The sequence below is a fragment of the Sminthopsis crassicaudata genome, chromosome 2 (assembly GCF_048593235.1).
Source record: "Sminthopsis crassicaudata isolate SCR6 chromosome 2, ASM4859323v1, whole genome shotgun sequence".
Lineage (NCBI taxonomy): Eukaryota > Metazoa > Chordata > Mammalia > Dasyuromorphia > Dasyuridae > Sminthopsis > Sminthopsis crassicaudata.
The window spans coordinates 79,417,423-79,536,543 of NC_133618.1; the positions used below are offsets into that span (position 1 = coordinate 79,417,423).

Genomic DNA, 119,121 nt, shown 5'->3' on the forward strand with positions numbered 1-119,121 from the left:
GTCAGGCAGGTGTGCACTTTAATCATGAGAGAATAGTCTGTGTGAAGACACACAGAAGGAAGATGGAGTATTAGAATAACATTTATATGGCACTTTAAAGTTTACAAAGTTCTTTGTATGTATTATTTCCTTGTATCTTAACAACCACTGTAGAAAGTAGTTAGTATTCTCTTGTTACAGATAAAGGTTGTACTGTAAGTGTCCAAGCTGGATTTGAATTCAGGTCTTTCAAACATTTATCTCCTGTATCCCTGAGCTGTCTCTAACAATAGATAGTCCATGAGGACAAGAAAGGTCAGTGTGATCAGATTGTAGAATGGGTGGAGTAGTGTTGGAGATTGGGGCCATATACATATTTAATAAAAATTTCTTACCATCAGCAAACATCTGTAATGGAGATAAGCTAAGAGTCTTCCCAGTAAGATTGGGGTGAAACAAGGATACCTATCATTTCTACTATTATTCAATATTGTATAACTACAATTACAAAATCAATTAGAAAAATTTTAATCACTAGTGGATAGGTTGAGCCAACATAACATTAGTCTATGTAATCAGTGCTATACCAATCAAATTATTTTATGGAACTAGGAAAAATCATCTGGAAGAACCAAAGGTCAAGAATATCAAGGGAATAAGTGAAAAAAAAGTGTGAAGGAAGGAAGGTAGCCTATTTGTACCAGATCTCAAACTATTATAAAGCGGTAATCATTGAAACAGTCTAGTACTGGCTTAAAAATAAGAGTAGGAGATCATTGGAATAGAAGAAGTATACAATGCATCGTGGTAAATGACTCCAAAGATCCAAGCTTTTAGAACAAAAAGTGTTGGGAAAACTGGAAACCTAAAACAGAAACTAGATAAAAGCCATTATCTCATACTATGTCAAGATGAGGTCAAAATGGGTAAGTGATTGAGACAAAGAGTGATACATAAGCAAATCAGAAGAGGATGAAACAATTTACCTGTCAGCTCTATAGATAAAAGAACAGGAGCAAGTGAGAGCATTACAAAATATAAAATGAATAATTTTGATTATATAAATTTTTTTCATGAACAAAACCAATGCAATCATTTGGGAAGCAGAAAATGTGGGGGAAAAAACTTTTGCTGAGAAGAGTCTCTAATAAAGGCCTAATTTCCCATCTATAACAGTCATAAGGATATAAGCCATTTTTATTTGATAAATGATTAAAAGATATGAACAGGCAGGACAAAGAAATTAAAACTACATGTAGCTTCATATATGAAAAAAATGCTCCAAATCACTTTGTTGTTTGCTTTGACAAAAGGAACTTTATTTACAAATAATTATTTTTGACAGATATGGGTGCATGGAAAAGCTCTTTAGTTGGCTTTGTATGGGAATGAAAACAGATCTCTAAACATTAACAACACATTGGCTAGTAACTAAGTGCACTTAACCCCAAATAAATCTTAAAGCTATACTAATGATTCTTTTTCACACTATTTGCCTTCTGTTTCTTTACAGGTGAGAGGTGTAAATCACTATTGATTAGGGAAATGGAAATTGAAACAACTCTTGAGTTATTATTACCTCACAACTATCATTGGCTATTATGACAGAAAAGGAAAATAATAAGTGTTGGAAGAGATTTGGGAAAATTGGGACACATATACTGTTAGTTGAGTTGTGAACTAATCTAATTTGGAGATCAATTTGGAATTATGCCAAAGGGCTATAAAACTGTGTACCCTTTGATTCAGCAATACCAGTAAGAATTTTTTTAAAACGGAAAAGAACCTATTTGCACAAAAAATATAGCAGCTCTTTTTGTGGTGACTGAGAAGTGGAAATTGAGGACATACCCATCAATTGAGGAATGGCTGAACAAGTTGTATATGATTTTAATGGAATAATTGTGCTATAATTAATGATGAGCAGTCAGATTTCTGAAAAACTGAGAAGCCATATGAACTGACAAACTAAAGTGAACAAACCAGGAGAGCATTGTACACAGTAACAGTGATATTGTCTGATGAACAACTGTGAATGGTTTAGCTACTTTTTGCAATTATAATGATCCAAGGCAATCCTAAAAGACTCATGATGAAAAACACATCTGTCTCTAGAGAAAGAATTGATGGATTTTAAATACAGATTGAAGTGTACACATTTTCACTCTCTTGTTTAATTTCGATGTTTCCCCCCCAAAATGATGAATATGGAAATGTTTTATACAATTGTACATATATAACCCCTATCCGAATGCTTACCCTCTAAGACAAGAGGAGAGAGGGACAGAATTTGGAACTCAACACTTTAAAAAATGGATATTAAACATTGCTTTTACCTGGATGGGGGGAAAATAAAATATTTTGGGGAAAAATATATAAATGACTAAATTGAAGCCAGGACGGAGAATTGCTGCCTGAAGACTTCTGAGTTTTGGAAGAGGCCAGAGCACCAAGACTTTCTGGGGAAAGGATCATTTTTGTTACAATTACTATGAACAAGCTTTCAGAAAAACTTCTGCTAGTTTACACCAAAGCAAAAATCTTCCAGGGCTGCATTCACAGTTAATGCTCCTTCATTAGTAATGTTGTGTTGCTGTGTTGGTAGGGATCAAGAAGCTTATTAGGGCATCAGGCAAAGTGGGAAGAATGGGAAAGGGGTGGCCACTCCCTCATGTCTGGAAGTTGTTAATTTAACAGAGTCCAAACAAAGAAACAAGCAAACACTTGTCAGCCCTGCCCAGAAAGCAATTTTAAGATACGAGGGTTGCCTAAGATACGTAATGGGTGAAAACTCCTTATTTTCCTTGCATCATCAATCTTTTGCTCCCCTGGAAGATTTTTGGTCAGCATCACCTGGAATGCTGAGTTATGTGTTTAAACAAATCTGGTCTCTAAGCAACAGGTCTGGATTTCAGCCAATCTTTTTGAAGTTCAAAGGTTCTAATTGCCCTGTTGTACTACTTCCCACTTTTGTGGTGGCAGAAGAACCTAACCTTTTTGGTACTAAATTATCTTCAAATATTTTTTTTTGGGGGGGGGATAGAGGAGATAGAATGGTGATTTCTCTAGTCTGTTGTAGTTCTAAATCTAATCTTTGTAGCCATTGCTTTGGTGGAAGCTAGCAGAAGTTTTTCTGAAAGCTTGTTCATAGTAGTTGTAACAAGAATGATCCTTTCCCCAGAAAGTCTTGGGAAAGGAGCTTGCTTCTTAAATAGAACAATTTGGTAAAGTAAATATTCAGCATTTTCAACACCTATGACCAGGCTAAAAGAAGCTTGGAGTGGGATATATAAATTGTATAGCTGGTCAGGTTTTTCCCCATTCCTCTGCCCCATGTTTTAGAAGTAAAATATTTGTTTAAAAGTCCTTATAAATGCTATATTTATATTAATTCTCATTTTCTTCCCTCACTTCCCCAGACTAGCAATTTGCTACAAGTCTGGGTAAACAACCCTCCTAATTGACTAACCAGATTACATTTCCCCAATTAATCCACTCCTGTTTAACCATTAAAAGACTGCATCAATAAAGACTTGTGGGTTAGAAATAATGAGAACAGCTGGTGTGTAAGTGGACAAGTCCAGGTGAGATTTGAGGGGCATAGGATGCTAGCATTAACAGAAATCTCTATTCAATCAGTGTATGTTTATCCTAGCCTGCAATTAGTTGACTGGCTCTGCCATTGTGTGAGATATTCCCTTTGTGTTTTAAGTCCAGTTGGCCCTGGGTTTGTAGAAGCATCTGCCATCTGTTGTGCAGGGAACGTTAAGCAGTCCTTTCCAACTCTGTTGTTAGGGTGGTTGTTCCAATGTAATTAATGAACACCTGCAGCAAACTGATTTTCATAGCACCAAAGAGTTGTGGTTGTTTTTAATCACAATTATTTTATTCCAAATTGCTGAGAAAAATGGTAGTAGAGACTAAAAGACACTTCTTATAGCACATTCACTTTTCAGTAGGTATACCTTTTTTGCTTCATCTCTTTTTGAATACTGTTTTTGTTTTGTGAGAGGCAATTGCGGTTAAGTGACTTGGCCAAGGTCACATACCTAGGAAGTCTTAAGTGTCTGAGGCTAGATTTGAACTCAGGTCCTCCTGACTTCAGGGCTGATGCTCTATCCACTGCACCATCTAGCCACCCTTGGACACAGTTTTGTCAGGACATTGGCTTCCAATCTGAAGGTTACACCTTCTTGGGGTTGTTTGTGCCTGGTCAAAGCAGCAGTCCTTCAAAGCAACAAGGTTTTTCTTTCTCCTGCTGCCTTTTTGTGAATTTCAGTGTATGAGAACTTCAACTTCACAGAAGTTCAGTTATTTTGCACCTAAATCATCTTCACCAAAACATGGTTTAGGGGATGATTTTAAACATTATCTTTACATTTCCAAAAGAAATAATTTTTGAAATATTTTCTTCTGGACTGTGTTTTTGAGTTATATATTTTAAAAAAACAACAGTTAGTATTTTTACATAGAGCTTTAAGGTTTACAAATATCTCCTCTAATAACCTTGGGAGAGAGGTATTGCTATAATCCCAACGTAATAGATGAAGAAGCTGAGACAAAGTTCTAAATTGTCCATGGTATCATCAGTGACTGAGGCAGAATGGGAGATCACATCTTCATGGCTATATGACCACCATTCTAGCTATTAAATTACCTCACTGCCTTTTACATATAACTATCACTAGAGTTAATGGGATCTCAAGAAAAAAATACAGCCTTTTTATTTTTTAATTTTTTTAATGAATTGAACATTTTTCTATATAATTTTTTTTATTAAAGCTTTTTATTTTCAAAATATATGCATGGATAATTTTCAATATTCACCTTTGCAAAATCTTGTGTTCCAAATTTTTTCCCTTTCTTCCCCTCCTCCCACGGCAAGTAATCCAATATATGTTGAACATGTGCAATTCTTCTATACATATTTCCATAAATATGCTGCACAAGAATCAGATCAAAAAGGAAAAAAATGAAAAGAAACAAAATGTAAGCAAACAACAGCAAAAAGAGTGAAAATACTGTTGTGATGCACACTCAGTTCCCATAGGCCTCTCTCTGGGTGTAGACTGGAACTGACCTGAATCCCTTCACTGTTGAGAAGAGCCACATCCATCAAAATTGATCATCACATAATCTTGTTCTTGCTGTATATAATGATCTCCTGGTTCTGCTCTCCTCACTTAGCATCAGTTCATGTAAGTCTCTTCAGGCCTTTCTGAAATCATGCTGCTGGTTATTTCTTATAGAACAATAATATTCTATAACATTCATATACCATTATTTATTCAGCCATTCTCCAACTGATGGGCATCCATTCAGTTTTCAGCTTCTTGACACTACAAAATGGGCTGCCACAAACATTTTTGCACGTAACGGGTCCCTTTCCCTCCTTTAAGATCTCTTTGGGATATAAGCTCAGTAGTAACACTGCTGGGTCAACAGGTATGCATAGTTTGACAAATTTTTGAGCACAGTTCCAAATTGCTCTCAAGAATGGCTGGACCTGTTCACAGTTCCACTAACAATGTATTAGTATCCCAGTTTTCCCACATCTCCTCCATTCCTGTCATTTTAGCCAATCTGAGAAGTGTGAAGTGGTACCTCAGAGCTGTCTTAATTTACATTTCTCTGATTAGTATGATTTAGAGCATTTTAAAAAATATGACTAGAAATGGTTTTAATTTCTTCATCTGAAAATTGTCAAAATACAACCTTTTTAAAAGTTTAGAGGTTACAATGTTAATATAGATCAAGGCAAAAGTTATTCAAGGGAGGAAATGGATTATTTGGGCACAAAAGTCCTGGAATTCTTTTTTATTGTGAAAGAGCTCCCAAGAGCAACCAGACTAACACCTTTTACCTAAAGTCGACTTCTTCTGAAGCCCTTATTGCAGCTGCCTCGGAGATATTCCACTCATGTGGGTGCTGGAAGATGGGGGCTAAGGAAGAGGGTCAGAAGTGCTCAAGGGAAGCTGCATCTGTCAGGCTTCTCTGCTTCAGGAGGCCCAGCTTCTCATTCAGGGCAGTCTTTTGTAGAGATGATTGTGATTGTTTCCTGTTCTGCCAGTTCGTTGATACAAATGACTGGAATCAGGGAAATGCCTCCCTGAAGAAACCGTCAGAAGGGCTCAACAGTAGGTTGCCCTGACACTCCTACTCTTAGGCTGCTCCCTTTAGTTTACTTTTCTCTGCCTAAATTAGACAGACTTGCTCTATGGCCAGCCCTTCCAAACGTGAATCATAATCTGTATATTGGACATTCTCTTTCCACTTGTTTTTTCCTGAGCAGTTAACTAAACTTTCTTAAATGGTTATGATATTATGTAGCCTCTGCAGTGTTCTGGGAATTGCTGCAATCTACACAAATCTTAAAAAAAAAAAAAAAAAAAAGCACCTGGATGATTTGCCAACTTGCAGAGAAAACCCTTTTCACTATTTCTCAGAGAATGATGATTAGCATGTTTTCCTGTTGTATAGAGGCACATAGTTGTATAGAGGCATCAGACAGAAGTGTACTCAGAAAAGAAAAATAGACGGGAAGGGATAACCAATGGGCAGTTTATATACTCCATTGGTAGTATGTGTAGAAAAATAAAATTTTTTAAAAGTGCAACAAGACTATGCATATTGGGTGGATTTCCAGATAAAAGTGGATAATAGTTATACTTTATAAGGCATCTCATGTGATCTTGACATGTGCTTAGGAGGTAGCTAGTTGGATGTCATACATAAATCTAATTTTGATGTTGGACTTTTTAACTTAAAAAAAAAAGTTTGTAAACCAAACACAGTCTTTCTTTCAGGCTCCACATAATTAAATTTTTTCTGTATTTTGATTTAAAATAAGAATAAAGTAAAAAATGCTTGCTCATATAATATGTAATGGAAAATGTTAGAAAAATTTGACATTCTCAATGAGAAATGAAAATTCATTTTTAATTTTTATCACGAATTTATTTTGTAATTGTCATTTTAAAATAGGTCCAAGCTTTTCATATTTCAATTTTGTTTTTCATCCATTATCAGTTCGTTAGCTAGAGACATGAAAGGACTTATCAAAAAAAGATCACAAATCTAATTTATTGAAAAAATTTAATATTGAAAGACACTTCTAAAAATTTCAGATGATCACTGATATCTTCCTTTACAACTTACTTGATCGAAAGACAGTTCACTTTCTAATAAATAAGAAATTAGGTGATGCTAAAAAGCACTCAATATTGTTCTGAATTCTGTGGTTCAAAATGTTGATTTTTTAATGATATTTTTTACTTTGTCTTAAATGTTTATGTTTGTAGTTGTACCTGTACTGATGTATTGAGCTCATTAATTTTAAAAAGATGTCTTCTAAATATACTTAAACTGCAATTATCTCATTTTACTTGTAGACTCATGCAGATGAAAAGGACATGCTGTGAAGACAACTACTAGCTCATCTCTCCATTTTAATAAATGAGCAACAACTTTACCACAGAAATCCACCACACATCCTAATATCTGTGTAGATTAGAAGTATAACGTGTTCTATGCATAAAGTAGCAAATAATTGAGATTTAATGAGGCTTGATTTTGTAAGATTAATAATTTTAACAAGTTAAAAGTTGTAATAGAATGTTTTTAAATTGTTACAGAATGCTTTTTGATGTCAGAGCTTCTTTGTGTAGATTTCAGTGTTTCTATATCAGCATTGATTTTTTTTTTTTTACAGTGCCTCCCAATTTATAATGTATTTTTGTTGTGTCTTGCTTTCTAGAGCCCCCAAACTGGGGTGACAAAATGTGCTGTGCTTTTTAGAGTCCCACACTGGGGTGTTGTGTGCTTTTTAAAGCCCCCAAGTTGGGGGTGACAAAACGTACTGTGCTTTCTAGAATCCCCATGCTAGGGTGGTTAAAATATACCATCTTAGTGGAGGAGTGATGAGGCGAAACTCCTCAGGATGGTAGAAATATGGAATCCATTTATTCCAAGTTCTTTCCCCTTTATATACCCTATTACTCTTATATAACCAAAGCAATACTGAGCATACACTAAGTATATACTGCACAGCTGGATTCACTTTATGCTCATGCAATTATCTTACAAATACAGTTAAAATAGCTATTTTACAAAAATCACTTGTGTCATCCAATTAATTGCAAAGTGTACTTATTACTTTTTTGAACTTTATCTACAATAAGTGATTTAACATCATCAGACTTATGACTGTAAAAGGTATCATATCTAACTTAATGGAATTGTATCCAAATGTACACATGATAATTGCTTTTTGGCATGTGGCAAAATTAATTTTTTCCCATATTATGAACTATGCTTTTTTCCAATTTGATAACTTAATATCTACAAAGCTTCAATTGTTTTTCTGCTGTCTTGCTTATATAAATGAATATTGCATATTTTCAATAGACAACATGTGTCTATTGTTTGATTATAAAAGTTGAAACAAAGATTTTAAGTTGCTTTCTTAAAAATGGGAATTAAAAATTCAACCGATTACATATATTCAAGGAATGAAAAGCCAAACTTACTGTATTTGTTAATGTATTTCCTATTTTTCCATACCTCTTGTAATATGAGTAGCTTAAATATCTTTGTATGTTTGAGAATTTCCTGATTTTTGTGTGCTAAATTTTGATAATCCTTTGTTATTGTGGTTGTTGTGCCAGCCCCAACTTTAAAAATATTTTTAGAGGCAGCTAGATGGCATGGTAGAGCATTGCCTCTGAAGTCAGGAGGATCCAATTCAAATCTGGCCTCATTTAACAAACACTAGCTGTATGATTCTGAACAAATCTTAACCTCAATTGTCTTGGCAAAAACAAAAACTGTATACAAAAGAAGATGAAGCAAAGAAGGTATACCTACTGAAAATAAGTGCCATTAAAAATATCTTTTATTCTCTACCATCTTTCTCAGCAATTTGGAATAAAATGATTTTATGGTTAAAAATTTTCTACAAAATTTCACTTTCGTATTCGATATTAAATAGATAGCAATGATGATGTTATTCTTGAACATCCTCCAAGACGACCAATGACATGAGACTAGTATCTTGAACTTGGGCATGAGTTGGGTTCAAGTGGGGCAGAGCTATACAGAGTCATCAGTCTCATTCTCTCCTCCAGTCACTGGAGTGCAGTGGCAAGAAGTGTTTTCTAATGACTTTCTTCTCTTATCCTACTGGCACATCATCTTCCCCCTCACAGAAACTCTAGTGAATGACCAGTGTTGGCTAACCATTTATTTGAAAATCTATTAAATAGAATAGCATATTCTCTACGAATACTGTTTTTCATTAAGGATGTGCGGATTCTTAAAAAATTTTAAAAATGGCAAAATTAGCATATGGATTTAATGGTTGCTGATGTTATCCTCAGTTGCCTTTTTGGGGACACCAATAGAATCAGGAAGTTCTTGCCGCCAAAGATTCTGGTTCAGTCAAATGGCACAATCTGAGAAACTGACGTAATTTTTATCAGTGGAAATAACATTAAGGAAACATTGTCATCTGCTCTGCAGATGCACCCAAGAACCATGAGACATTACATTGGACTTGTAACCTTCTATGTGTGTTGTCTCCCTTATTTAAGATTTGATCTCCCTGAGAGCAGGGACTTTCTTTTCTATTTTTATCTCCCTAGTACAGTAAATTCTTCAGTTATTCAAGATTTCCCTTTCCTCCCAACCCCCCATTATCTTTGGTAGCTTTCCTGACTTAATATACTTTGTGTTTTGTTCCCTTAGCACCTTCACAACAGTCTTCAGCAAAGATGTCAATGTACATTTGGTCTGATTCTATTTTCCTCATTTTTTGTTCTCTTTAGTTTTATTTCTATCTCCTCTATGAGCACATCCAGGACTGTGACTAGAGTTCAAATATGGAAATTCCTCATTCTTTAATGGCAAAAAGGTTATAAAATAAAATTTCTCTATATTCTTGTTCTCTGTTTAGTTTTACACTTAAATAATCTTGGAATAGTACTGCTTAGTTTGTCTCTTGTCAAGTTTTCTTTAAATTGGGTTTATCCACTGGTACTTATTAGGTGATGCTGTTCATAATCTTCCCCTATCTTTCTCTGTAAAATTAATTTTTTTTAAATTCTGAATTTAACAACTAATATAAGCATTTTCATTTACATAGAAAACATTGAACTTGAAACTGTGAATCTTTGATCCTTGTCATTTTTTTTCATTTTAAATATGTAATTTCAAAATGTAACTTTCAAATGTAACTCTTTTGCTTGTCTGTGATTCCTATTGAGCCTTCTGTTTTCTACATTAAAAAAGTTTCCTTTAAAAAAAATTAACATTTATTTTTAAAATTCGTTCTCATTTCCCCACCCTCTAAAAAAGATGAAAAAAAAAACCTTATTAAACATGACTGTCAATGAATCTCATTTTGCCTTTTTTCATTTTTCTGTCAGGAGAAGATGGGTACATTATTCATTATCAGATTTCTGGAATTATGATTATGTTGATTAGAATTCTTTTTTTTTTTTTTTTTTAATCAATACTGATGTTTATAGTACGGTCCATTTCTGTACACCACTATGCATCAATATGCATCTTCCTAGGTTTCTCTGAAAACTTCATATCTTACAGCATAATAGTATTCCATTATATTCATATACCATAATTTGTTCAGCTATTCACCAATTGATGATACCCCCTATTTTCAAGATCTTTGCCACCACAAAAAATAGCTTCTATATTTTTGTATCTCTGGGGATCTTTTTCTCTTGTTAGATCCTCTTAGATACATAATTGACACTTTTATAGTATGGAATCCTAATAACAAAATTTATAAACATTAAGAACCATTTCCCAATTGATGAATGATAAAAGGATATAAACAAGCAGTTTTCAGGGGAAGGAATCAAAGCTTTCAATAGCCCTATGAAAAAATGCTTTAAATCATTATTGAATAGAGAAATGCAAATTAAAACATCTCTGAGGTATTACTCGCATCTACAAGATTGGCTAAAATGACAAAAAAGGGAAAATGACAAATATTAGAAGGGCTACAGGAAAATAAATAATGTGATTCACTGTTGGTGGAGCTGTGAACAACTTCAACCATTCTGGAAAGCTATTGGGAACTATGCCCAAAAAGCTATTAGCATGCACTTTGACTCAGAAATACTCCTACTTGATCTATACTCCAAGAAAATTAAAGAGGAAATAGACCCATATGAACAAAAATATTTATAACAGCTTTTTGTGGTGGCAAAGAATTGGAAACTGAGGTATGCTTATCAACAGGGGAATGGCTTAACAAGTTACAGCATACAAATTGGATGGAAAACTACAGTGCTATAATAATGAAGGGGGAAGGTTTCAAAAAAATATGGGAAGACTTATATGGACTGAGGTAAAATGGAGCAGAACCAGAAAAATTTATATAACAACATTTTTAAAGATAATCAATTTTGAAAGATAGTAATTGTGATTAACCCATGACCAAGAACAATTCCAAAGGACTCACATGATGAAGTATGTTGTTGACTGCTACACAGTCACCTGAAAGAGTGAAGACTGAAGTTTATTTTTTTACTTTGTTCCTTTCTCTCTTCTTACCCTTCTTTCTCCTTTTCTTCTTCTTTTTTTTTTTGGGACAGGGATAAGACAGGGAATTTATTTTGCAAGACAATACTTAATAGTAATGGCTTTTTCTTTTCTTGCCTTCTTGATGGGTGAGGAATGGGGAGGAGAGAATTAGTAACTGAAAATAAAATAAAATAAAATGAATAAAAAAAGATGTCTGTAGGACAGGTCATTGGATGAAAAAGACTCCTTATTTTACAGATGAGGAAACCAGGGAAAGAGATTAAGTGACTTGCCCAGGGTCACATAGCTAGCAGGTGGCATTTGAACTCAAGTCTTTCCTCACACCAACTCTAGTGTTCTCTCTTCCACACCAGTGGCATCTAACTCAAATAGAAATGAAGCCACTAAGTCATACACAAGGATTCCTGTGGGCTTTATATTGACTTATAATTCCCAATTACATTTTAATGTGATTGAGAGTGTTGGAAACATCTCTGCACTCCATTGTGGAGCCTTTCATACTACAGTACCAGATATTATTTTACAAACCTCAGAGAGGTTCAGTGAATTGTGTCAGAATGGAAATTATTTCTAACAGCACTTCTTATGGTAGCAAAGAACTGGAAACAAAATAATGTCCATGAATTAGGAATGGTTAAAGAATAAGAAGCTTCACAGGTATGGGATACTGTATTTGTTCTCAGATTTTTTTTCAGTAAGTTAATTGGTTTTGCTGAATTTTTTTTTCCTTTTTTTTTCCCCCTTTGTTCTAATGGATAGCTTCCTGGAAGGAAGGAAGAGATACTGGGAGAAAATCTAGGCATTGTAAAACAAAATATAATAAAAAACTATATTCTTAAAAATGTCAGAGGTGGGATTCAAACCTTAGTTTGGTTTACACTAAATCACTCTGCTTATATCTACAGCTCCGACTTAGTTTACTAATCCAGAAAAACTCTCAAAAAAGTTAGTCTGTTGAAGCCATTTTAGTTTTTATTATTTCCATTTGCCCTTCTAAGTGTACTCATAAATTATACCTTTAAGTAAGATTTAGAATTTGTCAGGAAATGACATCAAACTCATTGGGTTAAATTCTAAAGAATACCTTTCTTTTTTGGAAACTAATGATATTTGCTCTTCTCTACTCTTGTGATATCTCTCACAATTTTCATTTCGTGATGATAAAGACCAACAGATGAAATCACTAAGTTTGGCATTCCAGGATATAATTTATCAAGGTCTGCTGAACTTATTGAGAGTGCTCACAAAACGCCCATTAGGAAACACTGGTTTTATTCCACATGAGAATTACAAGTTACAAAATATACAACTGCACCAATTTGTAGGTTACCTTCAATAACATATAATGTTTCAACTTTTTCCAATGATAAAAGTTCCAATTGTCTATCCCAAGTAGTCATACTCCTCCCCAAAAGCCTGTGTGAAGAACTTTGAATACTCGCTCAAAGATCTCTTATCTCAGAAATCTCTTCCCACATTTTCAATGTATCTAGGGTTTCAATTTGCTCTTGATGCTTTTTTTTTTTTTTTTTAAATAAACTTCAGTCTAAAGATCCTCTTCTTTGATGGAGAAAACAAAAGCAAAAGAGCAATGGTCCCATCCTTTCTTTGTCTTTTTCTTTTCCAATCAAATATGGAATAGGAGCAGAGAGATAAAGGTACTACATTATTGACACCCCCATGCCCCACAACTACATCCACAAGTTTTCAACCATGTTGAAACTTTCCTACAAGCTAACAGTATAATATGCATGGCACAAACATCAGTGCATACTAATGAATGACAAATACTTTATTATTTTTAGATAACAATAATAGTAAAATAAATATTTGATTTTAGTAAACCATTTAGCAACTGCTCCTTAAAATCATACTAAATACCAACTCTCTGTCTTGTTGGTGTTTAAAAAAAAAAAAAAAAATCAAAAATTTATCTTGAAGTAGCACATGATAGTATTCATTTGTAAAAGTGTTCCTATATAATTTCTTATATCATGATTTTAATGTTTAATCTTAAAAAGATTCATGCTTATAAAAGGCATTACTCACCTTAATAAAATTCCTTAAGTCACATAGTAATACTTGTCAGCTACCTACTAAATATATGTGATATGTATAGTAACAATAGTGCCAAGGACAGAAGGCCCACATATATACATTGTTAAAAATGGCAGTGCTAGCTTCCTTGTGCCAATGGTCTAAAAAGTAATTCAGTATCCCTAGTTACTTCTCCTAAATGTGTGAATCTAATATTTTCCATATTTTGATACTTAGTTCAAGAGGAAGCACAAACTATAATTTAAGTGCTATGTTACTAGACATAGAAATATCTTTGTTTTTATTTAAATGAATTGCATGGAATTACTTGTTCTTTTTATATGGTGACTTAAACAAGCTATTTAAGTTTCCTCCTAAAATTTAAATGTGATCACAAACATGTTGGTAACGATCATTGTGGATAGTCTGAGAAATTTCCTATAAAGGTTAGTAAAAATGGTAACATGAAAATGATCTACCACCACTAATGTGGCTAGTTGATAAGTTTTCAGAGAACACTGATAAAATTTGAAAGGATGACAATGTTTTACTAACTGGTTGCACAGAAAAATTTAAGTATTCTTCCATTCAGTCTTTTAATTGTTATGGCCACTCTTCTGATAAATGGGATGAAAAGTGTCAATCTCTACTTTCCCAAATGTTAACGCATTATTAAAATAAGCAGTGGTTTAATTGAAGATGCATTTACAGACATAAAATGCAGGACTACTTAAGAATAAAAACAATGTTTTCTACTTAAAATATAGCAGTCCTGCTTTACTGATTATTGCTAACTATACTTCACATGTGAAAATGGATTTTTATCAGATAAAGTTCAATTTAAAATAAAATCTCTAAATAGAAAGATGAAGATAGCATTTTGGGGACTAGCCACACAGGAAGGCAGCCATATTTTGTCTAGCTTTTAATAACAGTGAGTGCTAAATGACTAAACCAGCTCATGCTTGTTTCAGCATATAATTCATTCTTATTAGCATTGACCTAAACTGACCTTTTAATATTTCATAAATCAAGTAGCCACAATTTTGAGAGTTTCCAAATAGGTCTTATCTATTCCCTGTTAACATGATTTGTACTGTACTTTATTCTAGTTGATCTGTCAACAGGATCTTTGCCTTGCAAACAAGTAATAGGTACTTTTACTAGGACTCATGATAATCAGAATGGCTGCATTGGAAAAAAAAAATAACAGCTTAAAAGTAAGAATATATTAAAATTGTGTTTGTGTTACCAGCTGAATCTCATTAAAAATGAGATTGTATTATAATATAAAAATGTAGCTGTTAATAGAAAAAGAAAACAGGCAAAACTGGTTATAATGTGTCTCATCATTATCACCCCCAACAAGTTGTCCATACTTTTGGTTGCAGTACCTCAATATATCCTGGAAACTCTTCAGAAAAGTACAATTTTGCTGATTTGTGTATTTGTAAACAATGAGTGCCATTACCAAGGCTAAAACCATCATGGAACAATTCCAAAGGTAGAGGTACTGTTATTTCCTAGGAGAATTATAAATAGGTGAGAGGAAAGCATTCCACTAACATGGCCATCTATTACTGGGTAGTAACAAGCTTCACAATCATGCCGATAATCCGTGATCCTCTAGGGCAGGTGCTAAGATCCATGCTGGGGTTCTTGATCTTATCTTGGAGAAGCTGGTCAAGTTCACAACGAAGTTCCTTAACCAACTCTGCCACCTAAAAAAAGAAAACAAAGTTGTAATAACTGGTGAGGACAACAGTAAGAATACACCACTAAAGGAAAATTCACTAACCTATCAATGACAAAAAGGTCTAATTGTTTTGTTTTTTCAATCAGAAAAAGAAAAGCAAGACCCTTCATTTTGTAAACTGTAAACAATTCACATGTGGCTCACCTCAAGCCCTTTACTGCATTAACAAGACCTATTTTAAAGCTAATAAGCTGCATTTTCCAAACTTAATTATAGATGCCTTTATTATATGCCCTAATAGAGGAGAGAAGCATTAAAATAAAATCAAAGCAGATAACAGTAATTTTTATTTGGTTCTGAGCTACATTATAACTTTTTCAGCAGTAGATTTGCATTCTGACTATATTTCAATTAGGCAAATGTTAAATTGAGTTTTCCTTCATTAAATGAAGTATAAGCAAAAACATATTGGGTTAGCAGGGACAGTAAGTCAATTTTAGGTTAAACTATTATTTAAGAAAGGTAACAGTTCTACAAATGACAAATGCTGGAGAAAAAATGCTGGAAAATAGGTCAACCAGTCTAAAAAACAATTTGAAACTATGCCCAAAGGGCTGTTGGTACAAAATTGTACCCACCCTTTGACCCGGAAATACTACCATTAGGTCTGTATTCCAAAGAAAAAATCCAAAAAAAGGGAAAAAGACCTATATATACAAAAATATTTACAGCAGCTTTTTTTTTTTTTAAATAAACAAATAGGCTATATTCAGAATAAAAAGGAAATAAGGAAGGCAGTAAAACCAAATAAGTTAAGAAGGATTCCCATCAGAAAAACTGTATTTTTAACTAGTTTTTTCTTTGTTGTTGTTTTAAAATTTTTTTATAATAATAGTTCTTTATGTTTTAAAATGCATGAAAATACATATACTTTAAAACACGTGCAATACCCATTCCTACAAAAAAACATGTGCTTCAAACCTTTCTCCCTTCTCCTCCCCCTTCCCCAGATGGCAAGCAATCCAATACAGGACAATTCCTCCAAATGTATTTCCAAAATGTATTTATCATGCTGCACAAGAAAAATCCAATCAAAAGAGGGAAAAAATGAGAAAGACAAAACCAAATAAGCAAACAAGAAAAAATGAAAATCCTATGTTGTGATCCACATTCAATCCCCTCACAGTTCTCTCTTTGGGTGCAGATGGCTCTCTCCATCATGTCTATTGGAATTGGCCTAAATCACCTTACTGTTGAAGAGAGTCATGTCCATCAGAGTTAATCACATAATTTTGTTATTACTGCGTACAATATTCTCTTGGTTCTATTTACCTCATTTAGCATTTACAGGCCTCTCTGAAAGCATTCTGCTGATCATTTTTTAGAGAAAAATATTCCATAACATTCATATACCCTAACTTTTCAGCCATTCTCCAATTGATGGGCATCCACTCATAGTTTCCAGTTCCTTGCCACTACAAAAAAGTCTGCTACAAACATTTTTACACATGTGAGTTTTTTTCCCCTTTTACATGATCTCTCTGGGATATAAGCCCAGCAAAGACACTACTGGATCAAAGAGAATGCACAGTTTGACAGCTCTTCGGGGGTAGTTCCAAATTACTCTCCAGAATGGTTGGATAATTTCACAGCTCCACCAGCAATGTCTTAATGTCCCAGTTTTCCCATATGCCTTCCAACATTTAGCATTATTTTTTTCCTATTATATTAGCCAATCTGGGAAGTGTGAAGTGGTACCCCAGAATTTTCTCAATTTATATTTCTCTAATGAATAGTAATTTTTAAAAATAGTTTTTATTTATCAGATATTTGCATGGGTAATTTCATAACGGACAATTGCCAAACAGTTGGTTTGCTGAACAAAAAGAATCAGACTTTGAAATAGTGTACATTTAGCCTGTGAAGGAAATCCAAAACGCAGGCGGACAAAATAAGAGAGATTGGGAATTCTATGTAGTGGTTCATAGTCATCTCTCAGAGTTCTTTCGCTGGGTATAGCTGGTTCAGTTCATAATGATCTCCTGGTCCTGCTCATTTCACTCAGCATCAGTTCATGTAAGTCTCTCCAAGCCTTTCTGAAATCATCTTGTTGGTCATTTTTTACAGAAAAATAATATGAATAGTGATTTAAAGCATAATTTTATATGTCTGTAAATGACTTTAATTTCTTAGTCTGGATAATATCTGTTCAAATCCTTTGACCATTTGTCAGTTGGGAAATGGCTTGTATTCTTATAAATTTGAATCAAATCTCTATGTTTTAGAAATGAGGCCTTTATCAGAAACCTTGGATGTAGAATATATTTGCTATAGCAGCTCTTTTTGTGGTGACAAAGAATTGGAAATTGAGGGAATGCCATCAATTTGGGAATGGCCAAACAAATTGTGGTATATAATTGCGATGGAATACTATTATGCTGTAAGAAATGACAAAAGGGATGGTTTAAAAAAAATCTAGACGACTTTTATGAACTAACACAAAGTGAAGTGAACACAATTAGGAGATCACTGTACACAGTAATAGCAATATTGTAATGATGACTATGAAAGACTTAGCTAATTGTGATCAATACAATGATCTAAGTATTCTAAAGGACTCATGATGAAGAATGCTATCTAATTTCAGAAAAAGAACTAATGAACTCTGAGTCAAATTGAAGTATAATTTTCTAATTTTATTTTTCTGGCTTTGTATTATGTGGTTATCATGGAAACATTTTGCATAATTTCACATACATAGTTGATATACTGTCTAACTTCTTAGTGGGTGAAGAAGACACTAAAGGGAAAAGGGAGGGAGAGAATTTGGAACTCAAATTAAAAAAAAAAAAAAGAAATGATTTTTTTTTTTTAAGAAAGCATAGAACTCAGAACTATGACCTTTGAATTCTCATTTCATTATTTAGCTATTACTTTTTGCACTTTTATTATTTGCATTTTATTATACTTCACATTATCAGAGTCTATGCTGACAATGTGTTCACATCTCACTATTTTACCTAATTACCTGATGGGAAGCAGCTGCAAAACGAATCCAACCATCATCCAGGGATACAATAAACTCTCCCCTTTGAAGCCGCACGTTCACCTGGCCTCCACCAAACAAGAGCAGTGGGTACACAGATACCATGCTGCAGTCCCGGATGAACACTCGACTGGTCTTGATCTTCTCATGGTACACCAGGTAGGGGCTATCAAAGTGTCTCACCTGTAACAAGAGATTATTGGCAGCATCTAATTTCTCCTTCAGTAAATTCAACTAAAATGAAGCTAGATTCCTATTGTCTCATTGTTATTCAGGCCTACCCAAAAAGCCACTCCCTTTTAGTTTCCATTCACCATCCACTCCCCCTGACTATCACTTCAATCCATATCCACCCCTCATTGTTCTATCCTGACATGGCTGACTCCCTAACCACTTACACACTTAACCTCTTCTTATTCTACTTAAACCCTTCTATTCAACTCACCATCTCCATTAAAGTCAAATAAAATGAGATTTATTAATAGTCAATAATCATTACAGAGTGCTTCTTGTGTGCAGAACAGATACCAATGCAGGAAAAGAAAAAGTAGAAGACTACTCTAGGTAGCTATTTTATAATTTCTAAGCAAAAACTTTTAGAATTCCTGTTTACTGTGAATTTTTGGCAAGACAATGCTTGGGCTGTGAACCAGCTTTGAACAACCACAGTAGAAAGGCAATTTTGCATATGCAAGTTGCCTTGTGCTTTATTAGAGTTTTCTTGAAGTAGAAAAGGTCTCAGAAATGTAATTTGTTTTACATTAGGGCCATTCTCACCAAGTGTTAACATACACAGTGATACTGACCTGATAGTTCACTGAAGAAGGGTGTATATGGACATAATCTTCATTCTTGGTGACAAACTTCAATTCATCTACTTTGGGTTGCATTCTAACAGCTCCTCTACTGGTCTTTTGATATTTTCCTTCTGGAGTTTTCACCTAAATGACAAATAAAACTAAATCTATAATTTGCTTTTTTGTTTTAGAAGGTGTATTTATGGGCAATAAATATAATTTGTTTGAGAGTTCCTGCTCTTCTTTTTTTCTTCTTCCTTTCCTAGTTAACTTATATCACACTCTTGTGACTGTACTGATAGTTACACCTACATTTCATTTCTTTCTTTTTTTTTTTTTAAACCAAGTCATAAAAGAAAAAGGCGAGATGTGTGTCACCAAGCCACAGAGTTGCTATATTAAAGAGAGGATATTTGAAGTTATACACTGTCCAGTGTATAGTCTCTAAAAAACCATGAGACTGCCATTATAAATATTAGATTTTATTTAAGATCCTAGCAAAATATTTCCAAACACCTTTCTAATGTAGGTTTCAAATGATCTTTAAAGTATTTCCATGGTGATTTGAGAAGTAACTAATAATAACTGAATATACTATGTGCAAAGCACTGAGAAATGGTTGAGGATTTGAGGTGACAAGCTGAAAATTAGCTAGAAATCTGAAATGAGAGACTATTGCAGCTGGAGTTCCAACATTTAGTTCGAAAGTTTAAGAGTCTGGCTCAGGTTTGGATTTCTAAAATGTCAAGTGTCAATTGAGTACTACTTCCCAAAGAATTATTCCAACAGAAGGCAGTCATACCACCACTAATCCAGGTTTAAAATAGAGATAATTAATTAAACAGAGATAAATAATATTCCTATGGATAGGTTCAAATGTACATGTTGCAGTTCTTTATTAGGTTATGAAATTTGCACTGATACTTCAAAGGAGAAAGGCTGGCTGATACAATAATATTTATATCTAATTCCACTAAACTAGAAGGATTAAACGATTATTTCACTTCATTCAAAGGATGTTTCAGAAAAGTCTAAAAAAATTTGCTAATTAAAGGAATAATTTTAAATTGTAAAGTGAACATCTTGGAAATTTTTGTCATAAAGCAAAGTAGATTAGAAATTGGTAGACAATCGTAATAAACCAGGGAAATATTCTGTTACCTGTACTACATTTGGATACAAGGCTGCACATAAAATTGCTGATATTAACTTGATATTCTCAGCATTTGAGTTTGCCTGTGGAAGAAATACATGATTAAATCATTATTAGCTTCAGAGATCAGCTGATATGTTTTTCTTTAATGATGAGAAAATTAGGAAAAACAGAATACATCTGTCAAGTCTTGGCTCCTCAGGCCTATGATAGGACACTTCATTTATTTATTTTTTGATAGGACACTTCATTCTCTGACCACTCCCTCAATCTGTCCTCTTATCAGTTCCCTCCCTTTTCTCTCTTATTTCCATAAAGGATAAGATAGATTTCTATACCTAAGTGAGTATTTGTTGTTATTCTCTCTTTGAGGAATAAAATTCAAGGAATGCTCAACCCACTCTTTTCTTTCCCTCCATAGTGCTTTTTCATGTGATATAATTTACCCCATTCTATTTTTCCCTTTGCTCTTCTTCCAATGCAATCCTCTTTCTCAACCCTTAATTTTTTTTGTCACCTCATCAAGTCAGCTCATACCTGCAACCTTTGTCTATGCATACTCCTTTTAATTCCCCAAAAATATAAGATATACTTGATCTTCACCAAGAAGGCCAAGAAGCAACAAGAGATAAACTTCTTTAAAAGTTGTAAGAATCATCCTCCCATGTAGAGATGTAAACAGTTTAACCTTGTTGAATAACTTGTTTTTTCTTTTCTGTTTACCTTTTTGTTTCTCTTCAGTGGTTCACTTTTGAATATATTTAATTTGTACCCAGGTTTAAAAAAAAAGCAAGATTTTTTTTTTGCCTTGGTAAAATGAAAATGCATTCTTCAATACAAATGAGATATAAAGTTGATTTTACTACATTCACACAATGCCTACTCCAAAGGGCTGAAGGCACTTTGTAGACATCCATGAAGTAGTTGAGAATAAATACTATATTTTATAAACTCAGTGGATGTGTAGCAGAGTAGGGAGCATGTTCACATTTTCTATATAAAATGCCTAATGACATTTGAACAAAGTGGTACAAGGATAGCCCAAGGAAGAGCACATCTTACAATTTTCACAAAGAAAGTTATCCTTGGATAGAAAAAATGTCAGATTGTTTTATTTGGATGTGTATTTTTATGAACGATCTTTCCTAGCCCTTGTGGATCTGGGTAGGATCACTAGAAAATGAAATAGCTATGTTTGTTCCATGATGTTTGTTTTGATATCTATTATAAAAATTCAAGGTAGGAAAGTAGCACTAAGCCAGTCCTGGGGTTATATAATGAAGAATGCTTAGTAAGCTATTTCTTAAAGTCAGAGTTTACTTATTTTCTTTCTAGTTAAGGAGAAATGAAGATTTTTTTTTTCCCTTACCTCCTCTCCTGTGGCATCCATTACACCATCTCCACCCTGGGCCCATCTCTTCTCAATATCTCTTGCTCTTAATCCTTCCTTCACAAATCCTATATCTGATAATAATTCTGTGAACTGCCGTTTAAGGCTGGAGATTTCCTAAAAAAAAAAAAACAAAACAAAAAAACAAACAGACAAGATCTTTCAGTGAAGGTACCACTTGATTTATAGAAGAACACAAACAGGAATAGAACAGTGTGGGGCTACAACTTGCACCAATGAATGTTTGCAGTTATCAAGATATGCATGATTTTACTGTATTACTTGGCATAAAAAAGACACTAAGATAAATCAAGCCTTGCTTGACTAAGTTAATAAAGAGGAACAAAAGGAGAGAAGATATATACAAGATATATAGTCTTCCACAGATATTTGCATAGGCCCCAGTTTTGGTGAATTTACAGTGATGAGCTTTAGTATAGTATTTGAAAATCCAAGTCAAGAAGAATGTGAAAACTTGGGAAGTTTTCTATTCTCTCCTTAATTACTCTTTGATAACTACATGCTTAGAATACACAGCTTTCTCTCTCAAATGGACAAAAAACAGCAACCTATCCCATTTTACTTGCCAGGGCATATATGTGACTTGGAATAAGAGAAGAAGATAATGAAATGTTAATGTTCAGGGCCTTTTCCTTATAGCGGAGTATAAATGTGTGGACTGAGAAGAGGAAGATATTTGTTTTAGCTCTAATTCAACTATGGCTATACAATAACAAAGCAGATGAAAATAACAGAACTGAAAAAAATGAGCACTTCTTAAACTTTCTTCCAACTGTTTTATTACATCCAGAAAAATTTGCTCAGTAAGTCACAAATCCAAATTGAAAAAAGAATCCTGAAAGTTTTTTTACACAAAACTGCTTCAAACTGAGGCAAAGAGGGTTAAGTGACTTGCCCAGGGTCACATAATTAGTTATATATCAAAAGCTGGTTTTGAACTCATGTCAATTTTCTTGATTCCAAACTCAGTACTCTACCCACTGCACCATCTAGCTACCCTGTTAATAAGGGTACAAGTACTCTAATCTGAGGTTAGAAGAAGCCTAGCATGATCAAATACACAGGGCTGAAACTATTTATTGGAACACAAATGTCATATTTAAATCTCTCTATATGTTCTGAAAAAAAAATCTATAAATTATTCACTAAATGAGTCCTATTCTAATGCCACATCATGATGTGGAGGTGACCCTGGGTTTTTTGAGATGATATCGACTGAAAAAGTTTCAAATCTATTAGAAACAGACTGTTGCTGGCTATGTGTGGTGAGGCTCCTCAATAGGAGGATGGCAGGCTCACAGGATGAATAATTTTTTGCCACAACATCCAATCTAGTTTTATCATATTACCAGAAAGTTAGCCATGAAGTGATAGATACTTTTTCTAGGCACAAAATGGTTCACTGATGCCTGGAGAGATTTCAACTGACATCAGTCAAGGAAATACTCACATATGTGAAACTTAGATCTTCGAAAAGACTAAAGCATGTGTGAATATTATGCTCTTCAGTCTTAAGAGAACAAAGGAAACCTATATAATTGAATGATGGAAACTTTACAATAACACACCCTTTAGATAGGCAAGAACCTTTGGCTAAAAATGTTATTACTCTCACACACTATTAAAGAAGAATGTACGCTTGTTACTGTCATATAATCTTCAATCCTGGGTCGACAATGTCACCCACATAGAAAAACTGACATCTAGTAAATTTACATTGTATAGAAATCCAGGCAATTAATTCTTCACTCTTCAATGCTATCATAGTTTAGTCTAATCATTCATGAAAGACCAAATACCTATATGTGGAAAGAGAAGAATAAATAGGACATCAAGGAGGAGTATAACAGTGTTTGTAAGAAAGTTTAATGAAGGTCTAAAATTCAAGACTTTGCATAATAATTTTAGACCATGGGATGTATTTGCAGCTAAAGCCAAGAATACTAAAAAATAGTACTTTCATCCGCTAAGGAAGGAGGCTGCAATTTAGCTGGAACAAGTCTCCCCACCTCCTCCAAGAGTGAAGTAAGGAGGAATTAAGGAGAATGCTCAAAAGAATCAAGAGAAGGAGCTGCCATTCTTCAACAAGACTGACTCACCTGCAGAACTCTTCCTGACAGAAAGTTCTCTCTACAATAATTATAACTTGCACGAGCGCCTTCTTTGATGCAAAGCCTCCAACCCTAAATGTTGAAGAAAAATCAAACTCAACTTACAATGTGCATTATCTTAGGGTCAATATGAATACTGACAGCTTTAAATCTGGAATCTTATAAAATATCAGACATGTATGTTTTCTGCTTACCTTATATGCCTGAAGGAGGGCCAGATAATCACTGTTTGCTAATGCAAATTCCAGTTTTTTCTGATTTGCTTCTTCCCTTTTATCCCAGGGAGACACCTAAATAAAAATTAAGATTTGAAGACCACATTTCACCTGAGCTTTTAACCAGCAGTTTCCTATTGAGGGTACCAGGTACTCTAAACAAAGCATACTCATTTTATGGCTGATTAATTGTAATTAGGGTGTACTTGGGAACTCTATTTTGATCTGCCCTTGTGTTTATCCACCCTGAATATTGTGGAACTTTTACTTCTAACTAGCAAGATATCACCAAAACTACATACTTAAAGAAAAATGGTATGAGTCCTAAACACTGTATGTTATTAATCCTTTGACACCTTCAGTTTAACAGATTCTCTTTAAGAGAATCATATGATTCATATCTACAAGGACTTGAATCCTCCTCTCATGGTCAAAAGTAATTAATATTTTTAAAATTTCACAATGTCACCTGATCTTTATCCTTCTCTTTTTTTCTCAAAATCTATTGTCATAATCATCTTGTATTCTATCTAGATTGTTTCCTTTAGTTTTGCAGAAGCAGCCTATATGTAAAACATTTTTAAAAAAAATGTCTAAATGGATTATTTCATTTTTCTATTTTTATCCATTTTAAATATTAGACATTTATTCTGCTTTTCATTCTCCAATGAAAGAAAAGAAATTCTAATTGAAGAAAGCTAAGAGGAAAAGGTTAACATTTTGGAAAATAACATTACTCATATAGTACTAGCAAAATGCCAGTCTTCCTATGGGTGGTTAATGTTTTCTGCTGACAATATAAATGTTTCTAAATGCAACATAACAGTATTAGAACAAAAAAATAATGCTTTACACATGATTAGTACAGTTGGATTTTGAGCTGATGGATTAATGCCATCAGAAGTATCTAACGTTCATCTGAGAAAACAAAGTTAAATCGGCCTAAGTATGTGTCTGTGCAAAAAAGATCTTTGTACCATATAACAGTATTCCCTGAAGTAACTAAGCTTTGGTTTTTATGGTACTCAAGACCACACACACAATTTGGATCCTGTCATTTTAGAGAAATATTGTTCATGCTACAATACTTACAAAAGGGGACTTAAAAGCCAAACTAGCCGCAATTGTTAAGGCTGGATCCAGACAACGGAAGATGGCACCAAATAGCATGAGCTTGCCAATTCTCACATCCACAGGTAAAGAAGCCAAATGATAACCCAGGGGGGTCAATTTTTCATCTGGAGTTAAAGCTCCCAAATCTTGAAGTCGAACTTTAGAGGTTCGGAGAGACTCAATTCGAGGTGGCTCAATAAGCTGAGAGAACACAGACTGAAGGCTGTGATCAGTAAACATCTCCAAAATTTTAATTCTTAAAATGGAAAGAAAATTATTTGTCAATCTTTATACTGACCACTGTCATTCACAAAATGATGATACAGGAGACTGAATACTTAATCTTCTTAAAGTAAAAAATAACATTTAAATTCCTAGATCACAAATCCTTTCATATGTTTTCAAAGACCAAGTTCCCAACTTCAAAGCTTACTTTGAATCGCTGATGAGGTTTTTCTGGAAGGTATCTGTCTAAACATCAGAAAACCTCAGGCTAGAGGGAAGATAATCTTGCCTTTCAAAGTTCCAAATGTCTCGGATTTCTCAGTGAGCAAAAACAGGAAATGGATTCCATTTAATTCTTACCTTTTTCTTAAAGCAATTATTGTCTATCTAAGTAATATGACACCTCAATCATGTTCTATCTTGTTCTATCAGTATGGCTTATTGGTTAAGCAGATTTAAATTGAGGAATGATCTAGAATTCAAATTTTCTTTCTGCTCTGTGCAACTCTTTAGGACTGTAAGTTGCAGAGAAGGTAGATCTGCACTGGTAGGAAATTCCCTAAACTAATGAAATCAGTGGCTTAGCCCCTAAACCTATTCCTTTATGCCTTGTAATGTACTATTTTGAACTGCTAATTAAATGACTTGTTGATTTTTACCTTTTGACATGTTTATGTCTTTTAGTAGGCTATAAGAAGTACTATCACATGTCAAAAACCTTTTTAAAACTAGGTGCTCAAATACATTTTTGATGCTTTGATTTATTCTAAGGCGGCTAAGCAAAATTGATCAAATATTTAAAATTTCTGACACTCCAGATGTAAGTCCTTAACTAACTCATTTTTTTCTTAAATCTGTTTTAGTCCTTTATTCATCAAGATTCTTTCAAAATGGATTCTATTTAATAAAATCATTTGGAATAAATACTATCATAAATGGACTACTTAGACAAAACAAGTGACCTTATTTCACATCAAGTATTATTACTTGAGACATATGGTAGAAACATCCCACAGGAGCTTTTATATACCTTAGCATGTGCACTTGATACATGAATTAGTTCTTTTATGCTAATATGGAGCAAAACTTCTTCCATTTGGAAAAAAGAATGGATGTAACCAAGTCAATAAAGAGAAACTGAGAACATCTGGAAACAAATTAAAGACATTCAGGTGTACCTGAGGCACAGCTGTTCCAGTGGCACTCTCTGGATTTCTGGCAGCTGCTGTTTCAAAAGCTGATGATTGTAGTGATAACTACTGAATAAATGGAAGCAGACTCCAGAGGCAATACGCCCTGCTCGGCCTTTTCTTTGCAGAGCATTAGCTCGAGACACAAATGTATCCTCTAGACTTTCCATCCCTTTGCTTGGATCATACCTATAACAATGAAAGAGTGACTTTGGAAAAGGATGACCAAAATTTCATTTGTGGATAGAAAGGAAGGACCTGGATATTTTGGCAGAGAGATATCTATCATTTTCTCTCTGCTGTTATATTATAGGTCTTCAGGAAGAACCTTTTGTTAGAGTCCAGTTCTGCATATATGAATATATGAAGTGATGATAAAAATTTCCATAAACCTCAGTTAGAGATGTCTCATTACTTTAAAGTCACACCACATAAATCCATTCTTTTACTTTTTACATCTGGTCTAATTCTGTATAACATTTATACATTCTATACAGCATTTTAAATAGTCTATTGATTGGTTGCATGTTAATAAAATTAACAACATTTTAACTAAGATTTCTGGGTGAGAAAATCTGATTTTTACAAATTTTTGTTTCTTAAAGTTCCTATGACTCTTTAAGTGGTACTTAAAACATGAGTTTACCCTATAGTTTCAAGCATAATTAAAGTAACAGCTGGCAGGGGCCAGAAAGGTTGCTGAGTTTTTTTTGGTAAGTCATGTAATATAATACACAAAAGCAGGGACAGACCTAAAGCAAAAGGAAGGAGTTAACAGAATTGCTGTGAGGTCCTGTACCCAATTCACTCACCAACAAATCTTTGGGCCCTTCATGTAACCTTGCCTTATGCCATTTCACCCCACCAGAAACCACTGAAGGAGAATACCTTTTTTCCTTCATTTTCCCAGAATCAATTACATAAACAACATCATCAATGGTAATAGATGTCTCTGCAATGTTGGTGGAAATGATGATCTTGGTTACTCCTTTGGGAGGTTTAACAAACACAAGTTGCTGTTCTTCACTAGACAAAGATGAGTGAAGTGGAAGAATGATACACCTGAAAAGAGATGAGAACAGCTATCACTGGATTAAAAGAACCAATCATTGTTCAGACACAATTCTCATGAAAAACTAATAACATGATCTAACCACTAGTATCTATCTCTAAACCTGTACCCAAAGTACAAATCTTTGAATGTGAAGCTCTTTTTGATACTTCAGTATGTATCTACTCAATTACTTTAGAAGTTTATTATATTAAGGAGCAAAGTATCTCTTCCCTTTTTTTTTTTTAATCCACCATAAAACTTCAGAAGCAAGCAATACGCAGTATTTTTTCTCACTCATATCATTAAGTTCTGAAGTTCAGAGATGGAGTGTCTTATTTGTGGAACAACCAGGAGGATAGTCATTGGACCAAAGAGTACATGTTGGGGAGTAAAGTATAAAAAAGGCAGGTAGGTGGCAAAGTAGATAGAGTGCTGGGCCTGAAGTCAGGAAGACTCATTTTCTTAAGCTCAGTTTGGCTTTAGACACTAGTTGTGTGACCCTGGATAAGTCCTTTAAGCTCTATTTACTCAGTTTCATTATTTGTAAAATGATTTGAAGAAGGAAATGGCAAACCACTCCAATCTCTTTGCCAAGAAAACCCCAAATAGGGTCATGAAGAGTTAGACATGACTGAAACAAGTGAATAAAAAGTTGTAAGAAGACTAGAGAGGTAGGAGGGAGCTAAGTTATGAAGAGCTTGGAATGCCAAATAGAACATTTTGTATTTGTTTTGGCAACAATAGGAAACCACTAAAGTTTACTGAGTAGGGAAATGATCAAACTTATGAATGGAGTGGGAGAGACTTGCGGCAGGTAGACTCATTGATAGGCTAGCTCAATAGTATAGGTATAAGAAGAAGAGGGGCTTGTACTAGAATGGTGGCAGTGTTAGAAGAGAGAAGGGTGCACATGTGAAAGATGTTTCAAAAGGTGAAATAAACAGTCCTTGGCAATAACTTAGATATTAGGAGAGGTATATGTGTGTGAGAGGTAGTGAGGAATGCAAGATGACTCCTAGGTTGTGAATCTGAAGGATTGAGAGGATGGTGTTGCCGTCTACTACAATAGGAAAGGCTAGAGAGAAGGAGGGTTTAGGTGAATAATAAATTCTCTTTTGAACATATTAAGTTAAAGATGTTGTATTAAACATCTAGTTTGAGATGTCATAAAGGCAATTAGACTAGAGGTCAATAAGACATTGGGGCAGGAAAAGTAGATTTGAGAATTCTCAGCACAGAGGGGGTAATTAAATCTATAGGAGCTGATGAGATCACCATCAAAGTAGATAGGAAAATATGTCCATCAAAGCATCTCTCTAAAAACTGAATCCTATCTCCTATATCTGGTTTGCTTTTCTCTAAGCAAGAAAGTGTTAATGGAAAGTGCCTACTGAAAGTAGGTTCAGCCAAAATGAGGGGTATAAAATGGGAATAAATTGATTCTCTGGAGTGAAAATATTTTTTCATTAATAGATAGCTTTTATAAACACACATAGCTATGTGGAGAGAGTAGGTGTCCAGTAAGATGCTCATCCTAGTTTTAGAGATAGAAGAAGCCTAAAAGGCCATCTAGGTTAACCCTTTCATTTGAGAAATGAAAAAACAGAGGTCCAGAGTTACTATAAAGTGTTTATTAAGCACTTACTATGTGCCAGGCATTGTGACAATTCTAGAAATATTTAAAAATGCAAGTAAGCTAGCTTCTGCCCTAAAGGAGTTTACATTCCAATGTGGGAAGACAATGCATAAAGAGAAATTGGAAGGGGAAAGGATGTGGAGTGGGCCTCTCAATGATATAGGTCCTGGGGCTTCAGCAAGATAATGCAAAAGCTAACCCTATCAGGTCCAAAGAACCCAGGGGCAGAATTCAGGTTATTGGTGGGGAGATGCTGACCTGAGTTGACACAGCATGGTTAGAATGACTGGGGAAGTGGTATAGAGGCACACACTAATTCTCTGGGATACCCACTTAGCTCCCTACAATGTAATAGCCACACTTATATTTCAGTGTGGATAAGTGACTGGTCACTCACACAGCTCCAAATTTACCATAAGGAGACTTTGGAGTATTTCTGGTAATTCAATATGTACTGGGTCATTTTCAAATTGGAACATTTGCAGAACATGACCAATAATAGGAAATTCTTTAATAATTCTAAAATGGGTTTAGTAGACATAGGAAAAATGTAGTTATTTACATGATATATATTTTCATATTTTGTTGAAAACTATAATTAACACAGACTTGAGAAAAGGGAGTGTTTTTTTAGTCTCTCCAAATGCCCAGAACACTTTGTTTGTTTTTTTGATGAATAACAAAATAGTAGAAATTAATGAACTACATATATATATATATATGTGTGTGTGTGTATATATATATATATATATATATATATATATATATATATATATATATATATATACATATATATATATGTGTGTGTATATATATATATATATATATGTATACCTTTTATTGGAGGCTGAATTATTAATGAAAAAAGAACATTGGGCTTAGAAATGGAAGGTCGTGGAGTCTTGTCTAGGCATTTACTGACTGTTCAACACTGTATCTTTCTATATTTCAGTTTCACCATCTATAAAATAGAGACAAAACTTGTCCTACTGATCTCACAGTTTTGCTATCCCCATTTTGTAAATTTTAAAGTGTCATTCATTCAGAAAACATTCAAAGTTACACAGGAATTAGCATCAGAGCTGAGATTTGAACCCAGGTTCTTTACTCCAAAACTAGTGCTCTTTCTCATTATTTTATGTAGTTATAAAAAGGCTCAGTATGCTGGAAAACAAAATACTTACCGCTTATTCCGTCTGTTGTTGAAGAGATGATTAGACTGTAGCTGTTCATAAAGCATTTTAATTTCTGCTAGTCCTGGTAAAAATACTAATACAGCACCTAAATATATGAGAATTATTTTGATGAAATAAATGAACCAAAACCAATTTGTATCAATAAAATGTTATGAATTTATCAGTTTTAAGCAAGAAGTAGTCATACCTGGCATTTAAAAATCTTAAACTGTATACATTTTAGATTTTTTTTTTTTTTTAAATTCCCAAAGCCCTTGTGAGAGAAAAACAATTTACATATGATTTCACTTAAAAACCATGAATGTTCCTTGGGACAAAATATCTGACAAAGAAGACCTGACAAGGACTGCATCCATTCAACCTCCTCATTTTATAGATGAGGAAGCTGAGATTCATAAACATTAATAATCTGCCCAGGGTAACACAGCTAGTAAGTGTCTGAGAAACGTTATCAATGAAAGTCTTACTTTACTGATTCCAAGTTTATTACTTAATTTATCACCAAGCTGACTCTTTCTATGTAACTGGAAAAATAGGCATGAAAAATGTAATGTCCAAGGATATTTATGCCATTAACATGATTAGGAGACACTACCAATCAATCCTTTCTTTTAGTCAAATATTTAGTGAAAACCTATAGCATTCCTGGTTCCCTACTAGGAGATAAATAATATCATCTTCCCTCAAGAAAATAGCCATCTGTTTGCCATTTCTCCACAGTAGCAAACATCAAAGTGGATATGAAAACATAAAATAATAAAAAGTCAAGGAGATCTCAAAATTAATTCTTAGCTACAACTATCTTCTTTTATGTGTGTGACTATTCCTTGGTCAATTTCTATTCAACTACTATTCAATCTTTCTTAATGTTTTTGATAAGAGATTAGGCTTAATTGTACCTCTCACTTTTGCTAACTATCTACTGTGCTATCTAGCTGTCTGACCCTATAATGCCAACACCACCTTTTTTGGCAGTCATGACACACTGCTGACATACTGATGTTGTAATTAAGAAAAAGTTAGTCTTTTTTCATATTCATATTAACTCATATATTTCTCATATTCTAAATATACAGTTAATTTTTAATACAAACACAGGATTTTAGATTATTAAAAAAGCCTCCTATTGACAAATATAAGTTTTTAAATATTAAAATGAACAACAAAGCAAGAAAAAAAACATTTTAAGACAGTAAATTGTATTCTTGTCCATAAAGCTTCTGTTTCTTACTGTTAAGTAGAACAAATAATGTGTAAATTGTTTTTAAAACAGAAGATATCAAATCAATCAGTTATTTCTGTTAACCTTTTTGCATATCTTTTTTTTGGGTGTACTTAACAGATTTGTTGCCATTATTATCATTAATGACATAATTGTCAGTTATTATTTATTGAATTTAACTTTTTGTTACAATTTGTTTATGGAATTGGACTTGCTGTTCAACATAATGATTCTTAGCTCTGCACATTGGAAAAGCAGATTAAGTATTTAGGTACTAGAGAATGTAGACATGGGCACAAGGCGGATAAACTCCAAGTTAGCTGATTTAGTCGAGATTAGTAACTTTCACATTACCATTTTATTAGAAAAAGATCAAAACTTAATGGAGTCACTGTTAATTTCACTAATTCATTCTACAATAGTCTCCCATTTTACTACAATTATATACTTTCTTTTGCCATTCTTTTCATGTGTATGTGTGTGTATGTATACATATGTATGCATATAAAAACACAAATAGTAGTGGGTTGATATTACCTGGTGGGTATGAGTGCGTTCCATCTACAATCCATTCTAGTAAGGCCTCTATTAATTCAAGGTTAACCTTTTCTAGATCCATCATCGACATTGTTTTGATTACAGATTTATTAAATCCTGAAAAATGAATAAAGGTCAACAGAATAACACAAATCAGCATTTCAATGTATTACAATCTTATTTCTCAAAGGGGCAAAGTGATCCAAGTCTTTCAGAAACAGCAGCTCAAAGCACCAGTGCTGATTAGCAGTGTGGTCAGATCCATGAATAGTTATTCACATATAAAAGTAAATGTTATATATATATATATATATATATATATATATATATATATATATATATATATACACACACACACATATATATATATATATATATATATATATATATATATATATATATATATATATATATATATATATATATATATATATATATATATATATATATATATATATATATATATGTATATAAAACTTACTTATGTAGTTATATATAAATTTGTAATCTATTGTATGCATATATTTATAATACTTTTTTATATTTGCATATTATTTATCTGTCTGAAAGAGGGACTTACTATTGACATATAGATGTCTTCAGTTAGAAATAAGGAACAGAATAGTTTGAGCAGGAATGGACATGTAAGCTCATCCAATTGAATTTATTTTATTTTTTTAAAAATTCTGAACTTAATACCAAATAAACGAGCATTTTTGTATATTTTATAAAACAGGAGATGATTGTATACATGAAACTGCAAATTTTTATTACATAAAGTTTACAAAGCACATGATAAATTCAACAAAAATTTAATATTTTTTCTTTCTGCTTATATTTGTAGCTCTGGTACATTAGCATAATGCATGGCACAGTAAGACTACTTACACGGAATCTTCAAATCTGTTCTAGTTGTGTGTGATTCCTTTTTGCCTTCTCATTTTTAGGGAGGGAGCAGATTCCCCTCATCTTTCTCTATTCCTTATCTCCCAAACCGAGTAATAAAATCATTATAACAAACGTGGAAAGACAAGCAAAACAATGCCCATATTTGGCATATAACAAATGTGTCTTCTATATTTTCAGTCCATTCTCCCCAGTCTCTGTCCATAGATGGAAAGCATGTTCCCTCATTGGTATTTTGAAATTATGGTTAATCATTACACTCATCAGAGTTAAGTTGTTCAGTGTTTTTTGTTTTTTTTCATGGTCCTATTGTATAGATTCATTTTACATCAATTCATATAAATCTTCCCAGATTTTTCCAAAACTGTCCCTTTCTTCATTTCTTAAGGCATAATATATCATTACATTTATATACTATAATTTATTCAGCTATTTCCTGATAGGTTCTTTCTTAATTTACAATTCTTTGCCATAACAAAGAACGGCTGTAAATATTTTTGAAATCTAGATTCTTTTTCTCTTCTTTGATCTCTCTTGGGTAATGTTCTGGTATTGGGCATAGATCCAAATTGGTTTTCAGGATGGCAAGACTAGTTCACAACTCCACAAATGATGTATTAATGTCCCTTTTCCTATGGCTTCTCCAATATTTGTCATTTTCATTTTTGGTTATTTTTGCCAATCTAACAGGCATGAGATAGACCTTCAAAGCAGCTTTAATTTGAATTTCTCTATTAGTGATTCTGAGCATTTTTTCATTTGATTGTTAGTAGTGTAGATTTCTTCCTCAGAGAATTGCCTGCTCATATCTTTTGAGCAATGACTTTTGTCCTTATAAGTTTGATTCAATTATTTAACATATGATGTAAATAAGAATCTTTATCAAAACAAAATTTGATATAAAGTTGTTTGTTGTTTTTTTTTTTTTGCCATGTAACTGCATTTTTTTTTTTAAGGTATATTGGTTTTGTTTGTGCAAAACTTTTAAAATTGTATATTATCAAAATGATTCATTTTGTCTTTGGTGATCTTTTCTATCCCTTTTTGGTCAAGAATTGTTTCCCTATTCATAACTGTGAAAAGTAATTTCTTCCTTGCTCCTCTTAATTTGTTTTTGATATGACTTTATCACTTTCAGGTATCTGTTTGGAGTTTACTTTCATACATGAAATTTTGATTCACACTCAATTTCTACTAAACTATTTTCCAGTTTTTTTTTTCCAGCAGTTTTTGTTGACCTTAACCCAAAAACCATGACCTTTGGGTTTAGCCAACATCAGGCTCCTATTAAATACGCTGGCCTGTATCTATTTATATGTAATGTACCTAATTTTTCCATTTGTTGACCTTTATTTTTCAACTAGTACTTAATAGTTTTAATGATAATTGCTTTGTAATATAGCGTGAAATCTGATACTAGGGTACAAAGCCTTTTACTTTTCCACTTGTATTGTCATTTTTATTGTATTAGTTCTATCTACCTACAAATAATTAATATTTCTCCAATTATTTAGATATGCTTTTGTAAAGAATATTCTAGAAGTATATTCATATAGTTTGTGTATGTGTCTTGGTAGACAGACATATATTTTATTCAATAGTTATTTTGAGTAAAATTTCTCTACCTCTTTCTGAAGGACTTATAGTTTTTTGTGAAAAAATTTCTAAAATTGTTTCAATTAATTTTTAGTTGTCTCCCTAGGGTTAATAAATTATAACATAAATTTAAAAGCAATAATTTCATTCTTTCTTTGCCTATGCTTATTTCCGTGATTTCTTTCTTATGCTTCTATAATAATTAGAATTTCTAGCACTATATTAAAGAGTAGTTGTGATAATGTGATAATGAAAATGCTTGTTTTATCCCTAACTTATTAGAAAGATCTCTTGGTTTACTCCCATTACAGAGTGCTGACTCTTGCTTTTAAATAGATGGTATTTACCATATTATGAGAAATCCATTTATTCCTATATTTTAAGTGTTTTTAACAGAAATAGTTATTGTATTTTGTGTAAAGAGGTTTTTTTTTTCCAATTTATTGATATAACTTGGCTCATTAAAAAAAATTAATTTAAGTCTACAATTTTAATGATTTTTTTCTAATATTGAACCAATTCTGAAGGCACGTTTAAATACAATGTGGTCAGAGTATATAATCTATTTTGACTTATTACTGTAACCTCTTTGCAAATGTTTTATTTAAAAATTCTGTATCATGATTCATTAGAGATACTGGCCTACAGTTTTCTTTCTATTTGGTTTAAGGATTAAGACTTTATTTGTGTCAGAAAAAATGTGGGATGTGTTCTTTTTCCATTTTTGCAAACATTTTATGTAATCAATTGTTCTTTGAACATTTGCTAGAATTCACTTGAATTCTGAAAATATTTAACAGTCTCATTTAAAATGTCATATTTATTAGCGTATACCTAGAAAAATAGTTTCCAATAATTTTTTTTATTTTTACTTCATTTGTTATAAATCCCCCCCCCCTTTTTTTTTTTGGATACCAAATAAATTGGAGGAAAAAAATAGGAGAAAGCAACTTTAAATATATTACCTGGATAACGAGCTGCAAGCTGCTTAAAGTTTAGCTGTTGATCTGGCACTGAATCCTTGACAGAGCTCTCATCCAAGAAGTGCAGGGAACGTCTCAGGTCCTCCTCTACTTCTTCAAATGCAGTTCTATTGCGTCTTGCTTTTCTTTCCTCTGAATTTTGCTTCATGGAACGCTTATATGGACTGCTATCTTCAATCACATAACTAAGGAACAAAGGCAAATGGAAGACAGATTTATCAATCACAGTTGCTGCTGGTCTGCACAAACCTCCAAACAAAAGCTATGATCTGTGCCATATCTCTCCCAAAGTCCTTCTGATTGCCCTCAATTCTACTGAGAAGTAAATTGAGCAGATTCATTCAGCTAATTTTAAAAATTTACATATCCTATAGTAAACTTCAAGAGTTTTATACATGTTAAGAGCCATGCCTGAAGTCTGGCTTTCTGTATGGGGAACAAACCAATCTGGTGAAGGCCAGAACTCATACACTTTACAATTACAACCATTTTATTTACATCTAAGATAACTGTGTAAAAGCCTTTATGTTAACAACTTCATTTTTGTTTAGATGAAGATACTTCTAAACCTTGCAAGATCTTAATTCTTTAATTTAATATTATCAAATCTCAATTAATAAAGTCATTAAATGCTACTCTTGTCAACTGCATTGATGAGATATATGTTTTAACTTAATTAAGGTGTCGAAAATAATGCTGGTATTAACAAGCATTTCCTTTGGTGTAGATTTGGAAAGCCAATCTTCTCCAAATTGGGAAAAGAACTAGATTTTGATACATCTTGTAATTGTAAAAACATGTGTATCCATAAAACTGATATTAAGTAGTTGTACTAAAACTAAGGGTCTAAACCTGCTTGTGCTACTAAATTGTATTACCTTGGGGATGCCATTTCAAAAGTGTTTTCATAGCTTCCTTTTTTTGGGGGGGGAGGGTCAAGATCCCCAATTTTATTGGTATAAAGAAGTTCCTAATGAGGAAACTTCTTCCATCAATTCAGATCAATAACTCAACTTACTCATTCATACTCTTAAAAGCTGTATGGGACACTAAAGAGTATTTATCAAAAGTGGGACTTTAGGTCTTATGGACTTTGCAGCTAGCCACTAAAATGATGTTGCTTTAGTTTCCTTATAAATAAAAAGACAAAAATTTCCTATATCTTCTTTGTATATAACAAATTAAGTATTAGTATATCACATGTCCCACGATAAATTAAAACCCAAAAAGTTACATTTAAATGAAATAAGTTTAAAATACTCTAGGGAAGCTAACTATTTACAAAAATCTTACTGTGACTTTAAAAAGAATTCTTTATTTTATAAAACTCACTCCTAATTTATCTTTTTGAGTGAATCTGGATTTTTATATACTATTTGCCTAAAGAACTAGGGGACAGTAAGGAAGAAGCACAGAACAGAATTATATTCATAACGTCAAAATTAAATTGAAACTGGCTTGAAAGTGTGATAGATTCTAATATGAGACCACTTAAAATCAATCAGCATATATAATTGTAAATGTTAAATTTTAGAAAAGAAAGTCAGTAATCAATAAGCATAAATGAATGAAGGATTGGGATATTACTAGGGAATGGCCTGTAAAAGGAAAAAAACCCCAAAACTTGATATTTTTTCCCACTGCCTTTCAGTGAACCTTAATATATTTCTTACTTAGTCATAGCAATTGCATCTTCCAGAAAAAACTGATCAACAGGAAATGTCCGGCCTATAAAGAGAAAATAAATATGAAAAGAATGCGACTTGATTGAAGTAAGCTCTTACAAGGGTACAGAGTTTTTCTGTATAAAAGCTAAATCAGTAACAGATTTAAAATGTTTTAAATGGTTTTTGAATGGGTAAGTTAATGTGAACATGATTTTCAAAAGAAAAACATGTTATTTATAAGCCCTTAAAAATTTTCAATCTCATTAATAATCACAGGTATAAAAACTAAAATCTCTCTGAGGTACCACTTTATATCCATCAAATTGGCAAAAATAAAAGCAATGAAAACTTGATTATGGTAGGATTGCAGAACACAAACAGGTACCCTCATTCATTGCTAGTGGAGTCCAAAGTAAAAAAAAATAAAAGTTGCAGAAATAATCCCTAACTGATAACAATGTTGAAAATTTACTCTGAAAGTATAATTTTTAAAAAGATAGCTATCTGTTCAATAATACCAACATTATTTGTAATTGCAAAACAAAACAAAACAAAAAAACTAGAAGCAGCTTAAATGCCTAATAATAGAAGAATAATAAAATAAATTGGGGGTACATTAATATTCTGCACTTTTCTACTGCAACTAAGACAAACAAGTATGAAGAGTATCAAGAAATCTGGCAAGAACTTTAATGATACAACACAAAACAAAAAAAGTAAAAAAAAAAAAACTTCAAGAATAGCAAACAACACTAATTGTGTTAGTGGTCATATAAGAAGAAAAAGGACCAGACAAATAATTTTGATGATGTCCTACAGGAAGTGACTGAAAAGTTGTTATTTTGTAAAAATTCATTTATTTACATGTAAACAATTACAAAGAATTTTCTTACAATTTTCCTTATAAGGACAGAATGACTAATATTTAATATTGTCATTATTTTTAAGATAAATTAAAAAACCTGCTTATGAAATTCGTGGAAAGATTATTGCTTTTTATCAGATCAATAGCTGAAGGTTACACAGCATTGCACAAGAGGACTAATGAAAATACTGGAAAGATGAAAAATTTGGGGTATATATTTGCCTGCTGTGATTAATACTTACAAAAGCATATGGCCAGCTTTAAATTGCTTTGGAAATATACAATTATTATTATTATACATGATTCTATTTCTTTTCTACTTCTGTGGACACTAACAATTCATCTGGAAGAAAAAATATATTGAGAGAACATTTACCAGACTCCACTTTACATAATGACTATAGATCTTCAGAGAACACTTTATTATACAAACAACTTTACTGTAAAAACAAAAACTTGAAAGATGTAAAAATTCTATTCAATCCAATGATTCCAAAAGATGGATGATGAAGAATCATGCTTATCCATTTTTTTGAAAGAGAGCTAAGTGGTGTACATTCAGGGTACAGAATGTGACATATTTCTTGAACATGGCTAATTTGTAATTAATTTTATTATATGCTATTTGTATTTGTTACAAGGGTTCTCTTTTTTTCAATGGTAGGGGGTGGGAGTGGGAGGAAGAGAAAATGGATTATAGTTATTTAAAAATCATTTTAAAAAGAACTATAGGCTTTTATAGTTCTTTGATATTTAGTTGGGTATCACCTAAGCCTCTATTTTAGGTCCTTTTCTTTTACTTATATGCTATCTTACTTGGTGATTTCATCAGCTCCTATGTGCTCAATTACTATATCTATGCTGATGGAGCTCTAGTTTCTTTTCTGAGCTAGCCCTACAAGCACCTCAAACTCAACATGTCCAAAACGAACTCACCCAAGCAACCATTCTAAACCAGGTCTTTGTCATCTCTTGTTTAGGCTATCAAATAGTCTTCTGATTGGTCTCTCTGCCTTAAATTTTCTCTCACTCCAATTCATCCTCCTCTCAGAAGGAATCCTATGCCAAAATTATTTTCCTGCAGTGGAAGACTGAGCAGGTCATTGTTCCTCCCCAACTTCCCCTATCCCTACTCAATATACTCCAGCAGCTCCTTATGACCTCCAGAATCAAATATAAAATCCTGTTTGGCATTTAAAGTCCTCAATGATCTAGTCCATTTCCACATTTTTTTTTTTAATAGTTTTCTCTCTTGCATGCCCTCTGAAATCCAGCCGCAGTCACCTCCTTGCTGCTATTTGTACTGACTGTCCCTCATGACCAAAAATACTCTCTTGCCTCACTTCCCACTCAGCTTCCTTGTTTCTACAGTTGGAATCTCTTCATCTAGAGGCCTATTCCAATCATCTACCTTTCTCTTCCTTATCCTAGTTGGTCCCTTTTGTTTGGGAATGGGCTTCTACGTATACTCTACACATACACATAGAGCAGTTATTTGCATGATATCTTTCTCCCTTTCTTTCTCCTCCCTCCTATCTCCACATTTAGAATGGGAGTTCCTTAAGGGTTAGGGGTCACATTTTTGCTTTTTGTTATATTTTTAGGGTTTAGTACAGTCTCTGGAATATAGTAGGCACTTAATGAGTGCTTGTTGATTATTTCTCTACTCTCAAATTTTCCATAACTAAATAGTTATTTAATTTCAGAGAGTCAAAAGACTCACAATGTTGGATGAGTTAATATCTCTGAGTCTCAATTTCCCCATAATTTTTTAAAAATAAAAATCAACAGCGAGACTTGAAGACCATTATACACCTTTCATTTCCATTAATTGTGCATGGATTTTTTTTTTCCAGTTAAGCAATATTTGAATATGCAAGTCTGTGTCTCCGGACATACAACTAGCGTGATTTCTTACTCCCTGGGGGAATTTTGTCAGGAATCAGTAATCAGTTCTGTGTACTCTTTCCTATTTTTTTTTTTTTTTTTTGACCTATCATCACTAAGAATCATGGGCTTTTGACTTGTTTCCCCACAATGGGGATGAATTTGTATTGGTCCATCGACAATTTTTCACAAAAGACATACATATTCCAAAACAAAACCAAATCAAAAAACCAAAAAAAAACCCCAAGTCCCCCCAAATTTGGCCTGCATTAAGGGTACAGTGTATGACAGCTTAACAGAATGAAGCTAATTGGCTTATTAGTTCTCAACACTAAACCAACTGGCCAGTGAGAGGAAATTTTCAACTACAGGGCTGGATGCAGCTAGGTTAATAGCAATTTAAGATTATTTCCTGAGCTAGCAAGAATGTGTTCATAAATGAGCAGGACCAGGAGATCATTATATACTTCAACAACAATACTATATGATGATCAACTCTGATGGATGTGGCCCTCTTCAACAATGAGATGAACCAAATCAGTTCCAATAGAGCAGTAATGAATTGAACCAGAGTTCTTTCCCTGGAAATGAGTATATACCACTACATAGAATTCCCAATTCCTCTATTTTTGTCAGCCTGCATTTTTGATTTCCTTCACAGGTTAATTGTACACTATTTTAAAGTCCGATTCTCTTTGTACAGCAAAATAACTGTATGGACATGTATACATGTATTGTATTTAACATATACTTTAACATATATAACATGTATTGGTCAACCTGCCACCTGGGCGAGCAGGTGGGGGGAAGGAAGGGAAATATTGTAACAAAAGGTTTTGCAATTGTCAATGCTGAAAAATTACCCATGCATATATCTTGTAAATAAAAAGCTATAATAATAAAAAAAAGAATGTGTTCATAAATTAGTAGCTACTAAAGGATCAAAGTTTTCTAGGTAATTGTTAGTGAAATATTCATTGCTATTAATAGTAAACTTGCAGAAATCTTTTTGAGAACAGTCTGGTAATATTAAGTAAAGAAAAAATATCTATTTTTGGTCACTATCATCTAAAGGTGACATCAAATAACAAATTTAAAAAGCTATCTATTCAAAGATTTGCAAATGGTTAAATTGTGTTACAATAATAGATAGTAAAACTTGACCAATATAAAATTGTTGGTTTTACTGTTCGTCTTATTTTGTTTTTGAAGTGGACAAATGACATCAGGAAGGTGATGCTGTGACATGCAAGTGAGTTGGATTTAAGTGAAGCAAAGTTGTGCAAAGTTATCAGCTTCACTTCTGTCCTCCGTCATCTGAGTACTGCAAGACACAGGTCAGGATCTGGTGATGGCCCCAGATGCAATGAGAGATCTTGGTCTTTTTGAGCTGAAGTCTTTCCCAGTCTCAGTTTGAATGAAGAATTGTCCATTCAGTGATTAAGGCTAAGGTAAGAATTAAGGCAAAAGATGGCCTAGTTTGCCTTCACAAAAGAATCAATCCAAGAGGGGAAAACCCTCAGTTTCTAACTAGAACAGAAGCAATGGCTTTTTACACTCACTCTGAGCCATCAAACCCAAACAATAAGCAAGTGAAACTTGGGTTGAGATCTGTTATTAGTATAATCAAATAACAGCATCTGAATTCCAACAGGCCTGGTGTTCGGGAGCTATATTTCAAAAAATCATAAAAGAAATTTACATGAGACAATTTACATGAAGAATGCAAAGAAATCTGGAAAGAGGTTTTTGAAATGACACACAGCAGAAAAGAAAAAAATAGAATAGAGATTAAACTATGGGCACACAAAAGGAAAAGTGAATGTAAATAGCCCTGGAGAAAGGTTTAAGACACCTCTTCATTATAAATTAATTAAATGGTGAATCATCAGCAGCAAGTTTAATCAAGTTTAATGATGTTCACCACTAAGTTTTTAGCAAAAGCTAAAACTAAGAAGTACAGGATTTTTAAATTTTGAAATAGAGTTCCACTAAATAATTTTATTATATCACTATTTTTCAAAAATGTTTTTCAATAATGATGACAGAAGGGAATTAGCTGGAAAGGAGCCTTAGTAAGTAGGAAAATTACAATTTGGCCATCTTGCTAATTTTTTAAAGCTTAGAGACTTAAGGAATTTCTTTTAGCTAAAGATCTATAATTAGAATCAGGTTTATAGTATTATCTTTTTCCTAATTTTTTTTTTCCTAATACCTACTTTGACCAATTAAATACTATTAATAATTTACCAATCAGTTCTTTCAGACCATTCCTTTATAAAAAATTTACAGAGAAGTTAAAACCCAGAGATGTTAAGCAATCAGAAGCAAATTAGCACCAACATACCTAAAAAGTATTCTAACTATACAATTTAATTTACTAAATTATGTAATCTTTATAATTAAAGCACATATTATAACAGATAGCTTCTTTCTAAAAGCCTGCTATGATAAAACTTTTTCAGGTTTCAGATTAAACATTAATATTTTAAATAACAGAGTTTAAATCATAGAGGCAACAAAAAATTTCTAAATGAAGGATGTTACTGACATAAGTTTCATAAAATACCTATAGTTTGATTTATAAAATACCTATAGGGTGATAAATATTTGTTTCTGGATAAGAAGTGATTATGCTATCAATACATTCCTTAATTGAGACACAATATTAAAATATTTTATATGTATTTAGCATGGATAATAATATAAAAATTTTAAAATACATTTTTTTCTCACCTGGTATATTAATAACTGGGCAAGAATTAAAGTATTCTGAGAAAAGCTCAGCATTCAAAGTGGCACTCATCAGAACAATACGAAGATCTCGATTCCGCAACATAACGTCCTTCAAAACTAGCAGCAAGAAATCACTAAAGGAAAGGAAAAACACCAACCAAATTAAAAGTTAAATATTTGTTCCATTCAGACCTTTCCTCTTTTTTTATTCATTACTACTATTTTGAAATGTAAGAAGACTTCTCAAAAGGTACTTCTCTTACTCACTTTTCCCTTTTCATCATTTTTATTTCCTATAACCTTTACAAATTCAAACTATATAATGCAAATTCACAAAAGAATCTAATTAAGTTACATGTGGCAAAGGTGGCTTGATGATTTTTTTAATGGCAATCTTGAAATGTTTCCCACATTTTATCTTTTTTTTTTTTTGCTTGACTTAGTGTTTTATTGAGAGTATAGATTTACGAAGGTGATGGAAGAAAATATTAATAGTGAAATTTTGTGTATAAAATTTTTCAGAAATCCAGTTAAGACATTTACCAATACAGCCCTGCCATTCACATTCTCCTTTCTCTGTTCAAATTCTTTTTGTCTTTCAAGGTCCTGTTCAAATGCTACCTTTTCAGAGAAGCCTTCCCTGACTAGACCAGCCTTCATTGATGTCCTTTTCTTCTGAACTATAGTATTTAAAGTCTCTACTGAACTCTTGAATTATTTCATCTTCCTTTTATATGTGAGAGTCTTCTCACTTTAATTACATCATAAGTTTCTGTAGTTTCTGTTAGTAGTATTTTTTAAAACAATTTTTTCCTTTAATCCTTAGATGGCATATTTCTTTTATATATATATATATATATCTTTTTATTGACAGAACATATGCATTGATAATTTTTTACATTATCCCTTGCACTTACTTCTGTTCCCTTCCCTCTCTCCATCCCCTCCCCTAGATGGCAGTCTTATGCCATTTGTAACGTGCTCTCCTGGCAGTTATAATTACTATTCTGTCCTAGACCCACCAGAGTACCTTTGACCACTGTCCTTTGCAGTGTGTACTCTACCCGGCTCGCCTCCTCTGAGGCCTTCTAAGGTCTCTGGCCACAATCTCTTGAATCTATAGCTTAATAACCGGTAGCGCACTCAAGAACAACCACGTGTAATAACATAAGTCTATAACACATTCTATAAGTTAAATATGTTATAGTATATCCTAGCTACAATATATGTGTGCAGAAGCACACAATTCTCTTGTTTCACAAGAAGAGTTGGATTCAGAAGGTAAAAATAACCTGGGAAGAAAAACAAAAATGCAAACAGTCCATATTCATTTCCCAGTGTTCTTTCTCTGGGCGTAGCTTATTCTGTCCATCATTGATCAATTGGAACTGAATTAAATTTTCTTTTCGTTGAAGATATCCACTTCCATCTTCATACAGTATTGTTGTTGATCTCCTGGTCCTGCTCATTTCACTCAGCATCAGTTCATGTAAGTTTTTCCAAGCCTCTCTGTATTCATCCTACTGGTCATTTCTTACAGAACAATAATATTCCATAACATTCACATACCACAATTTACCCAACCATTCTCCAATTGATGGGCATCTATTCATTTTCCAGTGTCTGACCACTACAAAAAGGGCTGCCACAAACATTTTGGCACATACAGGTCCCTTTCTCTTCTTTAGTATCTCTTTGGGATATAAGCCCAGTAGTAACACTGCTGGATCAAAGGGTATGCACAGTTTGATAACTTTTGGGGCATAATTCCAGATTGTTCTCCAGAATGGTTGGATTTGTTCACAACTTCACCAACAATGCATCAGTGTCCCAGTTTTTCCACATCCCCTCCAACATTTATTATTATTTGTTCCTGTCATTTTAGCCAATCTGACAGGTATGTAGTGGTATCTCAGAGTAGTCTTAATTTGCATTTCTCTGATCAGTAGTGATTTTGAACACCCTTTCATATGAGTAGAAATAGTTTCAATTTTATCATCTGAAAATTGTCTGTTCATATCCTTTGACCATTTATCAATTGGAGAATGGCTTGATTTCTTATAGAGTCAATTCTCTATTTACTTTGGAAATGAGGCCTTTATTAGAACTTTTAACTGTAAAAATGTTTTCAGTTTGTTGCTTCCCTTCTAATCTTGTTTGCATTAGTTTTGTAAGTACAAAAGCTTCTTAATTTGATATAATCAAAATTTTCTATTTTGTGATCAATAATGATCTCTAGTTCTTCTTTGGTCACGAATTCCTTCCTCCTCCACAAATCTGAGAGATAAATTATCCTATGTTCCTCTAATTTATTTATGTCGTTGTTCTTTATGCCTAAATCATGGACCCATTTTGATCTTATCTTGGTATGTGGTGTTAAGTGTGGGTCCATGCCTAATTTCTGCCATACTAATTTCCAGTTTTCCCAGTTTTTGTCAAATAGTGAATTTTTATCCCCAAAATTGGGATCTTTGGATTTGTCAAACACTGAATTGCTATAGTTATTGACTATTTTGTCCTGTGAACCTAACCTATTCCACTGATCAACTAATCTGTTAGATCAGGTACAGCTAGGCCACCTTCATTTGATTTTTTTTTCCCATTAATTCCCTTGAAATTCTTGACCTTTTGTTTCTCCATATGAATTCTGTTGTTATTTTTTCTAGGTCATTAAAATAGTTTCTTGGGACTGTTTGGTATAGCACTAAATAAATAGATTAGTTTAGGGAGTATTGTCATCTTTATTATATTCGCTCAGCACTTAATATTTTTCCAATTATTTAAATCTGACTTTATTTGTGTGGAAAATTGTTATGGGCCAGAACTTGAAACAAGGTGCTTAGTTCACACAAGGAGTTCACACCTTTGGAGAGCATATATAGACTGGGGACTTCAGAAGATTCACAACTAGGATTGACTTCCAGGAGATTCACAGGTCAGAAACCCACAAGCCCATTCTCTGGGAGGAGGAGTCAAGATTCATTCCAACTTCCACCTTTGTGCTGGAGGAAGACATTGGGAGGACAAGAGGCTGGAGCTGGCTGGAGAGATTCGGAGAGAGCTCTTGGAACCAAGGAGAGAGATAGGCCTCTATTAAAGCCAACCGGACCCAGGAAGATTCAGGACTTTGAAGGACACAATAAAGGATCTGGACTTTAACTTCTGGCTGCATTTGGGATTGCTGAATTGAACTGAAATGAAGGCTGCCTCCAGAAGCTCCCCAAGGAACCTGCTCACAGAGAACGATTAAAATTTAGAGAAAAGAACATTACAGAAAGTGTTTTGTAATTTTGCTCATGTAATTCCTGACTTTCCTTTGATAGACAGATTCCCAAATATTTTATGCTATCAACAGTTATTTTGAATAGAATTTCTCTTTTATATCTCTTGCTGTTGGATTTTGTTGGTAATGTATAAAAATGCTGAGGATTTATTTTGTATCCTGCAACTTTGTTAAAGTTGTGATTTATTTCTAATAGCTTTTTAGTAGAATCTCTGCCTAAGTATACCATCATGTCATCTGCAAAGAATGATAATTTGGTTTCCTCATTACCTACCCTAATTCCTTCAATCTCTTTCTCAACTCTTACTGCCAAGGCTAGTGTTTCTAATACAATATTGAATAATAATGGTGATAGTGGGCAACCCTGTTTCATTCCTGATCTTATTGGGAATGGTTCTAGTTTATCCCCATTACATATAATACTTACTGATGGTTTTAAATATATGCTCCTATCTTAAAGAAAAGTGCATTTATTCCTGTACTCTCAAGTGTTTTTATTAGGAATGGAGGTTGGATTTTATCAAATGCTTTTTCTGCATCTATTGAGATGATCATATGATTTTTGTTAATTTGGTTATTGATATAATCAATTATGCTAATAGTTTTCCTAATATTGATTCAGCCCTGCATTCCTCGTATAAATCCTACTTGGTCATGGTGTATTATCCTGGGGATGATTTTCTGTAATCTTTTTGCTAATATTTTATATAAGATTTTTGCATCAATATTCATTAGGGAGATTGGTCTATAATTTTCTTTCTGTTTTCAACCTACCTTGTTTAGGTATCAGTACCATGTCTGTGTCATAAAAGGAATTTGGTAGGTCTCCTTCAAACCCTATTTTTTAAAATAGTTTATATAGCATTGGAGTTAATTGTTCTTTAAATGTTTGGTAGAATTCACATATAAATCCATCTGGTCCTGGGGATTTTTGTCAGGGAGTAGCTTGTTCTATTTCTTTTTCTAAGATGGGACTATTTAACCAATTTACTTCTTCCTCTGTTAATCTAAGCAAGCTATATTTTTGAAGGTATTCTTCCATTTTATTTAAGTTATTGGTTTTATTGGCATAAAGTTGGTCAAAGTAACTCCTCATTATTGCTCTAATTTCCTCTTCATTGGTGATGAGTTCTCCCTTTTCATTTTTAAGACTAACAATTTGATTTTCCTCTTTCCTTTTTTAAATCAGATTTACTAAAGGTTTATCTATTTTGTTGGTTTTTTCATAGAACCAACTCTTAGTTTTATTAATTTATTCAATAGTTTTTTTACTTTCAATTTTATTAATCTCTCCTTTTATTTTTAGAATTTCAAGTTTAGTGTTTGTCTGGGTTTTTTTAATTTGTTCCTTTTCTAGCATTTTTAGTTGCAAGCCCAATTCACTGACCTTCTCTTTCTCTATTTTATGCAAGTAGGCCTCTAGAGATATAAAATTTCCCCTTATTACCGCTTTGGCTGAAGCCCACAAATTTTGATATGACATCTCATTATTGTCATTTTCTTGAGTTAAGTTATTAATTATGTCTGTGATATGCTGTTTCCTCCAATCATTCTTTAGTATGAGATTATTTAGTTTCCAATTATTTTTTTGGTCTATTTTTCCCCTGGCTTTTTATTGAATGTAATTTTCATTGTATCATGGTCTCAAAAGGATGCATTTACTATTTTTGTCTTACTGCATTTGAGTTTGAGGTTTTTATGTCCTAATATATGGTCAATTTTTGTATAGGTTCCATGAACTGCTGAGAAGAAAGTGTCCTTCTTTCTGTCTCCATTTAGCTTTCGCCAAAGATCATATCAAACTTTTCTAGTATTCTATTTACCTCTTTGACTTCTATCTTATTTATTTTGTGGTTTGATTTATCTAATTCTGAGAGTGCAAGGTTGAGATCTCCCACTATTATAGTTTTGCTGTCTATTTCTTTTTGCAGCTCTCTTAATTTCTTTTTTAAGAATTTAGATGCTGCACCACTTGGTGTATATATGTTTAATATTGATATTGCTTCATTATCTATACTAATCTTTAGCAAGATATAGTGCCTTTCCTTATCTCTTTTAATTAGATCAATTTTTGGTTTTGCTTGATCTGAGATCAGGATGGCTATCCCTGCTTTTTTGACTTCAGCTGAAGCATAGTAGATTCTGCCCCAACCTTTTACCTTTACTTTGTATGTATCGCTCTACTTCAAGTGTGTTTCCTGTAAACAGCATATTGTAGGATTCTGGCTTTTAATCCAGTCTGCTAACCCCTTCTTTTTTTATGGGGGAGTTTACCCCATTCACATTTATGGTTAAAATTACTAATTTTGTATTATTTGCCATCTTATTAACCCTTGCTTATGCTTTTCTCTTTTCCTTCCCTCTTACCGCCCCCTCCGCAGTATTGAACTTGTGAGCACCACTTGCTTCTCACAGCCTTCCCTTTTTTAGTATCCCTCCCCCCACCTTAAGAGTTCTTCCCCTTTTCTTACCCCCTTTTCCTCACAATTTCTATACTCCCTTCTGCTTAGCTTACTCCTTCTCTTTTCATTTTTATCCTCCAACTTTTCAATGCGGTGGGAGAAGTTTCACCATAAATTGAATAGGTTTAATATTTTTTCTCTTTAAGCCAGTTCTGATGAGAGTAAGATACACACTATGTTCATCCCCCTCCCTTCTTTCTCTCAGATATAATAGGTTTCCTTGGCCTCTTCATCAGATGTAGTACCCCCATTTTACCCCTTTTCTGGTACAATTTCCTTTCCACCTCTAGTTTCTAGAAAAAATTATACATGTGTTCTTTATATATCTTTATAACAGAAATATAATTCCCAACATTTCTTTTTACCTTTTTGGGTTTCTCTTGAGTCCTATATTTGGAGATCAAACTTTTTGTTTAGTTCCGGCTTTTTCATCAGAAACAGATGAAATTCACCTATTTCGTTGAATGTCCATCTTCTTCCCTAGAAAAAAATGCTCATTTTGGCTGGGTAAGTTATTCTTGGTTGCATACCAACTTCCTTAGACTTTTGGAATATCAGATTCCAGGCCCTTCGATCCTTTAATGTGGATGCTGCTAGATCTTGTATAGTCCTTATTGTGGCTCCTCTATATCTGAATTGATTTTTTTCTAGCAGCTTGTAGTATTTTTTCCTTGGTCTGACAGTTCTGGAATTTAGCCATTATATTTCGTGGAGTTTTGATTTTAGAGTCCCTTTCATTAGGTGATCGATGAATTCTTTCAATGTCTATTTTATAGACAATGTCTGTTTCTATAACATCTGGGCAGTTCTCTTTGATAATTTCCTAGAAAATAGTGTCCAGGCTCTTTTTTTTTCATCATATTTTTCAGGAAGTCCAATAATTCTCAGATTATCTCTCCTAGATTTATTTTTCAGGTCTGTTGTTTTCTCAAGAAGGTATTTGACATTTTTTTCCCATGGTTTCATTTTTTTTTTTTGGTTTTACTTGATTGATTCTTGGTGTCGCCTCAAGTCATTCCTTTCCATTTGTTCAATTCTGATTTTTAATGAATTATTTTCTTCATTTATTTTTTTTGTTTCTTTTTGTAATTGTCCAATTGAATTTTTAAATGAGTTGTTTTGCTCTATGGAATTTTTTTTCCATTTTGCCAATTTTATTTTTTAGAGCGCTATTTTCTTTTTCCAATTCACTAATTCTGTTTTCCTTGGAGTTGTTTACTTTTTCCAATTCACTAATTCTGTTTTTCAAGGATTTTATTTCTTTATCCACTCTCTTTAAATGAGTGGGATGACTTATCCAGACTCTCTTGCCAAGCTTCCCTTTCCTTTTCCCATTTTTCTTTTAGCTCTCTTGTGAAAGCCTTTTTAATTTCTTTTATAAGAGTCTTGTGTGTTGAGGACCAGATCATATTACCCTTTGGGGATTCATATGGAGACAGTTTGTTTCTAGTCTCCTCAGGGTTTAAAGTCTGCTCTCTATCCATATAGAAGCTATCAATAGTTACTAGAGCCCATTTTAATTTTTTGCTCATTTTGTCAAAGAAGAGTCAAAGAAAACAAACTAACAAAAAAAAAATGCAGTCTGCTTTTCTTTTTGGGGGGGAGGGGGCTGGATGGTATTATGGAGCTTCCTTCACAGCCTGCAGAGGGCAGCAGTGAGGTACTAGGAGGACAGTAATATCTGTGCTTTAAGTCTCTTAGAGCATCTGAGACACTCCAGGTGGGTGTGGCCAGGCCCCAAGAGATCCTAACTTTTCAGGGTTATAGTCTTTAACTCTATGTTTATAGCTTCTCTGCTGATCTTTGGCTTGCTACCAGGGCAAAGTAGCCACACTATAGGAAAGCTTTCCCCACAGAAATGGCTGAGGTCACACCCCATCCCCCTCAGGTCTGCTCAGTGTAAGCTGCCTTCCATCTGCGCCTAATCTAACCATCCCTGCCCACAAGCAAAAACAGACCTTTTTTAGTGAATTTGGAGGATATCTTCTGTTGGCAATTATTTGTGGGTTTTTTCAGTCAAGCACTAATTCCAAGGCCTTGTTATGAAAATAAATTTTTGAGACCAAGATGGAGCTTAAATAGATGTGTGTGTCCTCTCCTACCATCTTGGTTGGAAGTCCCATTTTACCATTTTTTTACTTTCCTTTCCTTCCTCCCCTCCCCCCACAAAGGTCTGTCTCTTCTTCAAACTCACTTATGTTTTTGACATTGTGGTCATTTAGATTTTTCATGACTGTCTTTTACATATGTACTTTACTAGTTATATTCTTTTAGGAGGGAAGAGAAATTATTTCTTTAGATTTTGAGGGAATGTGATATAGTAGGAAGAGTCTGAAATTAAACTCCAACTTGGCCACACTTAGTATGTGTCGTGTGGAATAGAGAGATAAGGTGCAGAACTTACAGAAATTCTTTTTCTGTATTTTATTTTCATTATTTCTGTGTTTCCCCTATGACCTGTATAATATGTGCAGGCCCATATTTACTTGAGCCTTGGCCAGCTATAAACACATTTACTTAACCTGAGCTGATAACTTTTATCACTATTTGACATTTATCAATATTTAGTCTATTAGCTTGACCACTGTCTGTTTAATCATCTAAAAGCTGGAAGGCCTGATTTTGTTTCCTAGAAATCGGGTGATTTTGGGGAAACAGAACTCTTCCATTCCAATCTCTCTGGATAGCAACAACCAATTAGAGGCCTTCCCCTTCCCTTCTCAATGCTCTCTTACTTGTGATGTAATCTCTTGTATAAAAGCTGTGTATCTTTACTACTTCTTTAGTCCTCCTACCACTGAGCTTTCTCTTTCTCTTATCTTGTGATAGAATGGCTCATCCTCTGGAGGTATAATAAACGACCTTTCTGCTTTCTATTTTGAGTGATCTCTGAGTAGTCATTTTGGGTAAGGGTCTTCTACATCCCACAAATTGTTTATAGGCAAGTTCCTTCACTTACCTGAATTATTATTTCCTCGTTTGTAAACTGATATGTTCACTGCACTACCTGCCTCCCATGGTAGTTATTTAGATCAAATGAGAAGCTGTAGGTACAGACCTCTTTATTTGGTGTTTAAAGTTCTCAACTTAGCCACAATCTACCTTCTCAGTCTAATGATACCTGAGTTATTCTGTTGTACAGTCCTCATACACAACAGCTCATTTTTGCCTTTCCATAGGGAGATGTTATCCCTGATCTTATCTACTCTTATTTTTGAAGAGTTTAGGACTCTGAACAATAATCCTAAGTTAAAAGACATAAGTCTAATCAATTCCCACCCTCATGTGGGACTTGATCTGTCTGTTGATGCAAAGATTCTCTTCCCTTGCTATGTCTTAATGTAGTCCTGACCTACTCTCCTTTCTCCCCAGTTCTGTTATGAACCAAATATCCTCCTAGTCTATGGTTCTTTCATCTCATTAACTTCCCAAATGAGACATATAGCTCTCTCCGAAAGACGTATTCCTAGACACATCTGAGGTTCAGGTTTCTCTCTGACAAAATGAGTCAGGCAATGTTAACCTTCTCCTTGTGCCCCACTATCCCTTCTATCACTTTGCCACTAGAATTCATGCTTCCTTTTCCCAATCTGTTGCCAAGTCCTTCAACATTCCCTTTGCGCCTCATCTCTTATTTCTACCCCCCACTTTTCTGCTAAGACACTCAGCAATCAAGGGCAGGCCTTTGGCACCTCTTATCTGGACTACTGCTATAGCTTGCTGGTTAACTCCCTGTCTCACTCCAGCTCCAGCTGTCTGTCTGTCTATCTAGCTCATTGTCTATCAACTCAACTATGCAAGTAATCTTTCTTCCCTAACTGATCAAAGAATATGAAAAGCAGTTTTCAGAAGAAAAAATCCAAGCTATCACAAGTCATATGAAAAAATGCTCTAGATACCTAATGATTAGAGAAATGCAGATTAAAACAACTTTAAGGTTTCATCTCATACATCAGATTGACAAAGTTGACAAAAAAAGAAAATGACAAATGTGGAAAGGCCTATGGAAAAAACAAATACATTAATGCATCCCTGTGGAACTGGGAACTGATTTGACCATTCTGGAAAGCACTTTGAAAGTAAGTCCCCAAAGTTAAGCTGTGCATAAACCTTTGGCCAATGAGAACTATACTATGTCTGTACCTCAAAGAAATCAAAGAAGGAGAAGGATCCATATGTACAAAAATATTTGTAGCAACTCTTTTTTTGTGTGAGTAGAAGTACAGTACTGGAAACTGAGAGCATGCACATCAAATGGGGAACAGCTAAACAAATTATGCTATGAATATGATGGAATGATAAAAGGCATGGTAGTTACAAAAAAGCCTGGGAAGATTTGTATGAATTGATGGCAAGGTGAAGTAAGAAGAAACAAGAGAACAATTTATATAGTAACAATAATATTGTAGAGATAATCAATTTTGAAAGACTTTAGAATTCTGACCAACATGATAACCGACCACAATTTTAAAGTACTTATGATGAAGCATACCTCTAGATAAAGACATGATAAGACTCAAGAGTACAGACTGAAGCAGGTTTTTTCTTTTCTCTCTTTTTTTGATATGCCTAAAATGGGGATTTCTTTTGCATGATACATGACAGCAATGTGTTTTGGTTTTTCTCAGTGAGTGGGGGAGGGAAAGGAGGGAGAGAGAGAATTCAGAACTGAAAATAAAACAAAATTCAATGAAACAAAAGATGCTTAAAAATGCTAAGGGGGAACAAGGAAGGAGTAACAAGGATGACTCACAGGAAGTCACAAGGATGTACAGTGACAGCTCAGAAATAAATCTGACCACAACAGGGAGGTCATGGAAAGAAATAATATGAATTAGACTTAAGAGAGGTGAGAAGCAGAGTATGGAGGGCTTTAAGTGCTACTTTGAAATGTTTATATTTTATCCTAGAAGCAAATACAGAGATGGCATAAGCATTTCTGTGTTGCAGGACTATCAATTGAGTAGACAGAGGATAGCCTGCAGAGGGGAAATACAGGAAAAAGTAAGTCCAGTCAGATAGACATTGAAATAATCAAGGCAAGAGATGAACTAGAGAAGAAGCAGTATCCTTCATGGTTTCCTATAACTTCTAGAATAAAGATGATTTCTTATTAATTTACTTAATATTTTCCCAGTTATTTAAAATAATTTTTTACATTTTTAAACTTTTTGAGCTCCAGATTCTCTTCCTAATCCTCACCCTCAGCCATTAAGAAACCACATGTGAAGTTACATAAAAATATTTCCATAAAAGTTATAGTGTGAAAGAAAATAGATCTCTCATCCCAATTCAAAAAAAAAAAAAAAAAAAAAAAACCAACCAAAAAACCCTAAAAAAATAAAGTTAAAAAAAAAAAGAGAGAATATGATTCAATCTGTATTCAGATACAATCAGTTTCTAAAATAAAAAGATAAACTCCTCAGCTTGGCAATTGAAGCCCTCTACAATTCAGCTCCCATTTACATCTCCAGGCTTAAAGTAAAAGTGGAGAAAAAGGGTGAGATATGAGTGATATTGTAGAGGCAGAAACAACAGGATTCAGCAACTGATTGAAGGTAAGCTGCTTCTTTGTCTTCAGCCTTCTGCACCCTCTCTTCCTCCTGGTTATATTCTCTGTTTGATTTACATGACTGATTCTCCTGATTCTCATCTAGGCTGCTTGATCACTTCTTTTCAATCTTCTTTGCTGGACCATGTTCCAATTTCTGCCTTATAATCATGAGTGACCTTCAAGATTTTGTGGGCCTTCTCTCTTTAAATTTCTCCCTTGGAGATATCACTAACTCCTTGTGGGTTTAATTAGTATCTCAAAGCAGATGACTTCCAAATCTATAAATCCAATCTTAACCTCTCTAATGAACTTCAGTTCTAAATTGCCAATTACCTGATGGACATATCCTTAACTGGATGCCCTACTGATTATCTTAAAGTCAATAGGTCCAAAACAGAACTGATTACCTTTCCATTCTAAATCTGCCTCTCCTGCAGAGAGGTATCCCAAATAGATCATAAAAAAGGGGAAAGGACCCACATATGCAAAAATGTTTGTAATAGCCTTTTTTATAGTGGCAAAAAACTGGAAACTGAGTTGATGCCCATCAGTTGGAGAATGGCTGAATAAGTGAGGAATATTATTGAATATTATTTTTCTATAAGAAACTATCAGCAGGATGATTTGAGAGAGGCCTAGACAGACTTACAGGAAGTGATGCTAAGTAAAGTGAGTAGAAGTAAGAGAACATTTTACACAGCAACAAAATTATGTGATGATTAACTCTAATGGACCTGGCTCTTTTCAACAATGAGATGATTCAAGCCAATTTCAACAGATTTAGGATGGAGAGACCCATCTGCATCCAGACAGAGGACTAGAGAGCTGTAGTACAGCATAGTATTTTCAATTTTGTTCTTGTTGTTTGCTTGTGTATGGTTTTCTTTTTCATTTAAAAAAATTTTTCCCCTTTTTGATCTGATTTTTCTTGTGCAGAATGATTAATGTGGCAATATGTCTAGAAGAATTGCACAAGTTTAACATATATTGGATTACTTGCTGTCTAAGAGAGAGGGTGGGGGAAGGGAGGGAAAAATTTGGAACACAAAGCTAGGGTGAATGATGAAAACTATTTTTGCATGTATTTTGAAAATAAAAAGCTATTATTTAAAAAATAAATAAAATAAAACATCACCATTCTCCCAATCACTCATTTCCTAACTTGGAGTTATTCTAGATTTTCTCCTTTCTCTCAATCCTCATATCCAATCAGTTGCTAAGTTCTGCCTCTTCTACCTCTATAAAATTTCTCTTGTTCATCTCCTTATTTCTACTTGCATAGTTATTACCTTATGTCATAGTCCCATCATCTCTCATCTAGATTATTCTATTAGCTTTTCTAATTTATCCTCTTTCCTCCAATTTCTTCTCTCTTCATTCCATATAACTGCCAACATAAACTTTTTTTTTTTTTCCTGAGGCAATTGGGGTTAATTAACTTGCCCAGGGTCACATGGCTAGAAAGTGTTTAGTATCTGAGGCCAGATTTGAAATGATTTAATAGTACTTTTTTCCCCCAACTACATATAAAGACAATTTTAAAAATTCATTTTTTGGAAGATTCTGAATTCCAAATTTTTCTCCCTTCCTCCCCCTCCCCAAGAAGGCAAGCAATCTGATACAGGTTATACATATACAATCATGAAAAACATATTTCCACATTAGTCAATTATTAAAGAAGATACAGAACAAAAGTGAAAAAGCCACAAAAAAAAATGAAAATAGCATGCTTTGATCTGCAGACTCGATCACTTCTTTCTCTAGATTTGGATAGCATCTTCAATCATAAGTGTTTTAGAACTGTTTTGGCCATGGGTTCTTGAAAGCTGTGGCAACAGAGAACAAGCTCTGCCCAGGATCTACCATGCCTAAAGGCTTGCAATGCCAGCTTAGTGATGGCTATTATTGAGGACTAGCCTAGTTGATACTGTAGATGATCCTTCCCATATCTCTTATGGGATGAAATAATGGATCCACGAAGCAATGAACTCTGCAGGCACTTAATAAGTACTTATGAAACTGAATATGTTCAAGATTATCCCTGTCATTAAGTCAGAATAGTCTTGTCACTCTACTCTGCTGTGGTACCTCTGTTTTGGTTGCTGATAAGTTACATAGCTTCTATTTTGGTACCTCTCCCCTTTTCCAACTATTTTAAGAGAGCTCTAAAGCATAGTTCACATCCTGAACTACATCACATAACATTTCAATTTCTTTCTGAACTAATAACTCTTATATGATTAAGAGATTAAGAGAGTTAGCTAGTCACTGGTGCAGATTGAAATGTAGCAGGCATGACATTATATCCAAGTAGATTTTTTTTAATTAAAAAAAAAAAAGATATATGTATATATATAGACAAATTATATATTATAATAATGATGCAAACTGAGTAGCCATTTCACCCATTATAACTTACTATGAATATATATAGTCTAATGACTATGAATATAGTCTAACGACTAGATGCTGCCAGTCTAGCATTTTTAGTTCTATAGAAATGACATACAACGTCTTGATACAATCTCTAACCTGGATTTTCTATGCACATTTTATAATCATCAGTGTTATAAAGCTGGCCTACAAGGAAGTGACTTTTAACTATGTCCTAATTCTATGTAATTGTGAATCTTACCTTTCTTCTGTCCTCTCATGAACTTCATCAACAATAATGTGGGTGACTCCCTGTAGGGCTGTGTCTCCTTCTAGCCTTCTCAGCAGCACTCCTGTGGTACAGTATAACAACCTGGTAGCTGAGGACTAAAGGACAAAGGATAAAATAATTAGTCGAATAATTAGTCAACTAAAAAAGCAAACACACATACCAAAAGCCTCATTTATGACTTAAGAATGTGAAGTCATTTGTCCTGGCAAATCAGTGCAAAGATACAGCCTATAGGGAGTGTTAGGCCAAGCCCTTATATAATTCTTGTCTGTTAACTGGGTCTTGTCTCTCCTTATCCAATTGCTCGTGGGGAGGGAGATGCCCTTTCTCGTAAGATTGTAATAAAATTCCTTTCTGCTTTTGCCTTGAGAAATCTCCTTAATTTATTTGATTTATTTGAGCTGGTGGATTTGTCGCACACTGTTATGAAAAAAAAATTCTGTGAGTCTTAAAAATTATCAATTAATTTAGGTAAAATTAAATTAATTCATATTAAGGGTAAATATTATCTATAAATTGAGGTGATTGAACTTGAAGGTCCCTTCTAAATTTAGCATTCTCTATCATTTTATTCTGTAAATTCAAACCCAAATTTAACTCATACTCTTGCTATCAATAGCTGTGATTTTCAAATCTAAAACAATAGGAAGTATTATAAAATACACAAGTGACTGTATCTGAAAAATATAAATCAGAATTAAATTGCTTCTTGTTTGAATAAGGTCAATAAATCACTCAACAAAAGCAAAATATTTAAATTTTAAAACACTCTAATTGGTAATTTCTATCAATGAAGATTAAAAGCTTCCAAAGAAAAAACAGAGATATGCCTGAATAAGACTTGTCTTAAAATTTCTCTAGAAACATTTCACTGAATTTATCCTGAAGGTGCATCATCCAAATTTTCTTCAAATCTTTAGATCAAAAGTACTCTTTAAACATAACAATGGTATATTTATAATACATGATAAATTATAAAATATTATATAAAGTATAATAATATACATAATTATAATAAGTAATATACTTGTAATATAGTAATAAGTGAGCAAGCTACAAACCTTGATGCTTTCTAAGCGGATCTGGTATCCTACAGTAAGACCTATTTTTTCTGCTCTCTCTTTAGCCACACGTTCAGCTACGGAAATAGCAGAGATCCGTCGAGGCTGGGTACAGATGATGTTTGCTACCTTCTCAGGAGGCCCATACAGAGTATCATCCAGAATAAACTGAGGGATCTGGGTAGTTTTCCCACATCTACATCAAAAAGACCCCACACACACATACACATAACCAAAGCAAAGTTTTATGAAAAAGTCTTTAATTTCTATAGTTTTCTCTAGCTTTTTATTTTCAGAAAAATCAATAAATGATGATATTATGGGAAAGGGATAAAAGCAGTTATGCTATTCCTTGTAGTTTCATCTTATTTACAAGAAAAAATAATCTTTCAACTTTTTAATTTATAGCTGCTAAACAAAGGATGAAAAGGCCAATTGCCTAAAATAACTATTTCTTTGTCTGTAAAATGGGGCTTTTGATAGCAATAATAATAGCAATGAAAATAAAAGTAACAACAATGAGTATTTTTATAGCACTTTAAAGACTGTAAAACATTTTTAAAATATTATTTCATTTGTTCCTTATAAAAACCCTGGAAAGTGAAAGCCATTATTTCCCCCATTTTACAGATGAGGAAGCTAAGATAGAGAAAGCTAAGTGACTTGCCCAAGGTCAAATAACTAGTAAATGCTTGAGGCTAGATTTGAACTCCTTCCTGAGTCCAGGTCCAGCAGTTTGTCTACTGTACCAGTAGATGCCTCTCTTTTAGAGGTATAATGCTTTTGAAAATTACACTTTTGGACAAAAGATTAGTTTATGTCTAAATATACTAGAGACTATAAAAATGTAGCATATATTTTGACATAATATTATACTTGGCTATAAAATGCTAGATATTTCTTTCACTATTAATATTTATTTATTTAGAAACTAAAACTACAAAAATAATCCTGGCTCCTAATAAATATGCTTCCATGTTTAAAAAAAAATATGAAATTAAATCACAATTGCTCAATACATAATTAAGTTTATATTAAATTTCCCTCTCTACCAGAAAAAGGAGAAACTGGGAAAATATCTTATATTATGCCCCAAATGATTTCAAATCTTGGGCTTAAAACCACAGGAAATTCTAAAGATGAATTCCTTTTCAAAATAAACACTCTGAAATTATTCTTTAAACTCAAATATGATTCCTCTTGGGGAATCTTATCCTAAAGGATTCTTAAACGATTGTTAAGTGGGTATTTCCTTCACCTATTCATAAGCAGTTGTCAAAAAGAAAATAAAAATAGAAAACCCCCTTCCCCCACCAAAAACAAACAAACCACCAATCAATATAGAGCCAACTATGATTAAAATTACAACCACAAAAAGCAGTTCTACTCTGACAAAAACAAATATTTTATTAGTAGATAATTGGTCTAGGTTAACCAGGGTCTATACCACATTCTAATATTTAGATTAAATCTCCATTAAGAATACATCACACTCTTACCCAGTCATACCACTCACAACAAGCACTTGGTGCTTGCTCAGCAAATCAAGAATGGTTTCTCTTTCTTCCCAAGCAGGGAGTGATCGTCTCTCTTGCAGAATTGACTGGTATTGTCTGGAAGCCTAATATAATCCAAAGGTATCAAGACAATCAAATTGTGCAATCATTATCCCACAAAGCCTTGAGGACATTTAAAAAAGCCTACAAGAGAAACTCACTCCTTGGGTTTAAACACTTTTCCTGCTTTACCCAGTAATAGTTTCTCCATCACATAAAATATCCATTTCAAGCAATAACAATAATAATAATGATAATTGAGTTTCTTCACATGAGAACAGCTCTTACACAAGAACTTCATCTGGAGACCCAGCTCAGCATTGAGCAGTCATGGGGTTACTGACTATCTATTACAATTGGGAATAGAGTTTTCTATCATCTAAAAAATTTATAAAACCATATAATTTCCAGCATATTCCACTTGTATATGCGTGTGAACTCTGAGCAACTGAGTTGTTCTATTCTAATTTTAAAAGGCTTCATTGCTTAAATATTTGTAGTGATCACAATCAACTCTGATTCTGAATGTTGGTATCACCATATACAAATGAGCATTTTCCCTCAGAATGTAAAATCATCAAATTTTAGAGCTCAAAGGGACATAAGAGATTATCTAACCCAATTCTTTTATTTTACAAACAAGGAATCTTGGGCCTAGAGTGAAGTAACCTGCACAATGTGATAGAGCTAATTTTATATCAGGGCAGATATTTAAATCACCTTTATTTATTTGGATGTCTTCAGAAATTAATCTGTTTATTAGCAGGTATCTAATTCAGGGCTATATATTTTGTTCAAAGCATCACTTGGTCTATACTATACTAAAACCACATGGTTCTAAAAATGATTTGAATTTTGTTATTACGCAACCCTATGGGCTGATATTTAAAATCAGAAGTCTGACATACAGAAAACTTAAAACAGATTGACATGCAAGAGCATGTGGGAAGGGGAATACTGAGCTTCCTTTTCTCCTATCTGTTACAAACTGCTAAACACTGTTTTACCATATTCTACCTTTTTTATGTGAAACTGCTTGCAAATTTTAGCATTTTCAGGACATATAGACTTAGCCTGCCAATCACATCTTCTGGAAATCTTTTTCTTGAGGTTGACATAGCTTTCATTCTCTACAAAAACTGGTGTAAGACCTTCATCATCATCTTCCTCCTCATCAGGTTCCACTTCTCTCTTCACTAGACAGTAAACAGAAAATAAAACATGAAACTAATATGAAGTTAAAATGACAAAGAAAAATGATACTTATTGAGTAATAAAACGATTACATTTATAAAAAAATGGAGAGAAAGGAGGTAGGTTGTGATAAATGATAAATTTTGGAAGTATATTCCATCAGATGCTTTTTGCTCTCACTTCACTAAACCTTTTGAAATAGTTTAACTGTCTATAGAACTTTCTTTGAGCATAGATATTAAAATAAGACTTTAAACCTGATGGTAAAAAAAAAAAAAATCAAGGTATTGCTTTTGTTGGAATTTTGATAGCATAAAGTAGTCTTGCTTAAAAAAAAGTATGAGTCGTCACATGAAATCAAATAAATGTTATATGAAAAATTCAATTATAAAGAATACATTCTTGAGGACTCTACAGGATTGGTAGATTAAGTGTGGCAAGGATAACAGTTCCCTTTAGAGATGATTCCTAGAGTTAGCAATAGGAACAGAGGATTGAAGGTTCCATTTCACATAAGGAGAATTTTGCAGTGAGCTGCAGAAAATACTCTGCTGCTTCTTGATTCTTGAAGTCTTCCAGTGAAAGTAAACTCACTGCCTAAAAAGCAATGCATTCTACTTTTAGACAGCACCATTAGGAAATTCAGCCCTCTGTCTCTTTATATCTTTTCCTTATTCTATCCTCTGGGGACAAACAAAATAAATCTAAGGTCACTTCCATGTGACACCTCATTAGATACTTGAAAACAGCTATCATGACCACCTAAAGTACTCTTTTCTACTATTCCTCATGTAGCCCTTTACTTTTCTGGTTACTATTCTTTGAATACTTCTGGATTTATCAATGTTTTTCTTAAAAATAGTACACAGAATTGAACACAATACTCCAGATGTGACCACAGTGTAATAGGATATTCACCCTCCTTATCCTGGACACTGCTTTTTTACACAGCCTAAAACAGAATGCATGAATTTTCTTGGCTGCCATATCACACTCTTTAGATTGGTGTCCCTTTTTGTCTCCTATTTCATCTAAGTTGATGACCTTGTCAGCTCCCCTGGATTTAGTGAGCATCTCCAAACAGATGATTCTCACATCTATTCATCCTGCCCAATCTTTTTCATAACCTTCAGTCTCACATTTTCAACAACCCACTGGATATTTTCAACTGGATATCCCATAGGAACCTAAAATTTGACATATCCAAAACAATTCATTATCCTTTTCCTCCGAATGCAATCCCCTTTTGAATTTCCTTACCTTCATGAATGGCACCCAAATCCTTCCAGTTACTTAGATTTACAACCTTAGCCTCATCCTCAATTCCTTACTTTCTCCTACCACATATATCTAATTGGCAGCCAACTGTGTTGTACCTCTTCAGTACAACTTTATTAAAATAGTATATAGTAAACCATTTTATATTCAAATGACTAAAATATTCAGAGAATATAAGATCTCACTAATTTTGTTGAGTATAAAAAAGCATTCAATTCAAAAAAATAATATCTGTCATTAAAAATTCTATTGCAATATGTTGTCTCCCAGCACATGTCAAGATTCTCCCATGCACATGTTCAGACTCAACTCTACGAGTATATAATGAAATCAACTAGATCTTTGGGGGGTTGGGGGGGGAAAATTTTCATTTAAAAACTAGAAACTTTCAAATAATTTTCTTTCCAAGTCAGCAGGAAATCAGAACCACTTTCACTTTCTGCTTGTGACAGCTCTTATGGGCAGAAAAGGTAAATGCTTTGCTGATTATCACGGGCAGATATGAGAAGCAGCCTACAGAATGTCTAACTTCTAAATTCAATATGGATTTTCTCTGCTTAATACCCTAAAAGTAATATTTTGACAGTTTACAAACCTTCTGGCACGGGATTGGAAGCAAAGGAACTATTTGGAATCATTGGTTTACGATTGGCAGCATAATTTGTTCTGTTTACAGAGGAAATTGGCAATGAGTTCACTGGAGGAATACTATACTTATGATGGGTATTTGTTAATAATTCGACAATTTCGTTTTCATCCTCCAAAAGGGTTATCAAAGAATATACTACAGGTTCAGCAGTCTCAGCAAATGTCAAGGCCTTCCCATAAAGAAACTCAGAAATATGTAAACGACAAGCAAGAGGTAGATTTTCATTGGTAGAATAAAATGCCACCAGAGGTGCTTGGAAGGGATACTTGCTACCTTCAGAAAATCTAATTTCAAGTTCATATAAAAAAGAGCCATCTTCATTAGATCTAAGATGAGAATCATCTATGGATCTTTCTGCTTTCCTTGAAAGTTGTCTTAAGGGATTTTCATGTCTGAATTTGCATTTTGATCCAAATCTACAATTTCCTTGGAGATAGAATTGACAGATTTCACGTGAAGTCTGTATATTTTTGGCACTTTTCCTCTGTTTAGATTTGCAGAGTTTATTTGTTAGATACTCCAACTCTAATCCAATTGTCCAGACTCGGTTCTGAATTCTTTCTACAAATTTTTCTCCACAAATTGATCGAAGAGCAAAGGCTTCTTCTTGCCTTTGTTCCATACACTCTTCTCGACTGACACAGGATGCTGCTGCAGATATCTCCATCCTCTTTGTGTATCTTTCTGAAAAACACTGAGAGAGCAAATGTTCCAGAGAGGCCCCAACATCACCATCACAGGATTTCAATGCTGCCTGGCAATATTCAGTATTAAAACCATACCTACAGAAAAAAGAAAATAGTCTGGAATCAATGAGATTTTCTCATCTGTAGTTAGAAGAAAGGAAGTTGACTGATAACTAAGATAGGCTAGTAACATAAGACATTCTTGTACATAGAGCCCTGGGCCTCAGAGACTTACTAGCTGTGTGATCCTGGCCAAGTCATTTCACTTATTTGTCTCAATTTTCTCATTTGTAGAATGGAGGTGATGACAGCACTTCCCTCCCAGAGTTGTTGTGAGGATCATATGAGATAATTGTAAAGTGCTTAACACAGGGTTTGGTTAGCTGGTGCTTTGTTCCCTCCCCTGTATCCTCTTTCCTTTTAAGTAATTATCTGTTTTCAAATTTTTGAATATGTTCAGAGTGGACATATCATTCCACTGTAATATAGAGAGGAAAATAACATAATTACACTGATACAGGGAGTTCCCCAGAGAGAATCTCTTCTCAGTCCCTCCTTCACACCATGCCTAGAATGTACAGCTTCCTGACTTCTGCTTCACAAAATTTCTCACTCTTTGAATGACAAGTATCAGTCAGTCAGTCAATCAATCAACAAACATGCATTAAATACCTATTACGTCCCAGTCACTGTGCTAAGTGCTGAGAATACAAAAAGAGGCAAAGACAGTATCTGCCCTCAAACTTATAATATACTGGGGGAGATAACAACACATCAATACATAAAAAAGTAAGCTATGTACAGGAAAAATACAAATTAACAAAGGGATTTGGAACGGCTGGAAAGGTTTCCTGTATAAGGTGAGATTTTAATGGGACGTAAGTAGATGAAGATGAGAGACTATTCCAGGCAAGGAGGATAAAGAAAACATCCAGAACTAAGAATTTGTGTGTTTTGTACATGGAATCAATGAGGAGGTAATTACATTGAAAAGTATACTGTATGTGTCAGGCAGTAAGGTGTAAAAGACTGTAAAGAAAGGTAGGAGGGGGGCAGATTATGAAGGGCTCTGAATGCCAAACAAAGAGCTTGATCTTGGAAGAGCTAGGATGTCACTGGAGTTGGGGGAAGAGGAAGAAGTGTGTGTGTAACGTGACTGGACCTGTGTTTTAGGAAAATCACTTTAGTGGCTGAATAGAGAATAGATTGGAATGGGGAGAAATTTGAGTCCTCCCTTCCAAACTACATAGTAATTACTTTGTATTTATGCAGTTCATAGTAAATAGATATCCTTATACATATATTAATGTTGTAGCTATATTTCTTATCTCCCCCATTAGAAGATAAGATACAAGTGAAGGTAAGATTGTTTCATTCTTTATACTTGTATCCCAAGTGTTACCACAGCATCAGGCACAAATAAGGGCTTAATGTTTTCTGGCTGAAAGATTGTCTGAAATTTATAGTTCTGGTTATTCTTTTCTGTACTTTCCTGTAAAGGGCCAGAACTAAGCAAATGCACTTGGATAATTGGAGCACATGAGACTAATTGCCAATTGGACAATTCTCTATTAACATGTTTGAAGGATGACACTCCCCAACTATTCTGTGCTGGCTCGATTGGTGGGACAAAGAAGGGGAAGTGACTTGTGTGGGTGGAGTAGGAGGAGGAAAGTGAGGCATTCTCCTGGTGGTGGAGAGAGAGGAAGGAGGTGTGGAGATTGCTAGATCTAATCCCCTGACAGTGACCCCAAAAGACCAAGAATAAAGATTTTTGATGATCCTGACTCCGACTGATTTCTGGGAAGACAGAGTTCCAGCACTTTCCCAGATATGTCAATGTCCTTCCTTAGAGGAAAAAAAAAAAAAAGCAAAAACAAAAACCATTGCCTAGGATTCAGACATGACAACACTCCAGACATGACCTTCCTCATACTGTTTCTCAACACAGCCCAAGATTGTGTGAGTTTTCTCAGCTGCCACATTATATTCCTTGCTACTTTTTACTTCCCCAGGACTTGAACACCGGGTCTGAACTTAAATTTTCCTGACTCTCCACTAGCATACATGAGGAAAGGACAGAGTGAGGAAGGAAGAGAGGGTGAGGAGAAGGAAGGAAGGGGAGGAAGAGGAGAAGACATAAATATCCAGATGAATAGAGCAAGATGTGATAGCATGCAAGCACAAAAATTTACCTGGAGAGTTTTTGGATTGCAAATGGAGATACCTCCAATTCAGGAATGTGAGGCTTCACAAATGCAGAGCTAGCATGTTCTCCATCAGTATAGTCACAAACAAGGGAAGACTTCGGACTGGTAGATGGGTACAGTTCATCATCACAATAATCAGACTCTTCTTCTTCCCCAGAAGCACCACCTCTGACCAAGAAAAACAAAACAAAACAAACAACAACAACAAAAAAAAAAAAAAAAAAAAAAGAAACAAAAAACAAAACAAAACAAACAACAACAAAAAAAAAACCCAGAAACAAAAAACAAAACAAAACAAAACAAACAAACAACAACAACAACAACAAAAAAACAGAAACAAAAAACAAAACAAAACATTACTGAAGTAATAATATGATTTGAATTTATTTCAAAGAGGAATTAATCAAGTTTCTAACAATTTAGTTCAAGGATTCAGATTATGATTACTTCAAAAAATAAAATGAAAATGAAAAGCTTAATTGACTTGTCATTTTAGCGTGATCCTCAGATAACTTAGCTATCACCCAATTCCTTTTCCTTCTTCTAACAACCACTGAAATCCTTCTCTGCCTCCCCCTCCCCCCCAAAGTTCCCTCTCTTTAATTTGGAATAGATATGATGCTGAATAAGAAGGGAAAAGAGCTGTCCATAATTAACTATACATTAATTCTTGGGATTTGAAATGAGCAACTTTTCTATCTGAAGTTGGGAGTCTTATGCCATTAAAAAAACCTGGAAAATAACCAACATTACAGTAAAAGCCTATGGTGTCAAGAAAATCTTTAATTCATAGGAGACATGATGGTATGATGGAAAGACCATTGCATCTGAAGTCAGAAGATGTGGGCTTGATTCTCAGGATCTGCTTTCTACAACCTGGGTGATTTAAGACATTTTACTTCTGTGGGCCTCAGTTTATTGTGAAACAGGGGGCTGGAGACTAGATGACTGCCATAGTCCCTTGAAATTCTATTTCTGATTCCTGTAATCCTAGATTTAATGCTCAGGGACTAAAATTTTCCTTCTTAAAGATAAAATTTGTTCCCAATACAACTTTCTTTTCTAAGAGGGTCAATTTTTCCCATTTTTGAGCCTCGGATAGGTAGACTGACGTACAAAAAAGCAATGAATGAGAAAAAAGAATTGAAAAAAGTAAAGAGTCAGCAAAGGACTTGTTGTAATCATATAAAAGAACTAACTCAAATCCAGCCTCCGGTTCCTGTCCTTGGAGTTCTCGAAGAAGAGCTTTGACTTTTTCCTGATTTTCAGAAGTCATACGGAGAGTTTGTAAGGGCACTCTGGTGTTAGGCCTCCGTTTTGGTTGTGCTCCCACTTTGTTCGTGCTGCTGCCAGACCTAATAAGGAAATCAGACCAAAATTCTACATTTAGTTAAGATCTGAGGTTACCTATTTCCTGGTCACCCACCACATGTTATATTAGATTATCAAGCAGCTTACAAAAGACAAAGAAAGGAAAGAAATAGTAATACAGGATATATCTTTTAGGTTCCTGAAATATCCATCAGCTTTTCATATTGCCTAGAAAAACTTGAAAAGAACAGCTGTTTCATAATTGTTTTCACTAACCTAGAAGCACACAGAAAAACACAATAGTGACATGAGACTTTGGAAGAAGTATCACCATTGTTGTTAGTCCTTCTTTTTCAAAGAAAACCAATGACATCCTAAGAGTGAATAGTGTATGATTTGAATTTGTGAGGCAGAGCTGCACAAAGTCATCAAATCATCTTTAGTTCATTCTTTAAGGCAGAAGCACAATCTGAACATAATGAATAGTTTCTCCCTATTTGTCAACATTAGGCATAACTTGTCATGTGCAAGATATTGTTAGATATAAAATAAGACTTGGTCTCTGCCCTCAAGAAACTTGAAATCTAAAATAAAGAAAAAAGGACAAGCAAAAGCACAAATATCTGGAAAACAAGAGAACAAAAGTATCACACCAAATAATACAAATTAAAAAAAAAATTGAGAAAAGTCAATGTTGACAAATGAAAGAATCTAGTACAAAATAATTCTTATGTGAAATATAACACAAGGCTAATTCAACTGTTTATGTTCTCTTTACTGATCTGACAGCCTAAGCACTGGCTGAGAAAAATTAGGATCACAGCTAGAGGGATGAATTAGGATTTCAAAGGAAAAGTCTTAACCCTTCATTAATCAATATTATTGATCATAAGAAAGTCTTTTGAATGAGAGGAAGAAATATTGGAACCACAAATGACTAATCGGAGCTCAGGAGAAGTGAGCAAGATGTTTTCTCCAGTTTCTTCACTGGCCTTCAGGTGGTGGTGGACACTAAGAGGGCAGCTCATGGAGGGAGGAGCAGACAGGGACTAATTAGGTGAAGTGACTGATTGAGGGGTTGTGGAAGAAGAAAAATAAGACAAAGGCCTTTTAGTGAAACTTCCAAGTAGAAGCAGTATCTTTCTCCTTAAATGTCTCACAGCACTTTGTGTGGCGCTCTTATTTATCTTTGTAATGACAGTTGTTATGAATGTGTCTTATCTTTTCTATTAAATTGTGTAACTGTTAAGGGTAAGGACTATTCTTTATTTATTGTACTCTGAATACCTAGAATGAGCCTAACAAACATCTGCTGAATTGAAATATTTATTGAAATTCAACAATGCCTAAAAAAAAATATACCACCAAAGCCAACCAAGTTTCAAATCCTCAAGTCCGATAGCTTGTCTCAGAAAATGTACTGTTCCCAGGATATAGCATTTCAATTTACCAACACACAAGCTTTTTTTTTTTTTTTTTACAAGAAAGGATAACTGCAGTTTTAAATTTTGGCCAATAAATTAATAGCATTTATTATATACCTACTGTGTTTCAGTAGTTGGGAGGTTAAATGGAACAGAAGGGACCACATATGATGGGACACAGAAATAAAACAGGGATTAAAAATAAAATTACCCCTGCTCTCAAATGTATCTATCAAATGTATATAAATCTATTAACTGTAAATAAATGTATGTAAATATTATGAAGCTTTTCTATATTTACATAAATTTAAGAAAACATTAACTTAGCAGTATTTGTTGACACTCTCCAATACATTTACACTTTACATAAGTTACTTCAATACTCATGCAACTGAAAATGTTCTAAGATTTAAAATTCCAAAAAGATAATGACCTGGATGAAACTCTTGAATCATCGAAGATACAAAAATCATCGCCATCATCCCAAATTTTATTTGAGCCTTTTCTACTGCCACTGGTTTGAGATTTATCAAAATGACTCTTGCCACCTCGGCCTCCTCCACCTTTTCCACCACCTCTTCCACCTCCTTTGTTTGGTTTTCCTTTTCTTCTCACAGAAGAGCTCATTTTTACCTAAAAGAAGGGAAAATAAAAATATATATATATTATTTCAAAGCTATTTTATTGGAAGCATATGTTTTATCCAAACCTGAAATAGGATTCACCAATTGAGTCCTACTTAGAAAACTACTTTAAAATACTTTTAAAAATTAGATTTACAAACTTTCAATTCCATCTAGCTTCTCAGAAACAGAGAAGCAACATGGCTTGGTGGACACACAGAGAAGACTTTGGTGAATCCAAATCCCATCTCTGACATATAATGCCTGTGTGAGCCTCAGTAAGTAACCTCTTGATGTTCAAGGTAGCTAAGACAAGGTGTCATATGAAATTTCCCTATCCCAAAGAAATTCCAAGTTCATTCCCCATACCTTATCACAAACATATTTACTATATGAAAGATATTCTCCCTGCATCAGAAAAAAATTAGAAGTAAATTTCATTAGAATATTTTTATTATTTCCTACTTTGAAAATTATTTTATTCCAACATCAACTGACAGCAGAACCAAGAAAATATTGTACAAAATAATAAATAGTAAGATTGTGTGATGATCATCTATAACAGATTAAGCTCTTCTCAACAATACAATAATCCAACAATTCCAATAACTTTGGATGGAAAATGCCAACCACATTCAGAAAAAGAACTATGGAGACTGAATCTAGATGGAAGCACATTATTTTCATGTTTTTTTTTTTTTTTTTTCCCCTTAGTCACAGTTTTCCCCTTTTGTTTTGATTTTTCTTTCCCAACATGACTCATGGAAACATCTTAAAAACGAATGTACACTTTTAACCTATATTAGATTACTTGCTGTCTTGGGAAGAGGGGGGTAAGGGAGAGAGGAGAAAAAAACATTTGGAACTCAAAATTTTACAAAATGAATATTAAAAACTACCTTTACATGTAATTGGAAAAATAATATAATATTAGAATAAAAATTTGTTAAAAAGAGTTTGCTGAACTTCAAGACAGCCATTTCACTGTGTTTAAGGTCTGAGCAACAAAAGTAATAAAATCATGATCTATGAACAAAAATACTTTTATCTGCCTTCTTTGCCAGACTTATAAACCTGCTGTATTCCTAATCCCAAAGTTTAAAAATATCATACCTCTTTAGGTATTAGGTATTTTCCTCTGAAAATAAGATCATTCAGATTCAAGATCAATATTCAAGATCATTTTTCTGCCTCAGAGTCGACCCTTCCAATCCTATTACAAGAGACTTCTGGCTCCAGTTTACGGCCTCCAAGGTGGAAAACCGACATGAGGATGCAGTAAAATTCTCTCACCTTTACAAAGAGATATATACAAATTACACAAAGATAAGGTCAGGAAAAGTTTCAAAGTAGCAAGCACTCAACAATGGGATACATTGATTTATAGAAAGACAATTAATCAGTCCTTCCCCCAAATTAATTCTTCTGTTCAAAACTAGGTTTTTAAAAAAGGCTTCTGAAATTGACTTGTAAGTTCTGTACTTTCAGAATCTATCTACAATCCATTTCTATTTAAACATTAAAAAAAAAAATAAGTAAAGCAAGCAGATGCTATACAATTACATGGACAAGGGATAAAATCAAAAGGGATCACAGAACATGATAGAAATATACGTAGAAAATGTATAGAAATGTAGAATGTATAGAAACATATTCCATTTACAACTTAAAACTGAGATCTTATTTGAGCATTATCAATCACGGATAATGTACCATCAGTTTTTGTTCTTATTCAGCCAGTACATCAGTTGAGTTCACTATGACAAATTCTATCCTAACAGAAGGCTAACACTGACTGTAAGTTTTAATTAAAAAATCATCAAATTGAGGAATAACACTAGTGGGAAGTATGTGTCTTCCTTCTGTGAGGCTTGTAGATTTATCAATTATGTAGATTTCCATTTCTGTAGTACATGAACTATTATTAGGCAGGCTGGTTGTGAACTGGAAAGAATACCGGGAATCAGTTCAAATGTGGCCTCAAATTCATACTAGCCGTGTGATTCTGAGCAAGTCATTTAACTTCTGTTTGCCTCAATTTCCTCAAGTGTTAAAATGGGGATAATTATAGTATTCCCCTCCCAGGATTGTTGTGAGGCTCAAATGAGACAATACTTGTAAAAATGTCTAACATTGTTTGGCACATGGCAGGTACTACATCAATAACTATTTCCTTCCCTTCTACCTGTGTGGAATGGAGAGATGAAGAACTTACAGTAATGTGTGAATTCTTTTTCTTTATTTTCATTATTCCTGTGTTTCCTTATGATCTTCGTAAGTACAATATATGCAGGCGTATTTACTTAGCTTTGGTTAATTGCAGACATATTTACTTAATTAACATTAGTCAGTGACATTTATCAGTATTTGACATTTATCGATATTTAGACTATTAGTTTAAATACTGTCTGCTTATCTAACGCCTGAAGGCCTGATTTCTGTTTCTTAGAAATCAGATATTTCAGGGAAACAGAAACCTTCCATTTCAATCTCTTACTTGTGATGTAATCTCTTGTAACAAAATCTATAACAGCTGTGTTTATTTACTAATTCTTCAGCCCTCCTACAGTGAGCACTTTCACTTTCCCTTATTCTCAGGAGAATTTAATAAATAATCTTTCTGCTTTCTACTTTGAGTGATCTCAGAGTATTCATTTTGGGTAGGGGTCTCTCACATCCCACACATACCTAAATCCTCTTATTAAAGTTAACACAGCAAAGGAGGTAAAATCTCAAGAAGATTCTGAACTTATCACAGGATCAAAAGATTACAGACTCAGAGAAATGTAAAGGCCTTTTGAACTCCCTGACTTTGCACATGAGAAAACAGGCTGAGGAAGGTGAAGTGACTACCCAGGGGTCACACAGCTTACACACATCAGAGACAGGATTTGCATTCAGAGCTTGCTGATTCCAATTTACCACAGCTACCCAATGTTTTACCCTGCTATTAGGCATTTACCTGCATTGCATTTTCAAAACCTGGGTGATAAATCTTAAGCCCTTCCAGCCCTTTCCCTATGACTTTTGTTACAAGAGACTTCTAGGTATAGCTCCAGAGCATATTTCTTGAATTTAGTGCCCCTAATGGCAGCAGCACCTGCACTGGGATTCAAGGGCACAGCTATCCAAGACACTGGAATTTTGGCCTTTTGAAATTCACAAAATTATCCTTTGATGAGACTGATCCTCCTGCCCCAAAGTGAGTCCTTTTTAAGGACTTGGCTGAGGCTGTGCCCCTTCTAAGGGTCCCCTCCTGTCAGGATGCCCAACTCCAAATGAGATTTCTGTGATATCAAAAGTTTCGTGGATGTGACTAGTTTTCGACCAAACACAGAACGTGTCCTACGCAGCGCCAGCTGCTTTTACTCAGTGACCCGAGTATTTCCCTTCCCCCAAACTAACGTTTTGTCCGTACTGGTGTATATCACTGAGAGGTTCATCAGTAACCTCCCGGTAACCTCCCCGCACATTACCTTCGCACATCATTCCTAGGTTTGGAAATAAACAGCTACGAATATACCCTACAATTCACATCCAGATATTACGTGATCCAATCTCTCTCAGTCTGAGAAGCAGATTCTCTTTATATTTCTAACAATCTAGACACACGAAGAAAGGATTTCGCGGTTCTTAGGTTTTAGTATTAGAAATCGCCCATGTTCTGCATGATTTCACACGTACAGTGGATATCATGTTGCTTGCTTCCTCAATGAGTGGGAGAGGGAGAGAATTGGAAGCTCAAAATTAAATGAATTAAAAAAAAAGCATTTCCTTTTAGTCCATTACCTAGGCCCAAAGACGGCCATAATCCACGATCGGGAGCAGGGGATTAAAGATGTAAACAAACGCCTTCATTTTAAAGACAAAGGCCTAAGAGCCAGGTGGGAGGCGTGTAAGTCCGCCAGCCGCGGCCGCACTGGCCCCGGAACCTGGGCTGGCCGCCAGCCCGCCCTGGGCATCACCCGCGGGCTCCGAACAGCCCCTCTTCCTATGCACATGGTGGGCCGCCCATCCCTCCCACAAGCCCATTCGCACTCTTTTCGGGATGGAGATGACGCCCCGGGGGCCACGCTTCTCCCCGGATCCGCCCGAGAATCCCAGGCGAACTGCAGGTATTCCCGATTCCCCCCATCCCTCCCCGCATCCCCTCGAGACTGGGACGCCGCGCCCCGCCCCCCACCCGCAGCCACAGCCCCCGACCAGGCGCAGGCTCACACCCGATAGTCTTCATTCCTCTCAAGGCCGAGCGGCTCAGCACACACCCTGAAGGCTGCGGCGACGGCTGGAGTCCAGGCTCCCCATCCGCTTACCTCGACCCGGGAGCGGGCGGAGGTGGACGACTCGATCTCTGAGACAGTCCAGGGCGAGGACCGACCTCCTTTGGGCCGCTCTCCCCGGGCGGCGCCGGTCCAGCCCCCTCACGACATCACCGACTCTTGATTGGCTCCTCCGCGGAGGGGTACTTCCGCATTTTCACTTCCGGGTCAGAAGCAGGGGGTGCGGGTGGTGTTCTGGGATGCGTCTCCCTGACGACCGGGGCGCGCGTCCGGCCGGACGTCTTCCCCGGGAGTGTAGCTAGTTGTTGCCCGTGCTAGCGGCGGCCGGGTGGGTGTGTGGGTGGGGCTAGCGGCCGGGGGAGGGGAAGGGGATTTAGTCGTGGCCGCCGCCGCCATCGCCGAGAATCCAGAGGTCTGTGCTCCTCCTGAAAATGAGCGCGGGGTCAGCAGAAGAGCCTAAAGGTGGCCGGGGTGGGGGCGGCCTTCAATCTTCCACCTTCCCCCTCTTTCCCACGTTTCACAGTAGACAAATCGCTGGACCATTCCGGGCCTCAGTTTCCCCAACTGTAAATTGAGTCAGGGGGAGTTGGGCTAAGTCAGAGCCATTCCTTGCTACAGACCCCACGACCGTGGTCCTGCAGCGGCTGCCACTGCGCCACCATGGGCCTCTTTACTGGTGTGCCCGTGGGATGCCCAGAAAGGGCGTGCCAAGGCTGAGCAGCCCTGGGACCATCCTTGTCCCGAGGTCACAGGTCATAAATTGGAAGCCAGAGGGGCATCCAGTCCGGCTTCCTCTTTTTCAGAGGAGGAAACTGAGACCCAGGAAAGCTGAGCCAGCTTGCTGAGCTCTCACCCAGACAGGGGACCGGACAGAGCCCGAATCTGAGTCCACAGCCTCCGTCTCTGAAGCCCCTTCCTTGTACCATAGCATCTCCAAACGCAGTCCCCTCAATTTTAAAATGAACACATGCTAGGTAGGGGTAGATTGTGAACTCAAGCGGAGAAAAGGATCTATGCAACTGTTTGGACTCTATATGGGTACAGAATGGGGTGGGGCTTAAGGAAAGGAAGCAAAGGCGGGTGGGTAAGACCTGGTGGTGAAATGGAAAGAGATGTGAAGGATGTCAGGAAAGGCTGCCTGGACTTGTCCTTAGTCCCTGGGCTCTGTCCCTGGACAGTTACCTCTGTCTGATCCAAGACAAGTCTGTACCTCTGCTGCTTCTGCCATGGAAATTAGGAGATTGGATTAGAAGATCTCAAATCTCGTGCAGCTCCACATATAAGGAGGATTGTGCTCATAATATTCCCAAAAACTGCCATCCATCTACCTACAGAAGCTCAACATGAGATTTTATCTCTAATTCTCCACCCTACCTCTATGAGCCCTAATCCGTAGGACATTGCAGGTGATTTTGTCATAGATCTCAAATGGACTTTAGAAATTGTGCAGTTATGTAAACAGAAGGAAAGAAACTCAAAATATCTTACTATTGGAACCTAGTTGAATTTGTTGCATTATTTCCCTGCATTAATCAAGTAGATATTGAAGAGACTCCAAGTCATTGTGTTATTACTGTGATAAGATATAATGAGTCAATTTGTGCTAATTGTGTTATATCTTGTGATAAAATCTTCAAACTTAACATTTATTCTTTTTGAAAACAGACCCAGAAGTATATAAAATATGCTTCATATTTCCAAATGGAGACAAATATGGTAAGAATTTCTTTAAATTCTTATGTAAGTAAAAATTAAGTGACAAGTAAAAACTGAGTGAGATTGCCACATTTTTCATAAAGCTTTTGATAAACATTTTAATTCTAGTAAACAGGATTTCAGGAGCCCCCAAATTAGGAATCTGCTTTTTGGAACATAAAACATCGAAGTAGAAGATTAAAGGTTTTTATATTTTGTTGGTTAGGGTATAGTTAGTAATTCTCAAGCTTGGGAGTTGAGTTATTACAAATGGTCCACAAATCCATATGTGTGACATGAATTATTTTATCCCATATTGGCACAGCGAATAGAACAAAAGACTTTAAGAAAGAAAAGACCTGAGTTTGAATACTGCCTCAGACACTGGCTTAACTAGCTAGTTTTGATCTTGGGCAAATCAGTAGCTTGTGTGTTACTTTCATCTGTAAAATGTAGATAATAATAGTCCCTATCTCCTAGAATTGTTGGAAAAATCAAATAAGTTCATATTTGTAAAAGTGTCTTGTAAACCTTAAAGCCCTACATAAGTGCTATTATTATCATTATTACACAACTAATATAAGTATTACACAACTAACATAAGCATGTTTAAAATGCTTTTGCCATCTAGCTGTATCAGACCTAAAACTATATTATAAAGCAGCAGTTAATAAAACCATTTGGTCTTGGATAAGAAATTTAAGAATAGGTTAGGTTCACAAGACACAATAGTCAATGACTATAGTAATATAGTGTTTGATAAACTTAAAGGCTCCAACTTCTGGAATAAGAACTCACTATTTGACAGTAATTGCTGGGAAAAGCACATGGTAAGTGCAGAAGCAGGAACAATGCTGGCTGTGGGCACTTGCAGGAGGGTGAGCTCTTTGTTTGGGGTTCCTGGTTAGAGGAAAGAGCTGAAAGGAAGCTTGGGGCACTATCCCTGCCTACCACCCCATAATTAGAGGTACTTACACTAATACCTTTTATTTAAAAAATGCACTGGCAAAAAAGAAAGAACCCTTCCATTTAAACATATTATGGAAACAAGGAAGATGCGTTCATCTTCAGAGAAGGACACATTAGTAAAAATAAAATTTAAAAAAAGCTTCTATCCCAAAGAATAATGTGAAACGGCTTCCTGTTCAGAGAATATTTTTAGAGTTCAAGAATTTTAAAAATCAAATGAGATACTTTGAGAAAAAATTAAAAAAAAAAAACCAAGAAAAACAAGGATTATGAAAAAAAGTTAACCAACTAGAAAAGGAAATGAAGAGTCTCAAAGATGAAAACAATTCTTTGAAAATTAGAATTGGACAAGAGGAAGCCAATGAAGCTATGAGAGACCTAGAAATAACAAAACATTGTAAAGAATGAGAAAATAGAACAGAATGTGAAACATAAGAAAAATGACAGATTTGGAGAACAGATCAAGAAGAGAAAATATAAGAATAACTGGATTGCCAGAAAGTTGCTCCCCAAAAGACAGCCTTGACATAACAATGCAGGAAATAATCTAAGAAAATTGTCTGGGAGTGATAGAACATGAGAAAGTAGAATAAGAAAAAAAATTCACTATTCCTACCTCAAAGAGAGTAATAGTAGAAAACCCACAGGAATATTGCCAAATTTTGAAATCCCCAGATCAAAGAAAATTTTACAAGAAACAAAATAATTCATGCTAGAGTTACAGACTTAGCAGCTACAATAAAAGATCACAGGTACTGGAATATCTACCAACAATTAAAAGAATTAGGCCTACAGCCTAAAGCATTATATCCAGCAAAATAATAATTTTGAATGAGAAAAAATGGAACAAAAAATAACTTGCAAATTTTCAGGACTTTGTATCAACCAAACCTGAACTTAACAGAAAATTTAACACATAAAAGCCAATGTCAAAGATCAATTTTAAGGAACTCAATGGGGACAAACTGTTTAAAATAGTTTTTACATGAGAAATGTTTACTATATGTTTAAGATTCACAACAATAGGGTAACACAAAAGAAAGTTTGGCAGAGTTAAGGTAAAAACATTTTATATAAATGAGGTGCAAAGGAAGGATAGACACAGAGACATTGGGTGAGGGGAGGAGGGGTTGTAGTTCTGAAAATCTACATTGGGACTGGGTTCAATTAACACTACATATATACCATGATGGGTATAGCCCCCTTTAAAATTTATAGAGAAACGAGGGAATAGGTGGATGAGGGAAGATGACAAGGTAGGGATCCTTGGGTGGGGGAGGTTAAGTAATAGGCAAGTTAGGGCTCAGAATTTAAAGAGTCAGGGATAGAAAAGATGTGTATATATGGTATGTGTATGAGCATGATTATGTATTTTCATATCTATATACGTATACATAAATATGTATACTGGCTTGCTTGGAGTAATGGGGATAAAAGAGGGAAAAAGAATAAGGTGCCCAGCAGAGAGAGAACAATTTACAAGGGAGTAAAGAAAAAATGGGCATTCATGAATATATTTTCTTCTACTAATACATATGCTTTCTTGATCTGGTCTGGTAATTGTTATATATTTTGAATCCTCTTTGTCTTGCTGGGCACATGACAATATTCTCTTGTTTTGCTTTATTTTGTTTTGTATTTTCTGGTTTTTTTTGTCTCTTACTGTTTTTTCAAATAAAAATGAGTGAAAAATTTCTGGGAAAATTGGAAAATAGTATGGCAAAAACTTATCGACATTGACCAGCACTTAACCCCCTATGCCACGATAACATTGATAAAGGTTCATAATTTAGACACAAAAGGTGATATTATAAACAAATTAGAAGACAAGAGATAGTCTAGATCTCAGATCTGTGGAGAAGGAAGTAACTTATGGCCACAAAAGAAATAGAGAACATTATGAAATACAAAATGGATAATTTTGATTATATTAAAAAAGTTTTTATATAATAAGATTAATGCAGCCAAGATTAGAAGGGAAGCAGAAAACTGGGGAAAAAATTTACACTCAAGGTTTCTGATATAGGCTCCATTTCTAAAATATAGAGAGAATTGACTCATTTTAAAGAATACAAGCCATAGGACCAGGAGATTATTATATACTTCAACAACAATACTATATGATGATCAATTCTGATGGACGTGGCCTTCTTCAACAATGAGATGAACCAAATCAGTTCCAATAGAGCAGTAATGAACTGAACCAGCTATACCCAGTGAAAGAACTCTGGGAAATGACTCTGAACCACTACATAGAATTCCCAATCCCCCTATTTTATTCCGCCTGCATTTTTGATTTCCTTCCCAGGCTAATTGTACACTGTTTCAAAGTCCAATTTTAGCAAAATAACTGTTTGGACATGTATACATATATTGTATTTCATTTAATTTAAATTGTATTTAATGTGTGTGAGCATACTTATGTATTTTCATATCTACATATGTATACATAAATATATCAACTAGCTTACTTGGAGTATTGGGAATAAAAGAGGGGAAAAGAATAAAGTAAGGTGCCCAGCAGAGAAAGAACAATTTACGAGGAAGTAAAGAAAAAATAGGCATTCATGAATATATTTTCTTCAAATACATATGCTTTCTTGATCTGGTAATTGTTACATATTTTGAATCCTCTTTGTCTTGCTGGGCACGTGACAATGTTCTCTTTTGTTTTGCTTTATTTTGTTTGGCAGGTCAATCTGCCATGGGGGAGGGAGTGGGGGAAAGGAGGGGAAAAACTGGAACAAAAGGCTTGGCAATCATCAATGTTATAAAATTACCCATGCATATATCTTGTAAATAAAAATCTATAAAAAAAATATAAGCCATTCTCCAATTGACAAATGGTCAAAGGATATGAACAATTTTCAGATAAATTAAAGTCATTTCTAGTCATATGAAAGAATGCTCTAAATTTACATAAACTGCTAAGTGAAGAGCAGAATCAAGAGAACATTATACACATCAACAAGATTATGATGTGATCAATTCTGATGGACTTGGCTTTTTTCAACAGTGAGGTGATTCAAGCCAATTCCAATAGACTTGTGATAGTCATCTGCATCCTAAAAGACAATTGTGGGCACTGAATGTGGATTACAACATAGTATTTTCACCTTTTTGTTATTGTTGCTTGCTTGTTTTATTTTTTTTCCCCTTCTGATCTGATTTTTCTTGTGCAGCATAATAAATGTGGAAATACATTTGAAAGAATTGCACATGTTTAACTTATATTGGATTACTTGCTTTCTAGGAGAGGGGGAATGTGGAGAAGAGGGAGAAAAATTTGGAACACAAGGTTTTTCAAGAGTGAACGTTGAAAACTATCTTTGCATGTATTTTGAAAAAAAATTATTATAAAAATGTTTTTGCTGTTAAAAAGGGCATATCCAAATTGGAAACCATTTAAATGGAAAGAACACTGGGCTTCCTGATTTTGAGTCTTAGGCTCTTACACTGACTTCATGATCTTAGGTCAGTATTCATCTCAGACTCATGGGACAGGCTATAAAAAGGGGCTTATCAAGGTATGAAATGCACATTCTGTTAAAAAGAGATTTCACTTTTGCATCTAATCATGAATATTTTTTTCTTGTTTCAGAGGGTGATTGTACTAGACTATCTTCTGGAATCTTTGAGAGAAATGGAACAGGGATTCACACAACTCCCAATGGAATAACCTATGTAGGGGCCTGGAAAGATGACAAGGTAATACAATTTTTTTTTCATTTTTAATCAGTAGGCTATTATAAGTATAGTAGTTGTGGATGCTATATGTGATATCTAAAACCTAAAGACAATTTAAATATATAGCATATACCCACAGATACACATTTTGTTCTGTTTGTATGAGAGGTAAATTGGGCCTAGAATAATCTAATAGCTCTTTGGGCATAGTTCTAAATTTCTCTTCAGAATATTTGGATCAGTTCACAATTCCACCAACAATTAAATTAAAAGCAAACTAGATTAAACTAGCACTGTTGGGTAGATGAGAGACTCCCTACAGACTGAAACCAGGCAGGAAATTTCTGCAAATGTTTTGAGGACTGAACCTCATTGACCATTCTCCCTCATATTTATGTCAGATCTGAGGATGGCTGTGAAAATGAGCCATTCATTTTCCTTTTTATCCAAATAGATGAATGGAATTGGAAGACTTGAACACTTTTCAGGAGCAGTATATGAAGGAGAGTTCAAGGACAACATGTATCATGGAATGGGGACATATACATTCCCAAATGGAGCAAAATATACTGGAAGTTTTGTAGAAAACAGGTGAAATTAAAAAAAAAAAAATCAGATACTCTAATTAACTATTAGTACTTTTTCCTTTCAGAGTTGTTCATTTGCATCTGATTCTTTATGATTATATGGACTATAGCAGGTCATTACTGTTCAGGGGGTTTTCTTGGCAAAGATACTAGGGGGGTTTGCCATTTCTTTCTTCAGTAGATGAAAGCAACAGAGTTTAATGGTCAAGGTCACCTGACTAGTAGGGATCTGAGGTCAAATTTGAACTCAGGTCTTTCTGACTTGAGTGCTGGTACTCAAATCACTGTGCCACCTAGCTTGCCTTCCAGAGTAATTTGTTTAAATATCACACCTACATAAAATAGAATATTTCAAAATATAGTTTCTATAGATTGTTAATCTTTTTAAAAATGCTTTGCAAATTTTATTTTTTATATTTTTTATTTTATTTTTTTAACTAACAGCTTTTTTATTTTTCAAAATACATGTAAAGATAGTTTTCAACATTCACCCTTGCAAATCCTTGTGTTCCAAATTTTTCTCCCTTTTCCCCACTCCTCCCCAGATAGCAAGTAATACAACATAGTTAAGCATGTGCAATTCTTCTATACATACTTCCACATTTATCTTGATACATAATAAAAATCAAATCAAAAGGGGAAAAATGAGAGGAAAAAAACCAAGTAAGCAAGCAACAACAAAAAAGGTGAAAATACTACGTTGTGATCTGCATTCAGTCCCCATGGTTCCACTTTCTGGATACAGATGGCTCTCTCCATCACAAGTCTCATTGTTGAAATTAGCCAAATCCATCACAGTTGATCATCACATAATCTTCTTGTTGTATACAATTTTTTTTGGTTCTATTTACCTCTCGTAGGATCAGTTCATGTAAGATTCTCCACGCTTTTCTGAAATCATCCTGCTGATTGTTTTTTATACAATAATAGTCCATTACATTTTATACTATATTCAGCCATTTCCCCAACTGATGCGCATACACTAAGTTTCCAGTTCTTTGTCATTACAAAAAGGATTGCTACAAACATTTTTGCACAGGTGGGTCCTTTTCCTTCCTCTATGATTTCCTTGGAATAGAGATCTAATACAGGTACTGATGGATCAAAGGGTGTGCAGAGTTTGATAGCACCTTTGGGCATAGTTCTAAATTGCTCTCCAAAATGATTAGATCAGTTCACAACTCTTCCAACAATGAATTAGTATCCCAGTTTTCCCACATCCCCTCCAACATTTATCATTATCTTTTCCTGTCATTTTAGCTAATCTGAGAGGTATGAAGGGTACCTTAATGTTGTCATAATTGTATTTCTCTAGTCAATAGTAATTTAAAGCATTTTTCATATGAATAGAAATGGCTTTAATTTCTTCACGTAAAATTATTCATATCCTTTGACCATTTATCAATTGGAGAATGGTTTGTATTCTCTATATTTTAGAAATTAGGCCTTTATCACCATTTATTAGGCCTTAAATGTAAAATTTCCCCTCAGTTTTCTTAAGCATTGTTAATCTTCTTTGAGAGAAAATCAGAGAGGGAAAATTCAAAAAAGGAATTATGTGTTGAGTTTCCAAAAAGAAATGCACTTTAAGTTCAATTTCTTTACTTAATTTATTTGTTCATGCTTTCCATGTTCAGTGTGGATCTTTTTTCATTCTGACCAGCCTTTTTTTCAGATTTTCCCTTTTTAATTTTGCATTGATGCTTGAATCTGGAGGAAAATATCAGCCTCACTTCTAACTCCTTATGTGACATCAAGAAAATTCCTTAAACTGTTTGTCCCTTTATTTCTTCATATGAAAAATGGCAATAATAATAATACTTAACCTACTGGGAAGTATTATGGAGATTAAATGAGATACTATGAAGAAAATGCTGAAAAAATTAAAACTATGTTGATCACACAATGTGTTGAATGCTAAATGTGATACTTAAAACTGAAAGGCAATTTAACTGTTTAATAGATGTCTGCATAGACATAGAATGTGGAAATTGAAATCAAGAATAATTGGGTTCACATTCTACCTCTGATACTTAGTTATTGTGTGACTGTGAACAGGTCACCTAATATCTCTGGGCTTCCATTTCCTCATCTGTAAAACGAGAGATTTGGGTTCAAATACTTCCAATGTCCCTTCCATCTCTAAATATGTGGTTATATGATCCATAGGAAGGCCATTTGGAAAGGGATTATCCTATCCATATGAAAATAGAGTGAGATAAAGTAATGTGTAACATGCTACTAAAAGGAATTGAAATTAAGAGTAAACTAGGTTAAACTAGCATACTTTGGCAGATGATAGACTTTCAGTGTAAAACAGTTTGAAAAGAATATGTAAAACCAACAACACTTGTGAGATAGATTTGTTTTGATGTTCATATATGTCTCATATACATTCTCCAGAGTGGAATAGCATAATAGATATGTTAGAATATAATGATTTTTTTTGGTCATATTTAGCTTTTAAGGAACCCTGAAACTCTGCTAAGCTCTTCTGTTAGTTATGTGTACACCTAATATGAAGTAGAACATTCATGTAATTTTCTTCTGATAAAAAGCTATTTTTACTTAAAATATCCTGATAATTGAGGTCAAAGTAATTTTTCAAGCTTTTTACAAAATTTTCAGATAATTTCCACTATTTTATTTTACCAGGTTTCTGTGTAGCTGTGGCAGGTGATAACAAGTTTTTACTCTGCTGAAAGATATGAGCAAAATAAATTAGATTACAAGTTAGAAAAATGGGGCTTTTCCAAGTATATATTTGCATATGAAAAAGTAATAGTAAATTTTAAAAGAGCAGAGATCTTCAAGGCAAACTCTTATCTCCAACCTGATGGTGACTTATTAGACAATGGTTCAAGCCAGCTTTGGTGAAACCAAATGGAAACAATTTAAAATTTTTTTTAAATTTAAGAAAAATCCCATTAAATATTTTAATAATGAAAAAAATATTTAGGTGAACCTATGGCCCAGGGACTGTTTTTTCATGAACCGGGTTAAATCTTGGGAACATCTCTCATATGAATCTCTATTTGGCTCACAAATGTCAGAATTTCCTATGGGAGAATCACTATCTGGCTCAATGACTAGGTCACCATGACAAAATGAAAAAGTCACTTAAATCCTTTGTAGCATTCCTGATAAGAATACATTAAAGATAGAGCAAGCTTTATTTAACTTGACAAAGTCCACAAAAAAAGGGACTTGCACCCAAACCTACAAACAATTAAAACCATTTCTCTTAACTCTGTAGTGATCTTCATGATTTTACCTTTAATCGCACTTAAGGGTTAGTGTGCTCTGCCAGGACTGAGAGCCCTGCCCAGGGGAAGCACCTAGGTCTCTAGTAAAGTCAAGCAGTCCACCCTGAAGCTGAGCTCTACTCCCAAGGACTGATAGTACTCCAGACTTAATACAAATGGTTAAGATTCCTCAACATAAGGTAGCAACATGGCATTGCATGAGAATCTGCCTCCTTTTCCTGGATCCTCCCCTGATGGAGTCCCCTCAGCTCCATTTGGGCTGCTTTGTTCCAGCACTCCCTCCCTTGTTCTAGGGCTCTTCCTGTTCTCAATAGGAGACTCGGAGCCAGGAATTCCTCCTTTGGAACCAGAAGACTTGCTCTTTGAATTACTCTGCCTGCTTAGGTGTTCCTCTCCTCTTCTACCAGCTCTCATTTCTATGGCTCCTATTATTCTTATTCTGTTATTCTGGCTGCAGCAGCTGGGCTGCATGGGTCTCTCCTCTCCTGGCATTATGTGGTTCCTTAGAGAAGGGCCAGAGTTACGTGACCATGCAGGCTCCCTCCACCTACCTCACCCCCTTCCTCCCCTCTGAAAATTTATCTGCATCTCATTGCCTCCCTTTCTGATTGTCTCAGCTTGGATTCTTCTGCTTCTGTCCAACATAGCTTTCTACACTTCATTCAAAGACTAGTCTAAGGATATACAACCAGTCACAATTCAAACTCATCTTCAAATGTGATGTTAAAGTGAAGAGGGGACCCTGCTACTCTGAAGATCCTTGGAGAAAATCTTCAACCCTGCCTCAAATGAGGGACACTGTCCCAAATCTTTTGTTTTCTTAAATGAATTTAAGTTTTAACTGTTTGAGGGGGGAATGATATGGTTAAGATTCCTTTCTAATTCCCAACCCCCATGAATTCCAATGGGAGATATCTGGACTCTCCCAGCCTCCATTAGATCTGAGCTAACTTGGGCTGTCCCAGTCCCCATTCTAATGATCTGCTCAGGTTTCCCAACCCCCCAAAACAGCTTCCTCCTCATGTTAAAAACCCATTGAATTCTATTAAAATTCTAATCCTAGCTGAAACCCACCCAGAAGCCAATCTGGGACTCCATCCACTAGCCCCTTTAGATTAAAAGGGGAATCCTGGAGTCCACTCTTTGCAGGAGTCCCAAACATGGCATCCTTATGCCAGGTTTTCGGGTCTGTAAATTCCTTTACAGAGAATTCTTGCACCACTACTAGACCTCATTTAATTCTGTATCCTTGCGCCGAATCCAAAAGGGTTGCAGGGGAGCTCTGTTTGACTCCCTGTACCCTGAACCTGCCACTTGACTTCAATTAAACCTAATTTCATTTAGATACTCCTTATCTAATTCTCATCAAAAGACCTAGAATACCCAAGACAAATTGAGTTTATATTTTACTATGAGTTAGTTGAATTCATCTTCTCAAGAGGATTTTACCACTTGTTAAGAAGACACAAGAAGAATTCAGGATTTTCTCTCCTCCACTGCCCCCCATTCTCCCATCAAGTAGCTAGGTTACCAATTACAGACTCAATAAGGAACTAATCTTGAGTTTCCAGATTCTGCTATTATCCACTACCTGTCTTTTATTTTTTGTTGCTACAGATGCTGCTCTTGGAAACTGTGTTCTTACTCTCTTTTTGTCTGTCTATAGTGTATCTTAAACTTTCTCTGACTTTCCCTCCAGCTGCCTCTAATAAGCTGTTCCCTGGATGCATAGCTTTGATGCTACATGCCTTGGGGGATTGCAGAAGAATGAAGGGCAGAGAAAATCCTATCTTACCCTAAAGAGGTGAAGAACTGAGTCCAATTACTGTCTCCTGCCTCCATTCACCCAAACTGCTGATTTTCCCAGAGCTTGCCTATTTGAAATCCTACAAGGATTTGTCCCATTTTTGATCTTTTAATGAAATCCTTTCCTTCTGACTAAATCAGAGCTTTGTTCATATTTTAAGAGATAAAAAACTCATTATCTTTCTATATCCCATATATCAAGTATGGGGTTGGCTGGAATAAAATCCTTCCTGGAACCCTCCACTGATCTTATACTTAGATATCAGGCCAGAATTTTAAACAGGAAAGAAACAATTATCTAGGGTCCAGAATCAGTCAGTTACTCCCCTTCCCCTCCTGCCTCCCACTTCCAGGTAGTGCTTTATTTGTTAGGTAAACAAACACTTCTGAGCAGAATGCATTATATTAACCACTTTACATTTTCACTGTTTCAGGGTGGAAGGTAAAGGAGAATATACTGACATTCGTGGATTGGAATGGAGTGGTACCTTTCATTACACAGCTGCACCGGGGCTGAAACTAAAACTACAGATGTAGGTCTCCAAACTGATGTAATAACTTTCCAGTTGATGTTAATCAAAAGCAATTATGGTCAAGTTTCCATTAAACATTTAACATACCACTTACTGTTCTGTAAGTTATTCAATAAAATCATCCATACATTTCTTCTTTTGCAACTTTATTTTCATAATAATATAGTTTAAAATAAGTTGTGAAAGGATTCCAATTAGATGGGGAATGGCTGAACAAACTGTGGCATAAGAATATAAAGAAATACTGCACTAATTCAGAGAACCCTGGGGAAACTTTTATGAAGAGTGGAGAGAATATAGATGAGAACAACATATGCAATGACTACATTAATATAAATGAAAACAGTCCAAGTATTGTTCAGCTTCAATGAAGGGGCATAATTGAGAAGTGATTCTGATACATATATACACATATACCTATACATATCTAAATATATCTATCTATCTATATACATATATATGTATGTATATATATATATACACACATATATATATATATATATATATATACATATATTAAAAGACAGGAATGAACTACTGTATTAGTTGGGAAAAGCATTTTTAAAAGTTTCAAGAGCCTAACATGAAGCAGCTCATTCTAATAAACCAAATAAATCATATAAGGGAGAGTTAATTTTTTTTAATCAAGGTTTAGAAAGACCATTTATTGAAGGTAAGCATTTATAAGCAGATGTTTTAAACAAACGCAATGGTCTTGCCATACTTTGTTTCTCATAATAAATCTTTACAAATAAAAATAATTGTTAACTTTTAAATTCTGACAATTACAGATTCTGTTGTTGGAATGAAACAAGGGGAGAGCTATTTTTTAAAATCTCTGTGTGATCTTGGTATTGGCTTGGTGCTTTTGTTTTCACTTATGAAAAGGAGTGCTTATGCACCTTCAACATAATACAAAACCACGGAGAAATTCTGAAGATTAAGAACAATAAGAACTGAAAAGTTCTTTTATATCCCAAAATTGTGTTTATATATATGATTTTAAAATAAGAGCAACTTAGATTCACACAAGGACAGAATTTTTCCTCTCAGAATTCTAAGGAAAGACCTGAAGAGTTTTAAGCACAGATTATCACAATGCCTAACACATAGTAGATGCTTAAAAAATGTTCATGGATTAACAATTAGGGAGGGATGGTGGTTTAGTTCAAACAATCTCTATCCTTATGTTTAACTACAAGACAAAAACACAACATTATTAAGTGATACATATTCTTTGATGATAGAGGGATTTGTGGTCTCATTTTTATCTCTCAGTACAAATAATAACCTGTGTGAACATTCTTATGATCTTTTCTTTGTCTTTCTGTTAATCCTCCACATATACTAGAAGGAATATGACAAACAGGACAGTTTTTGAATTCATGTTTTGAATTTATGTATCTATTTATGTATGTATTTATTTAGTATTTTATTTTCCCCCAGTTACCTATAAAAACACTTTTTAACATTGGAACTTTGAGGAGTTCCAAATGCTTTTCCTTCCTCCTACTCTACCGCTCTCATTGAGAAGGCAAGCAATTCGATAGAAGTTATACAAGTATAATCATGCAAAACATTTCCATATTAGTCATGTTCTGAAAGAAAATGTAGACCAAAAAGAAACCTTCAAGAAAAATTTAAAGTAAAAGTATGTTTCACTCTATTATAAAAGTAAATGTATTGTAAAAGTCTATATTCAGATACCATCAGTTCTTTCCCTGGGGATGGACAGCGTTTTTCATCATAAGTCCTTCAGAGTTGTCTTGGATTACTGTATTGCTGAATTATTCACAGCTGATCATCTTAAAATATTACTGTTATTTTGTACACCATACATTTCACTTTGCATCAGCTCATGTAAATCTTTGCAGGTTTTTCTGAGAGCATTGTGCACATCATTTCTTTTAGCATAGTAGTATTCCATCATTGTAATGTCCAGGCTAGCTCTTTGGAGGACATTGGGATCAGCCCAAGTCCTTCGTCTTAGTGGAGGAATGAAGAAGGCAGGGGGGCCACATGCCTGGTCAAAGATGGAGTCTGGAATCTGGCATCTTCTCTTGTGTCTGTGGCTGAAAGCTGTGGCTCAGAGAGTGTTCCCAATTGTTCCAGCTCTTAAATACTTAAGTATTTAAGTAAGCCACACTGAGAAAGCTCCAGCTTTAGAACCTTGCATCATTACATCACATTAAGTACTATTCTAAGTATGTGCTTAGCTAGAGAATCATTATCTCATCAATCATACTGAGTCTTAAGTATACCTTTTCAGAGTTACCCTCTACACATCATAACACATACCATATACAATTTATTCAGCCATTCCCCAGTTTATGGGCATCCTCACAATTTTCAATTCCTTGGGACCAGAAGAGAGCTGGTATAAATATTTGTGCATATAAGCCCTTTTAAAAAAATTTTTTGGGAGGATACAGATATTGATAGGTATTGATAGGTCAAAGGATTTTATAGACGTTTGGGTAAGGTTTCAAATTGCTCTATAGAATGATTGAATAAGTTCACAACTCCATGAATTTATGAATTTAAAAAGAAAACTAAATCATAGAAATTTGTAGTTTTATGTATAATCTCCTTTTTTATGTATATTCAGATATTTATTTTATTTGATGTTTTTAAAATTCATAATAAAAATTCTAAAAAAACCCAAATAATCTTCCACATCTCTTACTTTGTTATGTATATTCTTTTATTTTAATATTTCATGGATATAACTGTTGCTCTTCAGCTGGCCTGTTATCCTTTACTCCTATTAGGTGACCTATTCACATCCTTTCCTTACCCCCATCCCCAGTTGTACATGACATTGATAATATCTGTTGACATCTTTTTCGGCAAAATCCTTTAGCCTACTTAAACCAACTTTTCATATTTCTGTCATACTCTGAGTCACCTGTAATTTTGAGACTTTGGAGATCATGGTATTTCATGATTCACAATCAAAGAGCAATTTTGGGAGAATATTTGTGTTTAAAACAGTATGGCCAAGAACAGCTTGAGATCATTGAGAATGCTGTGAAGTTGGCCAAGGGTGATCCAGCCCAATTTCTTCCACTGTTTGATTCTGTGGCCAGTGGAAAAATCCCTCTGCAGCAACTGTCCAAATTAAATGCATTGATAACTCAGTACGCAAATGCATGTCAAAAACTGAGTAATGTTTTTGTTTTTTTTTTTTGGTTTTGTTTTTTTTGTTTTTTAACACTTATTCTGGGTTCCCAATGTTAGTGTTTAATCTGTGACCACAGATCTCACTGAGCAAATTCTGCAATATTATGGACCACAATGCAACCAACATGGTAATATCTGTTAATAAAGCCTCTTAAAAATCTCATTATTGATGAGGTATGCCCTTCCTATTTAGAAAGAATATTTAAGTTATGTTTTGAAAAAAAGCTAGGGATTCTAAAATGTAAAGGTAAGGAAATGTAAGGTAGATATTTGCAGACCCCAAGTATAATGGCATTGAGGTAAGAGATGGAATTTTGTGGTGGCTCTCCCTTCCCATTGAGAAGGCACGCAATAATATAGGAGATAGAGGAACACTTAAAATTCTAGTTTGGCAGGATTGGACAGAATTGGTAGTGGTGGCAGACATGTAGCAGTTAATATGAAATAAATTGGAGAATTAGGTAGGGGCTATATGGGCCATATATTTTATCTTTGAGGCAAAAGGGAATCACTGAAGATTTTTGAATGGGAAAATGGCATGGTCCAATTGGTTTTTATTAATATCAGTTGATCATTATGTGAAGAATGGGTTGGAGAGAAAGATCAGAAGCAGGGAGTCAGCTTGCAAGGTTATGGAAAAGAGTGAAACTTGATGAAATAGCAATAATAAATGTAGACTTTTGTATATTTATATGGCACTTTGGCTGTGAAATAGAGGAGTAGTATAGAAAAATAGCTTGAGGCTGAATCATGTAAGGGTGTTTTTGTGAGGAGTGAGGAGTGATTGGTTTTTTGTTGGTTTTTGGATAGAGGAATAAAGGTGGTAGGGAAAGAGGATGATTTGATGATTTTTAAGAGGGAACAAACTCCAGAAGAGATGAGAAGGGATGATATCAAGAACACAGTTGTATATGTTGCCCTTGGCAAGAAGAAAAATCACTTATTTCTCAGAGCATGGAACAAAGAAGAGACTCGTATGGCATGATCAACAACACTTTTAACTAACTATTATGATGCTTTCCATTTATATTTTTATAATTTTATTGTGTATAAGTATATGGTTTGTTTCTCAAAATTTTCTAACCGCAAGTGCCATACTTTATTTATTTTTTTTTTCCTGAGGCTGGGGTTAAGTGACTTGCCCAGGGTCACACAGCTAGGAAGTGTTAAGTGTCTGAGACCAGATTTGAACTCAGGTCCTCCTGAATTCAGGGCTGGTGCTCTATCCACTGCGCCACCTAGCTGCCCTTCCATACTTTATTTTATGATCCCCAAATATAAATGAATCATTATCCCTTGGTATAGACTATATACATGCATATACACAATTATACATCTCTACTAATAAATTAGTAGTTCCTTTGTTAGAATCTTTGTGTACTGGAAGTTTATTCTGTTTCCTCTCTAGAATCTGAGTAAAGGGTACTTCACATATAGAATTATAAAAGGAAAAAATGAAACGTTTGATTCTTGAAAGAATAACCCAAGAACCATTAAATTATGGGTGAGAGGGATAACATTTTTCTTTATAATGTATTATTTGTCCCTTTTTGCTATCACCCTTAAAACTAGCTGAGGTGTCTCCCTCTTTTCCCACTAATTTAGCAAAATGTTAGATGGACCCATAACATCAACCATAAGAGTCTTGGTATTCTCCTTGTTAGTGAATCTCCTTGTTAGGAAAATCAGAGCGCATTTCAGTCTCATATTGTCTTCCCATTCTACCAACGTTATTTCAATGCTGTCCCAAAGCAGAGATTTGGCAATATAGTTAGCTCCCCATCAATAACCATCCTAGAAACTCCATAAAGAAGGGAGCATCTCCAACATATGTCAGAAATGAGACTTTTCCTTCATAAAAAGACATTTTAGAGCTACTCCAACTTAGGGAGCTGCCATATAATTTTCAATGCAGAAAGGCTGAAGCAAACCAAACCACTCCCAAATTCAAATCTCTTTTGACCTCTTAAGCCTTGTGTGTCAATCAGAGAAGAGGAGGATTGCTAGACATTTTTGAGAGTGCGGTTAAGACTAGACAACATAAACCTGAAATGAATTCAGTTGGCATAGGTGTGTCAATTCAGCAGTATTCAATAGCAAATAAGTATGAGTGGAGAAGGCAGATTAGGGGTAGGAGAGTGAGCAAAACCGGAGTTTTTGGTGATAATGCAATGGGACAGGAGGCAGGAGTTTCAAGAATAGCTTGGTATGTACCTGAATTTGCTGGTAATATGGTCAAGATGATGAAAGGAAGCTAGGTGTGTGATGCATAAAGGGATGAACTTGAACTTGGGAGGCTCTGAATTAAAACCTGACTCACAGACATTTACTAGCTATGTAATTCTAGACAAGTCATTTCCTCTCTAAGCCACAGATAACTTCTTGATCTGTAAAAAGGGGACAATAATATTTACCTTACATTGTGGGTGTGAGGAAAATAACATATGTAAAGGTTTTTATAAACCTGAAAGTAATATATAAATGTTAGCTATTATTAATATTTTATTATTAGCTATTAAATGAAAGCAATACAAGCAATGGACTATATTGCCAGGGATGAGTAAGATTATAGTTAGAAATAGTGGTGCCCAGGTCAAAATAGAAAATTAAGTGGCCGTGACTAAAAAGAAGAATTTCAGAGGAAGTGGAATAACTATGGATGCTGATTAGATCTATGGTTATTCCTTTGTGTGCCTAATTTTGAAAAGGGAAGACAAATCATTTGAGTTTAAGAGGTTGATTAATCTTATTTAAGGTGATTATTAATGTATACATTTTCCTAAATTTATTCAAATTCTTTATATTTATCATTGGCCTTAAAGTATAAAAATATTCCATTAATTCATATGTCACAAGGGTATTATATTTGAGCATAGGACCTGGCCTCTTATGGTTCTGGCCCCTCACTTGTATCATACACTCCCATGAAGTTTATCAGCCATTCTCCAATTATTAGGTACATAGCTTTTCCTCTTTAAATAGTGCTGTTATGAATATATATGCATATATATTTGTGTATATATATATACATATATATCTGTATGTATGTGTGTGTGTGTGTGTGTTTTCCTCTTGTCAATTGTCTCACTGAGTAATAAACTCAGTAGTTAGGTTTCTGGGTTCAAGGATATGGACTATTTTCTTTTTTTTTTTTTTTTTAATATACAAAACATATGCACGAGTAATTTTTCAACAATGACCCTTGCAAAAACTTCTGTTTCAACTTTTCCCCTCCTTCCCTCCACGTCCTCCCCTACATGGCAGGTAGTCCCATACATGTTAAATATGTTAAATACAATATATGTATACATATTTATACAGTTTTCTTGTTGCACAAGAAAGATTGGACTTAGAAAGAAGATAAAAATAACCTGAGAAGAAAAAACAAAAATGCAAGCAAACAATAACAGAAAGAATGGAAACGATATGTTGTGGTCCATACTCATTTCCCAGTGTTCTTTCTCTGGGTATATCTGATTCTGTTCATTACAGATCAATTGGAAGTGATTTGGAACCTCTCATTTTTGAAGAGAGCCACGTCCATTAGAATTGATCATCATGCAGTATGGTTGTTGAAATATATAATGATATCCTGGTCCTGCTCATTTCACTTAGCATCAGTTCATGTGATATGGACTATTTCTTGTGGAATTCTACATTTTTTCCCAGAACAGCTGGACCAATTCATAGCCCCACTCGCAGTGAATTAGTATGCCTGTTATTTCACACAGGCTTTTCAGCATTAAATTTTTCCATCTTTGATGGGTGTGAACACATTCCTCAGAGTTGTCCTCATTTATCTTTTTACTAGTAGTTTTGAACAATTTTTCAGATGGTGGTTGATCATGCTTTTTCCTTTGAAAACTATTCATTTGCTTTGTTCACATATCACTTAGGGAATAGCTCTTAATTAGTAAAGCAATCTTTATGAAAACTTAGCAGTGTTTAGGATCTCTTTGGAAGAAAATATAAGTCGTTACAATATCATTATCAGTTAAAGCTTATTTCCTTTGAGATATAAAGTACATTATTAAGTCTTAATAGAATCACAGTTTTTGGAAATTATTTGTGAACCCTTCTCTCTTTTCCCCATTTTACAAACATGGGAAACTTGGGCCCAATGAGTTGAAATTACTTGTTCAAAGTCACATAGGTGGTAGCAAATCCAGAATATTTTTAGTTCCAAATCTAGGACTAATTTCCATCATGCCACACTATTGATATTAATGTTACATATTACTATTGTGGTAGACATTCCAAGGGTAACAAAAAAAAGTATGAAAAAGTTCTAATAACTATAAAGACATAAAGAATAATATCAAAATTTTAAAATAGCTATTCTTAGGGGAATAACTATATTGAAACATATTTAAATTTTTTTGTATTTTGCTTATCAATGTCTCCTTTTCAAATTGACTATTCCCTGAAAATACCATACTACCAAAATAGCTGATTTATACAAGAGCACCAAAGGGGGAAAACATATTTTGAAAGTTTACTTTTTAGGTATTAATTTTTAATGCTATAAAATGATTTCAAAATAGTTTTCCATTTTTAAAAAAAATCATCCAAGTCATTAACTTCTTCATAGATCTCCTTTTATTCTATGAAATTCAACATTGTTCAGTTTTATGATCAGTTAGTTGATGCCACAATTTGACCTAGAGATTATATAATTAGAGGAGACCTCAGTTATCCCTGCATTTAAGTCACTGATTGGTATGTGACAGTCTCATTCTAGGGTAAGTCAAACAAGCTAGCTCTCTACTGCTGCTCTTTTTATTTTTATATTAATTGCTCACTCATATAAGCTCTGATCCTGAGAAGAATTTAATCATAGCAACGATTGTAGGGGTAAGTGGATATGCTTTTTATGTGTTTTGAATGATTTTCTAAGAGGGTTTTTTGTTTTGTTTTGTTTTGATTTTTTACAAAAAAAAGAAAAATCAGGTGTTTATTGAACTGTTTTCTGATTTAAATTTAAAATACATCAACTGATACATCAGGTAGTCATTTAAGGTCAGATTTCTAATTAAATTATAGCAATGTGTAAAATAGTTTCCCAGGCTGAGAATTTGTGGAAGGACATGGGCAAGAGACAAGCAAGATGAGAGGGTATGTATGATTTCTGATCTCCGTGTTTGGAGAAAGCATCCTTATCAATGAGACAATAGATTCAAAAAGATGTAAAATTGTTATTGCTAGTATCTCTCACTAAAAATGCAATACTTTTTTTTTTTTTTTTTAGCTTCTGTGACCTTAACTGAATGTTTAGGGGCTAGAGCTTTATGCATAAATTAGTGATTGTGAATAAGGGTAGGGAGATCATTAAGAAAACTTCACCATTGTATTATGATAGCAAATATCCATGCCATTTTGTAGTGTTGTCTGAATGCAATTTCCATATATGCAGATATTTAGAAAATTTCTTTAGATTTACATCTGATTAAGGAAGGAGAAATGAAATAGATGGTTGAAGAGACTATATTGGTAGATACCCTCACTTAAAGCAGCAAATAGTTTAAGAGTTTGTATAGCTTACTTGAGAATCATCAGCACAAAGCTATTCATTATTGGAAGAAAATGGATGAAGGGATCTGTACAAATGAAGAGAATATGCTACCACATTCAAAGAATCTTTATCAATGAATTCCAATTCAAAGCGCTTTTTTGAGAGCAGGTAAGAAACAATTATAAGCTATATATTCCCTCATTTAAGGAAAAAAATCTTTAACACATAAATAGTATTAGAATCTTGATATTTGAATTTGTGTTTCAACTCTCAGTAAATAAATTCTAAGTAACTAGTAGTTAATTTTTACATCAATTTATGGGCTATTTGAAAAAGTCTTCCTTTATGTATCTGAATGTTGACCATTATAATTAGGAAGTAAAGATTGTTTGGTGTAGTTAGTCCAGATTAGAAGCAGGAAAACCTGGAGAGTTCAAGTTCTGGACTTTGACATATACTAGCTATGTGGCGAAGGTTGAATCCCAAATTGTGTGCAAATGCCTCAGTGAATTCTCTATGGCTTTGTTATTGATTTGCAACGGTGGATGAAATTTCTACATCAGGACTTTCCCACAATGATGAAATTATGGATTTGGATTAAACAATTGGGAAGTGCAAAAAGTGACAGTGTTTTTTTTTGCCACAAATGTTATTAGTTTTTTTTTTTGGCAACAACTGCTTCTGAAGAATGGAGAAAAACATCTGTTTAAAAAAATTTATATATATATATATATATATATATATATATATGTATGTACACACACACATACTGGTTATTCTACTGGTACCCACAAATTTACTGTGGTTAAATAATCTTTAAGCCTTGCTGACACATTGTCAACGATAACTAAACAAACCAGAAAATTAATAGTATTTGAAAGGAGGAAAATGGTTAATCTCTCAGTTTTAAATGAAACCTATTATTAACTCCCTTTAAAATAAAAGAGATATTTTGAGCCCATTGAAGATTGTTATTACATTCCTAGCATATCTTATACACAGTCCTACTGTGATCCAATGGATCATTGTCATTGGTTCCTCTTCATCTATTCTCTCTCCCACGCATTTCCCCATAGTTGTCTATTGTGATGGGAATAGGGGCTGGGGGTAATGGAGGTAGGGATTTGGAGGTATTTGTGGGGTGTGGGGAGTTCATTAAATTCTCAGATCACTGAGATTAATATTTCTAGCAAGGACAAGAAATAAGCATCGTCCCAAAGTGGTCACAATATTTGAACATGCACTGACTGTTTCTATTGGTCTAGAAGCAATAATCTTATTTTATATAAGCATACCATCAAATATGCAAATTTGAATAAATGGGATCTTTTCAGGGTATGGATTATTCTAAAAAAAAAAATAGGGTCCTGCTTAGTTGTTTACCTTTTCTAATGCTTTTAGAGTCATATTTACTAGGATTAAACAAAAACCCGTTTTCATAGCATTTTATAGGTTACCGAACCCAGTCTCAAAACCCCATGGGGTAGATAATGCATCTTCCTTATTATACCAATGAAGGAAATCAAGTAAATTAATAACTGAAGTGGTAGAACTGGCACTTAAACTTTCCTTCTCTGGATTTGAATAACTTTTCCTTTCACCTTTGTGGCTCATCCATTGTTATTTCTTGGAATTTTTTTTTTTTTTTTTTTTACAATTAAGAAACCAGTAATCTCCTCTTGATCACTTATGGGGGAGATGTTAAAGGTAATCTCTGTACACCTTACTTTCTGTCTCCATGCCTTCCTACTTCCCTCCCCTCACTCTTTACAGGTTTTACAGCCTGATAGAGAATATTACTGTGCCTTCCTTAATTGAGCACCTAATAACTTAGTGCAATGGAAGGATTTGGGTATCCTAAAGAACAAAACTTGATTATTTAATTTCTAAGTCACATTTAAGATCTCTGATAAGATGAGCCAAAGAAAATATGTAGAATTAAGGAATAGTCAGTAATAGCAGTAGACAGTAGTCAGTAAATAGATCTAAAATTAATTCCCTTTCAAATAAAAATAGAAGGAGCAGACAGATATGGCCATTCTGAAGTAGTATTTGTAAGGACAAAACTTGAACATAGTATGGTACAGATAAAAGGAAGAGCATTTATTGGAGCCAAAGGTGGCTGTTTGGTAATGTCTGTGTCTTCATGGGATTTGCTGGGCAAAATAGCTGTAATTATTTATTTCCTTCTCCAGCTCATTTTACAGATAGGAAACTGAGGCAGACAGGGTGAAGTGATTTCCCAGAGTCACCCAGCTACTAAGTGCCTGAGACTGGAATTGAACTTGAGGAGATGAATCTTCCTGACTTCAGGCCTGAACCCCCCCTCCCTGACCCACCGCACCCCCTAGGCCATTTCTGATGTTTTCTCACTTGTATGTAGTGGTGGATGAATTCCTCCACTGGGCCTCAATTTCCCCCTCTGTAAAGCAGAGAGATTGATCTAGAGGGTCTCTGTGCTCTCTTCCAGCCCCACATCTCTTGAATGAAGACCAGTGCAAGGAGGAGATCTGCATTCAAATCCCAGCTCTGGCCCTTCTCTCTATGGGCCCATGAAACACCCCACTCTGTCTCCTCAAGGATAGAATAAGGCAGAATTTGCTTTTTTCTTAAAATGTTTTCCTGATGAGATACGAGAATGTCGATGTTGCAGATCCTTGCTAAAGAATTTCCAAACCCTAATAAATACAGGCATGAGGTTTGTGGCAAAAGGGTATTCATTTACACTAAGAAGACAGCTTTCTCAGTGGGCAGGGTCCTATTAGGACTATTGTAAAAATGGGTTTCCATTGAGAAGAAAATATCTTCAACACTCTGGATCCTAAGAGAGACTTGAGATTTTTGGTCTCCACTCTATTGAAATTTCAGATTGCCCTGAGATTTAGAGCTTCTCTTGGTTAAATGGAGAATTAATAAAGATGTTTTAGAGTAATGAAGACCGCTAGGTGGTGCGATAGCACATAGAATGCTGGGGCCTGCAATCAGGAAGGCTAGGTCACATATTGCCTCAGTTTCCTCATCTGTAAAATGAACTGGAGAAGAAAATGGCAAGTAACTACAATTGCCAATAAAACCTCATGAAGACATAGACATTACTGAAATGCTCTTTCATCTGTACCAGTCAGCATCACTGTCTTCAAGTAATGGCCATATCTCTCTGTGTGGCCCTTTCTCAAGAAAACCCCAAATGCAGTCATGAAGAATCTACCACAATCAAACAATAACAACAGCAAATTAGAGCCTATATTATCTAAATGAGTTTTTTTGATCACACATCTCTCTGGATATCCTTTATACTATCTAGGCACATTTCTTTGTTAGTGAGTTGATGAATCTTATATCAACTAAACATTTTTTAAGGAAATAGACAGAGAGGTAATCATTTCTTTAAGGACACAAATATTAAGTGACAGAAGAAAGATTTGAATTGGGGTTCTCTGACTAATAATCCACTGCTCTTTTACCTCTATCTTTTGAGAGCAGTGGAGAGTTTCCCATGACTGGCGGGTCCAATCACTGTTCACCTGCTGAATACCCAAGCTGAGTTCTGCTACTTATAATTCATTTTATGACAGTATATGTAATCTGTTTTCCAAGTTGTCAAGTAATTTAAAAAATAATTTCTCCTTTTAAATATGCTATTTCCCATTCCCATATTTATAACATTAATTTCCTAAACAACATGGAAATTTATTTTGTATTGTCATCTCTCAATTATCTCAGATTTTAAAGGTCAAATGAAATATATAAAAATATCAGTTAACCGAATTTTTGTCTTTATTTTTAATTTATTGATACAGTTTGGTTTTCCACAACAGGCATTTCCTAAAAAAACAAAAAACAACAACAACAAAAAAAACACCTAAAGAAACGCCTTTATAAAGTATATTCTATATTCTCCCCCAAAACAGCTTAGTTTTTATTTACAGAAAGGAGGGATGTGGTCTTTAACTTTGATAGGAGTTTACTAATGACTACCAGTAAATTCTTATTTGTGCCAAATTTTTAATTCTGGAACTTGTGCAATCTAAAAGAATCTCAGAGATTGAAGGGATCTCATAGGCTATGTAAATCAAGCCATAGTTGCTCAAGATACCCTTTATGATGTATCTGATTAGTGGTCTCTCATTCAGCCTTTTCTCTAAAGACCTCTAGAGACAGGAAGCTTCCCAGGTAGCTGCTATCACTTTAGTATTTTAAGGAGCCATGATTTCATTTATGTGCAACTCAGAACTTCCTATCTAACCTGGTTCTTGGACAATAATATATATTCTAATACTGGACAATAAATTCCCTTTCCAATGTCTACTGAAAGCATAGGGGTGACCCTGGATTCTTGAAGGCTGTGGCTGTTGAGTTCATTCTCTGGACTTGCTAAATTAGAAAAGCCTTGATAATGAGCCCAGTGAAGAGACGATAATCATTTAGCAAAACTGACTAATTTTGATTTTATGTGGTTGAAAAGGTTTGAGAGACATAGTTTCTGGATAATTTATTTTATCAATAAAGCCAGTAGGACAGTCATTTGGACATCTCTCTAAGACCAAAGACAATCATGGAAGTGCACTCTCAGTTTAAATACTCTTTTTATAGAGGGGCTGAGATCACCCATCATCACCTCTTCTTTAAATAAATTCCCAGCACTGGGCTATCTAGACAAAAGGATCTGTCTCCACCCAAGCTTGAGTAGAACACAATGGGTTTCTCCATCTTAGATTAAATTTCTTGTAAGGTTGAATGGGGTCTGACTAAGATAAATTCTGTCTCACAATCAGTAATGTCCTAAAGAGACTGAACTTTCAGGACTTTGAGAGAATAGAAGAGAACTGAACATCCCCTAAGATATTGGTTATTAATAATCATTTCTCATAGTTTCCCAAGTTTTCATCTGGGATTCCAAGTGATAAAGCATCTGGAAGATGGGCAACAGAAATGAAGAAGTCAATAAATAAAGGAAATGGATAATCCACCAACTGCATACAAGTTTCATAGTTATGGACACTCCTTGGACTAAGTACAAGCTCTCCCCCTCATACCTTAACAAATAATTTTTGTGAGTTGCAGATTTTAAAAAATGTATTTGCCCAATAGAGAACCCAGTAATGAATATCTCTAGTCTCAGCTAAACTGGTCCTCAGATAATGACCCTGTTAATCACAGAGCCCATACCCAAAGCTTTTCCAACTTGATAGGAACTGCCATTGCCTTCACTTACTCACCTTACATAACTTTCAAGAACTCAAGGCTACCATCTTGTCTCAAGGAGTCATCAGAGGAGGACAAGTTCTTAGTCATAGAGCTTAGGTGGGAGATAAAAATAATAGCTCATATTAACAATACTGTTATTATGATATGGATGGTATTATCCTGATTTTATAAATCAAAATTTAAATGTGGGTTCAAAACCCTTGTTATCAGGTCATTTCAGCTATCTGGGCCTAAGCTTTTTACTTTTTTCAAATAAAAGATCTGCCAGAAAATGGAGGCGTATACTTCAAAGTCAGGGGCTGTTTTATTTGGCTATCCATCTCCTAGCAATGGACACTTCATATCTATTCAATTTAACTGAATAAAACTTCCTGTGATGTGCAAAAAAAATTTACATGGTTGCAAAGATTCAGAGGATATAGGTTTGTAGGATTTATTTCTGGAAGGAATTTTACGCCATCCTGGCTTTGAGCAGATAAGACTGCTGAGGCACAGAGAAGTTAACTAATTAACAGCTAATATTTTAAGATTTATATAGCATTATATATACATGATCTCATTTGATTCTCACAATTCTTGCTAATGTTTCCATTGACAGAGAAGAAAACAAGGCAAGAGGAGTTGTGACTTGCCTTCCCTCTCCCTGCTCCCCCCCCCCCAAATTTAGGATTTACCTAAAGGAGGAATGTGTCCTTTAATTTTGACAGAAGTTTACTAATGATGACTAGCCATTTAGGTCAAACTTTTAGTCTTGAGACTAAATCCAAGAATCCAAAAAAAACCCCTCTACAATATATCTGATCAGGGGTCACTCATTCAGCCTTTGCTTAAAAGACTTCTTGAGTCAGGAAGATCCCCAGGCAGCTAGTAGGTCCCTACGTAGGATATGAATTCAGGTCTTTGTGACAAGATGCCCTACCTATGTCACCTAGCTGCTTCATAAAACCTTGCTCATAGAAATAGTGAATAGCAGGATCAGAATTTACTTCTAGGTTTCCTTCACTATGGAACCATTTTTTTCCCTCCTACATTCACTAATGCTATGTCTTCCTAATATAAGCAGGAAGGATAATACTGATATTGGTAATAATTTCTAATTGGTGTACATGATTAATCTTTATACATTATTCCATGTTATAATAGGACTTTTCTGTGCTGAATTTCCAAGAAAAATTCCTAAATAACAGTCATGACTTCCAGCTGCAGGTCAGAAGCAAAGGTCTCATGGTCCTGTGGATGCAGTGACAAAGCATTTAGTAATGCATCTTCAATGTCTTTTCTATCAATAAAACCACATCTGTTTCTGATATGCAATCATCTGCTAATACCAAAATTTTTGGTGGTCACAGCTCTGCAAAGTGTATTCCCCTGGACATGTCTAGGGGTAGGAAGAGGCTGACAGTCAGTCAATAAGCAATTACAAAATATCTACTATATGCTGGGCATTGTGCTAAGTGTTAGGACACCAAGAAAGACAACAAAGGGCGGCAAGGTTGGGGATAGTGGAGATGATACTGCTAGTCTTGGGTCTCAGGCTTAAATGACTATCACTACTGGCTGATCAGTAGTTGGTATTGGTAGGGATGTTCAGGGCTTCTCCAGGAGTGTTCCCCCTTAGTGATGACCATCACTAACAAGGAAGCAGAATTAGTGGTCTGGGGGACAATGAAATTTCTGGGGATTTTCTTTAAAGAAGAGAGAAAAAAACACTGCTTTATAAAACTAATGTATCAATTAAGTTTGATGGTATATGCTATGCTCTATAGCATTAGTTCACCTCTGCAAAGGGGAAGAAGATGCATTTTCTTCCTTCTTGCTCAAGGTGCTTCAAGAGAATTTCTTTTTTTTAAAATATGCATTTTATTTTTTACAAAGCATATTATTTCCTAACAGACTCTTAAATACAACTTTCCATGATGTATATTTCCTGAAAAAGTCTATAATTATTAAAATAAAAAAAAGACTGATGCTATTTTTTTTTTTTACAGTTCCTGGTACATAGCAGACTGTTGTTGTTGTTTTTTTTTTAATTATAGTGTTTTATTGTAATTTTTCAACACTGAGCCTTGTAAACACTTCTGTTCCAACTTTTTCCTTCTTTCCCTCTACCCCCTCCCCTAGATGGGAGGCAGTTTCATACATGTTAAATATGTTAAAGTATATTTTAATTACAATATATGTGTACATATTTATACAGTTTTCTTGTTGCACAAGAAAAATCAGATTTAGAAAGGTAAAAATAACCTGGGAAGAAAAACAAAAATGCAAAAAAGAGTGTAAATGCTATGTTATGGTCCACACTCATTTCCTAGTGTTCTTTTGCTGGGTGTAGCTGGTACTGTTCATCACTGATTAATTGGAACTGAATTGGACCCTCTCATTGCTGAAGATAGCCACTTTCATCAGGATTGATTCTCATACAGTGTTGTTGTTGAAGTGTATAATAATCTCCTGGTTCCTTTCATTTTACTTAGCAGACTGCTGCTATTTTTAAAGATAATAAGCTAGAATTGAAGGAACAGGGCAAAGTTTTTCAGAGCACCTTAAGCTTAAATTATTGTAGAGAGAAATACTATTAGGACAGGAGAGGTCTATCAGCAGTGAGATGCTAGTCTTAATTCTACTGGCTTTGGGATCTTTTTCAATCAAGAAATATTTATTGAAGGCAAAGACCAATACTGGCTCTAGAGGTCAGAAGGTAAAACAGACCTCTCTCACCTGTGCCCCTCCCCAGTACAGAGGTGGAAGACAATGGGTTCCAAATATTAAAAGTGCTTTTCACATGGTCAATATTTTGGTTTGTTTTAATTATCTGTTATTAGAAATGGGTTTATGGGAATAGGTATGTATATGTGTATGTGTGAATGATAGAAAAAATAGAGAGAGGAGAGAAAGAAAGAGAGATAAAAGAAGAGAGAGAGAGAGAAAGGATAGAAAGAAGACATGGAGACATGTATAGGGGAAAAAGCTTCAACAAATATTTTTTTTAAATTACTGTTCTCAGTTATCTATAAAATTCCATAGAAAGTATAAAATATGAAAAAAAAATTTCTACCCTTACAAAGTTAACAATTTGGTCTCTTTATAAAGAGTACCCAAACCCTTTACCTTCTTACCTATTCTCTGGGGAGAGTTATAGACTGAGAACAGATTTTAGGGTCAACCCAAAATAAAATTCTCAAGTAGACAAAGCTTGTCTTCAGTTCCTTTTCAATGCCTTTCTTTCCATTTGTCCCTTTCCTCTCCTTTAAGTTCTTGCCATATACATATCCATCCATCCATCCATCCATCCATCCATCCATCCATCCATCCATCTATCCAACAATATGTGTATCACATTCTTGTTCTCAATACTCTTATGCAATAATATCTGAAAAGATGTTATTAGCTGCTGAGTGTTAGCTCATGACACCAGCCACCCCCCATTATTTACATCTTAATAGGTAATTTTTGAAGATTAAAAAAATCTTTTAATACTCAAATAAGTTTTAATGTTATAATGAGAGGTGGCTCCAGAATGAAATGTAATATCCTTTCTACCAGGCTGTTTCTTCCCTTTCCCACCTTCTTAGACTTAGCCCCACTAGCTTACTTGATGTTACACACAATTACCCCATTTTTATAATATCTCTGTACATTCATTGCAGAGGCTGGTCCCCCCCCCCCCCCCTCTCCCTGTGCCTAGAATGCTCTTCCTCTTCTCTCCCACCATGATTCTCACATTCTGGAGGGCTTTGCCAGTCTTCATTACTGCTATGCTTTCCATGTATGCTGTATATATTTATATGGACGTAGTTTTTTCAACATTTCTTTCCCACTAAAAAGTGAACTCCTCGAGGCAAGGATTTTTGCCTTTCTTGTGCTTAGCATAATGCATGGCAAAAAATATCCTTTATGCTAATGAAGGCTTATTGACTGCCTGACAAGGAAAAGTAGACCTCAGGAAGGATTCTTAATCTAAGATGTGGGGACTCGTTTTTAAGTTATTTTGATAACTTATATCCTAGAATTCTCACTCTTCTTTTACCATTCCTCCCTCCATATAACTCTCATCTCAGATACTAGCTATGTGACCCTGAGCAAGTTACTTAATCCTGTTTGCCTCAATTTCCTCATTTGTAAACTGAGTTGGAGAAGGAAATGGCAAATCCACCAGTATCTTTGCCAAGAAAATCCCAAGTGAGGTCACAAAAAGTTGAATACAACTGAAAACAATGGAACAATAACAATGGTGTTTAACTTGTGAAATTCAAATCTGAGTTTCCAGCATATTTTGATTTGTCCAATAAATCCAGATTATTGTGGGTAAATCATTTCCTCTTTCTGGACCTCAATGCTTCAATCAACAAGCATTTATTAAAAGCCAACTGGGCAGCAAGGAGGCATGGCCATGAAAAGCTGTGAATTGTAGAGAGAGTGTAGATCTGCCTTGGTAAAGATATTCCTCATTAAATATTCCTTCCATTCATGAAATCATAGGTCTAATTAAAAAAAAAAAAAAAAGAGGATAGAGAGAGAAGATAATAATAAAACAGCCTGTGCCTTGAAAGAGCTTATATTCTATCAAAGAATCGATACCCCGCCCCTCCTTCCTTCCTGCTTTCCCTTCTCACACAAGTAAATATGAAGTTCATACTAAGTGATTTCTGGGGAAATAGGTGATCTCTCCAGTACTGACTGTCTATGATTCTATCTATGCCCCCATGCAGTGGTTGTCTGCTCTTCATTGCATTGAACCCAGGAGGTCAGTAGACATCTCGTATCTCAATCTCTAGGAATTAGGCCAGGGACAAGCACATTTGGGCAAAAGGCATCAGGTTGTTGAGAGAGATGCTTTTAGACTAAGGGAGGGAGAGGGAGGAAATTGGAAGGCTGCAGAGAACTGGGGATTTAAAATAGGCTCTGATGAAGGGGTGGGAAATGGCATTTGGCTAGGGCTGATCCATTCTTTAATTAAAAATAAAATGTGAAAAAATTCGATACTTCTCTGGCTATATCATATACTGTTTTCTTTAGTCATCTTTTGAACTTCCCCACATTCCCCCCACATAATTGGGTACTCATACTAAGACTTCACTATAGCTACAACCCACTGTTTAGATACTTTATGTTTATGCTTAGTTATCCTTATATAGATTTATATTCCATTCCATAAAACCAAGTTTTCTTGCCAGAACTATATTCCAATGATTCAATGGGGAACAAAGTTGACCCTGCCTTCTGGAAGGTTATTCTAGAGGAACACAAACTATGGTAGGTCCTATCAACCAAGAAAGGCTACAAGTCAGTGCCTGATTCAAGATTAACTTAGGTTTACTGTTGGAAGTAAGTATAAGTATACTTATCTTAATCATCAGATGATGATTTTTTTTTGGCAAGGATGGCTTCTGGTCTACACTGAAAAAGGGAGCAAGCATACCAAGGAAATCACAGAAAGTATAGCTCATGGCCTAGAATCCATCCGTCTGTTAATCATTTCCCATTTATTCTCTCTATAATTTGCTTTGTATATATTTATTTGCCTTTTGTCTTTCTCATTAGATAGGAAGTTTCTTGACAGAAGGAACTGTCTTTTGAGTTCTTGTTTTTTGGTATTCCCAATCCATAGCACAATGTCTGGCACATAGTAGGTGCTTAATAAATGTTTACTGAATTAAATTTAAATTGAATTGTGTTAAACCAAATTCAATATTAGAATTTTAAATCTTTTTAATTCAATTTCCCCTAGTATCTAGTTAATATTTAGGGCTTTTTAAACTTTTTCTACTTGTGACCCCTTTTCTCCTGAGAAATTTTTACACAAGCCTGGGTATATAGGTATATGAAATAGGTGTACAAATTTAACATTTACTGATAATAAATCATAATTTCATGACCCCCACATTTGTAAAATGATAACCCCCAAAAGGGAAAAGAACCCTCAGCTCTTTGCAAACACTTAGTCTAATAATACAGACTTAATTTAACTGACAGAAAAACCAAATGGTTGGGGCAGCTAGGTGACACAGTGGATAGAATACCTGCCCTGAAGTCAGGAGTACCAGAATTCAAATATGACCTCAGATACTTAACACTCCCTAGCTGTGTAACCCCTGGGCAAGTCACTTAATCTCAATTGCCTCAACAAAACAAACAAAAAAACAAATGGTAAACTCTACAAAGACAGAGACAGAAAGGACTTGCAACTGAACCCATCAAAATAGGACCCAAGTTCAAATCCCAGCTCTACATTTATACCAGTGTGACTCTGGTCAAGTCATTTGATTTCCCTGAGATCATTTTCTATCTGTTTTATGAGAAGATTGGGGGGAAAAAAAACCAACTTTCTAAGGCCCACCCCAGATCCAGATCTGTGATCCTATGATCATGTGAATTCTCCTTCCCAAAGGATCTAGACCAGGGGTTCTCAAACTATACCCATGGGCGGCCGGCCAGGTTTTATGGCAAATGGGCTGAGGGGCAGAGACAGAGTTTGAATTTTTGTTTTTACAATAGTCCAGCCCTCCCACAGTCTGAGGGACAGTGAACTGGCCCCTTATTTAAAAAGTTTGAGGACCACTGATAGACATACATACACATATACATATAAATACACACACACACACACACACATATATATATACATATATATACACGTGTACCATGTGTTCTAAAAGTCTAATCTCAAGGAATATAATATAGTCTTCTTGATATACACATAGACAGCTTAGGTGGTACCATTGCATAGAGTCAAGAAAGCCTGAATTCAAATCCGAATGATTTACTAGCTGTGTGACCCTGGGCAAGTCACTTAACCCTGTTTGCCTCAGTTTCCTCAGCTGTAAAATGAGCTGAACAAGATAAGTGTATAAATATGTATGCACATATTGGATTTTAAGTATATATATATATATTACCATGTTTAAAGTATACTGAATTACTTGTCATTTCGAGTAGGGGGTGGAGGAAAGGGGAGGGAATTGGAACACAAAGTTTTGCAAGGTCATTGTTGAAAAGTTATTCATGCATATGTTTTTAAAATAAAAGGCTTTAATAATTTTAAAAATGACTGAAAAAGGAAATAGCAAAGCATTCCAGTATCTTTGTCAAGAAAATCCCAAATGGGATCATAAAGAATTGAACACAACTGAAATGACTGAACAACAATAAAGACACACATAGACACAGACACACAGACACACTGAAGGATTGAATCTTTTCCTCAAACTGACTCCTTTCCAGCAAAAGCAAAGTACTCTCCTACCTCAAAAGTCAAATTTCTTCCTTCTTTTAACTTTGTCTTTGCAGAGATTAGTATAACTTTGAGATGCACTAACCTGACAGAGGCTTCCTAGGAAGGAGGGAGTTAAGCAATCTACTCCCACTCCCTATCAACAATATTATAGTTCTACCCCATTGTCTAGAGGCCCTATCTAGCTATCAGAGTCCACCCAAGTAGTCTCCTCTCCTTTGCCCTCTTCAGGTGTTTTGGAAGCTCACAAAGTTATCAAGCAACATTATCAATGATCCTTCTACAAAAAACCTTATCTTGAATATTTATTTTGTTAATGAAGTGTTAACAATGACAAGCACTCTTAACTCTCTACAATCTCTTTAAGGAAATTGTGTGTATATGTGAAGGAATTGTGATGATAGAAAACACATTTTCTGTAGAATATTGATTTCATATGTATGAGAACCACCTTTCTAGCAATTTTTGTGCATCTGCCCCACTAAGGATTATTGGATTTTAGTTGAGAGAATATAGAACATAGCTGAATTCCACTGGATTTGAAATTAGTTTCCCTATCTGTAAAATCAATCAAGAATTCTCCTTCATTTTTATTTATTTGCTGAGGCAATTGGGGTTAAGTGACTTGCCCAGGTCACATAGCTCTGAAGTAATAAGTGTCTGAGGCCGGATTTGAATTCAGGTTCTCTTGATTTCAGGGCCAGTGCGTTATCTACTGCACCATCTAGCTGCCTCCCATTTTTATTTATTTAAATATTTATTTTCAATTCTTTCTCAAAAAGAGAAAAAGAAAAACAAAGCTTTGTAATATGTATGCATACTCAAGCAACACAAATTCCCATATTGCCGCAGCCTTGAGTTTCTCTAATTGTGCCATGAATGCATGGAATTTGTCATCTAGTATCTCCACTCTCCTCATTGCATACCCTGATTGCTTGTGGCAAAGAGTAATTTCATGCTCTGAGCAAAAAAATCAGCAAGGATTTTGTTAAATTGTTGTCACTGACAATGTCCATCCAGGTTCAATTCTAACACCACTATTCACCCTGTTCACCAATAAACATTTATTGAACTCCTACTGTATATAAGAAAGCAGCTTGATGGCCTGGAGTAGGGAAGACTCAGATTTCTGAGTTCAAATATGGCCTCATACACTTACTAGCTGTGTGACTTTGGCCAACTAGTTTCATTCCATGTATGCCAGTTACCTAATATATAAAATGAGCTGGAGAAGGAAATGACAAACCATTCCAGTGTCTTTGTCAAGAAAACGCCAGATGGGGTCATGAAAGTATTGGACATGACTGAAACGACTGAACAACAAAAACTGCATGCAAGGCACTAGCTACTTTGGGGATTATTTCTCTAATAGCAGGAATAGGGCATGCCTACTGTCTTAAGGAACTTGCTATCTAGTTGGTAAGAGTATATTACATAACAGAAGAATTGCATACATTTAACATATATTGGATTGTTTGCCGTCTAGGGGAGGAGGTTGGGGGAAGAAGAAAAATTTGGAACACAAGATTTTGCAAGTGTGAATGCTGAACATTATGCATATGTTTTGAAAATAAAAAGCTTTTATAAAAAAGAATATATTATATAAAATCAGTGCTTGTAGGTCATATAAAGATATGAATCCATGATCTTATTCACATGGTTGTTCTATAAACCACCCACATCTTCTCATCCAATGAATATCTTGTGTAAGTGCTCCCATTATATTACTCCAGGACATCCACCTGACATGCTTTACCTTCTGTTCTGATGTTTTGAGAGTATTAAAAAAACCCAAAACAAGCTACCTACAGGTTGCATTCTTGCTGCGTTAGAATGCTTTACCTCCACAAGCAGTCATACATCTCTCTCATTATATCCTTATCTTGTAAAATTTTCTGTTGGTAGGGATGCAACCTATCTATACTTTCCCTGTATCTGTCTAATGGTTTTGGGTGATCCACTATTTTAATCATTTGAACATTCAGGTGAACAGTGACCACAAAGCATCATTGGAAGACAATGGATAGTAAAAGACAAATTTTTATTTCAGTTCTAGAGATGATTTGGATGATGAGAAAATGTTATGCAATTTCTCAAATGAGATACAGCTTATTATCCTCCTGAGTCCAGTTTTTTATCAATGTACAGTGTCTGTCCAAGATAAACGTTCTTGATGACCCAGCTTTGTGTGCATACTATAGTCTGAATAGGCATTAATCATTCACATTTCCCCCTTTTGTGGATAGTTCGGTCAAACTTTTTTGAGTGATTCCAAATCATATGTAGAAAACTCTGTAATATTCTAGTGCTTGATGATGCAATCAGCACAAAATCATCTCCAAATAGGAGTATCTAGAGAACCTTACCATCTTAGGAGAAAAACCTTGTTGTTTGAATCTATGATAGACCTTCTACATGACAATGACCAACAACTTTGGAAAATATGCTTCTCAGTTTCAGATGTTACTTGATATTAATAATAGAGTCATCAAAGAAAATTGTTTTTGTTATTTCATCTTTCAGATAATTTTATGTAATTTCAACATGCCCGTTAAAGACTTTGTTGGAGGTGAGCCTTTATCATTTTATTAAATGAAATGTTTTTGTTTTTTCTTAAATAGTGATAAACACAGTAGGCTCTTATATTGCCTATACAGTTCATTTGATTGTGTTAGAGTAAAGATGTGATCTGCTCAGGAAGAGAGTAAAACATAGATACAGTTGAGCTAAACAGAAAAGGCTATATTATACAAAATAGCACCATAAGTAATACAATTATAACATTATCATATTATATCTCTGTGTCTGTTTTTTTTTTTTTAAAGTTTGCCCAGTAAGGATCATATACTTTAATGAGTGTTTAAGCATTTCAATAAAGTGAAGCTTTTATATACACATAGATATACAAAAGCAGTTTACTGTGGAATATTACTGGTGAAAACATCTTATTCAGCAAGGTATGCAAAGATTATTCTCAAATTTAGTAGATCAATAGTTACTAACATTTTCTTGATTGCCTTTTTGGGGGGAGAGTAATAGTGAAGTCCAGTTCCTCCCCTCATGTTTCATATTCTTCTTTCTGTCAAATATATTGAGAATTGGTTTCTCAATACCCTAGAAACAGTGCCCTTTCTAGCACAGAAATCCTCTGTGTATATTTGATCCAGTCCAGTAATTCTTCACATTTTTGGCTTCTTATACCTTGTAAGGTGAAAAATGAATTACATATCGCAGAGTTAAGGAACAAAAGTGAGATTTAAAGCTAGGCTGACTCCAAATCCTACAGTATCATACTGCTGCATAAGCAGAAGACATGCAAGATGAAAGATTCTCAATAGTGAAGCTAAACAGCTTTAATAAAAAACAACAACAACAAACAAACAAAAAACAATGTTCTGTTTAGAAAGAATGGGAGCCCTAATGAAAATCTGCATTGTTTTCCTCATTAGAAAGTGGGTTTTGGAGACTGAATGTAAATGAACACATGCTATGTTCACTTTTCCCCTTTTTCTTCTGTTTTTTTTTTTTTTTTCTCTTGTGGTTTTTCCCTTGTGTTTTGATTTTTCTCTCCCAATATGATTTGTAAAGAAATTTGTATTTAAAAAAATTAATGTGCCTATATAGCCAGAAAAAAACAAAACATAATAAAAAAAAGGCAAAAAAGAAAAAAAAAGAAAGTGGGTTCCTTAATACCAGAGCCTGTCTTTTTGATTTGTCTTCTTAGGGTTCTGCATATAGTAAGCACTAAATAAATGCTTTAATTACTCATGATAATTTCTGCTTGGCAAAAGTCATATGAGAGTTTCTAGGGTCCACAAAAAAGGATTCAAGAAAAAATTGGTTTTAGGCCACAGGGCATTTGTAAAGGACAAGTTCAAGGAGAATTGCTAGATATAGTAGGAGCAGCATAATGTATGGTCTGCATAATTGTGCAAGGAATGCACAGAAACTCACTAAGATGTGTAAAGTGCTTAGCAAAGTTCCTGGCATGCAGTTAGTGCTATATGAATGCTGATATTATTGTTACTTGTGTGTGTGTGTGGGGGGGGGGGGTGATAGAGGGTGTAAGTAAATGGACTTTTCTGAAGGAGGTAGAACTCTCAACTGAGGAATATGCTGATTGATGCCAGACCATATGAAGTCAGAAAGATGAGGGAAAGAAATAATAGTTATAAAGATGAGAATATTATAAAAGCCCCTGGCACATTTTGTTGTTGTTCAGTTGTTTGATCATGTTTGACTCTTTGTGACCCTATAGATCCTAGCCTGCTAGATCCTTCCACCCTCAATCATCTCTCAAAGTCTGACCAAGCTCATGATCACTGCTTCCATGACACTCTCTATCCATCTCATTCTCTGTTGAACTTTTTTTCCTTTTGCCTTCAATCTTTTCCCAACAACAATGTCTTTTTCCCATTAGTTCCACCTACTCATTATGTGGCCAAAGTATTTAAGCTTCAGTTTCCCTTCCAGTGAATAGCTTGAATTCATTTCTCTTAAGTATTAACTAATTTGATCTCCTTGCTGTCTAAGGGACTCTCAAAAGTCTTCTCAAGTACTTCAATTCAAAAACATCAATTCTGCTGCACTCAGCTTTCCTTATAGTCCAATTCTCACAGCCATAGATTGGTACTAGAAAAACCATAGCTTTGAAACCTTTGTCAGCAAAGGTGCTATATACATTCTTCTTCCTATCTCTTCTACAAATATTATCTCCTATGATCTTCAGAACAGCTTTGGGAAGTAGAGATAATGTTATTCTTCTGATTTTCAAATGAAGAATGAGAGAATCAGTTACATACCTAAGTATATTGCTAGAAAATGACTGAGGCTGGATTTGAACTCAAGTCTCCTTGGCTCCAGGCCTGGCACTCTGTTCCTCCACTCCCTAACAGCCTAGAAAAACAGGTTGCTCCCCATCTAAAATGAACAAACCAACCCAAACTTTAGGGGTAGGAGGTGGGGAGGGTTTCTGGCCCATGTTTGTTAAGGTTTGCTCTTTCCTAGGCTGTGCATAGATAGACCTGGTCCTGGGGAACTGGTTTTCCATCATTCAGTTTGTCAGCAGACATTTCTGATAATAGCCGGCACATTGCAATTTAAAATTTATGAAGAACTTTACACATATTACTCCATTTGATCCTTACAGCAAGGGAGGGAAGGTTATTTTTCTCCCCATTTTACAAATGAGTAGATGGTTTTCTGAAGGGCCATTTAAACTCCCAGATTCTGTAATTCTCTGTATGGATAAAATCAACACATAAAAATATAAATAATGCCAAATAAAGATAATGCTCTAGGTCTAGGAGTTTAGTGGAGGGGGAGATTATTGTGGGCTGAGTTGGAGAGGGAGTGGGATATGACCTAGGTTTTGAAGTATTCACCCTGGCTGGAAGGGAGCTCAGAGATTTGGTGCTAGTCTTTCATTTTATAGATAAGAAAACTAAAAGCCAGAGAGCTTATATGATTTGCCCCAAAGTAGGAAGGAACAGAGCTGGGATTTTAAGTCAGATCCCCTGGCTTCAACTAGGGAATAGGAAATATTCCCTATTAGGGAATAGCAAGACAGGAGGAGGTGAGTGGGTTAAGGTATGGGACACTGAGTGAGCAAAAAAATGTAGGTGAATTTTAAGACAATGAACAGAAAGAGTGCTTTCTTTGAATAGGAAAATAGTACTACTCGTACAGGGACATTGACAAATTGATTATGATTCATGTATATTTTCCTTTCTACAAAATTTCTTTGTTAAAAGTTCTTGACAGGGAGGTAGACAGACTTGAGAAAATTCATACTCATTTCAAAGTACTTCAGCTGGATTCTGAATTTCACATTATTTTCCTTTCTAGTAGATAGTAAGTGGTCCATTTCAATTTAGAGAGTGCCAAAGGCTGTACCTAATTGAGTTGCATTTTAGCTTTATTAGTAAGAAAATTCTCTCAGGACAAGCAGCAATAACCTGGTTTTCCTTCCTATCCCAAAAATAATCTTTGGTGACTGCTGGTCTATTTCACAAGGTACCCAATAAAAGCACATCCCAAGGATAAATCTCTCTGGAGTGCTGCAAGTACCATGTCTTTCGTAGGAATCAAAGTTCAGAGTTCATGATATTGTACTGGTCACTCTGTTTCTGGTTCCTACAATGCTTACTGAAAAACTAAAGATAAACAATTTAGCTACAACAGGTTTTGTTCCATTTTTGCAAAACAAGGAAAAGAAGTGTGAGTAGAAAGAAAGTTGGTCTTTTGCAGCATCTCTCCTCTTTCCTTTCTCCCCTCTACCCATATTTTGTCTTTTCTATTTTCTTCTTCTCCTAGTACAAAAGGAAATGAGAATTAATTCAGTTTTTTTTTTTTTTACCTTTCCTGAACCCAAATACACTATCCATTTTGTGTGTGTGTCCCTCACTTAGTGTGATGAAAAGGAAGCTTTTAAGCAGATAATCAGATGGAATTATCAGCAGGATCCCCTTCCAGCATATACAAGGAGAAGAGGATGTAGCAATGAGAAGTCAAATATAGCTGAAAAAATCCTTATGGAGAGACCAGGACCAAGAAAATCTTAAAATCATGATGCTTATAGAGCTGTAATTAGGAAAGGGTGAATTGGGATTTGGGAATTGGGAAGCCAACATCTGGAAGAGGTGCAGTGAGGAAGCACATTTCATCCTCACAGTGCACATCCCCACATCCTACTTTGTAATGTTTTGATGGAGCATAATGCAACTATTCCTGGGGTTCCATCATCATGCTGGCTATTTCCTCCCTTTCCTCCAACCACCATGAGAGCTAAGCTAGACTTTCTGTGGGGTGAATCGTATTCTCTTTGTATGTCTGCATCCATGACCAAACTCCTCTCTACTGCTACCATGTCCTACATGCAATTATAACTAAGAATACATGAATGACTATACACACATGCATTTATAAACAGCTTAGACCTCCCTCCAGAAAGATACATGTAACAAAACATGCCTCTTTATTGGATTATAAGTAATATTTCCTAACTATCTTTCCTCACTGACTTCAAGGCTTAATAATAAATGGCTATCATGTAGTTTAAATTCTTAAACCCTAATGATTTTTTTGTAAAAGAGGTTAAAAAAAGCGAAATAATAATATACTAGGCAAGATAGTATAGTAGAAAGATTAGTGACTTTGGAGTCAAGGAATCTATATTCAAATCTTGCCTTTGCTGTTTTACTCAATGACTTTGGACAAGACATTTCATATCCCATGTCCCAGTTTCCTTGTGCATAAAATGAATAAGTGGATCAAAAGATCTTTTAACTCCTTTTTAGTTCTAAATCTCTGAACCTACTATTCTGAAATTTCAGGCTGTGTGGTCTATTTTTCAAATGATGTATATCTTAAGTAATCTTAATAAATTGAATCAATAAAAGCTTCCAACTTGAAACCAGGTTAACTTGACTTTTGTACAAAATTAAATATACTTCCTGAAATGAAGGGTTATTTTGATGAGGAAAAGAAAAACTTTAAAATATTTCCCCAATTTTCATGCCATCCCTATCCTACCCATTATTTCTGCTCTCTCTCCCTCCCCACCACAAAGCTGATGGACCTAATAAAAACTATGTAGAATTTCCTCTTTGAAAATGTTGGTAGAATCTGCCCAGATGAACTATTCCAGTCCCAAGGAGAAATATCTCCCCACCCTCCTAAAAAGTTCTCATTTTAGACTAAATTGAAAATGTGCAGCTAAGTCCCATTCAATAAGGAACATTGAAATGGAAATTAACTGAACTCTGTTTTCAATTAATTTCTATTCCCAGAGGCACCAAACTTTCATTTTGTGTCACAGTAGTAACTGAAAAGGCTTCCATAGTCCTGCTATTTCTGATTGTGTGTATATGTGAGAGTGAGGGATAACCTGATGGGCAGTCCAAATAGTGAAGAATTTATGTGAGTGGGTGTATTCTGGGTCAGTTTATGTAAGGAATACTTTTTGGTAATGAATAGTTATTGAAATTTTCATGGACTTTATAAAGAAAATTACCCTTTTCTTTATGGCATTTTTAGATTTTTACTGACTAAATTATATTAATTTGTTGATTCTTTCATAATAAATATATTAAGAGCATAGATTTAGAGTGGGCAGGTATCTCAGAGGTGATCTATCCATTTTCCTAATTTTATAGATAAGGAAATGGAGGTCTATGGAGGTATAAGTAAGTCACCTCAAATCACACATATAGTGCTTCAGAACATGATTCATATCTAATGCCTCCAACTCCAAAGCTACTACTTTCCCCACTATACTACTGGCCCCCTGTATTACCCTTTTGAGGGAGTTAGAAACCAGCAGAATTGAGTCTCAGAGATATAAATGACCTCCAGAGATTAACTAATTCAATCTTGGCATCTATACAAGCTTGACCCTAAACCATACAAGCTATTTAGCTATGCATTCTATTTTTAGAGTTCTCCAGGGAAGATGATTTCACTTCTCACTGGGTAGTCTGTTCCATGTATCACTCTTGTCCTAACCTAAATCTCTTTTTGCTTCAGTGTGAGATCATTTCTTATTTTAACCTCAGCTAGTTAAAGCACTGTGATAATGAGGTTAAGGTCATGGACTCGATTTCCACAGAATGCTGCTTAACTCAATTTTTGTATCATGATTGCAGGTTACTCATCCCATCCCTAACTCCAACATTTTTTTTCTCATACATAATATTCTTATTATTGTGGATGTAGAAGGAGAAGCAAAAAATCCTTTATTACTACTGAGAAATTATTTTCTAGACTTTTGGATAATTTATACATACAATTTATGGAGCCCTGTATTATCTACAGTTTATTGGTGAAGGCTATAAAATCTTAGAGTCAAACCACTCTATTGTTAAGAAGAAATCATAGACCTTCTTAACTTCAGTCTGAATTTCCAGCAACTATAATAATATTTCTTTGGGGGTCTGGCATGGATTATCTTTGGGGACAGAAGCTGCTTCCATGGAGAAAGATAGAAAATGTGGGGAAGGGAGAAGGGAAGATAAAGTAATGAGCAGACTCCAAAATAGCGTGGTAAAAGGAGATGAGCAATGACTCCTGGTTATATTAGAAAAAGAGGAAAGAATCAGGATTGACTTAGAAAAGGGTAAAAAAGAATTCACTGTGGGGCAAAGTGGGAAAGTCATGGACCACAGCGGGGACTGATTCTGTAAATGTAAATAAGATGATAAAGACACATATAACATCTAGTCTAATGGGAAAAAATCATTCTCCCCCGCCAAATCCCATGAATGCTGTTAGATAATGAGAGTTTATATTCTAACTATTCTACTTTTCTCTAGGTTATAGCTACTATTATTTTCTTCTCTTCTAGAATATCTATTTGCCTTCTGTCAATCATGAAAGATTTAAAAAATCTTTTTAAAATCAGCAGACACATGGCCTTAATGATGTCTTAATAATGAAAGACTGCAAAACTTTATTTTCCATATAAGCTATGAAGATTTCTTGTCTGTTTTTTTTTTTTTTTTTTTTTTTTAAATTTAGCCATATGACCATGGACAAATCCTTTAAACTCCTGGAAATTGTTTTCTCATCTGTAAAATGGGCATGATAATAATACCTATAGTTGTTTCCTTAGAGTTATTGTGAGGCTCAAATCAGATAATATATGTCAACATTTTGTACATGTTTGCTCTCAAGGATATGGCAGTCAATGTTTATGGAATGTCACCTATGACAAAAAGACTATATCAGGTGTGAATTTAGGGACAAAGATTTAGAGAAAAGGTGGTGGTGGCTTCTATTCCAATCTTTCCTTCTTGTTATATGTAAAATATAATCTTTAAAGAGAACTTATTTTTCCCTAAAGACGATGTGGCACATTAAACCAAACTATTAAAGTTGGGAGCAAGGGATTAATTTTTTTTTGTTCCAGTAGTCCATATATTTTTTTGGCTGAACTAGTAATTTCATTGCTATAGGAAATATCTCCCTCCAATAAAGCAGATCAGCAAATTATCCAGAATTTGTTGTCTTGGAAAACCCCCCAAAAGAACTCTCCAGGTAAGAGAACCTTACATATCTGGCTAACTATGACTAAAGCTTTTTCTTGGGCCATCTTTCTCATTTGGGAATCTTATCAGCTTCTTTAAGTTTTATTATCATCTATATGCAGGTGACTCCCACTTCCATCTCAAAACTCTTCCCTAAACTATGATCTTGCATATCTTGTTCAATTGTGCAACTTTTTGGGACCTCATTTTGGGATTTTCTTGGCTAAGATACTGGAATTATTTGCCATTTACTTTTTTAGCTCATCTGACAGTTGAGGAAACTGAGGCAAACAAGGTTAAGTGACTTGCCTGGGACCACACACAAAGATGAATAACTCACAAAGATGAATCTTCCTGATTCCAAGCCTAATGTTCTAACCATTGTTCTACCTACCTGCCCTGACCTTGCATTACCAACTGTCCATTTTGCCCACAAGCATCTTAAACTCAACATGTCTAAAATATAATTCATCTTCTTCCTCCATCTTTTTAAAACTATCCTTCTCTTTAACTGTCCTATGCTAACACCATTATACTTCCAGTTCTCCAGGTTTATGATCTTGGAGTTATCTTAGACTCCTCAGTCTTGATCACACTCTTTATCCAATCAATTGCCAAATTCCCTCCACAATAACTCCCATATCTGTCACCTTCTTTCTAGTTATACAACCACAAGTTTAGTTCTGATTCTTTTCATCCATCTTGTAGAATATTGCAGTATTTTTCTCATTTTCCTTGACTTAAGTCTCTTCCCATTGCAGTCCTTTCTCCATACATTGTCAATTAATGCACTTCCAATCCAGGATTCTAACTAATCCAGAGTGTTTTTCCTGCTCCTGGTATGTGGAAAGAGACATGACTGGTGGAAAGAAATGCTGAAGTAATGTTACATATCTATGTGAAAGGAAGAATTGGCTCCAAAGACTGTGGGAGATCCACATGGAGAAAAGGAAAGACTTGGAAGCTATGGACATTTAGGGAAAGCCAGCTCTTCAGCATGTCCATGGCTTCCAGGTTGCCTCCCTAGAGACTTTGGAGACTTTCCTTTGAATGAAATCAGGGATACTGTCTTGGTTGTAGTAGATATCATCTTATTTCAGCTAAGAGTGCATTTACCCATATATTTTGTTATATTCTATGATGTAGAGCATATCCAATTTCTGTTTGTTGTTTGCTTGCATAAATGAGTTTGTTGGCTACTTGTGATGGTCTTTTGTGTAACCCAGCTTTTAGTGGGAAGGAGTTAAACTGGTATATGTAAACTAATGGCTTATAGCTTTTCTTTTGCATCTCTAAAGCTACCTCAAAAGTAAAATCATTTGAGTGGATAGGTCAGATTTCATAGATCCATGACATCCATGAGCCACATCCACACATTTAGGCATCCTATATGGACCTATTTATCTTATATAGATATGTCACAGGTTTGATACTATTACTCATCTAGTCAATACATTTTTGGTGGCTCTCAGTTGCCTTGAGAAATAAACATAGATTCTTGGGGCATTTTGAAAAATCCCTTACAACATGTGACCTCTTTCCAGCCTTATCGCATATTACTTCCTTTTTACATCTCAATTAAACTGACCTTTTAAAAAAAACAAAACCTAATTCTTATACATGGAACTCTGACATTTTTATGCATTCCTACTGGCTCTTTCTTATATCTAGAATGCATTCCCTCTTCACTTTCAAATCTTGGAATCCTTTCGCTCCTTGAAGATTCAATTCAAGCATTTCCTACATGAAGCTTTTCCTGATTTTCTTAGCAGCTTTTTTCTTTCCTCTCTATAGTCATTTTGCATCTATGTCATACATACATATGTTCATGTTGTCTCATCTGATGGGACATAAACTAAGTTTCTTGAAGGTAGCAATTATTTCACTTTTATTTCCCGTGTTCTCAGCACTCAACTTGAAGCTTAATGTTTGTCAATTGATCAGATTGATTTAGGGATTAAACAACATATTGCCTATGTCACATTGGTGATATGTGTCAATGGGTAGGACTTTTACTGGGTCTTTATAATTCCAAGGTTGGACTTTTAGCCACAATATCTCTCTATCTCTTGGAATTGAGTTTATTCATCTGCAATATTAATGGATTAAATAATTTGTAAAGTCCCTTCCAACTCTAAAATGAATTTAGTAGGTGCTTAAATTTTTTTGAATTAATATTTATTGAACTAATGCTTAAGCCCTATCTTCAAATACATATCTTTTTTCTCTCCCATTTCATTCAATGGAGAAGCAATATAGTGGAATAAAAAGGGTATGGAATCTAGTCTTAAGAGATGTTGGTTCAAATCCTGGCTCTGCTATCTATTGGCTATTTGACCTTAGGCAAATTCCTTATT

The 119,121-nt window shown here is 34.7% G+C and overlaps 2 protein-coding genes across 9 annotated transcripts; one reads left to right on the forward strand and one right to left on the reverse strand.

The window, feature by feature from the left end:
• Window positions 1-12,802: 12,802 nt before the first annotated feature.
• Window positions 12,803-73,233, reverse strand: DHX57 (DExH-box helicase 57). Of its 6 annotated transcripts, none has more exons than XM_074286624.1 (25): window positions 73,096-73,233; window positions 69,896-70,075; window positions 68,593-68,792; window positions 66,624-66,779; window positions 65,410-65,592; window positions 62,475-63,310; window positions 60,425-60,603; window positions 59,351-59,472; window positions 57,852-58,047; window positions 56,761-56,885; window positions 42,827-42,960; window positions 37,345-37,399; window positions 35,654-35,856; window positions 32,187-32,303; window positions 30,416-30,512; window positions 27,430-27,603; window positions 26,530-26,730; window positions 25,106-25,382; window positions 23,993-24,088; window positions 23,787-23,870; window positions 21,646-21,783; window positions 20,285-20,359; window positions 19,133-19,267; window positions 18,309-18,509; window positions 12,803-15,305 (listed from the first exon to the last, which is right to left on the reverse strand). In XM_074286624.1, the coding sequence occupies exons 3-25, from the start codon at window positions 68,784-68,786 to the stop codon at window positions 15,162-15,164; spliced, it is 4,122 nt and encodes a 1,373-aa protein (XP_074142725.1). In that variant the 5' UTR covers window positions 68,787-68,792; window positions 69,896-70,075; window positions 73,096-73,233; the 3' UTR covers window positions 12,803-15,161. The 6 variants fall into 6 exon arrangements, with proteins under 6 accessions (XP_074142725.1, XP_074142724.1, XP_074142726.1 ...); XM_074286623.1 differs by having other exon boundaries at window positions 73,003-73,194; XM_074286625.1 differs by having other exon boundaries at window positions 73,048-73,192.
• On the forward strand, window positions 72,807-85,737 carry MORN2 (MORN repeat containing 2). Of its 3 annotated transcripts, none has more exons than XM_074286640.1 (5): window positions 72,807-72,897; window positions 74,728-74,778; window positions 79,328-79,434; window positions 79,868-80,004; window positions 85,507-85,737. In XM_074286640.1, the coding sequence occupies exons 1-5, from the start codon at window positions 72,831-72,833 to the stop codon at window positions 85,607-85,609; spliced, it is 465 nt and encodes a 154-aa protein (XP_074142741.1). In that variant the 5' UTR covers window positions 72,807-72,830; the 3' UTR covers window positions 85,610-85,737. The 3 variants fall into 3 exon arrangements, with proteins under 3 accessions (XP_074142741.1, XP_074142743.1, XP_074142742.1); XM_074286642.1 differs by lacking the exon at window positions 72,807-72,897 and adding an exon at window positions 73,415-73,524; XM_074286641.1 differs by lacking the exon at window positions 72,807-72,897 and adding an exon at window positions 73,432-73,533.
• Window positions 85,738-119,121: the final 33,384 nt, after the last annotated feature.

Bases quoted from the DNA above. Each gene is read 5' to 3' on its own strand.
- DHX57 (XM_074286624.1), bottom strand. From the start codon at position 68,786: ATGAGCTCTTCTGTGAGAAGAAAAGGAAAACCAAACAAAGGAGGTGGA. The intron at 66,780-68,592 runs GTCATTATCTTT...TTTCCTTATTAG, and splicing joins GATTCAAGAGTTTCATCCAG to GTCTGGCAGCAGCACGAACA. The intron at 63,311-65,409 runs GTAAATTTTTGT...TTTTTTCTGTAG, and splicing joins GCAATCCAAAAACTCTCCAG to GTATGGTTTTAATACTGAAT.
- MORN2 (XM_074286640.1), top strand. From the start codon at position 72,831: ATGGAGATGACGCCCCGGGGGCCACGCTTCTCCCCGGATCCGCCCGAG. The intron at 72,898-74,727 runs GTATTCCCGATT...TTTTGAAAACAG, and splicing joins GAATCCCAGGCGAACTGCAG to ACCCAGAAGTATATAAAATA. The intron at 79,435-79,867 runs GTAATACAATTT...TTATCCAAATAG, and splicing joins GGGCCTGGAAAGATGACAAG to ATGAATGGAATTGGAAGACT.